General features: G+C 41.8%; 10 protein-coding genes across 13 annotated transcripts in view; 7 read left to right on the top strand and 3 right to left on the bottom strand.

Moving 5' to 3' along the window:
• Nucleotides 1-2,182: 2,182 nt before the first annotated feature.
• ovca2 (OVCA2 serine hydrolase domain containing) lies at nt 2,183-3,406 on the top strand. The gene is made up of 2 exons (XM_079566861.1): nt 2,183-2,414; nt 2,761-3,406. Exons 1-2 carry the CDS (start codon nt 2,258-2,260, stop codon nt 3,267-3,269), a joined length of 666 nt encoding a protein of 221 aa, XP_079422987.1. The 5' UTR covers nt 2,183-2,257; the 3' UTR covers nt 3,270-3,406.
• Nucleotides 3,407-6,737: 3,331 nt separating this feature from the next.
• On the top strand, nt 6,738-10,748 carry LOC306970328 (kelch-like protein 10). The gene is made up of 5 exons (XM_079566246.1): nt 6,738-6,855; nt 7,269-7,752; nt 8,947-9,564; nt 9,917-10,066; nt 10,198-10,748. Exons 1-5 carry the CDS (start codon nt 6,740-6,742, stop codon nt 10,549-10,551), a joined length of 1,722 nt encoding a protein of 573 aa, XP_079422372.1. The 5' UTR covers nt 6,738-6,739; the 3' UTR covers nt 10,552-10,748.
• A 19,982-nt stretch (nt 10,749-30,730) lies between these two features.
• smg6 (SMG6 nonsense mediated mRNA decay factor) lies at nt 30,731-39,123 on the top strand (the record flags this gene model as incomplete). The annotated part of the gene is made up of 19 exons (XM_079565740.1): nt 30,731-30,845; nt 32,267-34,355; nt 34,481-34,673; nt 34,749-34,859; nt 34,947-35,053; nt 35,204-35,282; nt 35,361-35,471; nt 35,545-35,754; nt 35,991-36,052; nt 36,153-36,298; nt 36,473-36,586; nt 36,663-36,822; nt 36,914-37,133; nt 37,203-37,370; nt 37,446-37,610; nt 37,689-37,833; nt 37,947-38,206; nt 38,299-38,380; nt 38,469-39,123. The coding sequence occupies 19 exons, from the start codon at nt 30,731-30,733 to the stop codon at nt 38,597-38,599; spliced, it is 4,668 nt and encodes a 1,555-aa protein (XP_079421866.1). The 3' UTR covers nt 38,600-39,123.
• Nucleotides 39,124-40,741: 1,618 nt separating this feature from the next.
• Nucleotides 40,742-57,558, top strand: taok1b (TAO kinase 1b). Of its 3 annotated transcripts, none has more exons than XM_079566024.1 (21): nt 40,742-41,436; nt 47,667-47,923; nt 48,256-48,327; nt 48,917-49,018; nt 49,091-49,136; nt 49,218-49,314; nt 49,458-49,571; nt 49,997-50,088; nt 50,189-50,282; nt 50,748-50,829; nt 52,013-52,180; nt 52,511-52,717; nt 53,079-53,231; nt 54,902-55,138; nt 55,473-55,601; nt 55,693-55,776; nt 55,900-56,019; nt 56,092-56,331; nt 56,411-56,623; nt 56,712-56,894; nt 56,992-57,558. In XM_079566024.1, the coding sequence occupies exons 2-21, from the start codon at nt 47,792-47,794 to the stop codon at nt 57,415-57,417; spliced, it is 2,991 nt and encodes a 996-aa protein (XP_079422150.1). In that variant the 5' UTR covers nt 40,742-41,436; nt 47,667-47,791; the 3' UTR covers nt 57,418-57,558. The 3 variants fall into 3 exon arrangements, with proteins under 3 accessions (XP_079422150.1, XP_079422152.1, XP_079422151.1); XM_079566026.1 differs by having other exon boundaries at nt 40,743-41,436; nt 53,082-53,231; XM_079566025.1 differs by lacking the exon at nt 40,742-41,436 and adding an exon at nt 41,968-42,390.
• Nucleotides 57,559-61,150: 3,592 nt separating this feature from the next.
• On the bottom strand, nt 61,151-64,646 carry LOC306970160 (protein ABHD15; the record flags this gene model as incomplete). The annotated part of the gene is made up of 3 exons (XM_079566035.1): nt 63,924-64,646; nt 63,213-63,442; nt 61,151-61,781 (listed from the first exon to the last, which is right to left on the bottom strand). The coding sequence occupies exons 1-3, from the start codon at nt 64,587-64,589 to the stop codon at nt 61,151-61,153; spliced, it is 1,527 nt and encodes a 508-aa protein (XP_079422161.1). The 5' UTR covers nt 64,590-64,646.
• A 2,658-nt stretch (nt 64,647-67,304) lies between these two features.
• Nucleotides 67,305-83,775, top strand: LOC306970778 (uncharacterized protein; the record flags this gene model as incomplete). Its single annotated transcript, XM_079566808.1, has 24 exons — nt 67,305-67,500; nt 67,763-68,032; nt 68,099-68,192; nt 68,300-68,428; nt 68,562-68,748; nt 69,669-69,838; nt 69,930-70,042; nt 70,111-70,227; nt 74,794-75,040; nt 79,176-79,369; nt 79,464-79,730; nt 79,807-79,900; nt 79,968-80,093; nt 80,164-80,350; nt 80,467-80,636; nt 80,743-80,855; nt 81,128-81,244; nt 81,318-81,527; nt 81,600-81,732; nt 82,177-82,326; nt 82,402-82,494; nt 82,574-82,854; nt 82,963-83,253; nt 83,347-83,775. The coding sequence occupies exons 1-24, from the start codon at nt 67,321-67,323 to the stop codon at nt 83,773-83,775; spliced, it is 4,362 nt and encodes a 1,453-aa protein (XP_079422934.1). The 5' UTR covers nt 67,305-67,320.
• An 11,639-nt stretch (nt 83,776-95,414) lies between these two features.
• On the top strand, nt 95,415-105,152 carry LOC306970777 (von Willebrand factor A domain-containing protein 7-like; the record flags this gene model as incomplete). The annotated part of the gene is made up of 15 exons (XM_079566807.1): nt 95,415-95,432; nt 95,668-95,875; nt 96,140-96,412; nt 96,709-96,802; nt 96,975-97,109; nt 98,601-98,787; nt 98,994-99,169; nt 99,755-99,867; nt 99,944-100,060; nt 100,521-100,706; nt 101,345-101,477; nt 102,127-102,270; nt 103,076-103,173; nt 103,325-103,615; nt 104,772-105,152. The coding sequence occupies exons 2-15, from the start codon at nt 95,690-95,692 to the stop codon at nt 105,150-105,152; spliced, it is 2,514 nt and encodes an 837-aa protein (XP_079422933.1). The 5' UTR covers nt 95,415-95,432; nt 95,668-95,689.
• A 2,471-nt stretch (nt 105,153-107,623) lies between these two features.
• coro6 (coronin 6) lies at nt 107,624-119,219 on the bottom strand. Its single transcript, XM_079566036.1, has 11 exons — nt 119,143-119,219; nt 116,256-116,455; nt 112,690-112,812; nt 110,075-110,204; nt 109,618-109,796; nt 109,388-109,507; nt 109,191-109,295; nt 108,980-109,125; nt 108,732-108,789; nt 108,428-108,655; nt 107,624-107,872 (listed from the first exon to the last, which is right to left on the bottom strand). Exons 2-11 carry the CDS (start codon nt 116,451-116,453, stop codon nt 107,750-107,752), a joined length of 1,410 nt encoding a protein of 469 aa, XP_079422162.1. The 5' UTR covers nt 116,454-116,455; nt 119,143-119,219; the 3' UTR covers nt 107,624-107,749.
• A 2,223-nt stretch (nt 119,220-121,442) lies between these two features.
• ssh2b (slingshot protein phosphatase 2b) lies at nt 121,443-141,121 on the bottom strand. Of its 2 annotated transcripts, XM_079566023.1 has the most exons (15): nt 140,859-141,121; nt 136,931-136,974; nt 129,699-129,811; nt 129,477-129,541; nt 129,273-129,394; nt 129,029-129,094; nt 128,878-128,943; nt 128,136-128,330; nt 127,864-127,957; nt 127,641-127,769; nt 127,498-127,544; nt 127,253-127,399; nt 126,928-127,128; nt 122,905-123,841; nt 121,443-122,798 (listed from the first exon to the last, which is right to left on the bottom strand). In XM_079566023.1, the coding sequence occupies exons 1-15, from the start codon at nt 140,919-140,921 to the stop codon at nt 121,599-121,601; spliced, it is 3,489 nt and encodes a 1,162-aa protein (XP_079422149.1). In that variant the 5' UTR covers nt 140,922-141,121; the 3' UTR covers nt 121,443-121,598. The 2 variants fall into 2 exon arrangements, with proteins under 2 accessions (XP_079422149.1, XP_079422148.1); XM_079566022.1 differs by lacking the exons at nt 136,931-136,974; nt 140,859-141,121 and adding an exon at nt 131,478-131,835.
• Nucleotides 141,122-143,021: 1,900 nt separating this feature from the next.
• nsrp1 (nuclear speckle splicing regulatory protein 1) overlaps nt 143,022-143,172 on the top strand; it is a 3,051-nt gene continuing 2,900 nt past the window's right edge. Inside the window, exon 1 of the mRNA XM_079566053.1 lies at nt 143,022-143,084. Within this exon, the coding sequence (XP_079422179.1) occupies nt 143,065-143,084 (20 nt within the window). The 5' untranslated portion in view covers nt 143,022-143,064. The remainder of the gene's footprint in view (nt 143,085-143,172) is intronic.

Below are 143,172 nucleotides of genomic sequence, written 5' to 3'. Positions count from 1 at the left end.
ATAATATACATATTATATCTAACCCATAGGTACAAGTTATTACACAGTATTACAGAGCACACTACATTGTACTCAATTTAGTTAGGTACAATGTATTAAAGCACTGTAAAATAAAGAGTTACCCTATTTTTTGTCTTTTAAATTGGGCTGTTAATGCCTGAAGTCACAATTAATCAAAAGAAAATTAACTTATTAATGGCATCATTTGTCTGAACACATCTCGAGCACACGTTGCCTGAAAGACAGACCACTTGCGTTACAAATTACAAGTTGTAAATAGTTGGGCTTTTCACATGGATTTATGAAATAGTTATTAGTTCATGAAATGTTAGCAAATGCTTTAAATTAGAGGATTTCTTTTACTGTGTGTTGGCCTAATAATGAACGTAATAATTAAATATATATATTAAAATGAACTGCGAGATTAATCAAAATATCCAAAATGTGATTAATGAGATTTTATTTTTTTCTTCAGTTGTCAGCATCACTTCTAAAGCCAATGATGCAAAGGGACACTGCTATTAAAGGGCATCTCTCTCTCTCTCTTTCCTGGACCCTTGTTTGTGTTTTTCACTCTCCTTAATTAGCATGTGCGTCACCGGCAGAAACCACACCATACGGCTTCCCAGAAACAAAGGACCTTTTCTCCAAACCTAATTGACAGAGCACACCAAAAAACAAACAATGTCATCAAAGAAAGCTAACTGTGTCGGTGCTTGTGTGCGAACAACAGCGAGCCGGGGTACTGCCTGGACCTGTTATGGCAGAGTCTGGTGGTGTTCTTTAATATGTCATGGGCCCCAAACAGTCTATATGTAATTTAGTTAAAATGTATAATACCTAATTGGAGTAGCCATCGGTCTACACAGCGTGGTAGTAGATAACTATTGTTTGATGTGTTATGAAGGTATAACCGCTGTGTTTTCTTTCTGTGTGGTACCAGCAATACAGTAATATTACAGTATTGCAAAACGGCGGTCTACTTTGAAATCTAAAATTGTTTTCTGACCTGATTTAAACCTTTATTTCCATGTTGTAGCTCAATTTTCATTCCTCACTCACCCTCTGCCACCTTTTTGCCCCTGTGCAGTTCTCTTTTTATGAAGGATTTCAGGATCAAAAGATGTATAGGTTAAACTCTATAATATTTCTTTTGGACCACCTTAAAGGAACAGGCAACTGTTTTTTACATACTGAGATATGTTCTTACCTGAGCTTAGACGAGTCGATGCGTCTGTCTGGTCTTTGTGCGTGCGCTCAGTCACGCAAAATGACCAAAGATGTTGTTAGCATTTGGCTTCTCCCAATGTATTCCTATAGATCCAAACGGGGGTGAAGTTGGAAGTGACCACGCTCTTTCACGGGCACAAAGACCATACAGGTACGTGTCAACTCTAAGCTCAGGTAAGAACATATATCTCAGTATGGAAAAAACTGTGGCCTGTTCCTTTAAGCTTTGATTACAGCACACATGCACTGTGGCATTGCTTCAATAATTAGGGTGTCATCAAGATCTTTTGATCAGAATCAGAATAGTATTTATTGCCATTGTTTGAGCACTGGTTCACAATCTAGCAATTTTTCACGGTACAATCGTGCAACATCTGAACGGAGACTGTGACCGTGACCACTGTGCAAACCTTTCTCCAGCACATCCCAGAGATTCTCAATGGGGTTAAGATCTGGACTCTGTTGTGGCCAATCCATGTGTGAAAATGATGCTCCCTGAACCACTCTTTCTCAATGTCAGCCTGATAAGTGGAATAACATGTTCATTCAGTAATGTTCAGGTAGTCAGCTAATCTCATTCTTTTGGCACATAGTGAACCTAGACCTGACTAGTTGCATCAACCCCATGTCGTAACAGTAAGTGAAATTAAATCCAGATTTTAGTCAGGCAGTGTACTTCACTTTTCACTTATGTTCAGTTCGACGCTTCAACCACTAGAGAGCAGCACTCTCCTGATGAAAATAAGTAAGACGTGCGCATAAAGTGCCATTTGTCTTTACAACTGGTAGTAAGCCTAATCATAATAATAATACGTACAATACAACTGCCTATACAGCAGTTTGTTCAATTAAGTGTAGCTAAAACAACATTTACTTTTCATCTATCTGTAAACGGAACTTGGGAGTTTTCTTCCGGTTGAAAAAGTGTAGCCTAGTGGATGTCAGATTCACGGCACTTGTACAGCGATTTGTACATTTTGGGGCTATAAGTAATCCCGTTCGCACATACCGTGGCCAGGCTGAAGTCATGGCGCCCCTGCGGATCCTGTGCATTCACGGTTACCGGCAGAACGCCGGCTCTTTCCGGGAGAAAACCGGAGCTCTGCGGAAACTTCTGAAGAAGAGCGTGGAGCTGGTGTTTATGGACGCACCGCTCAACGTGCAGAGCCCAGTCAGCTGCGACGGTCAGTTATAACGCATCCAGACCCAGTGCGAAATATGTGCATCGACTGGAAATTTAAATAGTCCTAATATTCTTGCCAAATTGCCATACATTTAGGGAGAAACATTATTTAAGTGGAAAAACCTATAAGATCCTATAAGATAAGATGGTATAACGTGAAAATATGGGTTGCTTTTACAAATTGCATTCTGTGTAAAACACTGATTTGGTTCACTGTGCACATTTTAAACAAAACAACTCCAGAAGGAATAACATTTGAAACATTTCATTCAACGCCTTAACTTAATGTGCAACCCTTTTTCACTTGTATTGAACATTGTTTTGCTTTCCTTTTGGTGTCTCTCCAGACAAAGAGACCAGCTTGGTTCCTGTCGTGGAGGCGGACGCCCGAGGATGGTGGTTCTCTGACACTGTGGCCCGCAGCTTTAGTGCTCAGCAGCAGTGTGAGGTGAGTCTGGGACTGGACCAGAGTGTGACCGCTGTGAGGGACATCGTCAGGACCCAGGGACCCTTCGATGGCATTCTGGGCTTCAGCCAGGGGGCGGCGTTTGTGGCCATGCTCTGCTCCCTCCAGGAGCAAAACCTCGAGCCCGACTTTAACTTCCGGTTTGTCATGCTGGTCGCAGGGTTCAGAAGCGCATGTTCGGAGCACGAGAGGTTTTACAAGTCCATTCTTCACATCCCGTCTTTGCATGTTTTTGGACAGGACGATAGAGTGATCCCAGACCACATGAGCAAAGACCTTCTTGCCCTTTTTAAAGATCCTCATATACTCACACACCCTGGGGGACATTTTGTTCCTGCTGCATCAGCCCACAGGCAAACCTACAAAGACTTCCTCAAGAGTTTTCAGTAATCTATAAGTTATACAGCATACATACATACAAGACTGAGGGACGAAAAGGTTGAAAGTTTCAACTATTTTCATCATCATGAAACTGTTGTTTTAATGAAAGATGCAGTTCTTGTATCCAACATCTCACTGCTGTCTTATTCTCTGGAAGCTTTGCTGCAAAATCTAAATAAATTATTTCAATAATATTTATTCAGTCTATGCTGGTCTTTCATCCATTATCTGAGTTGATTTTCATCATTAGAAAGTACTTCATGTCAAAAGAGTCGATGACAAGCGGGCCTGTCACAGTAATACAATTTAAAATTCAATATGTTGTGAAAGATATATCACAGTTCTGACTATTGTTATATAAATTAACATATCAAAATAGAATGCCATGTTTTTTTTCCTTGTTTGAATGAGTAATGTCTGTTTATCTCCATTGCATCATACACTTGATGCAATGCATTGTGCAGAGATAGGCTGTTCCACATACGTTAAGTAAAGTAAAAAAAAGAAACTCTAAACTTAAACTAAGCTTTCACCTGGAAGCAAACGATGTTTAATTATTATATCACTGGCAACAGTTTTCTCCATAGATTCAATGGCCATTCTCTATCACACGATAGAAAACGGTTAAAGCAGCCAAATAAATAAAATGTTGATGTTTTGTCACAAATTCAGAGGTGGGAGTAAGTCACCAAAATACAGGTTTAAATTTATGGGTCTATTTAGTTGAAACATTTTAAAGAAAAAATATATTTATAATAACTAAAAATAGTTTTGGCCCTTTATTTGCATTCAGGCAAGGCAATTCTATCAGAGGTGGGAGACTCGAGTCACATGACTTGATTCGAGTTTGACTTGAGTTGCAATTTTCAGGACATGATGAATAAGATTATATTGATCTTCCAGACAGCATGGAAAAGCAGCTCAATTTGTAGGCCTATATGCTTCAGAAAATTCCAGCTTCAGAATTTCTGAAGTAGACCAACTGTTTAACAAAACAGAATTAGTTTGTTTGTGTGTGTGCTTTTTTCTGCATTGGTTTTAAATTTTCTTAAATCCTTACAATTAGTATTGTGTCTGTTTATTGTTTTTTTTATGATCTCATGTTATTTAAAATGATTACGACAGTATGGTACAGTTTGCGTGAGTAGCAACAGTGTGCTGGCCTACAGTCTATGGTGCTGGCGGTGGTTACCATGGTGACAACTATAGAAATATGTTTGATAGCAACGCTCACCGTGTGCGGCGCACTGATGCTGATAACTTTAGGTAAGTATCTTAAAATAGTTTGTTTTACGATTCAAATAAACGGGAGTTTACAGAAACTCCATTAACTTCATCCGTCATATGTGTTGCGCGGTGGGCACCTGCCGCCATGTCCTCATAGATGGACCCACCTCGTTGGTGTGCGAGGGAGACATTACAACTGCGCTAGAAACATGTCCCGACACTTCAAATGCGGGCATAACGCTCCGCTGTGTCCTGGGACCGACACGCTGCTCTAAATGCACACTGCTGCTCCCGATGGAGCGCAGAACCAGAGGCAGATTCTGTAGCCTGTTTAGGACATTGTTAGACCCAGAGGTGGGTAGAATAGCTAAAATATTTACTCAAGTAACAGTTAATTAGGAGTAAAATTATTTTTTAAATAACTTAAGTTATTTTAAAAATAATTTTACTCCTACAAGTGAAAAGTAGTGACCCAAATAAATACTAATGCAATATACATAGCAAAAGACAGTTTATACAATATGAAAAAGCAGTTTACAAATAAAGTGCAATAGACAAATACAAAGTGCAACGTTATAAAGTGCAAAAAGTATATGGAGAAAAAACTTTTCTTTCCCCCCTTACTTGTAACTGAGCCGTTAGACCTGGTTAGACCTGAAGTTCTAGCTCCTCTGACCTGGTTTACCCTGGTACTCTGGCTGGACTATACTTTATCAATTTGGTCTAAAAATGCTTTAAATAAATACCTCAAAGTGTCTTTTTCTCATACTAACCTTATTATTTTCACTAGCTGCTAATTTCCTTATACATTTATTTACATTGTAATTTATTTGCATTGTCAGTAAAATGAGAACAAATTGAATTCTTTGGCCTGGGATAGTGGTATTAAATTTCACCGTTGAAAATATAACTTGGCCAAAGCTTGAGCTAACACGTTGGACTGGACTTTGACTTAAAATTTGTTTTGGTTTTTTTCAGTTATTGCACATTTTTCCACAGACTAGATGAAATAGATCGAATAAATACATTTTGTTTACATACCCTGGCAGAATTTTAGATTTTAGATAGAGTAGGACATTGGACACCAGGCGAGGTTGCCATGACAGTAAAGTCAGCTGAAATACAGAACTCTCTCTAAAAAAAAGTGGTGTATCTGTTTCAAGATGCACAATAAGGAGGCACTTGATGAAAAATGGGCTGCATGGTCAGGTCAACTGAAAAAAGCCATTAAATCGCAAATGCCATAAAGTATTTACTTATATGCCAAACAGCACAGAGACAAGCCTCAACATTTCTGAAACAATGTCATTTGGAATCATGAGTCACCAAGGCCTGGATGAATACCATTCCTAAAGTGAAAGCTGGATCACTGATGTTTTGCAGATGTGTGAACTACAGGGAACCTGGTCAAAACTGATTTCAGGAGGAATGCAGCATGTTGTTAGAGAATACTGGAGGAAAAGTGTCACTCATCAGCCTTGAAGCTGCTCATGTGATGCACTTGGACGTTCCAACATGACAACGATCCAAAACACAGGCCATGTCAACCTCTCATTGGCTACAGCAGAATAAAGTGAAGGTTCTGGAGTGGCCATCTCAGTCTCCTGACCTCAGTATCATTGAGCCACTCTGGGGAGATCTCAAATGTGCAGTTCATGCAAGTAAGTCCATGAATTTACAGGAACTGGAGGCTTTTTGTAAAAAAAAAAGTCCAGTTTTTTTAAGAACTGGGGTGTGTAAACGTTTGATCACGGTCATTTTTGGTAGTTTCTTTTGTAATTAGGTTTTAAGAAGAGCAAACTCAGTTGTCTGACCACAACCAATAGCTATGAGTGAAAAAAAACTTTATCATTTTCATATTATCTGAAAAGTAGTCAAATAATCAACAATTCTGCCAGGGTATGTAAACTTTTGAACATGTTTTACCTCAAAATATAGGCAATTCTGCCCATTTCACATAAAATGCCTAATTTCTTCATTAAAAAATAATGTACTCCATAATGTCGGAAATGTAAAGTAAAAAGGATATCTGTATCTTCATGTACTAATTTATTTTCATATTCACCTTATATGTGACGTTGACATGAGCAAATGAGTGAACCTGAGTGAAGAAAACACCAATACCAAGAGTCAGGATCCTAGAGCTGGACTCCTGAACGCCTCACTCTCATCAACATCCTGAACAGGACAGTCACATTTCACTGCTCTGCAAACCGGACTCTCAAAACTCAAGCATGTCGAACCAGATGATGATGGTGTTTGAGGAGCTGCGTAGGAATCACTACCTGTGTGACGCTGTGCTCCACGTGGAGGGCACACAGTTCCAAGTACACAAACTAGTCCTGTGCAACTGCAGCCCCTATTTCAGGTGAGTAATGTTACATGGTTTGAAGGCATAGTTAGTTCAAGTAATGCAGATAACTCAAATTAGGATTTAACAGAAACAAGAAACAAATAGTGGACAAAGAACAGACTACACTGTTTTTGATTTGACAAATTCAAATACGGTTACCCTGTCTGCCTGAAAGGGTAGCCATCAAGAAATGTCTATTTTTTGTTTACGTTTTAACAAAATATATATGAGAAAGGGAAAAAAAGTATTAAATGCCATTATTTGCTTAGTGGCTTCAGTTTATGTTACAATTTTAGCTTTACTGTTTGACTGTAGCCAGACATTTGGTTTTGTAAATTGTTTGCTTGGGTTAATTTCACTAATGTTGTGTTCTTTTCTATGTGTTTTCATGCTTTTTATAATATATTTCTTATTGCCCTCTTGCCTAGATCTTTATTCGCCAGCTGGTCCACCCCAGATGACAATATTTTTGACATCCCGAACCTTTCCGCTGACGTGATGCGAGTCTTCATCGAGTTTGCCTACACTGGTGTTGTCACAATAACCGCAGACAACATCAGTCACCTGTTCACTGCTGCTGACCGCTTTGATGTGACTGGGATAACTCAGGCCTGCTGTGAAGTCATGTTGGAATCTCTGAGCCCCAACGCCTGTCTCAACACTTTGATTGTAGCTAACAATTTCTACTATCCGGAGTTGAGAAAAAGGGTATTTTCTTATGTCCTCAAGCATTTCGAGGAGGTGGTGAGGAGCCCCGACTTTGTCCAGTTGTCAGTGGAAGACTTCTCAAAAATCATCAAACACGACCTGCTGAATGTGCGTCAGGAGAGTGCTGTGTTTGAGGCTATCCTGATCTGGATCAACCACTCGTACCATTACAGGAAGAGGCACATCTCCCATCTGCTGCCAAACGTAAGTGTGAAATTTGGTAATGATTTGAACCAATATTCTGGTCATTAACGTCAGTTGACTGTGAAGGTGCCTACACACTAGGGCTGAAAGATATATCGTTTTCGTATCGATATCGAGATATGAACATTCAAGATATAAATATCGCAAAAGCAAAATATATCTTCATCGTATTGAAATCGAGATATGAACATTCAAGATATAAACGATATCGATTTTCATCAATAAAACCGCACTCTTTTGTGGTTTTCACCTAACCCATAGTATATCGTATCGTATAAATATCGAGATATCTGGTATGAATATCAAGATATGGAATTTTGTCCATATCGTTCAGCCCTACTACACACCTAACACGGATCCTGCGGCAGGTGTGCTTGAGTACAGACTATTGTCAATGTAAAATGCGCACACACGTGTGGGTGGTGACTTGGCTTTGCGGCATTGGCGGCGACACTGTGTGATCCGACCACAACGTGTGTCAGCTGCTTACAGCGGGTGGAGGCGGCATTGGGAGGAAGGAGTCCAGGAGTCCAACATTCAAGAAAGAAAGAAAGGAAACAGATCTTTGATTTTTGAAGCATAACCTCCGTTCTACTACATCATAAAGACACAAACGGAAACACAGTCTGAAAAGAGGTGAAAAGGTTCATGACAAGCACCAGCTGTGGTTTGAAATGCCTTGCACGATTCGTCCCGTTAGGTGTGCACGTACCATAACCTGTCTCTTGACTTAAACCTGATGAGAGAGTCAGACCACTGTGCAAAATCTTCTCTAGTGCGTCCAAAGGATTCTCAGTTGGATTAAGTGATGATGTCTCATGCTCCCTGCACTACTCACAATTGATGGATGATGAATCCTGGCATATGCCCGTGCCATCAGGGAGAAAATAAATCTATTGAAGGAATAATCTTGTATTTTCAAGAAGTCAGCTGAGGGGTCAGGCACGGTTTTTATTCAATTTCCTCTACTTTTTGCTAAATATCTAGCTACAGTAAGTATTTACATTTTCACAGTGTAGTTATTTCTAAATATTGTTATGACAATTGATCCATCCAAGGCAAGCTATAGTCACAGACATTGCCCACATACAGCTCAGAGGAGCCTCTTACATGACCCAGGCCTGTTTAATGATAATGTTCACTGACCTACGAACATTTAAAGAAACAATTGTAATGAACATGTTCTTACCGTAGGTCCGCCTTGCTTTGATGGACTCCCGGTACTTCAGTGCCCATGTCATCAAGAATGAGATGGTCAGGAGAAACCGCAAATGCAACGCCTACCTGATCAGGACCATGAAGTTGATGCTGGACATCGGAATGGAGGGCATGCCCATCTCCTTGTTCCCTGACGTATTCATTCGCCCTCGAGTGCCTCAGGCTGTGCTCATGGCCGTAGGCGGATGGAACATCGTGCATCCAACCAATCATATCGAAGCCTTCGACAACCGTGCCAAACGGTGGGTCCCAGTAATCAATAGCGACAACACCCCGCGTGCATATCATGGGGCAGTTTTCCTGAATGGGTCTGTTTATATCATGGGTGGGTTCGATGGCACGGAGCAGTTTTGTACCATGCACAAGTACAACCTGGTCAATCGCACCTGGCAGGAAGTCGCCCCCATGCACATAAGTCGCTGTTATGTGAGTGTGGCGCTGTTACATGGGTGCATCTACGCCATGGGAGGCTTCGATGGCATCGATAGGCTGGAAACGGCCGAAAGGTACACTCCCGAGACAAACCAGTGGACCATGATCGCTTCCATGAACGAACAGAGGAGCGACGCAAGCAGCTCAACAATGAATGAAAAGGTGAAGTATCATGTACATAATATTTCAGATTTTTTTCTCTCTTTCTTTACAGTACCGAAATAGCATGGAACCTAAAAATGTATTATTATGTTAATTACATGGAAATAGGACTCATATATATTTCATGGTAATATTATTTCTTATCCTTACACAGGATAAAAACTACTAAATAACAAGAAACATGTTTAGAATTGTCTTTATCACTGAGCTGGAAATTAAAAAGTAATCAAACAATTCGTAGTACAGTACTTACCGCTCTTTTTTTTTTTTTGTTCATTGAGAGTTGAGAAACAGACATTTTAGTCAGACTATCCCAGAATAATAAATTCCTAAAGCACTTCTCTTTTTGCAGATCTACATTTGTGGAGGCTTCAATGGGGTTGAGTGTCTGCCCTCAGCCGAAAGCTACAACAGTCTGACCGACCAGTGGACAACGATTGCCGACATGAGCAACAGACGCAGCGGAGTCAGCGTCACTGCATATGCTGGGGAGCTGTATGCTGTGAGTGTCTCTATGTAGTGTGCTTCTTTTGTAACTGCAGAGAAATTAAGATCAAGTTTAAGAGAAAATACACTATACAGAGATAGTAATAATAATCGCTTACACGCCTTTTGCTGTGGTTCTCCCTGCAGGTCGGTGGTTTCACTGGGTTGGCCCGCTTGAAGACAGTAGAGGCTTATAACCCAGAGACAAACCGGTGGCGCCCCGTTCCGTCCATGACGAACCCGCGCAGTAACTTTGGGATTGCGGTTCTGGACGAGCAGCTGTACGCGGTCGGAGGCTTTAATGGCTTCACCACCATCACCTGCGCCGAGAGGTTCGATGTGAGGACCGGTGTGTGGTCCGACATCTGGGACATGGAAATCTCCCGATCTGCACTGAGCTGCTGCGTGGTGCACGACCTTCCCAACATGGCTGACTACTGCAGCTCACGGGCCGCTCTTGCAGAGTCCGAGGAGGAAGTAGACGTTCCCTCTGTGCAATGAAAATTTGAAATCAGAAGTGAAGATTAAATATACAGTTGTAAAATGGTAATTCACAGCAACAACGTCAACACCTTTTTTTGTGCAGTGTACATGATCCTGCTTCGTCATGATGTTTCCTGTAGGTTCTCTGGTTTCTGCGATCAACCTAGAACTCTATAGGATTCTATAGCTAGTTACTTTTAAACATTGCAACACCTGTATAAACCTCCATTCAAGTCAGTATTAGAGCAGCAGTAGACTTATGTTCATCCTGCCACTGAAGTTAGATTGTCACAACACTAGAGGATTTGGCCTCTCAATATCAGTTTATGTTTGATCTCCTGGGAAGAATGTCTGAGATCAATCTGAGGCGACACGCACTGTATGACAACTATCGCCTCGCTGACTGAGACAAAAGCTGTGATGTGTGACTCACCTGGCAGCGTCACCTGTGCCTAGCGTCATTACTGTGGTATATGACAATGACGTCATAGCAGTCAAAATTTGATTTTAGTCTTCTTTTTGGCTGTGCTACCTCCACTTTTGCCTCTTGTCTTTTTAGTGCCTTGATCCAACCACTAGCTCTTCACTTTTTTCCAAGGTCATGCGAACAAATAAGACACACAATCTATGAACATTTAGGGAAATTTTGTTTTGAAGAAAGTAAAGTAAAGAGAAAACTAAAGAAAAACTAGAGTTATTGTTTTGGTTAAAATTATTGGCTTGAACTCTGCCCAAGTCCTAAAGTAACTGAAGTGTCCTTCAAGCATTAAAAGGACTAGATGCAAGGTGGTCATTGTTATACTCACTACTGCCACCTCAGGTCTTACGTGTAACTGCAGTTTCTATATTAAGCTCATGACGGCACTTCGGACCCGAATGTACACCTTTTTTGGTGACAGTGCAGGATTTTAGCGGCTGATTAGTAGGTCGGAGCTCATTCTACACATCAGGAGGACATGGCTGGAACATGTAGGGGGAGGAAAATAATTCATTTGAACATTTTTAAACTCCATGTAGTCCCTTTAAGTGCCATGTTTATTTGGTGTTGCAGGTCGAACCAGCAATCCTCAATCATCCAGGTAGATAGGAGCTGGTAGCTGGATCTTTTTGTCAGAAAACCTTTTAAAAAATGCCTCAAAAAAAGTTTCCCATCCTTTACCATGAAGAGAAATGAAATGAACCTGTTCAGTTTTACTTTTATCTTGTTGTTTTTATGTATTAATTTTACATAAAAACCTGCACAGTAATCCTGATCCAGATCTTGGGTCCCTGGGGGCTGCTCTGTGGTCACCCACTGCTCCAGATGGATTGTCCTGAGGCACTGGTTCAAGGATACGGAGAACAGTAAAGTTTATGAAACATTATTGCTGCCATTTCAAATTGTGCACTGTTTGTGTTTTATTGGGTATTTTTTCGGAGTCCCATTAGGGCAATGTGAGTGTGACTGCTGGATAGTGATAGCTTTGGCTATAACAGTTTTCCTGAATGTGACTAGAAAAGGGCTATGTACGCTAAGGTACTAATAACGAACAACTGCCTGGAGTTGAAACGATCCGTGTGGAGGGCGAGCTGCTCTGTCTAACATGTTCATGGAATCTCAGAGTGTTTCCAGATGCGTCTGTGCCCACACTTTAGGACTCTTTTCCTCTGGGTCACCTGTCGTCCTACTGTGTTCATCATTGGCATTGGATTTTGTTGGTCATTCTTCAGGGTGAACTGACTTAGTGCGTGTTAGTTACTTTTGCCTTTACATACGTTTAGAGTGTGAATGGGAAAAATCCTACACAGACGTTAGCTATTTCACCTGCCTCTTTTTATTGCTTGAACACTGGTTATTTACCTAGCCTCTTCACTCTTTGAGATAATTCCTCCTATTGTTGCTTTAGTCTCTGCCTTCACCTTGGTCTCCCTTGTGTCCCTGCAGGCCTCGGCCCGGCCGTCCTGACACATGGTTTTGATAAGCCAGGGATGAACGGAGAGACTGAGAAACACACACGCACACACGATCGCTGCTTCCGCTGCCAGTAAGTTTTACAGCAGCAGTGACTTAGTTCTTAGGAATCCTGCTATTGCACAACTGAGGGGAAATAAAACAAATCGAGACATTTGGTAGGTGGAGTCATGGCAACGAATGCAAAAAAGAAAAAGAAAAAGATTCTTCAGAAATGACTGGGGAGTTACTTGCAACTTCTTCTATAGCAATTGTAGAATCAGTTTTTCCCCCTGTTTTTAGACCAGGGCAAAGGGGCAAAGAGGGGCGTGTCCTGGATCCAGATCAGGCTGTATTTTGATTCTGTGTTGCCATGGGAAACGAAAAGAGTGGGCAGGGCTTAAGGGGGCTGGATGTAAGTATAAAAAGAAGTGCACTTAAACACCAAGAAGCCTGGTCATCCTGTGGACCACAACTGGATAAACGACAACAGAAAAGACCCAGATGGAATATGACTATTTTGGTGTTGCTAATTGATTGGATTTTTATTTTTTCATTTCATTTTTACTCAATTGGAAAAGGATGGATTTCGTGCTTCAAACAACTCTGCGCTCCTATGAGCTATCACTGTGTTGGTGTCTGGGCTGGTATGATGTACGGCTGTTGGTAGAAGTTTCTGAGTAAATGCGTGGCTAAGAATTTTGAAGATTAGGCTCAACTTTTTCTTTTGCCACCAAGTGGCTCAAAATGCAAGTAAATATGAAGTAGTGCATTATATGATCATTTCAGTTGGGCATAAATTCATTTCTTAATGATTTTTTTTTTTTTTTACTGACTTTGTTGTGTGGTTTGTGAAAAGAGGATGTGTGTATATAGTTTTGGACCTGTTGCTCAATGTGGAGGGAGCAGAATGAAACGGCTCATGTCAGCTGTCAGATTGGACTTTCCTTTTGTGTTGGATCTGAGCAATGCATGCGTAGTACAGGTGTAGTGGTTTTGTGTTTTGGACATGTCTCCTGCTCAGAGGTGGGTAGAGTATTGACAATTATTGTTTTACTAGTATGAGAACTGTTAAACATCACTCCAGTAAAAAGTAGCCATTTAATCATTATTCAAGTTAAGTTTTAGTATTTATTCCTCTATTGTTTTGTTGATTATACTGATCTTTGCATGTGTGTAGACACTGCTGCAAAATAATTCCCTTTGAGAATATAATAAAGATGAACATTACACTATATGTTATAGAGGGTATGCACTGTATAATTTTGAACTGAACCCTTAATGTACTGGATTGAGTGTCAGGACAAATTCACATGTTTTCATAAAATTGGCACTCATTTTGCTTCTAATGCCTTGTGGTGACACCATCTGCATGCTCCACTGGGTACAAAACCCCACAAACTTTTATAAATACAGCACTAAACACTTAAAAACACACGCTCACAGTCGAGTTGTTGTCAGATTCTCAATTGAGCTACCTCAAAACAGTGTGACTGAAGAGGGGCACAAAAAGTACACAATGCAAAAACGACTGTTGTCTCTAGTAGATGCAGCTGAGTGGAAGCAGCTCACGGCTCCCGCCTCTCGCTGGTCTGGTGCGACTCTCACTTCCTGTGGTCTCTTGTTGTGGACACAGTGTTCCTCGGATCGAGCCAAAACTTTGTCTGTGGTTGTTTTGTTGGCCCATTTTAAACGGCAGCACATTTTTGGCGCGGCTACTGAAGGATTTTTTTTTGAATGTGCCATGTGGACGAAGGTATTCAGTCGCTTGTAATGTTTTAAATAATTTCATGGATATTTGTACTTTGGTTAAACTGAGTTAAGAAGTCACTGCAAAGCTTTCCCCTCATCTGTGCCGGTGTAACTTCTGTTTGTTTGGAATTTCAGAAAGTAATTTTTGGGGCCGTTGGCAATGTAGAAATGTCACTGAGAGAAAAAGATGGGAACAACTACATAAAATTATGCCAGTTTTACTTTTTATTTCTTGTTATTTCCCTTGCATACATTCCTGTTCAGCTTTCAGTTGTATGTGTTTTATTGTAAGCCTTTTCCCTCTGTCCTGACTGAAATTGATTTGGCCGCCTGACTGTAAACATTGTCTTTGTGACATCCTTTCTGGTCGCCCTGTTTGTTTGGCTGAGGTCCTTCTCTGTCATGATATTGTTTAATCATGAAGCGGACGGTCAGACAGAGTGTGGAAACCCTGTGGTCTCGCGGTGCGCAGACAGAGGGGGCCGAGGGGTGAGCCAGGGACACGCACTGGAGTGTTGGCGCTGGGCGGTCCTGTGTTACGTCATGTGTTTTGGCGGGCCGCTGCCTCTGAAGGGGAAGCTGTGGTTTGGCTGTGCTCCTCGTGGCTCTCGGACACCACTGAGGTAAATGTTAGTCATCGCGCTCATAACAGTGAGAGGCTCTGGGAGGGGCACGGTGAGTGCATAGGCCTAAAACAATGACATGAGAAGTGTCAGATTTGGAAAGTATGTCAAAGTATCCATGGGTTGCAAATGATGTGGAATTAGAATTGTTGCCATAGTAAAAAACAATTAAAAACATGTCTGTTCTGTGCTTCGAATAGTCAGAAGTCATGTGACTGAAACTCATGAATATGGACAAGTAGCAATAATCTGAGTCTGGACCATTGTCAGTCAATGGCAATGGACTAATTTTAGCATAATTCGTCCAGAACCATAAGGAAGTGGGGGCCTTGCTCTAATGGACACTGACATGTCATTCTGATCTCCACTTGTTTGTCTTAACATTCGCTACATCGTCCTATGTTTTACCTTCTGCTATTTTCATTTTTGGCTCCAAAAATCCCGCCAAATTGCTAGCATGCACGAGCTTCGTTAGCCCACGATGCTGGGGAAGCCACGAGCCGTCAGTCTATTGCTATTGATGATCTATGTCTGGACTTACTCAGATTCTTCATTGAAAAGTGGTATGTTTACTTTGGCCTTTACACTGGTACTGGTCTAGAGTTTCTCCATTTTGGATTGTGGTCATTTTTAAAGACACACTGTGGAACATTCCCATCACAAGATTAACTAAACTGCCAGAAACAAACATGCCAGATCAAACATGACATACTGACTGCCACTTTTGCTGCTCGTTATTAAAATAAAGCATAAGAAGACCAAATGTATTTACATGTCTTGCTATCTGCAGCCAAGCAAGGCGTCATGTGGTATTCCTTTAAAATGTTTTCTCATTGCCCACGTGTCATGTCCCTCCCTGTCTGCTCTGAACAGTAAGAGTTTATGTGCTGTGTGTCTGTTCAGCACATGAGTTCTTACTGTGCAGAGATGACAGGACTTTATTCCCTGTGTTAAAATCACATTTGTGCAACAGCATGTGAACCTTGTACCACCTGCAGAACATACACTTCTGTACTAGTGCTGTCACATCGGCTGGCCCTGCCCACCCATGGCCACCAGGCTGCCTGGATCACTATTATACAGCTCTACTAATACAGTCAGGACTTTTCCTTTTTACTGACTGTTCTTAAACTTTTTTTTTATGTCTTAAAGAATGCATTTATGTCATTTGAATTTTATATATATATATTAATAGTATTGGAATTGTTGCAATGTGGCCAAAGCATTGGTTTTACAACTGCCTTGGCTTGTACTGTGATCATATCTTATATATATTATGTTGGCAACACTTTTTTGCACTTTGTACCAAAAAAAAAACCTCCTATCGACAATAGTTATCTAATCTTAACTACGCAACGTTTTTTTTAAAGGTTACATGGTTTGTTAAAGGCATGCTGCGTAACATTTTGGATTAGATTGTTGCCAGCAATACAAAACATGCTCCTAATGACCAATTCGACACGGGAAATATGTTTATTAGAGCCGGGACCATGTATGTTATTGAACTCTTGCCTCATTGTTATGCAACAATATGTCACTAACACGTTCGTGGGGGATGTATGTTAAACTTCTTGAAATGGTGCTTTGCTTTAATGTACCCGTCTTTATTTGTATGGAGTTGTATTTCACTATTCTGCTGTTTTGTGTTTCGACCTCACTGCCATGCATAAAAGTTAAATATTAATGTGTATAGTTGAATGAGTGTCACGTTCTCACCTCTAGAGGGCAGAGTGACCCCATGTATTTCGCTACTGTTGCTCACGCCAGACTTGTATGTAAATGTGTATGCGTGTGTGCAGCTGATAAAGTTTTGAGGATGCTGCCTTTGGGACGTCCCACTGCGAGGCTTTTATGTGGAACTGCTCCTGTCACTCCTACACACTGGAAACAGGTGTCTGAGCTATGACTCACCCATTAACATTCAGCGCGGGACAATAACCGAGACAGTAGTGACACATTAGATTTTCAGATTTTTATTGTGTTTGTGCTCTAAGAAACGAAACAATTACACACATAAACATAATGTTTTTTTTTCCTCCTTGACATATTTGAATATCTTAACAACTTTTACCACTTTAACCGAGTACCGCCACACGAAGTTTAATAATTGTCTTTCAGTGTGGTTTTGCAGGCCATCGATGCACCATGCAGATGTCAGTCAAGTACAATGTGTAGGCCTATTATGTTTAGTTTGTGAATACCCACATTTGAACACATCCTGAGTTTTGAGTCTTGAGTATTGTGTTGTAATATATTGTTCCTCTAGAGAGAACTTTGCCATCTACTATGAGAAGCATTTTTAGTAAGGCGAAGATTTTATTCTTTTCCTGCCCTTTGTTGCCTTGTCACTACTTTTCATGAAGTGAAGCTGCCATCAAAGAGTTTTTTTGTAAACTAAATTACAAACTATCTCGGCTTCACTGCCTGATGTTTTCTATTGATAAAATGATCAATTTACATTTCCAAACCATTGTGTTTTTTTTGTTGCACGCATTGTCACAGCTTTTCAGAACATGGCTGACAGTTCAAGTTTGAATTCACTCTTACTTACCTGCTCTCTCCCTGTGCGCCCTTCCTCCTCTTCGTCCATGTTTGCTCCCCGATGATGCCTGTCCCTAACGACCATGGCTGTAGACTGTTACCGTGGTGGCAGTTGCTAGAGTAACAATCTAAAGCCACGGTTGCCATGGAGACAGTGGGGTCGGGGTCGGCATGGAAACTGCACGGAAAACAGCGAAGCGTCCGATTGGTCCGCGTCGATGCTACGCAGTTTGGAGGCACGCGGCAAGGACACCCCCCCTCAAAGAGCAAACCCACACAGAAAGCGGGGCACCCCCAAAAATCTGGAGGCGGGGGCAGGACGAGTGGTCAAACACGCCCTCTTCAGCCATACACGGTCAGAAAAGAACGAAATGACAAGTTTTGGATCATTCTTTTGGGAAGAGAAGGGAATCTGAATTGTGTAGCACTTTTTTACAGACACACAAGTCACCCAGAGCGCTTCACAAGAGACAGCCATTCATTCATTCACACCATACTCAGTGGTGGTGAGTCACGTATGTAGCCACAGATGCCCTTGGGGTAGACTGACAGAAGTGCAGATGCACCAAATCTGCACCAATGGACCGTCTACCCACCACAACATACTCTCACACCACCTTTGGAGATGTGGCTCTATACCTCTATTACCTTTTCCACAATTAAGGGGTTGAAATAAAAAAAAAAGAGTTCAAATTGATTTTACTCTGGCTCAAGTGAAATGTGTATTAATTTGCATATTCTGCTAAGTATTGATTATTCAAAATGTGAGACGAGTAAATGTAGCGCGGTACTTCAAACTACCAACCATAGGATCAGAGTGGGACATCCCGCTTATGCTGTCAAATAGTCCACTGGTTCAGCTGTGATCTTTTTGATGCATTGCCAGGCTTCAGTAGCCATGACTGTAGACTGTTACTGTACTGTGGCACTCTGTAAGCAGTAAGCAGTCTAAAGCCAAGGTGCTGATGCTCTGGCCCAGGAAAGACATGTAAAGACGAGGCTGAGGACACATCGCCAAACGTGGACCTGGGTAGAGAACAAAGAGACAGGGTTAAATCCCTCGTTGAGCTCATTCTAATTAATGCAGCACTTGTGGATCAGGGAAATCCCAGCGATACCAGGAGTGGACTATGGAGCGTTCACACTGGCCCAAGTCTCATTAATAATTCATCTAACATGCGTACATGGCTGTCATAAGAATCACACATACTGTACTTGGGTCAAACCCATAAAGATAGAAATGTATATAAAAAAACATGGTTTGTTAGCGCATAACTGGGTGAACACCTTTCATTATAACACGAGTTTTGGACTGGAAAATATGCTTTGGACTTGCAAATCTTGCGAAGTCTCTCTCTTTTTCTTTCTTTCTTTTTTTTTTTATTGGTTAATTCTGCTCTCCTAGCGCTGCTGCATCTAACAAACCTCATCATCGACCAGTTCAAAGTTTGGTTGCAAGTCATCTCCCATTTTCCCAGAAACCTTGAACAGACCTGTCCACCCACAGAGACCAAGATCTGTGCCAAAATGTCTCTTTTATGCAGTAAGAGTTTCTTAGGTGATGTTATTTGTGAGTTTTATGTTAAACCAAAAATGAATAAATCTCTATAAACAACAGAAAGTGTTTTAAGTAACACCAGTGCAATGGTAATGTTCCTAATCAGTCAATAAATCCATTACTTTGCAACCAATCTTTTGTAAGATGCTTGCCCAGACTCTGCCCAACGCCCCTCACTGTAGCTTATCTCAGACAGATATTTATTAACTGAACGTGACTGACAGGAGCCTCAGACACTCACTGTTTTATTAAATTGGCCCAGTTTACCCTGTTCAAAAAGCTTAATGACGCTAGAAATCATGTAAATGTTTTATGCAAGCCTCATTGAGAGTGAGTAATATGTTGACCTGTGTATGCAAGCTCTGAGTTTCACATCATTTTAAAAGTTGCCGACCTGACTGGGTTCTTCGAGTTGCGGACATTTCACCTCTTTCACCTTTGTTTTTTGACTAAAATGTAAATTGAAAAATTTGGCTTTAAAAATTTTAGTCAACAAAAAGTTGATGTAAATTTAACTGACTAAATCTAAAATGTATTTTGTCAACGTAGTATTTTATTCAAACTTATTGAATCATGACACTGGTTCATGGAGTTTCTCCCACACGGACACAGCACATTACACGAGGCTCTGTCAAACAGTGTCATTGGAACTTCAGGCGGTTTTAGTGCCATCATTGTTAATTAGTTTTGTAAGTTTACAAGTTTGAGCCTCATGATCTACTTTTTTGTTTAGTTTAGTTGATCTTTAGTCTCCAAAAATATTACTTGATATCCATTTTAGTCGATTAAAACTAACACTCTATGTATTGAGCTTCTTCCCACTTATCTGTTCAACCTGATTATAGATCTGGTTTTAAACTCTACTCCTGAAGGAAGGAGATGGACATATCAAAGCCCCGCCTTGTTCTTCCTTTCTCTCACGTCACTTCTCTTCTGCGTTACCAAGGACAGCTATTTTATAGATCTGAGGAGGAGACAATTGTCAGGCAGACTGATGCAAATGCTTCTCAAACTAACTACTCCAGTTGACAACCTTGAAAACCAGCTATATTTTCAACTATTTTTGAATATGTGATTGCCCAGTGAGATGTTGGAAATATATTAGTTGTATAGAATGTGAAAGAAACTCAATCAATACTCTTTGACGGAACTTATAAAGGCAGCAAATGCAATCACTTCAATCACAGGAAGAGGTTGTCACTGTGTCCTTAGTTGCTTTAGCCACCACATGTGCATCTGTATTACCACTATTCACTCTCTTTAATCTTTGCTCAGATTCCAGCTCATATCAATATACAGTATTTGTACTGTTTCACCCAATCCAATCACTTCTAAATTAAAATGGCAAGGCAAGTTTATTTGCTATTTCTTATGTCTGGGCTACATATGGATTAAAGGCATGTGAGTTGTGAATGTTATACACCAGTGTTTCTCAGTTGAAGACACACGTGCACCAATTCAGACGTGCTTTATTTGAGGACAGACTTTCAGCACTGCGAGAGCGGACAGCGACAGAGTGCGATTGAGACCTGTCGCTGTCCGTGGTGCTGAAATGGACCATTGTCGCACCAGCTGTGACAGCTACATCTTCAAACTGAATTTCTAACATTCTGGGACTGAGGCTAGAATCATCATTACCCCGCAAATGAACGGTGTTTTTATTTTTTGGGATGTGATTATTCTAATGTCACATCCGTTTACTGCAAGTACACGACCCAGTTTCACAGTTTCAGAAATACGTGGTGGACCTCTACACGTCCGTCAGCTGATACGCGCCGTTTCTGCTTTCGACACAAGTCACGTGCTCAACTCAAGGGTTGAAGGCTGCCGCCTGACGTCACTCCGTTAACAAACCAATGCGCGCCATCCAGTACCGGAGCCTGGCTTATCAGAGCGCGTGGGCAGTGTCTCAGTCTGGCTCGGTTTCCATGGCGCCGGGGAAACCTGCTCCGGCGCGTGGGCAGAGCATCACACCGGCGCAGAGACCACGTTTAAGGGGGGTTGGCCGTGTAGGTGCGCTGTAGGTCTTACTGGGTGACGCTGTGCATAAAATGACCACAAGAGTCTTAGAAGAAAAAGAAAATAGCGTGGTGCTGCTAGACTTTGAACTCCTCAGCTGGTCAGGTAGACCTAGGCCTAATTGTTAGCCTTTTAAATGTGAGGAGTTGATGATCCGCCTTGTTATAACTGGACTAATATTGTTTTGTGCATTGACCTTATTCATGAATTGCAATGAACAATGCCTATCAGTGAGGAAAAATAAAACACAAACGGATGGGGGTGTCTCTATGGCACCTGTTCTAATTGTGGCCTTTGATCCAAGAGAGAAACAACTTGTGAATGAACAAGGAGCTTCATTCACGGCTCCACCCACTCTGCCTCCCTCGTGCTGCTCGCGTGCACGAGACCCTCTAACTTCATTTACACCTCCGCAGCCCCCATCAATCTATCCGTCTATCCACACTCACTACTGGCGTGCGCGCGTGCGCGCCTAAGTGTTCGTTACGTGGGGTTGTGTGCGGTGGATACAGTACAGTGACTGGCTGCGCATCATCTGCAAAGTGCGCACGGAGTGACGCAAGGATTGACTTCACCGGTCAGTGACGTCACGAGCGCGTGCACAGAAGCCCGCACACAACTGAAGGAAAAGTTAAAGCAAAACACCAACCGGAAGTGCACGAGGGGGGAGTCAGAGTGAGAGATGTGTGTGAGTGGGGGGTGGGGGGGCACCGGAAGTAAGTGATGCTTATAATAATGTCATCACTATCACCGGAAACCTCTCGGTGCAACGCGGCCCCAGGGGGTTTGAAGAGCCCAATATTATACACATACACACGCGCACACACGCACGAACACCGGTCTCGCGCAGCCTAGCGAACACACATACCTGAGGCACGTGCATGTGCAAACCCGCGCCTCAGAGTACACGGCACGGTGACATTTGCGCATTTTATTTGAGGTACAGTCTGTTACGCACAGTTTGTTCTCCCTTATCTGTCTCGAAACTTTGGTTTAACTTGATGAAATACATAACATCATTTTGTTATCTACACACATCACCATTCACCACATGTGGATGAGATCGTCTTCTATTCAGCTCAATAACAAGTTGTACATTAAAACATTATTATTGTTTTCTGTTTGAGGCTGCAGCGACTGCCCACATGAGACGACATGACTCACACTGCAGCAACTTCCACCGAGATTAGAGCCAAGTCAGTCTCACCTCGACACAGACTTTCTTTCTATTTAGATATAAACTGATATATAATCTGACCTCCCCCAAAATGAAGCTAGAGAAACGAGGTGAGATGGACTTACCCTTGCAATGTCCCAGGTCTGCGCCTTTCTCTGTAGAAAACGTCGTTCCTTTGGCTGAACTTAAAGGACAATGAGGCGGGAATGTGTCTTGTCGCTCCTCTTCTCCAAAGTCTCATACAGACCGGGCTCTCCCATCAACGCAAGGCTTTTTATAGAGATCCCGTAGTAACTCGTAGAGAGATGGGTGGAGGGGGGAGGGGGGGGAGGCGGGAAGGGGCTCATTCAAAGATTCACCTACACATGTACGTGCGTATCCCACGTCACTGAGACGGCGCACAGCTATTTATAAAAGGGGCAGGAAAAGTATAGCCTGAATCATTGTGCAGTTCTTTAAAAAGCACGTTGAAAATAGCACGTTTGTTCTAAAAGCGCGCGTTATACCCAGATAATGTCCTACAAACATATCAACGCGGCATTGCTCTGTAATTAAGAGCTCTGATACGCCGTTTCGCCTTTCTGATACCATAATAGCGGTGAAACGATACAAAATTGTACCATATGTTATCAGAAAATACTGTCTGACGAAACACAGGGACTGATTAAGAATGCGAATATTCCCAGACGCGACATAAAGGAGTGCAAATATTATTCACTACATCTTGTCGGAGAATCCCACAACATTTGAATTGATTTGTATATATGGCAGAAAAGGCCAGATCGTGATGTTGAGGCGAGCTGATGATTCACTCCAGCTGTTTAGAATGGGAGACCATGCTTCACGCTGCGCATTGCTTTTCATGCCATCTTTTCTGTGATTAAGACACGATTCAAAAGTCCGTCGCTGCTTTTGTGATTTATGAACGGCAAAAAAAAAAGGGGAAAAAAAAAGAGTCATCTACTCTGGGGACTAGAGCCAGGAGTCGTGCGTGTTCTCATGCTCTCCAAAGGAATTTGGGGAGACCCTCGTGCGTAAAGAAGCGTGTCAGACAGACGTAGGCACGAGCGCGGTATGAGCCTTAATGGCCTAATTAGCAAACACGTTGGCCACTTCAGGCGTGAATATGTTTAAGTAGATAGTTTTGTCAAAGTGTAGAAAGTTGAGTGGAAACCCGTTTGGTTTGTGATTGAAGGCAGTAGTTAAGAGTTTGTGTCGAGCCCACTCAAGCCTCCGCGCTCTGATGTACTTCAAGGTCACGGTGTAAACTTGCCTCTCACCTGACCTGAAACCGGCCGGGGTCCCACTATGTGTTAAATAAATTGTAATTATGTATGAGTCTCACGAAACCGTATGCTTAGTCAGTGAGCAGACAAAGACTGAAGACAAATATATAACCATTAACTTAACAACATTTTGAGAGAACAAGTGCAGACGTCCACAAGTGCAGACGTCCACCAATGCACCTCCTTCAGCAGCGAGCAGGATCAACACAGCCTTTAAAGCCTATATCTTACACAGGCTGCACCATTAGAAATAGTACTGCTACATTGTGTTGTACTTACAGACCATCAAGCATCAAGAAAAATGCTGCTCTCTCAGCCCCATGTCCGGCTGAAGAGCACATGTCTCACATATCAACACACAACAACTCTTCTGTATTGATTAAAATAGGAAAAAAATGCTTTAAAATATAGTAGTGAAATATATCAATGATAATGCTCTATTTTACACTTGTAAATGTTGAAATGTGCGGTATTAGAGTTTGTTTTAGATGTTCTGTATGTTACCAAGGTTATAAATAGAGTGTTAACTTGAATGTATGTCTTGTAATTAAGTAAGTAAGTGATGAAACTATATTGTAAATTAAGAAATAACTTCATTTCAGCTGAACTCTGAACCCAGAGTCATCTGTAGGCAGCAGTGTTGATTTGACCACTGAGTCAAACCTCATCCAGAGTCAAACACTGACTCTGTCCAGAGTTGGATTGACTCTGATAAATGAACTTCATTTGAGTCTTTCTGGGTTTGGACAAAGGGCTCTCAACTAGTGTGGAAAACTACTCTGTAAGTGTTAAATGCCCCTTTCCAAATGTTACGTTGTATCTGCCAAGGCAATTACCTGCACTTTTTCCAAGCCTTAATGTGCTGCATGTACCACTTGTTTTTATTATTTGGATAATTTCAATCAATTTAATCACAGGAACTAATTATTACAGACACTGAACAGAATAAATCTCATTGACCCTGATGTGGGTCAAAGTCATTTCATCTCCTCTCACTGTGGAAAACAATCCTGGTCTCTTTTCACCAAACTAGAAAGGAAGTCATGGAGGTTTTATATTATATTCATTCATTCACTCATTCATTTTGGACATAACACATTCCTCTTGTGACTCATTTTGGCTGGATGTTGAGGCTTCTGCGGCGTGTTCTCTTTTCTGATACAAGTAGGATACAATAACAACATTTACAACACAGCTTTAAAAAGACATCTCTACAAACCACGTTCATTTTTACGTCATACAGTTTGCTTCATAAAACATTCATCTCAAATCATCTCTTCATACCATTTCTTTTTCATTTACGCTTTCCTCAAAATGACGCATCGCGAGCCCGCTGCACTGACCTCATCATCCACAAGTTTTTGCTAGTCAACATTCGGAGCCCAACCGGGCCTATGGGGATTTCCAGCAGCAGAGCGGTTCCCCAGCTGCTTACATATTCATGCCTTATAAGCACAAGGAGAATCATACATCATGTTTTGTGCCTCAGAGCTATACTGTATCTTCCAACCAAAGTCAAAGCTCTATGACGTGTGGCATGACAGTTTGCATTGGGTGGAGGGGCGGGGTGGCACGCAATGTAATTCTCTCATATGCCCCACATGAATATGCAAGCAGATGGAACATGAATAATGGGAGCGCTGAATGAAGCACCAGTTTTAATCTGATGGCCATTCACCCTCCTGGTATTTTCTTTATTTCTCTCCTTTCGGCTTTTGCTTTCACTAACAAATCATCATTGTCGGATGCCCTTCCTACAGATATTACAGATAGAATTTCTATTCACAAATTTGTTTAAAATGAGATGGTCATTGGAAATCTGACAAACAACATCGTAGCACAAGAGAGCAAACTATATACCTCCATATCAAGTAGACAAAGTATATCATCAAGCATAACTTTTATCAGGAAAGTGGTATGACATAAAACATAATGAGACAAAGCCCTTAATTGCCACAATTCTTATCTTATTCAGGCTTTGGACTGGCACAATTATTTTGGCTTGGGATCCACTGTGGCAAGACTTGTTTTTAAATGTGCAACACAACTGTAGAAGATACTTTCACAAATGATCCAACTGTATTTACTTATTAATCGATTTCAATCAAATAGTGATCACATTTCCAACATGGGGCAATGGGCAGACCCACAAGTGGTTTGGAGTGAAGTTTGCTACATTTTATGTATTTATTTGGTTAATTTGATAGGGACAGATACAGAAACATGGACAATCTGTAACATAAGTCTGATGTATGTAGTGCTTATCGCAGGAGCTAATATACAGAACTTGTCCCATATATGGTACTGAAGTGGGAAACACAATCTATCCTCTATGTTTTTGAGGCATAGTAGTTCATTTATATAAAAAGCAGCCTGACAATTGAGCTTGACCCACATGGGGAAACATTTTTGATTAATTTATTCAGCATGTGAAAGCTTCGTGCACCAGGCCCCAGCAAGTCTGCCACCCAGCCCCACAACTTTCGGGTACCCTTTATACCACTACCCCACTGACCCAATTGGGTCAGCTGCAAAACAGTGTGGAACACCATTTCTAGCTTATTCTTGGTGTAATTTTCACATTTTCTCATCAAGAAACTGTTTTATCCATGCTTGGGGCTGGCACAATCAGTAGTGGCTTACAACCTCTTGTGGCTGTCACGCAACACTGTCATTCAAATTCCTTCCTTTTGGTATTCTTTGCATAATATTAGGTCACACGCTCCCTTTGTATTTACAGGTTGTCCGCCTCCATCATTTCTACAATCATTTCTGTGCAAATAACTCCACTGTGCCCAATTGCTGGCCCTATCTTCTCATCTGTATTCTGCGCAGAAAATGCAGTCGAGATACAAGAGAAAAAGAGAGAGAAAAAAAAAATCCTCCATCCCTCCCTTTCTCAATAACACTGTGCTCACAGCCTCGCAACCGCCTACCTTGGCTTCACCACCCTCCCAACTACCATTCTGACTCATACTGAAATCCCTGCACCCCCTTGCACCCCTCCTCCCTCCCTCCCTCCCGCGCCGCACTCATTTGTGTTTTCTCTGCCTTTGATTGCCAACGGACGGGGTAAGAGTGGAATGAACAAATCAAAACGTTTGGAGGGATGGAAGGAAGAAAAAAAGAAGTAGAGAGGAAGAGGGGAGGGAGGAAGACTCGGTGCTTCCTTAATGAGGATGCTGTCAAAGCTATAGGGAGGAGGAGGAGGAGGAGGAGGAGAGAGAGCGAGTGGGCATTTATTAGAGAAACCCCTCTCGCTCGCCCACACACCCGCATACCCACTGCTGATGGTGGTGCGGTGTCCTCCTGCCAACGAAAAGTTAACGCGTGAGGATGCAAAGCCACACTGCGCAGTAGCTTCACATACGCCCACACAGAGACAGTCAACCTGGTGAACCTGCATCAACTCCCAAACTTTTGTTTAACTACTACTGCTAAAGTAACAGGTTTAGCCAAGTGATAATATATCTATAACACTACAACTAAATGTTTGTTAATTATAGTGTTTTCTCAAACCAAACTTACATTTTCTTTTTTAAGTATCGTGACAGTTGTGGTAGGAGTGGGAAGACTATGAGGAGTTTTTGTAAGACATTGGTCACTGGTGGTAGTAGTAGTAGTAGTCGTACTAGTAGAGGTGTAGCTAAGAAAGAAACCCCACCACCACCACCACCACCTCATAGTGTACTATACATGTCATTTACATTGATTGACTGACAAGTTTATACAGGTGATTAAGGCGGTATTCTCTCGGAAACAACAGCCTGCTTGAGTGGACTGTGAGGCAAAAAGAATTATGATTAAAAACAACATTTCATTGGAATATTCTGTGCTAGGTTACTAAAAAGTAAAGTAAGGTACCCGGTGGATGCTTTTCGATCGCATCGCTCCCCTCCGTCTGGGCTTCCTGTCTGGACTTGTGTCTCTACCATGTAACAGGTAAGGAAGGAAGAATTCTCTGACAAACAACAGCCTACAGGAGTCAGCAAGGCCCAGATTTTCACACTGTGATATTCCGGGTTAAGAGCCCACTTGGGGCAATAGTTTGGGGTTAGACTGTGTAGGGAGAGGGATAGTGTACATAGTTGCATATGGTTGAAATAATAGTGTAATAGTAGTATTGGAGGAATGAGTGAATAGTAAACTGAGTACAGTCGTATAGTGGAATACCAGTAGTGGAGATAATGGCACTGGTTTGATAAATCATACAGTATACTTTCTGTGGAATGCAATTTTTGACAGATTATATCTTCTTTTGATGAGACGAGGTGATACTTACAGTTATTAGAGTAAAAATGTGACTTGGTTCCCATTAGACTATGCAGGGGCACATTCTCATTCATAGAAAACCATGCAGTACTTGAGAACTTATTCCACCTCTGGTTTCCAGATTACCAATGCTATATGCCCAAATCTTGTTACCTGTGACGGAAGTTCATTCCAGATTTCGTTCTCTGGCTCTTCTGCTTGAGAGAGAGTGCCGACATGTGCTGCCACTCCGCCTCAAAGCTACCCGTCATTGCTTTCCATTTTTAACATGCACTCAGCCATAATGTGTCTCTATACCTGCACCACATTACCAAAGTCATATGCAGCTGAATGTATCGTGTGAGGGGCCAGCTGAAAGCCTGGGATGACTCAGGCTCTTTGCGGGCGTGTGTTTCTGTTTGTGTGACTGAAGTCCAAGGATATAAATTTAGTGCAGATTGACAGGAACCACATGTCTAACACCAGGCTTTCACAACATGATGAAACACAATGTCTAAACATGTCTAGCCAGAGAGATGATCAACAACACAAACATGGACTGTGAACAGCGCTCAGTGAGAGAACTCTGGTGGAGTTCTATGCCTGCAATATTATGGGATTCAATAGTTTCGCACTGCTAAGTTGTTTCTCATAATAATAACCATTTACATCAACACGTTGTATAAGCCAATGGAAACCAAAGGTGGGTAAATGTGATTGTGTGGTCGCCATAGAAAAGTTTGCTTGACCAGTGAAGGAACAAAGCATCGACACTGGGGCTGCACAATGAATCACATTCAAATTGAAATTGCAATTTTAATTATGGTGAATAGCAAACCACAAAGACAGCAAGTATTTAGCCAATATGATTAACTCTGAAAACAATTAAGAATCTCTCTCCATAAGGATTCCTCATGCATAAAACCTGTTATCAGTGTAGTATAGACTTTGCAAACATGTGATGTGATTCTTGTATTAAGTTTCAGACCATGTGGTGAATTTTGAGCGCTAACAGAATCCTCATTCCGAAATTCATGAATTTGCCCCACAGTACACCAAAGCACAGGCTATATCAATTAGAATCAATGCTAAGTCCCAAATCACAGTTGCGTCCACTGCTCTGGTCCCTGTTGTAGATGTTGGCTTAAAATTCAGTTCTCGCTTCACTGACACATCACTCCATGTTCCCTAACACATATTGTCTTATTGCTCATCCCTCCCCTGTCTTTCCTTTGTGAATTATACATTAAAACCTGCTCAAAATCATGGATATTCTCTCGGCTCCATGCCAACACGCCAGAAACAATCCTCTGTAGAGTTTGACTGCAGTGACTTGTATGCCATTTAAACATGTCATTTTTATATTTCATTATTCATTTGTCAACCCAGGTATTCATGCCCCCCCCCCGGAGCGAATTGTCCCAGCCGTGTCTCTGTTACTTGGAGCTGACAGCGGTCCCCTATCTGTCCTCCTCTTCCAAGTCACATCTAAAAGTCATCGCCTCCCACCTCTAAAGGGACCACTGGGGGAAAGACAAAGTGAAAATGAGATCCAGAAGGGAGGGGTTGGAGATGTGGTGGTGTGATTGGGCCGGAGAAACCCCCCCAACGTCACAAATTCACCTGCTTCCCCCGCGTTTCTGCTCATCTGTATTCAGGGTGTCTCCTTCTGCATCACCCCCCTGTCCTTCTCTCTCCCTCTCTCTCTCTCTCTCTCTCTCTCTCTCTCCACCTGCATCGTGGTGCAGCACTGACAATCAGAAAAGTCTCCACACTCTCTTACACACATACACCGGGGAGACACACGCCCACCACTTCCGGCTGCCCCCACCTTCCCTCCCTGCTTCCCCACTGCAGACACGAAACCCTTTACAACTCTCGTCCTATACTGTAGCTTCTAGGTTAAGCCTTAACTTCCACTTGCATTATTCTACATTCGGTAAGGTTCATTATGCACATCCATATGTCAATTATGTAACAGCTCCTTTTATGTATAGGTGCCTCCCTCAAGCTGTCTTTAATCAAAATTACAGTAAAACAAATATGAAAAGAGCCTCAAATAGGCTATGGTTCTCAGTTGAGTGTCTATAGATACTGTGTGTGCATGGAGGCAGGACATATTACCATTTGCAACCACCACTCCACATTTCAATGCAGAAGATCATATATGACGAGTGTGGTAGACTAAAAAAAAAACCCTCTATAACTGTGTGATTAGTGTGCTGGAAGAACAGGCTGGAGACACTGGCCCTTTAATTTGGTGTTGCTGGGGAAATAAAGGTGTTTACTCCAGCATGAGCCACGTAGAAGAATCTGTGGACCCCCCAACATTGACTTTCATGAGCAAAACACTCCTGTCTGCAATGGGGTCCCCGATTCTCCATAGTCTATACTGCAGCTTGAGTCATTTTATGTATCAAATTTGCTTTGTTAAAACTGATCAGGATCAGGGATAGGCCTCAAGATGCCATCCGAAATCTGTTCAAGTTTTCTGTAACAATTTGGAGAGGTGAGTCGAGCTGGGCTAAGTTAACCCCCAAATTTGACAGAAGATTGTGACACCTAGTGGTCATTGCAAAAAAATAAATAAAAACTGCATAGAGCGCCGTATAGTGTACACAGTAGGTCAACCTCTTTATGTAATGTGGACCTTTAAGCCCCCCTTCCCATCCCCAGTTTAAATATGGGTCAAGCGGCCAATACGTAACAATTGCATAACAACGCACATTCAATTACATAAAGAAAGTAGCCTATATACTCTGACAAAATTGGAAAACTATACCACATTGTAACCTGCACATGCATCTTATTTATTTGTTTGTTTATTTATTTATACCGATCACATAAAAATAAGCCTAGGCTACATAAAATAGAGCTGACCTGTTTCCAAACTCTAAAGCCTAAAATATATGATTGATTTTATTTTGAATGAAATTGGTTTAGAAAAGCATATGCAGGTAAATAGTAGTACCAATCTGAAAAATACATAGTACTACTTTACCCAAAAGTCCGTAATGGCTTTCGCAGTTTAAGTGTTCCTCTACGGCTCCCGTAGTTGTTATGTTTGTTTTAGTGAAAGCAAAAATGGCGACTGAACTGGACAGAGTGCGAATCTCTGCAGCGGAACTCCGCGCGGATGCCACTAATTCGGTTAAAATGTTCGACAGCCATCAAGGTGAGAAGAATACAAATTGTATGCCGCGAACTGATCTGTGAAATGTCGAGGTAGCCAAAAATCTGCAGTTATGAGTGAACAGAAAGTAGTCATTGAGTCGCTCAAGTTTGCGCCGTGCTAATGTTGTTAGCATCCTAGCTTTCTGTCTGTTCACGCTCCTGCTTCCTCCTAACAACACAAACACGTTTTCCACCACTCCAAGTTCTGCATTTCATTGTTTAATCTTGGCGATCAGTCGAGTTTGCGTGTTATAAAAGCAACTTCATCATATATTGTACTCGAAAGACGCCTCCCTTTGAAGAACTGAAAAAGTAACCGCCGCGCCGTTGGTAATAATGAACTGTTCAGTTATCTCACTTTGATAAAACGATCACAATTAAAATAATGTAGATAAACGACACTCTTTCGAAATCGTTCACTGTTCAGTGTTACATTCATTTTTGTAGAACTATATTATGTTTGTAATTTACCCTTTAATGGTCCTAACAATCAAGTCAGGTTCTCTTCCTGCTAATAATGCGTGTACGGCTTGTATAAATTACAGTCTTTATACAAACATCAATCAATATAACTTCGTTTAAGCTCTTGTCCAGGGGATTTTCCCACGACTGAGAACCTTGTGGTTCCACTGCTATCCGCGCACTAGATTCAGGTGCTCCTTCTGCAAACAGCTTAAAGCAGTAATTATTTTATTAACCTCTTACTTACCCCTTGCCTTAACCGAGCGCATTTTCTGTAGTTTGACTTTGCCCAAATCTAAAGCTTCTCGACTGTAGAGCAACAGAGTAACGCCTCATTTGAAAGCTAAGACCTACAAAACGTTTTTGTCGCTTTTTTTTTTACCTGTTCTTGATGCTTTTTCATTATTTTTTTCCGGCACTTCTTTGTTGCCTTGTTGTCCTGTTTTAGTCTCTTTTTCTTTTTTCTTTTTTTTTTTTTACACGTTATTGCGTCACTTTTTATTGCTTTCTGTTGTGCTTTTGGCACTTTTTTCAAGAAACTTTTAGATTTGGGTAAAGCCGTAAGTGGTTCAGGTGGACGTTAAGGGGTTAAGTTTGACCTTTGAGGCATGTGTACGAGATAAAATATCAGTAGGTGTTTTTAAGTAAACTGTTAGATTAGATGGAGCAGCTTATGGAGTTGTCCCCCTTTTCTCTACTTTCTTATTGTTCTTTTTTGGCCAATGTTACTCTTTGGACAGTGTTACCTTGTGCTCACCAACATGGCACATTTCCATGATGACTTTCCATCCCGTGCTCAAAATGCATAAGCCAGAGCCAGGCAAACTAATATCACTTGTCACTAATCTGAAGGTTCTGATTCACAGGATACTGATTACACTCTTACTGTTGTTAGTGAGTGGAGATTTGTTTCTTAACTGGTGTCTGTCTCTAATTTATGGTCTTTTATTTTTTTTATAGAACAAGGTGACATTGTTGCAGAGGAACAGCAGGGTCCAAAGGGGCACAAGCAGCATAAGAAACGTGAAGCAAAGCGGCCTGATCTGCAGCGCTACAAGCCATCAGTAGGGCGGCGCCATCGAGACAGCGAGGAAGGAGACCCCTCGGTCCCTTGTCAAAATGAAGACCTTGTTGCACTCGAATCACAAAAAACGCATAAGACGGTGGAAAAGATGGCGGACAGAGAGGAGAGCACAGATGGAGGGACCATTTCGAACAAAAGAGTGAGAGGTGATGGTAGTAACACTCAGAACTGTAAAACAACAACACCCCCCTCCAAAACAGAAGCGACTCGAGACAAAGACTGCGTTGATAATGACGGCGAACAACAGGAACCTGCGGGAGCTGCAAAGACGCCAAAAAAGACTCGGAAACCGGACCGAGTATTTTATCAACCTGGCAGCCGCAGAAAGGACGGAGCGGCGAGCAGGGAGCAAGAACCACATAAGCCACAAGTGCAGCCCCAGTCAAGTACATCAGAAAAAGAAGGGAGTAAAAATCGTTCAACACCAACGAAAGCTGAGAAGGAGACAAATGTTGAAAAAAAGACATTGGCGTCAGAGTCAGTTGAAAAGCTGACTAATAAAGTGGAAAAACTTTGTGTAAATGAAAAAAGCAAATCAGGAGAGGTTGGTCAAGAGACTGGGGAGGCCAGCTCCTACAAAGTAAAGCAATGTGACAAGACTAACAGAGTTAAAAGTGTGGAGAAATCAGAAGGGGAAGATAAGAAGAAATCAAATCGTAGGAAGAAAGACAAAGGCGAATGGGACAAGGACAGAGAGAAAGTGACTAAATCAGGAGAGGAAAAACCCAGCAAATCCAAAGAACTCTGTAGAAAAGGCAATGGTGTCAATAATAACCGGTCACTAGATGCTAAAAGTGAGGTATCTGAAAAAAGGCCCGTAGAAAGAGCTGATCAAACGAGGTCTGCACCAAATTCAAAACGTTATTCTAAATCTGACATAAGACGCTCCAGAAATCGAACGTATAGCAGCAGCTCGGCCAGCAGTGTGACTAGTATGGACTGTCAGGGAGCAGAGAACAGGAGGCAACCCCCCAAGAACAATGAAAATAAGGAGAGGGTGGTTCTATACAAAGGAGGCAGAAGGAGCCATTTGCAAAACTGGACCACGAATGGAGAATCTGACACTGAATCACTAGATGGGAGTGAGACTAGTGACATGGCGGAGGACAGAAGGAGGAAAAATGAGAAAGTTGCAGAAAGACGGAAAGAAGAAAGAAACAGGCAAAAGAGAAATAAGGAGGGAAGTAGGGGTCTCCTTAAAGTGTCACTAGATAAGCAAACGACTGCAGCATCTAAAGGTGGCGAGGCGCAATATCGTAAACAAGCCATGGCTCCACGCGCCAGAGGTGGGGGTATCCTGGTGCTGCCGTCTCGCGCAGATGTGTCACAGTTGCCCGAGGTGGGACAGAGACTTTTTGGAGGCATGCGCGGAGGAGCGGCACCCCGAAGCAGAGGTGCAAGGGGAGGAGGAGTGAGGCGGCTATGGGACCCCAATAACCCAGATCAAAAACCAGCTCTTGCAAACATGCAGCAAAACTCGACTCATCAGCATGCGTATTTTCAGTCAGGGACAGGCTATGGGCAGCTCCACTTTCTCGACACGGATGATGAGGTCGGTAGTCCTCCTGTGCAAAAGGGGGAGCACTTCAGATCCCAGCAAGCAGCTGCCATGGCTTATTACAAGTTTCAAAACTCAGATAATCCTTACTGTTACCCTGGCTCCACCAATAATCCTACTGCTACTAGCAACCAGCGCTATGCTTACCCTTATATGGGACCGTACCAGATGGCAAATGGCATGTATGCAGGCCCCACTGTGGGACAGTATGCTGGGCCATACAGAGGAGGAGGTTACCCCCAGGCTGGGACAGGAGGAACTGTAATGTATGAAGAGGCAGACCAACAGACCAGAGGGGAACTGGGCAGGCTGCTCCGGGCTGCAGACCTTCATGAGGTCCAACTCAGTAACCTGCTGTCCCGGGACAGACTGAGTGCAGATGGACTGGATCGTATGGGTCAGCTCAGGTGAGGACCATGAAATCTAGCCTACATAATTATCTGTGCATTTGTTGGAATAAACATCTTGTTTCTTCTGTGCTGTGTGTTGCTGGGATTAATTGTTTTAAAATGTAATCCATCTTGTCTTGTAGGGCAGACCTCTTGTCCTTTTATGAGCAGGTGATTCTCTCAGATATTGAGTTCTCTGACACCCAAAATGTGGACCAGGCTTTATGGAAGAATGGTTTTTATCAAGTCATCGAGCGCTTCCGCCAACTTCTCAAAGACCCTAACCATGAGAATGACCCGAGCCCCAGAAACATGTTGCTCACTCTTCTGGATGAGGTGGGATCTTTGGGCTTCAATTACCAAGTAGTGGCTCTTATAACATATTTTTGACTCACCATTCATTGTTTTTAGGGTGCATCGTTTTTTGACTCACTTCTTCAGAAGCTGCAGACAGTGTATCAGTTTAAGTTAGAAGATTATATGGATGGTGTCGCCATAAGAGCGAAACCGCTGCGCAAAGTGGTAAATGATCAACAAATCTAGTGAAATCTAACATGTAAAAATTTTAGTGGCATAATTTAATGCTGCTTTTATGCTTGTGTATTTCAGGTGAAATATGCCCTGATCAGTGCTCAGCGCTGTATGATTTGTCAAGGTGATATCGCACGTTATAGAGAACAGGCCAGTGACTCAGCGAACTATGGCAAGGCTCGCAGGTCAGTGTCACACAAATGTCACAAGCATCAATTTCTGCATGCTGATAGAAATGTTGACACAGATTTACTGTAGCTGTTTTTTTTTTAATGAAGTCCTTTCTGTTTCTCTCTTTTTGAGGGGATTATAACTTATCTTTCTATTTCCTCCAGCTGGTATCTCAAAGCTCAGCAGATTGCTCCTAAAAATGGCCGGCCGTATAATCAGTTGGCCCTGCTGGCAGTCTACACAGTAAGTCATTATTTTTGCAAATATAATAGTCGATGCTACTTAATTCTGTTTGTGATTTCCTTAAATATTCCATTACAGAAGAGGAAGTTGGATGCTGTGTATTTTTACATGCGGAGCTTGGCAGCCTCTAACCCTATTCTGACAGCCAAGGAGAGCCTCATGAGCCTGTTTGAGGAGGCTAAACGCAAGGTACGCATTGAACATGCGGTTTTATCGTTAATGCATTGAGTGGTCTCTATAATAGTTGCTTGTTCTTGTTTAGGCAGAGCAGCTGGAGAGAAAAATGAAGCAGGAGTTGGATGGCGGTTCCAGAGGTCCAGTGGTGAGGGGTCGTGGCAGAGAAGACCGCGCCCGAGTGGAAATCTGGATCCGTCCAACAGGGCAAACCCTCACTGCGTCCCAGCGCGGGGGCAGTGAGTCCAGCAGAGACTCTGAGCAGGACGGGGAGCTAGGCACCCTCAGCCCTAGTGATGTAAGCATCCAAATGTCAATCATGCCATTGCCGTTGTTTTCATTGTTCTTATCCAATGACGTAAAAGAATTGTACTTAATATTTTCAGGGACGATAAGAAATGTTGATACTTATTTTTGTCTCTATAGTCCTTCAGATGTTTTCAGATTTTGTCTCCTTCCTGAGTGCTTATTTTGATGTTGTTTAGAGAAGAACAGGCGGATTAGTCATGCTTTGTCTTTACTCTTTTCATGCAGCTTAATAGAAGATTCATTCTGAGTTTCCTGCATGCTCATGGGAAGCTCTTCACTAAAGTGGGGTGAGTGAGGTTTTCTTTTTGTGCTGCAGTGATCTACGTTTGTCTGATTGAGGTGGTTATAATGGTTATGGAGAGAGGATGATTATTTGTTTCTGTACAGTATGGAGTCCTTTCCTGCAGTGGTCAGTCGTGTGCTTCAGGATTTCAGAATGCTGCTGCAACACGGCCCATCTTTACTGGGCAGCACTCTCCTGCTGCAGATCATCACCATCAACATGTTTACCATCCATAACGCACACAGCAGAGGTACAGGTACATGAGGGATTAGATAGATAAATAAATACTTTATTGATCCCAAGGGAAATGCATAAAGATTTTAGCCAAAATCACAATGCTCTGATATTCCCATATTTTTATAAACTGTTCAAGCATAGCACAACATATTTTGATAACAGCTATGTTAACTCTTGCTGATCTTAGGTAAGGAGGGAGAGACATGGTCTGTGTTACAGGAGCAGAGCACTGCCCTCGGCCTGGGTATGTTTGCTCTTTTGGTGCAACGCTGCACTGAGCTCCTTAGAGAAACACAAACAGGTAGGAGCAGCTCAAATATTTGTCATCTATTGGGTCATTTTAACGGTGCTGTTTTCAATCATTTTCTCTTCCTCAGGACCAGTGTCCTCTGCGAACGCAGCAGAAGAACAGGTGCCAATGGCGAGGGTATCGACGTTCCCCCTGGACCTGCGAGAACTCCTGCCCAGCATCAAGGTCTGGTCTGACTGGATGTTGGGACAACCAGACCAATGGAACCCGCCACCCTGCAACATAAAGTTAGAAGACACTATTATGATTATGATCATTATTATTACTGCCACTGTTGAATGGCTTTAAAGTGGTATATTCCTCGTTTGATTGGTGCAGGTCAAGCCCTGACGTGTGGCAGTGCCTGGCTGACCTGTGTAATGTGCTAGCCCATGTAGACCATGAGGAGGTGCCTCTGTACAAAGTAGACTCCGATGAGATGGAGGGTGACGAGGAGCTGACTCTGCTGCAGCTCAAAGAGGACAAACTGCTCGCCGGGTTTGTGCCACTGCTGGCTGCTCCACAAGAGCCCTGCTACACAGACAATCAGACGGAAATGGTACAGTTCTACAGATTAATTATCAACAACTTTCTAAGCACTACTTATTGTGCTTTGTCATTGTTTTAGACAATCGCAGCAGACTGTAAAAGAGTCACTGTACTGAAATACTTCCTGGAAGCCTTGTGTGGACAGGAAGAGCCTTTGCTGGCCTTCAAAGGAGGCAAATATGTTTCTGTGGCAACATGCACTGCTCCAAACACAACAAATCAGCATGTTTCACAAACGGAGAGAGAGGTAATAGTAATTCCTTAAGTCTTCACAACATCTGTTTTATCAGTGTGTAAGTATTTATTGTCACGTTTTCAACAGGCCGATGACGTGATTGTGGAAGCAGAGTCCTCTGTCTCTGCATCAGAAGGAGATGAGTTTGAAGAGGCCGATGACAGCGAGAATGACATAAGGCAACTGAGGGCAAGACGCCACGCTCTGGCTAACAAACTGGCTCAACAACAGAAAAGAAGAGATAAAATCCAGGTGTGACACACTTGTCCATATAGCAAAATATAGACAAAATGTACTATTCTACATTTTTAAATTATGTATTATTTGCAGGCTGTGCTGCAGACAGGAGGCCAGGTGGAGTTAGAAGTGCAGCCTTTCTTTTTGGTTCCTGACACCAATGCCTTTATTGATCATTTGGACGGACTGAAGAAGCTGCTCCAGAGTGGCACTTATATCATTGTTGTGCCACTTATTGGTGAGAAAAGATATTTCTGAATCTTTCAGATCAGTTGTACTGTTGGGATTTCTTTGCTTTGGGATCAGGAACTGTGTCTTAATCTATGCTTACAGTTTGTTTTTCTCTCCTAGTGATTACAGAGCTGGATGGGTTGGCCAAAGGCCAGGACAATTTTGGAGGGGCGGGGTCAGGTGGGCGCAGTGTTGGCAGCCGTTCAAACTCAAATGTGAGTGTGGCTCACATAAAAGCAGTACAGGAGAATGCCAAAGCTGCAGTGGCTTTTCTGGAGAAAGGGTTTGAGTCCCGAGAGCCCAGTCTCAGAGCTTTAACAAGCCGCGGGAACCAGCTCGAGTCTATTGCCTTCCGTAGTGAGGACACCTCTGGGCAACAGGTGTGTGAATGATTCATGGCAAAAATCGCTTATTTTGAACCGAATCTTGACTAAAATCCAATACCTTGTATGTATAATGTACCTATTTTCAGGGAAACAATGATGATGTTATCCTGTCCTGCTGTCTTCATTACTGCAATGACAAAGCTAAAGATTTTATGCCTGATCAGAAAAGTAAGTTAAAAGGTCTTATGGCATGCTTATATCTGCTCATAATTTATCTTGTGTCATTTTAAATTTTTGGATTGCCCTACTTCCACAGATGGGACTGTGAGATTGAGAAGAGAGGTCGTTCTTCTCACGGATGACCGTAACCTGCGTGTCAAAGCTTTGACACGCAACGTCCCAGTGAGAGACATCCCGGCCTTTCTGAGCTGGGCTAACGTGGGCTGAATCAGGTCAAAAACAAAATATGAGGAGCCCAACTGCTAAAGTCTGCTTGCTTCTCAGTCAGACGAGAAGACACTTAAAGCAGAGAGAGAGAAGAGCAATCAGAGAAGAGGGAAGAGTGTAGAAGGCAAACAGCCACTTGTTGAGTAAAAGTAGTGAGATCAGGGTGGCTTTGGAGAGCTTTGTGTGTGTTTGTGTGTTCAGATCGGAGAGCTTCCCCAGAAAAGGCTTGAAAAAGCAAGATTCAAAGAGGCTGGAAAGAGGAGAGCAGTGGTGTGCATATATCCAGTCCTGCCACGTCTGCTTAGCTAGTGAGTAAGGATGGCAGACCGTATTAAAGGAGATTCTGAGCAATATAGAGGGACAGAGCTATGAGCTTGAGTCTAGACACCAGACAGTCAATTCTTTAAAGGCTCAGTAATTAGGAGAGGCACAACTGGAGATAGAGAACTTTATCCTGTTAAATCAGGAAGGTTTTGGACATCTGTTTTCCACCTTAATCCAGTGGACACATTATGATCAGTCTCTACAGGTGGGAAACGGGACAACAGAAGACTTACATGTCCTTGTTATTTTGAGATTAAACCTTTACCTTTTCCTCTGACCGTACTACCTTTACTTTCTAATGGCCATTTTCTTTTAGCTGCTTCAAACCTCAGCTAGCAGTATGAATATTTCTGTTGTACTTGGTGGGAAATTATCCTTTCTACAGTTACTTAAAGTATGAAATTAATATACTTCTTAATACACCCCTTGCAGCTTTATGACTTTTTAGATCAATCTAATGAGACAGATCACACCTTACTTTTTCATTGTGAATAACTTTTTGCGTCTGTGACCAACTTTGCTTTCCATTGCTTTTCCATTCACGGCAGCGAGTTTTGCTTTACTGTTAGACACAGCTATGGCGTGTGCATTGAACCCAACAGGTCGCAGTGTCATTAATTTTTGTCCCTTGTACCCGTTGTGTGGCACTGCAGTGTTTGAACTGTTTTCTGCTGTGGCTGAAGCTGTACACTGGGCTTTTGCTGTGCTTTATTAAATGTTCCATGGTTTCAAGTTCTACAGAATATGTGGGTTTTTTACTTTTTAATTATCTGTATAAAAGTCAACGACACTCGTCTTTTCAAACAGTTGGGAGGAACATAACATATTTGCATTTGGCACGTTTAAAAACAAAACAATCTCAGCCCTCCACAAATCACTGCACTGTATTGCTGAGCTCGTGGCGTGCTCCCTCGTGTGGCGGTTGACGGCGCGACACCTCCCTGTTAACTTGTGTATAATTTTGTCAGTTTTAGGATGCTGATATGGAAATATTATTCTGCACGCATTGGTTACTCAGACTTGCCTATGCTCCAGTTCACATACGAGTGTCTAGGTATGAGAGGTGTAATGTGTGATACAAAATGATACCATCCTCCCAGAGTGAAAGGACATTAAGTTCCCTTGTACATCCATCCATATCTTTGGCTCCACTGTACTCCTGCGCCTGGATACAGACCACAGACTGGGCCTGACTCACAGCATCATGACAACAGAGCTCCCGCGTGGCCAATCACAGAGCTCCAATCCTGATCCTGTTCTCTAACTGGTCCAAACCTACAGCCTGTTATGGAATGCTCATCTTTAACCTCTTTGCTGCCACTGCCAAAGAAATCACTGTATATTGGTCCTCATTGCAGATTATATACACACTATATACTCCCGTGAGATGCTTAGATGTTACGTGCAGTACGGTATTTGTGTTAATCTGTTTGCACACACTAGTATAATTTCCATTACCTTAATAGTCTTCAGTGTATTGTAAGTTTTATCAACAAACATCAGATATTAAGATGGTGACACAAAATGGTACTGAAAACACAGCAACATAAAGACTAGTGGGGTATGTTATTACACTTATGCAAGGGGATACAAACTTGTACTACAGTAAAAACCATCCTAGAATCTGATTGCACTTTTCAATGAATATTCTACTAGTGATATATTTACACAGAAATTATAGCATTAATCATAATTTTGCCCCAAATGCTGACACATTTTACCTGACAATAGCTGCCTATTTATAGAAAAAGGGCCAGGCTGGAAACTGTTAATCAGGTTAAGAGCTCAGTGTCAGGAGCACATTGGGGCGCACAAATACTGAGTTATGACCAGGAGCGCATTATAAATATTCACCTGCCACGAACTTCCCTAATTCTCCACGGAGCTCGCAGTGTTTGCAGCAGCGGGCAGACTGATCGGGGAGGAGCAGGAGGGGGCAACAACAACAGTGGTGCAAGGCAGGCAGCTGTGGACAGTATTGGGCGCAACATCTCCCTCACATGCGTTTGCTCCGTTTAGATCAACCCAAGCTGCCAGAGCCTATCCTTTACGGCTTTGAGGATTTTGGGGGCTCCAGATTTCCGCAAAAAAAGGAAAATACACGAACCTCCTCGCCGCCATTTTTTAGGGACCAACCTTTGAAGAGAAACTTTCTGCCTGACATTAGCAGCAGCTCCCTATTAGCCAACATCCTGAAGCTCCGTGACAGCTAGCGCGTAGCCTTGACAGTCCTCACCAGGCCCTATTTAACTCAAATGATTGGTCTGAGGAACCGGTGCAGATCACGAACTGAAAGGAAGGACTGAAATGGGGAGTTTAGGAATGTTCGAATTTGTTTGAAAAGTTTATTTTGAGCGCGATCGCACCGTTAAGGTTAGCAAATTAGCATTAGCAAGACGCTGGCTCCTTGATTTCACAAGACTGCACTATCTGTGATTTAGCGGCGGTCGTGTTTACGCTTTCTGGATTATTGCATTTCACGAAACCGGTGCCCTAACCTGGGTCAAGACGATGTAAGTATGTCGCTTACGTTCGTTTTTGTACGAGATATTTATTTAATTTAAATTTAGTAGCTGCATTGACGTTTGTTTAGCCTGGAAGCTAGCTAATTCTCCGTATGCTGTCACTACCCAATTTGCGGCAGGCATGTGTACTTAACTAAAACACAGCAAATGTATATAAATAGCCGGTTCTATATCACACTGTCCATAATGTACATTACCACAAAACTACCAAGCTGATTAGTTTCCATTTAGACACTCCAATGTTTATCAAGGTTTCTTACTACTGCAACGGTTTTTTATTTTATTATTGTCGTTGCTCGCAGACCATGTCAGCAGACTTGCTCTATTCTTTGGAGACAAAGGTTATGAATTTACCAAGCAAATTTGTTCTCAACTGAGAGCAGAACCATTGGTGACGATGTTGATTGTTCGTGTTGTTTTGCCGTAGTCGATATGACCGACCAGTTCGGGCATGCGCAGAGAATTTTTTGATGCAAATCAGGAGGCGATGCAAATCGGGTAGTGACAGTTCCCGTTCACTAGCGATAGCTGACCAAAAGTTGTTGTCATAACTTGAATGGTAGGTCGTGTCGACAGATTGGAGCCTGCCTCGCTCCCAACCAGTACAACGACATTTTCATTTCACCCTATTTATCAGACAATAAGGCGGTTTATGGCATCCAGGCTCGGTACATGCAGCTTATCAATGTTTTCTTGCAACTCATATTACCAGTGGTAACACACTGCTTAACCCAAAGAAGTGTTGGCCTGCTGCGTTAGCTGCTAATCCGCTTTATGCAACTATCGTTCAGAAGCGTGCCACTCCCTCAGTGTTGTTGTTGTCCACAGTGACAAGTGAAACTTGTTTATAGATCTACATTTTCCACGCTTTTCATTCCCCTAAAGTCGTTTCACCTCTAAAGTACTCAGTAGCACAGCATGAGGAGAACTGTCTCAAAGACGGTAGGTGACATTGGTCCGGGTGGTGGTGTGTCCATTGAACTTCATGTATTTGTGTTTTTGCGCCTGCCAAGAGAAAATGACCAGAGAGGCTCTTGTCCATTGGCTGCCGATGGCTGATTTTTGTGCAGTGGCCAGGCGCATTCCTCGGTTCCTGTGTTGATATTGCGTAACCCTGACTATCACTCTGCAAGCTACTCCTCTGGGCTTATCTGTGACTTGGCTTAACTAATGCTTGACACAGAAGATGAGATAGAAAGCTCAGGATTTAAACATAAAAAGCTGATTATCTAAATAATAATGTGTTGTTGTTGTTGCTGTGAATCGGCTTAATTTCTCCATATACACCATATCTAGTTGTGCTGTTTCTTTACAGGTATTTTAGTCTGAGTATGACCTTTTATTAAAGATACATCCTTCACATGTGTAATTGCATATCAAATCATTTGAGTGCATCTCTGAGATTGCCTCAATTTTACTTCAGAATTGAAGCAAATAAGTACAGTGTACAAAGCTTGTTGATCCATCTTGAATGTAATCTGTCAATCCGTTACTGTGCTGTTTGATTATATTATTCACTTTCTTCTGCTTAGAGATCAAGTAAGCAGGCAGTATGCTTTGTGGCGGCTTGATTCCTGGCTACTTCCTCACACCTACACACTCTATTAGTGTCAGTGGTGCAGTGTGTTCTGGCTTGTATTTTAAGTAAACCTTGCGTTGTTACTGCATCATTTTGTCTGCATCCTAAAGGCAGGTACAGCTTGTCCTTTCGGTCTGCTGCTGCTCTCTGCATGTCCCTCTGCAGCCTGTGTCCACTATTTGGCTCAGTACATCAATCGTTCTACTTGTATTGGTTATCGTCAGAAAAAGCTGTTGTAATTATTGGCTTTGTTGTCAGCAGGTGAATGACAATAATAATATAATAATAATTACAATATTTTATATTCATGTGTATTTATTTATTTTCTCATCCAAGGATTTTTTTGGCCGCCATTTATTTGTTGTGGCGGCTCATGGTGAAACAGGGTTGAAGTGCAGGGAGAGACATTCAGCAAGTTGTCGGAGTTGGGACTTAAACCCACGACACTAAGGACAGAACAGCACCCTGCCATAAGTGCAGCCTTCACCACAAGGCTATCTGTGGCACCAGTATTTTTGTTGTGCAGGTGTTTTCTGTATGGGGAGAGAGGGGTGGGTTGGGTCACCTAAGACATTTCTTAGCTTGTCTGCCAAGGCTTTCAGCATTTTGCCAAGATACCAAGTATGCACTCTCTCCAGAACAAAGAGCAGATACCTCTAAATCATGAGGCTTTCATATTCAATAGAAACAGAATAATGCCAATTTTAATGTACTCATCACAGCGTGACAACTTATAGAATTTTTATTGTTTATTTGGTCCAAGTTAGAAAGCATGAAACCAGTATCCTTCACATGGAAAACTATTCTTTGAAAACAAAACAAAAACAGTAAACCATGTGTTCGTCATTACTGAACTTGAATCACTGAACATCACCGTCACTAAGATCTACAGGAAACATAATGATGTTGTGAATGGATGGATGGAGCAGACTGGTTAGTACCTCCTACAGTTAAAGGGGGACCTAGCATTAGAACAACAGTCTCTCGATTAATGTGTTCCTTGTCTGGGTTGTCTGGCAAACAAAACAGAATATCCTTTTTTCGTTCCAAGGAAATTGGGCAATAACAGACCGTCCACCACTTCTTCAATCACTCGAGCAAAGCAGAGAGTTTTTATTTTGTTGGTTACTGCACCAAAACATGTATACCCGCTGTCAAGGATGGAGGTTTGGGACATCAATGTCTTGTGTGAAACCCAACCCTCCCCACAACATTTGGCCCGATGCTCCCCAGTCGGCCATTTTAGTTTTTTTTTCTTCACCTCCAGCCAAAAAACACATGGCATTTAGTCAGTGATTAGGATGCCTACTTAGTCTTTAGATTAGCACTATTCATCCAGTTCTTCGGTGAAAGCTGACTCGCACTTGACATCCAAAAGTTTACAGAAGTTGGCATGTTTTAGTGGTTTACTCACCTTTTCAGGCAGCTGCCGTCTCACACCCATGAACAGTCAGTGACATCACACTCTGACCATGACCTCTCAGTTTTTGCTTGTTGGTGTAGGAACACAGTAAGACACCTTTTTTGTGTGAATCTGAATTATTTTTCTGATTTCCAACTTGGCAAGCCTTCTATCCATCTTCTTTCACTTATCTGTTGTTGGATCGCAGGCAAAAGGCAAAGTCAAACAAGCCATTTATAGATGTTTTTTCTAATATTTGAATACACAGTCGGTATACACAGTCTGGTCAAGAAGCAAGTCACAATGTATTTACCTTGAACCCGATGGTCTTGCCTTTTTTCTGTTTGAAAACGACTCGAAGCGCGACTAATTATCGCATGATTTAGCATTTGTTTAGCCTTGGTTTATCATTAATCTTGACGTTGTTTTTTTTATTATTTTCGCTCATTTTCCAAGTCTCTTTTCCGTGTATTTTCTTCAAACTAAGAAAGAAGAAAGAACGCCCTCACTGTTTTTGCTGTGGGAGACACAAACACAGTATCCGATTGAAGCCGTCTCAAGTGTTAAATTAGTCAGCAGATTGTCATATTTTATAATACATGGAAGTGTCTCCATCAAAAAGGATTAGAGACCTGAAGAAATCTCACACTGTTTGCTCCAGTTTCAGGTCTGTGGGAGTCGGCGCTGATCTGAAAATGTGTGAGGCTTATTTAATTTGAACTATATTGGTCGATTTGACACAATCTTTCATCAAAACAAGTGTTTTGGGTTAATTGTGTCTGTCTGTGTCTTGGGACCAGCCCAGATATGGCACTATTTAGGGCTGCATTATTTCATGGGTGGGTGTGGATTACTGTATAGCGGTTGCAATTAGATAAAAGTTCCGAAAGTACATGTCAAATAGCTTTATCTTTCATAATGAAAAATCTTTCACATCAAGGAACCTCTCGCCCATTCACACTCTCATTCATACACCAGCATACACAGGCAAGACAAGGTTAAATAAGTAAGTTTAACTGGATGAGCTGTGGCGGGACAAGGCCATGTTAGGGATGGTCTTTGGTCACATTCTGTTGGCGTTTGGCCCTCCTGTCGAGCGCCACATCCCTCCATTGCACCACATCCCGGGACATGAGGCAGGACTTTCACTTCCTCCTCACAGCAAACCCAACACACTCCAGAAAGTTTGGAGACAGCTCTTTAAGACACTCTTCTCTTATGACATGCTCTATTATAATGGGCTTTTTTTACTCGTGCGTTCCCTTTATTAAAGTGCGCAGCATCCACCCTCAATTTGATAGTTGATGTCTGAGTAGATTAGTTAATTTGCTATTTTAAATGTTCTATAATACTATGGTAGCATATGATTAAAAAAATGCTAATATATTACAATATTCAAGACCAGTTTGAATATTTTACCAAACCATTTAACATTATGCTTGTCGTTAAATCTTGTGTCAATATCTGAATCAGATGGCGGACCGGAGGGATTTTGTGATATTTTGTGGCTTCTTCTGTTATGGATCCATCACCTTTATCATACTTGATACTATGACTGAAAAGAGATATTATTTTGACATGAAATCTTGGATGATGTAGGCATGTATGAGCTACACAAGGACGAGCGAATAAGAATAGCTTCGTCAGTTATTATTGTCTCCATTTCCACAGTGTGTGTTACTGCTCCTGTCTGTTTCTCTTAACCCATCATACATATCTAAAACAATTCTCTTTATGAAGGCGTGCATTTATTTCTCCTCTTGAGTAAACAGAGGAGAAATGGTCCTGGGCCTTTTATAATGTTGCAAGTACATCAACATTATCAGTAAAATAATACATGATTTGACCATTCTTACATATTTGGGGGATGCATGTGGGTGATGTTTCATAGATTACACATCCACACCCTTCCCTATTTCCTTCTTTTAAGCACTTAAACTACTTAATTAGTTTGAGTTCATTACAAATACAGCAGTTCTAATCAGAGTTTAGAGAGACCGGTTTTCTGTAACTGCTTGCTTTAGTAGTTTGATTTGTCAATACTCCCTAATAGCCTCAGAGGGACTGTTGTTGCATAATGTTACATGACGTACAAACAAACTAAACGCAGTGATTTGGACAAAGGCCGGTGTCTTGTTGCAGGGAATACCCCTTGTGACTGAGCGCACCTGTCGTCAGTGGCAGGAGCAGAGCAGGTCGCAGTTGTGTGGAGAGAGGACTTCCCGGAGAAACCTGTCGAGTGGCCTCCTTTATTTAGGGAGCTGTGATTTGTGTTTGAACAGCTTTTGTTAAGTAGTGGCTGATGATGATGAATGATTATCACAATGTCCTTTGGATGTCCTACTTTTGGTCAAATTACAGGTTTTTGAAAACACTACACAAATTTGAGAAGCAAAGCATTATAGAAATTGTGCTCAATCTGATAATTTCTTATGATTGACAATATAGGATTCATTTAAAATAGATGCGATGTGAATAGTAGCGGCTCAAATATTTGTATTAGAAACTGAAAGGTCTGTTTGGCCTGGGGTATTATCTAATCACGCTCAGAGGTTACTTACGGTTTGGTATGAATAACTTTCTATTCATAAAAATCGATTTAAAATTAAATGGTCTTTGTGCCATTTCTGAACCTTGTGACTTTAACGCGGGTTGGTTTAAACAAACATCCATTGTCCAAGTGTCAACTGCAACGCAACAAAACACTTTTGCATAAATTGTCTCCAAAGCCTTGTGTTTGCATTTGCTTGTGTCATAAGACAACAGGTTTGTCTGTACAGTCTGTGTCTATTACCTGTTAGTATCATTATTATTATTATTTAGCTCATTCACTTTGAATATGAGCATGATCTAGATGTCACTGTAGTTGGCACATCTGCAATAATTGGTTAAAAAGACCTGCATTTTACAAAAAAGGTTACTGAAGTGATGGCTACATTAATTTATTGTACTTTATGCTTGACTTTATTCTTCACAAATCTGTTTACTCTTATTAGTTTTGGGGCTGAGGAACAGTTTGCATTAATAGTGCTAATTTGTGATTTCCTTTGAAATGAAAAAAATAACTACATATTTCTGCAGAGCAATAGGCTATAAATCTTTTTTTCTCAGTGAATGAAAAATGAAGCATATTTAGGGCGCTTTGATTATGTGCAGTGGTATTTTTGAACGTGTCTGTGTAGGTAATATTAGGTTGTGTTTTTATCGTCTTATCTCGTTTTACTTTCTGTGTTTCAGGTGCCCATGAGGTGGTTTCTAAGACCCACACATTTCTGCAGATGAATCTTCAGCTGCTTTGGAGATTATCAGCCCCCAGATAGTCCCATCCACTCCAAGTGGGAAAAGGGACTACATTACCCACAATGCCCTCCTCTGTCAGGGCAGGAAGTCTGAAGGACCCGGAGGTGGCGGACCTGTTCTTCAAAGAAGACCCAGAGAAACTCTTCTCTGACCTCCGAGAGATCGGCCATGGCAGCTTTGGCGCTGTATACTTTGTACGGACTCTATATTAATATAACACTAGTTCTGTTGATGAGTCTTAGATTATATTCTGTATTGGGAGTTGTTGGAGGAAATTGTCACAGGTTATTATTAACGTCCGCATCTCCTCAACTGTTGAATGCTCAGAAACTCCTTAAAATGTATCTGTGTACGCTCTCAGTTGTCCAGGCATGTTCCATGGTCACAAATTTGTAAAATTGTTATTTAGGCTATGAGTGACTAAATGTATGTATTTCATATTGCTGATTCACTTTTTTACACATTTATTTTCTATACTTTTTCAAATCATGTGGTTAAATGGTCTTATTTTTTCATTTTTCTTCAGGCACGGGATGTGCGCACCAATGAGGTGGTGGCCATCAAGAAAATGTCTTACAGCGGCAAACAGTCGAATGAGGTGAATCACATGATAACAGTAAACAACAACAAAGATGGAGTGCACTAGTTTCAGCTAAAGCTGTGTAAAACAGAAATAACAAATGATCTAGACTTTAATGAACGCCCCACACTAGGTCAACAGGCACAAAAACCTTCAGATTTAAGTGAATCAAACAACTCCGTGTATTACACAGAACAGTTCTAGACACCATGTCGTATGTGCTGTGAAATGTCCTTGTTTTAAGAAAAAATTAAGAAAAGATAGAATTTATCATCACTGTCAGAATATTGTAAAACAATGTAATTGCAATATTTGACTTTATCCTCTCAAAACAGTGTAAACAATGCTGTAAAAAAAACGTCAGACCAAAACAAGACTAAAGTTTTTGTTTTTTTAAACTTTATTTATAAATTTTACATTTTACAATTATGCAAAACCATAAACAAAGTATAACTTTACAAAACAAGGCTAAAGTTAAGGAAATCATGACTTAAGGTTTTATGATTTTATGATGTATTGTGGCTTCTTTGCACCTAATATTGCGAACATAATAATTTGGTGATATATTGTGCAGCCCTAATTAATAAGTCTTTGTTTGTGGCGACAGAAATGGCAGGACATCATTAAAGAGGTCAAGTTTCTGCAGAGGATTCGACATCCCAACAGCATCGAGTACAAGGGCTGTTACCTCCGAGAGCACACCGCATGGGTACGCAGTTCAGAGTCTTTAACTCTTTAATTTATTTGTTAATCCTAACGTTGACGGTGCTGTTGCTTGTAGCTGGCCATGGAGTACTGTCTTGGCTCGGCCTCAGACCTGCTAGAAGGTGAGAGGAGGCTCCGTTACATATATTGTTCTGTGTTGATATTATAGTGCTGTGTAATAACATGCCATCTTTGTCTGTCAGTTCATAAAAAGCCTTTACAGGAAGTAGAAATCGCAGCCATTACTCACGGTGCTCTGCAGGGACTCGCCTACCTTCATTCCCACAATATGATCCACAGGTTAGTCCTATGGGTTCAATACATTATCACGTATTAGTTTGTCTTCCAGGGGCAATTTACATTTTGGAAAACGGCACTACTATTTTCAAAAATAATGTCGAACTTTGTGTAGTCTTTTGATAACCTGTTCATTATTGCCTCAGAGATGTGAAAGCCGGCAACATCCTCCTGACTGAACCAGGGCTGGTCAAACTGGCAGATTTCGGCTCCGCCTCCATCGCCTCCCCCGCCAACTCTTTTGTGGGGACACCATATTGGTAAGGGCTCATTCACACTCGCTCTGGTGAAACGATTGTCCTCGGTCGGCATGGACCGGTGACGCAGCATTTAGAGATGGAAAGTATGGAAAGTGCCACTTTGCATACTCCCCACAGTAAAAGCCTGGCAGCCCGCATTCAAATGTCGGAGTTGAGATTTCATTGGGCACTGAAGGAGCAGGATTTAGACCTAATAACCTGGTTTAGCCCTGATGTGACCGAGTATATGAATCCGGCCATCCCCCCCCCCAAAAAAAATGGAAGTGCTTGCATTGGATCGAGATTGAGAGGAATTGATGCAAAGGAGACCATTTGATAAATATTTGAACATTACATAGGCATAGTGTTAATTTTCTTTTGAGCTGTTGCATTTCCCAAGAGAGAGCCCTTTATTTAATTTCCCATTTATGAACTGTTCTCACTAGGATGGCCCCAGAGGTGATTCTGGCTATGGATGAGGGTCAGTACGATGGGAAAGTGGACGTCTGGTCCTTGGGGATCACCTGTATAGAATTAGGTAAGTGCCACATTGTCACGGCATTCAGTTTTCATTCTGAAGCATGTTCTCTCTTTCATTTTGCGACTAATCACTATCCCTTATTTCTATTTTGCTTAAGCGGAAAGAAAACCTCCTTTGTTTAACATGAATGCAATGAGTGCCTTATACCATATTGCGCAGAATGAGAGCCCCACACTGCAGTCCAGTGAATGGTGAGTTGCATACGCAGTGTTAAAGTTAATCACTCATTCCAACCTCTTTTGCAAACTTGAAACAGGACAAAGTAGACATTCATGTTTGGGCACTACAACATAAATTGTGTGGGAAACGTTAAATCAAGTGTGATCTTGAGTGTTTACTTTACGCTGCTCTTGATTGCCCTTCGTTTTAGCGATGCCAAAATCTTTGCAACCCTACTCCATCAACTTAATGTCACAGTATTCTTTTATATGGACACATCATGCATAATAATGACTCACAAAGCTGCTTTTGGGCACTTCTCTATTGATATTTTGACATTTTTAAAGGGAACAGCGTTATAACGTGATTCGAAGCCTAAAAAATTATGTATGATATGTCTCCTTTAAGGCTACATGCTATCAATAAATTCTCGGGCAATCTATTTTTCCAAATGCAGCATTAATTGTACATTCACAATCCTGTGCTTTGACTTCCAGGACAGACTACTTTAGGAACTTCATTGACTCTTGCCTTCAGAAAATTCCCCAGGACCGACCGCACTCCGACGACATGCTGGGGGTGAGTACTAATCTACAGTCAGACCGGGCTGGGTCAGCTCAGAAGGAGAAAGCTGTGGTAAATCTCTCGTCTTGTGTTTGCGTTCGCTGTCCCTTAAGCCTCTGTTTTTAAGTCACTAATCCTTTATTTCCGGATTCAACATAAACAGAGCTTGGGTTTTTTTGTAGATTGGAGCGCAATAATTACTCAAGAGGAGAGAGTTGTGCCAACATTAAGTGTCTGAGCAGCTGTCGTGTAGGCCATTAGAGGCTGCTGCTAATGGAAGTGGTCCCTTTGGGTGAAGCGGAGTGAACAGCATCTTTGTCATGTTTTTAAATATTAATGCAGGTAGAAAAAGCAAAACAAATAGGTGCCTTAGTCTGACTGTTACCGTACAAGAAGTAAGATTAATCGTAATCACTGAGTCCCTTGGAAATGTGAGGCTGCAATGGAAAAAGGCTGCAATATTTTCCATAAGTCGCTCCGGAGTATAAGTCGTACCAGCCAAAAAATGCATAATGAGGGAGAAAAAAACATATATATGTTGCTCTGTCTAGAGTATAAGTTGCACCAGCCACTCTGGTGCACCATTGACAAGCCTCTCCCAGCAGCACGTTGTTCAAACACCCACTCGCAAACTCGTTCCTCTAGCTTTTAGCCCGCGATTAATTGCAGTAAGAGTAACCTCCGCTTTTCGCCCGTCCCTCACAAGTTTCTTGCTCACTCCAAACTTTCTTTCTACCACTATTACCGTTTTTGGCAGCATATTTCACTACTTGCAGCTTGTAATCTGCAGAACTTTCTATTTGGGGGCATTTGTGTTCGGTCTTAAGAGATATTGGTACACAAGCCTAGAGCGCCCTCTAGTGGCGGTCAGTGTGAAAATAATTTGATATATAAGTCGCATCCCCAGCCAAGCCATGAAAAAAATTGTGAATCTGGGAAATACGATAGTGTCCCCTCCAGAGAACTAAATCTCCCTTGTTCCCCCAGCTCCAAACCAGATTTTTACAGAAACTTTTAAAAGATAATGTCTTACAAACATACAGTTGAAGCCAATTATTGTAGACAAAAGCCATCAGTACATTTGAATTTGTTCACTTCATTTAAATCACTGTCAATAACTAATGGGAATTCCGTATTTTATTTATAACAAAGGAAGAAGACAAATTGCCATTCTTAATCCTAATTTTTGTGTCTTCAGCATGCGTTTCTTCAGCGGGAGCGCCCGGACTCTGTGCTGATGGACCTGATTCAGAGGACCAAGGATGCAGTGCGAGAGCTGGACAACCTGCAGTATCGCAAAATGAAGAAGATCCTTCTTCAGGAGGCACACAACGGCCCCACCGCTGAAACCACAGACGCTGATGAGGTATGAACTGATGAGTGAGCACTTACTGAGCCTACCAAAGTGATTCCTGTACACACATGTATTTGGTTTAATTTAATGGTATTGGATTGAATTTCCGCAAAGCACTTTGGTCAACAGGAGTCACTTTAAAATGTAAATCTTGTTGTGGGTTATGCCCTTTGCTGTGGATAGTGTATATTAGACAATTAAGGGATGAACTAAACTGGTGAAGAAGCTGATCTTTGTAGACCAATGCCTGTCCCTTTTTGTTTTTTGATTGTGATTCCTTAAAACAAATAAAAAAATATGCACAACCCACTTGTTTTTGTACCTGTGCGTGCTGTGACTCAGGAGCTGGAGCCCGGTGCAGGCAGAACAGGAACCGTGAACAGTGTTGGCAGTAACCAGTCCATCCCCAGCATGTCCATCAGTGCCAGCTCCCAAAGCAGCTCTGTCAACAGCCTGAACGAGGCATCCCAGGACAACCGCAGCGAGCTGGACCTCATCGAAGGGGACCACACCGTCATGTCCAATAGCTCTGTCATCCACGTCAAACCGGTGGGTCCCAGAAATATGGTGAAAATGGTATATGGAGTCAACTTATACAGCGCTTTTCTACCTTCATTAGGCCCAAAGCGCTTTACAGCAAGCGACCAGTCACCCATTCACACTCTCTATGGCCTATGTCATGCAAAGTCTCATCCTGTACTGTAAAACGGACTGACCGTTGATGTTTTTGCAATGTGTAAAACAAAAAAACAAATAATTTTTACACGTTTTAAGAGATTTTGAGTGAAAAAGTGAATCCCAATATCTGTTTTCTTTCCAGCTGCCTTTTCCCTGAGTGCAGTGTGTTTAGTGTTTGCTTTGTAAAGCCCCCAGAGGATGGTGCTAATGCTTGCGGCTGATGGTTTTTCAGGAGGAGGAGGAGGTGGAGGAGGAGGAGGAGAGCGTCCCAGGGGAGCAGGCAGACAGCAGCCAGCCCACGGAGCCCCAGGAAACGCCCGCTCCTGCCCCAAAGAAGCACTACCGCAACAGGGAGCACTTCGCCACCATCCGCACGGCATCTCTCGTGAGGATTCACTGCTTAACTGCTTAGGGACACCATGGTTATTTGGTGACTGGAGAAATAGTGTGTAGAATCAATCCTTTCGCTCTGCAATCTAACCTGACGTTACAATATCAACAACACGTTAAACTGCCGCATCACTGTTTATCCAGCTCACTCTAGAGCGGTTAACAGTTGATATAACAATTAAGAATTCAACACACAATATCCTGTCTTTTAATGGTGAATAGTCCTCAAAATGACGGGGGAAAAGTCATGTCATCATCAGAATACTTTTACAATGAGCTCCAAGTTTAGATTTCATCTAAGAATCTCTGTGCCTCACACTGGTTTGCAACAAATTTTCTGTCTACGCTTTGTGAGCTGATTTAGGACAGTTTTGACGTGCTGAAATCCAAAAATCACATTGGTTTCTTTATGACTAGCTGAGACCTCGCTAGTCTCCACATTTGATATTCTGAGATTGTGAGTGATTACAAAGAAATGTCCAACCCGTCACACAGTTCAGCTGTAGACCAGTGGTTCCCAACCCATTCCAAAAACTATGGCCTCTACAAATGTGTAAAATAATGAATGCTACATTTTTTTTCAAACAAACTGCAATTGGAGTGTTTGATGCACCCGTACTCCTTTCTTATAAACTACAACGACAATATTTTCGCTAAGTCGGGGAACAGGATTCAAGAGACAGTGGAATAATGATGGATAAATATTAGGGGTTCAGCTCTAACAGTTTAGTTCACGGTGCAAGACCCGTGGTTTGGTGCATCATGGTAGTGCACAATAAAAAAAGTAATAAGTTGGTTTTGAACTGAAATAGCCTAATGATCGTTGTTAGACAGTATTTATAACCTTACAAAAAAAATTGGCAATGCTTTCAAAGCTGCTTTAGAATAAAATGTACCTCTGGGCTCACAATACGTGAAAGCAAAATAGAAAACAAATGGTCCAGCAGCAAAGTAAAAAAAAGAAAGAAAAAAAACTACGCAGTGCAGGCCATGCGGTCGTTAAGCGGTAGTTTCATTTTCGCTTTGACTCACACGGAGGAGAAATCAGTCGGAGCAGCGCGTGTGATTAGAGGCTCGTGTTTGAGCAGGTTTTGTACACACACGCACACGCACACACATACACACACACGCACACATCGCCCTGTTTGGATGCGCGCACACGCACGGCAGTCAGATCTCGTGCACTTGCGTTTTTGTGACAGCGGGTTGTCCTCGGACAGCAGCACCGCGGTCCATATGGACCCGTTGCCAATGCCCGCGGGCGGTGGGACCGTCACGTGGGGGCCGGCCGCGGATGTAATAATAAGAGTAATAATGCATTAGTCTTATATAGCGCTTTTCCAGACGCTCAAAGTCGCCTAACAATTTGGTGCATTATTCATGGACAGGCAACCAGTCTGCACACATCAGCCCCCAACACCAACCACGCACACACTCAGTACTGTTGCCAGGCTTCCTGGTGTTCCCAAACGGTCTCCCATCCCAGTCCTAACCAGGCCCTTCCCTGCTTAGCTTCCGAGGAACGGTCTCCCATCCCAGTTCTAACCAGGCCCGTCCCTGCTTAGCTTAAAAGTCGGTATGGGAAATAAACATGGCGGCGCCCAGGCGGCGGCCATTGAGATTGCGTTTTCTATAATAGATGGCTATTCCTGTGTTATTTCCCAGGTGACCCGCGAGATGCAGGAGCACGAACAGGACTCTGAGCTGAGGGAACAGATGTCGGGATACAAGCGGATGCGGCGTCTGCACCAGAAGCACCTGTTGGCTCTGGAGAACAAGCTGAAGGGAGAGATGGATGAGCATCGACTCAGGCTGGACAAAGAGCTCGAGTCTCAGAGGAACAACTTCAGTTCAGAGATGGAGAAACTGCTCAGGAAACACCAGGCCGCACTGGAGAAGGAGGTACATGAGGGAGCAGAGGTTCTGAGTGATGGGGTGGGCTCCAGAAGGAGAGAGTTTCAACTTTGTAAGAATTTGGCTCTAGCCTCCAAATTTGATTCTATAGTCTATACCTCTGTACCTCATTACCTCAACAATATTGAGACCTGATCAATGAAGAAAACCACTTTTCTATAAAACTCATTAGCATTTTATACTTCAGATACGTCTGATCCTTTTGGTGTTCCTTATATTGAACGGAAAATCTTAAAATGTACAGAAATAATAAAATAATTGTGTTTAATGAAGGACCTTTCTACATTTTTGACAATCCCAATTGTATCATGTTGATTTGTAGTTAAAGACATTTTCCAATGAGGAGAAGAAGTTCCAGCAGCACATCCAGGTTCAGCAGAAAAAGGAGCTGAGCAGTTTCTTGGAGTCTCAGAAGCGAGAGTACAAGCTGCGCAAAGAGCAGCTCAAAGAGGTACTGCACAGGCAAAAAATACTATATTCACTTCATTTTACCTTGACAAATTCCCATACTGTAATATCTACAATAAATTATGTACTTGCAGGAGTTGAGTGAGAACCAATCAACACCTAAAAAGGAGAAACAGGAGTGGTTGTCCAAACAGAAGGAGAACATCCAGAACTACCAGGTCTGAAGTAAATTTAAAATAAGTGTAAATAATATGAAAAAGTATTATAAAATAAATAAAGGATATAATGCAGAATATTGTTTGTTTTCTAGTATGTGAGTTAACTTTGTGCGTTGTCTGCAGGCGGAGGAGGAGGCGAACCTTCTTAGAAAGCAGCGTCAGTACCTGGAGCTGGAGTGTCGACGGTTCAAGCGGCACATCCTCATTAACCGACACAATGCAGAGCAGGACCTGGCCAGAGAGGTACGTTCACTGTGTGTTTTTATTATTCAGAGATTCACATTTCATTGGTTGTCATTATTGTCCTGTGTGAAGGAGCTAAACAAGCGGCAGACACAAAAAGACCTGGAGCACGCCATGTTGCTGAGGCACCATGAGTCGATGCAGGAGCTGGAGTTCAGACACTTGGCTACGATTCAAAAAGCACGGGCTGAGCTGATCCGCACCCAGCACCAAACCGAGCTCACCAACCAACTGGAGTACAACAAGAGGAGGGAGAGGGAGCTGCGGCGGAAGCATGTCATGGAGGTCCGGCAGCAGCCCAAGAGCCTTAAGGTACTTGCACTTTTTGTTTCACTGTTTCACATTTTGAAATATATATAACGAAGTTGGTACATTTCATCTGTCCAATCAGTCCAAAGAGCTTCAGATCAAAAAGCAGCTTCAGGAGACGTGCAAGACTCAGACCAGGCAGTACAAGGCTCTGCGGAACCACCTGCTGGAAACCACGCCTAAGTCTGAGCACAAGGCTGTGCTCAAGAGGCTGAAGGAGGAGCAGACCAGGAAACTGGCCATTCTGGCAGAGCAATATGACCACTCTATCAATGAGATGCTCTCCTCACAAGCTGTACGTACTGCTGCACAAAGACTTTTGATGTTGGTTTCCAGTACCATCAAACATTGTGGACATTGATTTTGTGATATGTTTGACATAGCTGCGATTAGACGAGGCGCAGGAGGGCGAGGGCCAGGTCCTGAGGATGCAGCTGCAGCAGGAGCTGGAGCTGCTCAACGCCTACCAGAGCAAGATCAAGATGCAGACAGACGCACAGCACGACAAGGAGAGACGTGACCTGGAGCAAAGGGTGTCACTGCGAAGGGCTTTGCTCGAACAGAAGGTGAAAAACAAACACTGCAAACTGCACTGCCAACTCTGCTTAAACTGTGCACAGCCGACATTGTCTAATGTGACGAAAATAACACTGTGTGTTTCAGATCGAGGAGGAGATGCTGGCGCTGCAGAACGAGCGACTGGAGAGGATCCGCTCTCTGCTGGAGCGTCAGGCACGAGAGATCGAGGCCTTCGACTCTGAGTCTATGCGTCTGGGCTTCAGTAATATGGTCCTGACCACCCATGGGGCTCAGGGTGGTTCCCACTGGCCCGCAGGGGGCGGGGGGCACAGTCACCAACAGGGGGGCTCTGCTTCACAGCAGCCTTGGGGCCATCCTATATTGTCCGGTGGCCCGCCTCCCTGGAGTCTGCACCCCCCGGGGGCCGGGCAAAGAGGCGGGGCTGGGGTGAGGAACAGCCCACAGGCCTCGAGGAGGACGTCATCAGGGGGCAGGAGTGAACAGGCCATGAGCAGGAGCGCCAGCATCACCTCCCAAATCTCCAATGGCTCCCACCTGTCCTATACCTAGACACACGAGCCTGCTACTGTTGGGACATTTAATAATGCAGTTACTGTTGACTGCCTTTGTGAGATCTGCCAAGAACATCACATGTTGTTCTACTAAGAAAAAGTCAAAGTACATAGCAAATTCTTAACTACAGCCAAAGTTAGAAACCCTCAACAGCCAACCATTAGTTACATACAAATGTGAATGGTGGTAAATGGAACCTAATTTGTAAAGGTGACATTGTCCTAATAGTAGTGGCCACGTAGGTCAGTCTTAACACTAGGTCACCTTCCATACACGCATCATAAAGTGTCAGCACAAGTTTTTTGGAAACCCAAAAGCCTCTTTACATTACGCACCACTGCTTATAGCTATTGGTCTTATTTGCCATGTCTCTGGTGCCATAGATGCAGTGTAGTTTAGTCATGTTGTGGAATAGCAACTTTCTTAGGCTCAATACTGTATTTAGAGTGCATTGATACAAAATTATATTGTTATGCTGCTGTGTAGTGTTCTAAATGTTTGCTCAAAGCATTAAATGAGAAAATATGTGCAGTTGGTTAAAGAAAAGTTGTGAAGTGAGGAGATGAACAAGAATCAGGGGAATGGAAAGCGTATTATCACGGCTAATTTCTGGTTTGCATTGGCATTGGGTACTACGATCAGATGTGATGATGCCATATAAAATGTTATGCCTTTTTGCCAAAGTATTGCTGTGCTTCAAAGAGATTGTGCCAGAAATGTGTCGGGTAACTGCTGGACATAGTTTTAACACTTTCCTGTGTAGGCTTTCCTGAGCTTTTGGGTTTCCATTAACCAGAGATTATCTGTGGTTTCCTACAACAAAAATAGAGCAAAGTTCCGTATACTTTGAAGCACACCCAGCCATCTCCGTATGAGCAGATTCCTCTTGCCAACAGCAGGTTGACTCTCATGTCTTTGTGGGACCCTGGATGGTGGTGGTGGTGCTGGCATCTCCAAAGCCATGCCCTTCACTCTCCCCTGCTCTGACAGCCCGCTCTCTCACCCCGCCCATCTCTTCCAGTGAGAGCACACTGATGGCTATGTAAATGTATGTTTATATAGAGTATTGATAAAGGTGGAAGTTTTTTGGTGAAATGCAGATATTATGCATTGTATATTAGGAGGTGGAATGCACAGAAACGCTGTCTATATTGTATATTTTCAACTTGAAAAGAAGAAATTAATGGACAAATCAAAGCTTGTAATGTGGGCACAGTGTGATTTAAAAACTGCAGACACTGGTGGCTCACTTTAACTTACAACTGTGAGTTCAGAACCATGTTACAGATTTTCTGTTGTAAATTTAACAACACAGCCGAGGTCAGATTGCCTTGAATAAATGGCATTTGATACAAATGTGGAATGAGGAAGAATGATTTTGCACATAAATTGATAAAAGGTTTTAGCCTCTGATTTAGCAGTGGCCGAATTTTATTGAGTTTTGAATATCTATAGTTTCTTTTAGGGAAAAAAGTTTGGGTCAATGGAGGAGTTAAGTTCCTCTGGCTCGTACACAACTCAGTGTATTACATTATTTTAAAATTTGGTTAAAAGTAATAGTTATAAGTGCTAAATACATGTTGACCACATAATAAGATGGACTCGTCCAGCATTTGTTTATATTATTTCTCAGATCATATCCCGTTGAACCAAATGTTCGACCCAAATTGCATTTTGTCATTGTCCAAAGATAGCACTGTGGAAGCTAGAAAGGGTTGTGTTATTTTCATGCATCGCTGCCAGGGGCCGGGCCGTGGAGTTAGCCCTTCTCTTTTGTTTACGTAAACTCCCGGCGTTATTATTTTCTGTCAGGGCAGAGTCTAGCTTTAGACCTTGGCCACTCTGACCTGGATCAGTTGCACTCATTGCACAAGTAATTGACCAGACTAGAGTCTACTGTGATGACCTCACTGCTGAGGACAGCTGCCATAGGCTGGCAGTCTGCAGGGGAGGGGTCTCGTCTCTGTACAGTCTATCAGTATTCCTTAATTCGCCGTCACTTGGTGGATCTTGCTGTTTTTTTTCTCCTTGGTCCACAGACCTGTATTAAACTGTATAGATTGTGCAAAAAGCTGAATGTCATATAGAAGAAAAAAAGAAGCTATTCCTGCAGATGACTAAATGATTTAAAGTGTATAAAAGAATTACAGATACAAACTTTAGGGGATAAATGTAATATTTTGTTTGTAATTACTATTTTTTGTTGGAAGAGGGCTACTGGATAAAGAATCATCTGTAATAAAGTAATTTTAATATTTCATTTGTGTGTGGGTTTGTTTTGTTTTTGACAGTGCAGCTTTTTTTTTCCTGTAAAAATGTTTAAACCAAACTATGACTAAATGTAAATGCATTGCTCACATTGACCCTGTCTCATAACAAAGGGCTTAAGCCCACCTTCCCCAAAGCAAACACTACAGGTTTTTAAATGACCATGGCACTTTGTGAGTGCCTAATCTGTCAGCTCTCCGATGCTCAGCCGGGACCAGCCTGATTTGTACGAGTATGGGAGACTGTGAGGTGAACTCGCGTTTAGGACATTCAGCGCGCATTATAATAATATAATGTAAAATGTGATTTATCATTGTATGATTTTGTATTAATAATAAAGAGGGTAGAGAATACAAATGCATATGATGGAAGCAAATCTGTATCTTCCATAAATATGAGTAACACAGCAAACTTATAGCTAAGTCACTGGTAACTGACACATGAAATACAAATGCTTTTGAGTACATATTGCGACAGTTCCCCCTTTGAACTGTTGCGTCGCTGTTTGCTGTGTGTGATACAAAAGGACATTTAGCCTATGGTTTAACCTCTCTCTACACTTCACTTTGATTTGCTAAATACACCTGTCACTCACTCAGAGCACAATGGGGGCTAAGCACAGGGGAAGTGGGTGGTGATATGAAGCAGACGTCATATGTCTGTTGGAGCAGAGAGCTGCATTAAACAGAACAATTCACAATATTAAATTCTAGCAAATCATCACGAGTCAGAAAAAAAAAATCCTTTTTTAAGTAACAGGGGCCTGTACTTGGTTATTTGTATAATCATGTGAATTGTCGAAGTGTAAACTCATTCTTACTTTCCTAATGCATTTCTAACACTATGTTTCACAGGAATTAGTTTATTGGAGCATTTCACAACTGGGTAGTGGCACCATATTATCAAAGTAATGTACACAACAACTATAGAGCTCTACAGCCCCTGTTTCCGGAAGTAAAAATCCCATTCAACATGGCCATTTGGAAAATAAATTAAAATCAAGGATTTAAAAGAACAATTGCAGCTAATCAGCGATGTGGTAACTCGTGGACATAAAACACACCATTTTAAATTGAAGATCCAAAACTAAATGGAAAAGTTATTAAAACATTTTGCTGTATTTTCACATATCTTACATTGTCTGACAATTATACTGTTGCGCCTTCAAACTATTAAAGTATTGGAATTTTTCGTGAAAAAAATAAATAAAAATTGTAGAAAACATGGCAAACAAAGGTCTTTTTTCAAAAAAAAAAATTGTAATGCTTTTTTATGCTTTTAAACTATACTTAAGGACAAGACCATCATTTTTTCCCTACTAGAACAAGGGCTGAAAGTAAAAAAGTTAATATTTTGCACACATTTTGAAGGTCATTGCATTCAAAATTATAAAGTAAAAAGTACAGATATCGCTTTAAAAAGTGGTGTTGTTAGCTGACTTTATTTTAGGTCCTTTATTACTTTAACGTGTGTATGATCTTTTCCAAGTAAACTCATCGGCCTCGTTCAAACTCTGGTTGTTGGTTTGAATCTGGGCTCGTCTCGTGGCGGCAGCTCTCCTTCTTCTCACAGAAGCCATGGTGTTGGTCCTGTTTCTCTGCTCTCCAGAGGGGCCGATCCAAAACCCTACATCTTTCTCTCCCCCTTTCAGGAAATCCACTGCGACTCTGAAATACTCCAACACAGCCAAGTGGCTCCACTTAACATCTTCAGACTGATTATTACTGGTTTGGAGAGAGAACCCACAGTGCCCCCCTGTGTCAGTGCTGAGCAACATGAAGTATGGGTTGCACTGAAAAAGACTGAGAGGTGGAGAGCAGACGGGGGGCAGTAGAGGGTCGTCCCGGCTGTAGATGCAGAGCACAGGAACAGCCACCTCATCCGCGTCTCTCAGTGGTTCGTTCCTCTCCCAGTAACTGTCCCAGTCGCTGGTGGGATGGGCGCGGTCCTTTAGTTCCCAGGCGACAGAGGGCGACAGTCCCCACAGCGTCTCAGACAGGTCGCTACAAAAAAGTCTCTCCTCCAACTCTTTAATGGATGAAGATCTGAGGACATGATCCACATCCAAGACTTTTCTGAATGAACTTGCATATCTAAAAGAAGTGATAATGTTTATTCACAAGCCATACACTCTCTTATAACACACAAGCATAGGGGGAACAGGGTAATGTGGGATAGCCCCTGTATCTAGGCAACGGAACACAAATGTGGTCTTGTGACCATTATATTTCAAGGCCCTCCCATTCCACACTTGCCAGGTAGGAGATGTTGGTGCTGGTGCTGTGGTAAGTATGTTTTTCACAAAAATGTGTTAATCACATGTAAAAGTAAATTTTCTTGCTGAGAACGTTATCAAATGATCACACATGTTGATGAACTTGAACATGTAAACCCATGTGCTTGATGCTGGTTAAAGATTAGCCTGAATTGCTGGAGATGTTGTTCTTTCTAAAATGGTGGCTGTGGGGTAAAGTGAGAAAAAGCTATGGGGTAAAGTGAGACAATTATCCAGGTGGGTCCAGCCTGTGTCTCTTCTAACTGGTTCTGATGGTCCTATGTTCTGGGCCCCACACTGTGTACTGGCTAGTTCTGATTATGGGTCCATGTTCTGACTCCGAGGCTGCGTAGGCTACTAGCTGGTTTTGATCACCTTTTGTGCTCAGACACCAGCTGTTCTGACACCCACACTGTGATTGTTACTTAAAACATTTTTAATGAATTATGTTGTATTTGATTTGACCAATCCCCATGATTCTGTTACTAGTCCAACATTAGTTTGGGAATGTGTGGTTGTCAGTCTAGCTTTTGTTGTTACAACACGTGTCATTATGGTGTTTCTACAGTGGTTCACTTCAACCCGTTGATTTCTCTTGTCTGTCTCAGTTTACCCCGAGGGTGGGGTAAAGTGAGACGCATGACCACTTTTTTAAGAACAATCATATTTTCATTGCCCTTTGTCCTGAAGACATGCTGATCATTTCCATAGCTGGGCAACATCCTGAATGAATGGGAAATGTGTTAATTTTACTGATTTATAATTTTAGCTCAACTCGAGGTGAGCAAATACTGCATCACATTACCAGGCTCTCCCATATGATTTCACATCTACTTTAGACCCCCTTAGCCTTTTTGTAGTATAACTTCAAATGATGTCAACTAAATGCCCCCAGGTTTAAATATGTTATTAAATGCAGTTATACAACGGGCCACCAGAGAGTGCACTGTTGTGAAAAAGTCAGGATTAGAACAGGTTTGGTGAAGGTTTGGGATTTTGAACTCGGAGAAGCTTCAAAGGTTTGTCTGTGTGATGTATATCGGAGTGTGAGCTGATGTTTTGAGTATGAAACGAATGGGAGAGATGGAGTAGGATTATTGAAACATGCGAACATTAAACAAAACAAACTCCTGTAAATATTTTTGATGAAGATATAACAAAATAACACGGTTAAAAAAGTCAATTTTGCATGATGTAGTTTCACAAGTGTTATTTGTGCTATTTGAATAAAAAAAGAAAGAAAAAACACCTGCGGAGCTGCTGTTTGCGGTGATACAGTAGCCCCCAGTGGTAGAGGGAAGGCAGTGCAGTCTCATACCACGCTTGTCCCAGAAGAACCGGAGAGATGGCAGCTGCGGCAGTGAGGCGTGAGCTGGAGCCTTTCTCTCCTAAATAAGACACAAGAGTCCCAGACCCAGAGCCCTCACTCACCGCCAGCAGCACCGAGGATGGGTGACGGCTGTGGACGTACGCCACCGCCTGGAACAGAGGAGACATGACAACAGGCTTAATAAGGTCCATTAAAGACGCCAAAAGGGAAAATGGACATGTTATTATTTTATCCTGCATCAATACCTGCAGAAAATGAATGATGGATGTATTTCTGTATCACTCGTTGGTCTGACTAAGTGCATTATTGGTTCCACTGTTGACCAGTGTTGTTTAGTGGATTACAAAAGTAAAGTAATCTACCACTGTAATTAGATAAATTGTTTTAATAAGTAAGGGTAATGTAACGGGTTACAATTGCAAGTAAGTAGTTGGATTATTTTTATAGAAGAAAAACTTCTCACATCAATGACTTGAAGCAGGTGCATAGGAGATGAGGGAAAATCCCAGCGTACATGAATAAAAATAAAACTTCCCGCACACTGCCTGCAATTTGCCTGATGATGGAGTAATCCCAACAACAGTGGTGTTGACACGGAATATTTGTGACTTAAATTCAAAAGAGCTGCACCTGCTCAAAGTCAGCTGAATCTCCAAACTCCGTGAGTCTCGTGGTGGTCAATGGGCAGCCTGCCGTCCCACGGTGGTGAAACACCACCACATAAAAACCCTGGGAGGTGGCTGTGTGGCACAGGGAGCTCAGGTGGGAGCTCAGGCCACCCCAGAGCTGCGGGATCAGGAACAGCACAGGAGGAGAGCTGCCTTCACACCTCCTCCTCAAATTAGGATCACTGGAACCGGTCCCTACAGCCCAATCCAATGCTACAATGCCGCCATCCTTCAATAGCAGGTGGTCCCGAGTGAACTGTACCCTATGTGCATATGGTCCCCATAGCAGACCCAAGATGGTCTGGAAGTGGGGGTCTCCTCTGGGCCAGGGGGCAAGTGTAGGCCTGGTCAGAGCGCCACAGTGACGTTGAAGGTACTGGGCCAAAGCACTCCGCTTGCTCATAAACTGTGTCCCATCAGAGCCACGTATAGATGTCCCAGGTTGGGTTGTCGTGTGCAGGGGTAGATGCAATATCAGACAGAGGCACCTCCACAAAGTCCACCCCACTGCTCCAGCTGATTGTCCCATCCAGGCATAGACAGCAGGCCGACGCACAGCTACCAACAACACCAGGAGGAGCAGAGATGGCAGCAGGCAGAACAAACCCTCCCACAAAAACAAAGCCATATTTAAATCAACCAAAATCAGAGACAGTGTGCAGGCATTCCTACACTCGCTGTCATGCCTGTCCCTCTCATGAATCATTTACTACAAGAATCTGAGCAAACACTATGTTGATGTCGCTCTAGTCTTTGACCTCAGGATGTGAAAATGTTCTTTAATTGTTGTGTTGTACAGTAGACTGTAGGTAAAACCCTAAATGCATTTAAATACTGGAGCCATTTATCAAGATAGGTGGTGCTTTTATCTGTGGGCATGTTGTACCTATTGTTTTTTAAGAATGCTGCGTGAGTGAAGAATGTGTAAGTGACTTTACCCTACTTGAATTCCTCTATAGTTCATTCATCTTCCTCTGCTAATTTCAGTGAGGCAGTGGTGGAAAGTAATTAAGTCAAATTAAAAGTGTTTACTTCAATACAATTTTTTAATAATTTCTTACTAAAATACTGCACATTTAACCCTTTCAATTTTAATGTGTGTGTGTTGTTGTTTTTAAATAGTTAGATACAATTGTTTTGTGTTTTTTTTTTAAAGTAGAATGTCTTTTATTTAAAGCCACACCGCGTAGAATTTTACCCCGTAAATAAAATTGAAATTCAAGCATCTATTTTATGGCAGATATTTTCATCATTGAAAAATACCTCAGAAATGTACAAACAAACATTGATGAGGCTCACCCCTCCTAAGATATGACTGTAAACTTTACCCGGAGTGGGTACGTCTCCAGCTCGTCTCCATGGAGATGTGACTATAGGCAGTAGAATCTGAGATTTAAACAGGTAAGTTTATCATCCAAATCCATTTGTTTATTACCCCCTGCAGTAATAGCATTTTCTGTGTTGAGCTGGTCATTAGGAGCATGTTTTGTTTTGCCGGCAACAGCATAGTCCAAAATGTTACACAGTGTACCTTTAAGTAAATGTGTTCTTTGTTTGTACTTTTAAGGAACTGCCAGGGTCATGGGAAGCTGGAGACTTGTCCAACAGTTCACCTTCAGCGGAGTAACCGGAGCCAGTCTTTAGTTTGAGGCAGGGCTGGGTTTTTGATAGTATCAAGTTGTGCATCACTAGAACATGTTACAGATATTAAAACATTCCCATTGTTTGTTGAGTTTCAGTCAGTCTGCTCTTTTATAATGCCAGCAGCCAAATGTGGCGACTTTACTGATGCACCTTCACTACAGGATTCAACAAATAACATGACGTCATGTATTGTTTAGTAGTTGACCACAGTATACTTCCTTGTACATTTACGAGTACAAGGAAGTATGCTGTGATATTTACATTTATACATAAAAGTCCACAAAAAGCTCTGCAGAGACAGCTTTTTGTGGACAACATTTTGAACTAGCAATTTGTTATACACAGTGTTAATTTCGTCGACTAAAATATTTAGTCTTAAATTAAAAGTTTCTCATGAGACTAAAACTATGACTAAAATGTCCAGATATTTTAGTCGACTAAAATAAGACTAAATAAAAATGAAAGGGAGAGACTAAAATCATCCAAACTTCTATTGAGCGTCTGAAAGAGCCTCAGATCATGTAAATTCTCTGCCAAAGGATCAGCTCTGAGCTTTGTTCATGTGGAGCAGCTCCATGAAGTCGAGGTCCTTGATTAAATATGATTATAATGAATATTATCAATGCAAAGTCGACTAAATTAGTCTTAAATTTAGTCGACTAAATTGACATGCAATTTTAGTCGACTAAAACTAGACTAAAATTGAAAAAAAAAAAAGACTAAATCTCGACTAAAATTAAGTTACATTTTAGTCAAAAGACTAAGACTAAAACTAAAATAAAACATGTTGTTAAAATTAACACTGGTTATACATAATATTCTATGAACTGCTTATGCTGCAACTTGAACTAACTGCGTACCAGCTGCATAACAATATACAATCAAAAGTGATACATTAAAGTCAGTGCTTGCCAATCTGTTCAGGCTGATATTTCACAATATAGCCAACATGAGTAATTTGATGTCAGCTTTGATTTGTGTTGCCTCAGTCTTTTTCCAGTGAATTGACCACGTTGAACAGGTTTAACCAGAGTCAGAGTCAGTGCATGACACATTCGAACGGAGCTCACAACGTAGTATCACTATCTGACGGCCATTGCCATCAGCTAACGTAAGTACCACAGCGGCTCTTGTTGATTTTGTTGAAATGCTTAATATGCTGTATAAATATATGTCATGATTTTTGCTTTCCTTATTGAGTCTTACTAAAGGCTAAAAAAAATTGGTTCCAAGAGCATTCTCATTCAGAGAGTTAGGAGGACTTCATCCCAGCATATTCAGAGCAACATGACATTTTTTACTATTATGGAAAGTTAAATAAAATACTTTTAATATGTTTGTCTTATTGTAATTTTCACACACATCAGAAGGCTCCTGCGGATACAGTACTTGGTGTTTTCTGCTTAAACCTTGAACTGACTATCAGCAACACCTGTGCCCTGATGTGGTTCGACTCACCACCATATCTCCGCCCCGTCGTGTGGGAATTCATTTCACAATCTTAGTCCTGATGAAAGGAGTTATTTAGTCTCGAGACCGCTGGCTGTCTAATGTAACTGTTGGCTGTCTTTTGTTTATTTTGGGTTTGTACTTCGTTTATTCCATCACCCTGGATTCCTGTTTGATATTTCCAAGCAATTTGTGAGTATAAATAATGTGTTCTATTTTATACTTTTTAAATGTCTAATGTGTTCTCAGCCCACAGTTGTCCCTCGATGTCTGCCTTGGGTTTATTGAGTTTATTGCTTGCGTTCACTGGAGTGAATGGATTCAAACTGGACTTCGGAAGCGACTCACTGAGCCACTGGGAAATCACAGAAACTGCCATTTTGAACATCACTGCACGAAGCTGCCAAGATCTGGCCAAATTTGAGGACAGGGACTTCACATTTCCTGTAAGAACTTGTGTTGAGTAGATATAAACGTTTTGTTGGAATATATGAAGCTGAAAGAAAAACACGTCCACATATTTTACCTGTGACAGAAGACAAACAAGTTGATACACGTGTGTGACAGCAGTGTCTGATCCAAAGACAGTATTAGGGCTTTTGTAGAAGGGAAACTACACTCTTTTTTTGTTTGTTCTGGGCTAAATATACATTTTGTATTTGTATTTTTTTTTAAAGCATGTTCTATAAAGTAATCCATTTCTTTCAGGCATCACTCACAGCAGAGTCTCTTCTTGAAGCGTGTGCAGCTAAAAGCTCCGCCAGGGATTTTACCATTAATACATTTTATATAAAAGCATTCAATGCTTTAGTCAACACTGATTATGCACGAATCCCAAGCCGCCATTTTGATGATGAAAGTTTCAACGAAGGAAAGAAGCACATCACAGACGGGCTGGATGCTGTGAAGGCCAGCATTAAGAAGGAAAATTATGTCGCAGCAAGAACTAAACTTGGAGAAATCCTACACACTTTACAGGTTGGGATTTATTTATATTCACACGAGGACTATAATGTCATAGAGTAAAATGTTGACTCTTCACAGGATTTCTACAGTCACAGCAACTGGATAGAAATGGGGAACGTCCTTCCAAACACGGGTCTGATAAAGAAAGATGCTACTATTGGGAACATAACAGGTAGAGCCTCATGTGTAAAAACTCAGCATATATATACACAGTATATGTGCTACATGTATTCCCTCGTTATGAAAGAGTTTCAGAAATAACAGCACTGTCTGATTTAGCTAAAGACAGGCCGACCTGCCGCAACTGTACCACAGACTGCACCAACAACATTTTGGAAGATATACTCAATGAAAAATGGCTGACTTCAGGCTATTTTTCCCCAAGACCCTCAAACAGCAAGCCAATAGGTAACCATGCAGCTTTCAAATGCCTCTTTAATAAACAGGCAGCAATGACTTCTGCTTAATACTGTGTTGGTAATGCACTTTACTCTGACCTCTCTTTTGTAAATATATTCAACTTGTTTTTTGTTTTTGACAGGAAAATGTAGCCATGGAGGTAGTCAGGACAATACGAGACACACAGAGGCCACGGGTGGGTTAAACAAGGACAGTTTAAACTCCAGTCATGGACACCTGCACGCTGAAGCTGCAGAAGTGGCAACAGCTGCTACTTATGAGCTTCTGGACGATGTGCGAGCGGCAGTCGGGGACAGACCCTTTTTACGGTGCAAAATAAATGAATACTTGTAGAGGGCTGCCTGATGTATCGTGAAATTATCGTCATCCCAATCCATATTGACTGAAACAAACCAAAAATACAATATTACTGATTATGAGGTCAATTTGACTGAGATTTACATCGTTATTCTCTAGTTTAAAAAAAATCCAATGATAACTTAAAGCTACACTGCGTAACATTTCAAACAGTATATTAAAATTATTAAAAAAAATATTACAGACATTTTTATTGTTGAAAAATACCTTAAACGTAACACACATGTGTTTGCTGTGAGTGCTTCACCTTTCCTAAAACCTGACTGTAACTTTCCTGGGAGAGGGATGTCTCCAGTTCGTCTCCATGGAGATGTTGACTAAAGGCAGCCAAATATGAGATTTAAATAGGTTAGGTCCTCATCTAAATCCTTTCTTTGATTACCCTGCAGCAAAAATAGACTTTTCAGTGTCTAGCTCGTCTTTAGGAGCATGTTTGATATTGCTGGCAACAGGATAATCTAAGAGTAGTGCGCCTGTAAATCGTCTTAGGCCACTTAAATATCATCTTCCTATTTAGTCCTTATTTCACCGTGGGCCTTTATGAGTTAGTCTTTTGTTTAGTTTTGATCTTAATGTAGAGACACTCAGAATGCTCATAAGTTCTGCTTTTTAAAAAAGAAATTTTTATTTTGAATAATTTTCCAAATCAATTGAACAAGTGGCACAACCAGGATCTAGTAATCAAAATAATATTGTCATCGCAATAAATGTGCTATTTAGTTTTTGCTGCATTGAAACAGAATCTAATACAGCTGTAAACCATGTCTTCAGTTTCAGAGAGAGAGTTATTAGATGTTCAATGAGTTAAATATTGAAAGAGGTAAATAGATGAAAACACATGATTTAATTTCTTTTCATTTCCTCTCCGCAGGATGCTGGGGGTCAGCCCAGGTAAAGCTCTGTGTTTCGTGATTGACACAACAGGAAGCATGGGGTTCGACATTAATGCAGTCCAGTTTATTACTTCGACGATAATATCTAGCCTCCAGGGAAGTACAAACGAGCCCTCTGTTTACATTCTTGTCCCTTTCAACGACCCAGGTAAAGAAATTATTCATTTATTCATCCATCTTTTTTTTAGTTTGGCAGTAAAAACTTAAAAAAAAACTTTGAAATTTGTGTTATAACTCAGACTTTGGGCCAGAGACCAGGACCACGGACTTAAACACGTTTAAAAATGCCATCGACGCTTTGACTCCCTCTGGTGGCGGAGATGAACCTGAAATGTCTTTGTCAGCATTACAGGTCAGTAGGGACATTATTCATTCTGTACAACAAAGCAAAATTAACTCTGTGGTTATGGTATGTTCTAGTTGGCTCTCACCGCTGCTCCTTTTGGCTCTGAGATTTATCTGATCACTGATGCTACAGCCAAAGACACTCATTTGAAAAACAAAGTACTTGCACTAATTGAGAGAACTCAGTCTGTGGTAAGTGTTCAGATACATCGCCTTTAAATTTTGGCGGTAATATAAGTTATTTAATTTCCTCACTGACTGTCTTCATCCAGGTGAACTTTGTAATAAGTAAAGAGACTTTACAAGAACCCATTTACACAGATGTGGCAAAAGCTTCAGGTGGACATGTTGTCAAAGGGTCAAAGGGTGATGTGTTTCCAGCCATCAACATCTTTTTAGACTCTTTAAGCTCAACATTGGTACTTTTATATGATACTTTTATATGGTAACTCTCACAAAAACACTGATTTCATTCAAACAAGTTGTGTCTCTCAGGTCACCCTTCTGCAAATTGTCAGAAACCCAGGAAAGTCAGAAAACTTCAATTTTCTTGTGGATGGAACTGAGACAAACATTACGATCTTCATAACTGGCACCAGCAAAGACTTTGAGCTCATCAGTCCTTCTGGTAAAATATTGTTCAACAAAATAACCTTTGTATCTCTGTATGCTCCATTTTGAGAACAGTATTCATTAACAAGGTGGGAGGAAAATGTACAGGTATGTGAACGCGTTGGAATTTCTCACATTTCTGCCTAAAATGTGGTCTGATCGTCATTCAAATCATAAGACTGAGTAAACAGGTGTCTGCTTAAACTAATACCACCCAAACAAATACATTTCATCATGTTCTTTACTGGCCATAACATGTAAACATTCACAGGACAGGGAGGAAAAAGTAAGTGAACCCAGGAATCTCGCTGAACTGCAACGGTTATGTAAAGAGGAATAGTTCAAGATTCATCCTGATCGTTATGAGCGTATAATCTGCAACTACAGGAAAGCAGTTATTGCTGCAAAAGAAGAGTCAGCCAGCTACTTAGTCCAAGGGTTCACTTTCTTATTCCATGCTGGTGTGAATGTCTCAGGTCTTTCTGCAAAATATCTTGATAAACTTGTGAATCCATTCTTCCATTGATGATCACACGTTGTCCAGGCCCTGAGGCAACAAAACAGGCCCGCACTATATGATTCTCCTGCTCCTTCACAGTGGGGACAGGGTTTTGATGTTGATGTGCTGTTCCATTTGTCCTCCACACATGACATTGTGACATGACTATTCAACTTTGGGTTAATCAGTCCGCAGTATATTTTGCTAGTAGTGCTGTGGAGCATCTAAGAGCGCTTTCACAAACCAACATCGAATAGTTTGGGAGGAACACACAACGTCATGTGTGGAGGATAAATGGAACAGCACATCAACATCAAAACCCTGTCCTCACTGTGAAGTCTGGTGCAGGAGAATCATGGTGTGGGGCTGTTTTGTCAGGGCCTGGACAATGTGCTATCATCAATGGAAATATGTAATAAGTAAGTGAACCCCTGTATGAAATAGCTGGCTGACCTTCTTTTGCAGCAATAACTGCTTTTCTGTAGTTGCAGATTAGACGCTCACAATGATCAGGATAATGTTGCAGTTAAGCGAGATTCCTGGGCTCACTTACTTATTCCTCCCTGTACTGTGAATGTTTACATGTTATGGCCAGGAAAAAAATATGATAAAATGAAGATCAGACCACATTCTATAACCAATTTAGGCACAAATGTGAGAAATTCCAAAGCGTTCACATACATTTTCCTCCCACTGTAGTTAGAAGAAACAAGCTGATATGAACTGAGTCAATAGAGGTGAATCCTTGTGGGTAGGAGCTGTTCAGGAGACAACCACTGGATCACTGACAACAGAGGCACAGACTGTGGGAGATCTTCTGACTTTAAAACTGAAGACTGAAGTGGGACAGTGGGAAATAAGGATGAGGTCAACTGAGCCCTACACTCTGAAGATCACAGGTGAAACCTTCATAGATTTGGGATTAGTATTTCAAACCTGCTTTATAGTTTATTTTGAGATAATAGTTATTTACACAGATGTTTCTTCTATTATAGCTATCAGTTCCACCGACTTTTTCTTCACTTTTTTGAAGCCGTCACAAGTGCGTTCTGAGGGTTATGCAATCCTCACCAACCGGCCTGCAGCAGGTGGGAGATTAAATATATTAAAAAACTCTAAAGAAGTCCACAAAAATCAAATAGCCAGTTCAAGACCAATCAAGACACTGGAGTATTAGGATAAAACTCTGAAATAACTGGCACATAATGTTTAACACTACAGGCTGATTGATACAGTATAGTTAAAATACTGTATGCTGTAACACATTGTCTTTTTTCTGTCCACAGGTCTCAGTGCTGTGTTGATGGTGATTCTATTTGGGAATGACACGGCCACTTTGACAGAAGTGAATCTCGTTTATTCATCTGGGTCAGTTCAGCTGAAAGGCAACGTCACAGGACAGGAAAATAACAAATACTTAGTCTCCTTTGAAAACATCCCATCTGAGGAGTTTTCTGTGCTGGTTAAACTGCAACATGGCTCGAGGACACAAATTTCACAGCGACAGTCCACCACCAGCGTCAAAGCTTCCTCCATCTCTGTAAACGTAAGTCTAGATAGTACGTTTCTTTGAGGACTTAACTTCAAAATGTCAATAACAAGTTCAGTAAGGATTAGTAAGTTGTGAATTTCAAATCAAGTTGTTTTGTATAGCCCAATATCACAACAAGGGTCGCCTCACAGGGCTTCATTGAATTAAATTTGGGTAACACTTTACAATAATGGTAATGAGTTCATGCATGATTTTCATGAACTCATGCATGAATTAATGCATGATTTCATGATGCATTCATGCATTACTAAATCATGACTTCTCTGGAACAAACATGGTCACATGTTGGTTCATGGATGACTTCATCCCTGAATTAAACGTGTAACTACTGTAATGAATGTACATGAAAATCTTAATGATTCATCATGATCATGAGGATCACATAGGAATACCATGAATTCACTAAAACAGCAATGAAATGACAATAAAATTGTCAACCAAACATGATCATGAGGATCATGCATGAACATCATGACTCATACGGTGGAAATCTACTTGCAAATTATGTCCCCTCAACTAAAGTGGTGCACTATCCTAAACCTTTTAACCTGTTAAAGACCACTTTAGTCCTGAAGAAGAAGCAATGATTTCTGGATTGTTTCCCCAGTTGGAATTTTTGTGTGGAACAAAACAATTTAAACACTCATTGCAAATTATTACAAGTGCAGCATAACCAAAAAAAATCTCCAGAGCTGGTCTTTAACAGGTTAAAAAGTTTAGGATAATGTGCCACTTTAGTTGAGGGGACACAATCATAATGAATTCATGATGTATGAAGGATTAGCAAATGAAGCTCATGATTTAAATTATATCCTATAAAGTTATACTTTGTCTTCTTGTCCATAATTTAGAAACTATAATTCCTCCATATGAGTCATGATGTTCATGCATGATCCTCATGATCATGATGAATTATTAAGATTTTCATGTACATTCATTACAGTAGTTAGACGTTTAATTCAGGGATGAAGTCATCCAAGAACCAACATGTGATCATGTTTGTTCCAGAGAAGTCATGATTTAGTAATGCATGAATGTATCATGAAATCATGCATTAATTCATGAAAATCATGTATGAACTCATGTACCATTATTATAAAGTGTTACCTAAATTTATATCATTGGGTCTATGTATCTTAGACTGTCATGATGATAAGGCAAGACCCTAACACTCAGTCCAACAGTTTGTAATATCACCTGACCTGTATAAAAGCTAGTATTTCACCCTTTGGACTAACCTCATATGTTCTACTTTTGTAGATATCAGAATCAGTCTCAGTATTTGAACCAGGCTCAACCCTCTCCACAAATATCACTGTCTCAACCCGAGGCACAGGAGGAGATTTCACCACCCAAGCGACTATTAACAAAGGCTTTGATGTCATTTCCGCCTCCACAGTCACTGTGCCGGAAGGAGGCAGTGCTATTGCCACAGTTCAGATTACGGCCCCCGGGACCACAGAGTCTGGTACTGAGGTTACACTTGCTATTGAGGTTGAGGCCCCCGGAGCTTCGGACATGAACTATGTGGTGTCAACGTTTACTGTTCTCAAACAGGTAACCAATATTATACAGAGAGACTAATAGCTACGAGCTTTTAACCCCCACCTGAACCAAATACATTTTCTCCAGTTTGGCTTTACCAAAATCTAAAAGCTTCTTGGTCAAAATGGTCAAAATAGCGCTGAAAATGAGACAAAAAAATTACAAAAATGTTTAACAAAAATCCAACACAAGAGCAACAAAAACGTGACAAAAAAGTGACAAAGATGTGACAACAAACAACATAAAAGCAAGGGTGGAAAAAATGATGACAATGCGGCAACGACGTGAGGAAAAAGATCTTTTTAGAGGAATTTTGTAGGCCTTCGCTTTCAGGTGAGGCGTTACACTGCCCTATAGGCTGTAACCTTTCAGATTTGGGTAATGCTGAACTGGAGATAATGCACTTGGTTAAGGCAGGGGTTAAGAAGTTAAATTTCTAGCTTGACATTTGCTATTTTTGTTTCGATTTATAAGAAAAAATCTATCAGTACTTTGTTTTTTTTTGTTTTTTTTACCTCGTCGTGAAATGTTTGTAACATTTTTCTCACAGGTAAATGACAGCAGCGCCCCTGTTTTCGAGCGTCTGACTCCGGAGCCAAACTGCCCTGACATCTGCAGTTCCTCCACCTGGCGGCTCTCCATTCGTGTGACTGACAACGTTGTCATCGATAGGGTGTATGTCCGGCAAGGCAACAGGACACTGAACACCAGTCGCATCTCGGGAAATGAAAGGACGGCATCCTATGAGGCGTCCTGCTGCTCCCCTACGGTGGAGATGGTGGCTGTGGATGGTGTGGGTAACGTGGGGTATTTCCTGTACACTGTTTCAAAGACAAGCGCGACCACAACAACCGCAAAACCAATAACAGCGCAATCAGAAAGTACAACAACTACTCGACCTTCTACTACTGTTGTTACTAGTACATACCAAACAACACCCCGCACAAGCACACTGACGAGTTCAACTGGTACTACCCTACCACTGAGTGCAAGTACGCATCCAACGACTACACCAGTGCCCACAAATACTACCACAGAAAAAACAACTACTACTACAACTTCTAATCCTATTGCTTGTACCAGGACAACAACTACAACCGAGCCAACGAACAAACAATCAACAATCTCTCAGAAGCTCATGGAGTCTTGGCTTCTTTGTTTCCTTATCTGTGTTCCCATGATTCAAGTGTTTGATTGTGACTAATGCTTTGACATCTTTCTATAGTGGTACTTTTCTTATGACACATTTCATTGTTTCACTGCACTATACAGTAAGTATGTAGGTATTACTGCCCTGGCTCCCCGTCTGCTTCGGCGTTGATTATAAATATGTGAATCTCTGTTTTAGTAAAAGCACTTTACTGTCTTTCTTCATTGTATTGTATTGCATTGTATTGTATTGTATTGTATTGTATTGTATTGTGAATTCTATTGTATTGTATGGCGTCATCTGATCAAATGGTAATTAGGACATACAAACAAATCAACTTCCTTTGCTGTCGCCCCTGAATCTGTGTGTCCTCACCATTTTTAAGTTGACATGAAAGACTCCGCTGTTCAGACACGCTTTTAATACCTTTAGGACTGTGCCTCAATCGGGTCCTGAGCGGACCAATTCACTCTATATTGTTAGGGTCATTTTGGTCATTGTAAAATTGTCTTTTTTTTTTTTTTATACAAATAAACGTTTTAGTTTGATTACTGTGTTACATGACTGTATATGATACTATGTGCTGATGTGATTGAAGAGTGCTACAGAGTGTTAAGAGTATACTGCTGAATGCTGTTGAACTTGTTTTTTTTTTAGAACCTGGTACTTATCTAAAGGGCCTGTCCTGTGCGAGTGGTGCAAGGAAGAAAACGAATGGTGAGCGGCTGGGGCGAGGCTGGTGAGCGAGTGTTTCACGGGCCACAGACACTGATTGCGGACAGAGAGAGAACTTATTTTTGGGCTCAGGTCGGACTCGGACACATCAGCGCGTTAATACAAATGAAACTGGTGTAAAATTAAAATGGGCCTGTTTAGTTGAGCGACTTAGCGTTCGTTTTTGTGAAAAAAATAAATAAAACCAAAAATATACTGGGCCTGCGGTGCACAATGTTGGCCGCCCCACACATGGCTGGAGGCATTAGCGCACCACGGCTTTTACGCACCAAGCTCAGCAAGACCCTGAGATCAGGCCCTGCTCCGGGGAAGTGACCAGCTTCTGTCTGACTTAAGAAGCTCTGTGGAGCTCGCTGAACTCTCAGATGCGAACGTGACAGTCCGGCACTGTCTGAAATGGTTCACTCTGTGGCGGTGCAGAACGCAGTTATTATTTTATCTTTGTAAATGAGCCAGATACAAACTTTTGTAAACATTTAGAACACCACATTGGTTCACAAACTGCATTATATTGTTCTGCGTGAAGGTTTGCACCTGCTTCTCCCACGTACTGATTTCTTACGCAGTTTTACTTCACACAGTCGAGATAAATACAACATTTCCCCGCCTCAAATTTTGCGCACTGTGGCAACATTGCTATTGTTTGCATATTCATGCTCAGCGCGCTAGACCAATTGGGGGGAGAGGAAACAGTGTCTAGCCTCTATATCTGGGGTGTCCAAACTTTTTACATGGGGGCCGCATATTGAAGCGTACACGGGGTGAAGGGCCGTAGATCGGTAGTTAGTGCCGCAAAACCTTCGACCAGCAGAGGTTTAAATTGTGCCCCATACCTCTATTTAAGCTTAAAACCTTCATGCCAGCTCAGTCTCACAGTAAAATGTTAGTTGTGCGGTTAGAATTGTATAGAATTATTACATTTCAGATAAAAAGATCCATCTCTGGTGATGTGTACCGATACAGCAAGAGGCCGAGGGCCACCATAAATTGGTCGATTGCTTTTTTCAGTCGCAATCGACCGCCACTGAATTTTGTGCATGCATGACATTCAGCTGCGACACACAATCCAACTGCGATTCATACCTTTTCATGCGGTCAATAGCGGAGTGTTCACACGACCTTCATATTTTGAGGTCGCAAATGATCGCATAGTGCCCGTACGCCAATTGTGACAGGCCCTTTAAGCGTTCATGGCTGCCCAACTTGGATAGAAAAAAAATACCCTTATTTACGGAGTGAACTTGTGAGGTGCGTGTTGTCTTCAACTCACTCAAATAGTATAAATAAATCGAATGGCCGAGCATCAAATCAAGTCGACTTCAGTCCAGTCTGTATTGTGATTTCAGATTTGTATTTCTTTTTTTTGTTTTTGGACAATGACAAGCCTCATCTGACACAAAAGCTTCACGCAACAACACTTTAGCCATGGTTACAGCTTACAACAGACACGTCAATAACTTTCCCAGTTATATTTAACACTGGTTCCAGGAAGATCTGCTGCAAGGTTATAATCATGATTAGTGATAATGATAAAGGTCTGACAATCTGGTATGTCAGGCTATTGCTTTGTTTGGGCGGTAACTTACTCCAACTGCATTATTCTGTCTATTTATTAGATTTAGTTTACTATGGATTAGTGTCTTTTAAGCTTGACATTATACATGTTAAAGAAGTGACTTTTGGACTCTGATAGAGCACATTAAAATAAAGGAGTTCAATGATTCTGCAATGATTGAGATGAAGGCAAAAGTAAAAGTAAAACTACAGTTAATGAGCGTAATTGGGATGTTTTACAAGTGAATTATCAGTAACAAAAAATCTGGCCATCATCCAAGACTTACGGTAAAGCATGAGAAGCAGGTTTGACCAGGGGGTTGCCATAACTACACCCCCTTTTACTGTGCAATATAATGGTACAGTGAATGTTTCTGCATTAGACACATCTTCACTGGCTGTAAGTATCATTCATTTATTCATCTGCAGACTTCTATTCATTAGCTATTATTTTAAATTTAGGTTGATTTAGGTTGAGTTTAAACTTTTGGCACAGGCAGAACTATGCACTTTTTTGTTAATATGATTGAAAATGTTAATATTGCATTCACTACAATAACCACGACCTCAACACAATCCTTAAAAATTCATCTCAATTTTGCCACTTTTTGTTGCACTTTCAGAATGTTTTTTACAGAATGTCTATCATTTTATGAGTTGCTATAGGGTATTGATGTTCTTTCTTCTTTTTTCCAACAACATAAACTGGAGATTTTGACACGTTTATCATATATTTTGTTTGTATGGCTTACACTGGTCCATTGTCCATCAAACAACAGAGACACATATCTATTTGGGGTTTGCTGATTACCAAGAACTGGAGCTCCAGGTGATCATCCCAGTGCTCACCCACAGTTTACTGCAACTTGTTCGTGGCATCCTCTGTCCCTAATCCCTTCAATACATGTAACTGGGTAAGTATTTTTAATCTACGGCCCAAACCCTTTGCAGCTGCCAATAAACTTCTAACAGTTCTGCAGTCCAAGTTTGATGAGAACAGTTACTAATTCCTACATACTCTGAAATACACTCATTAAATAGTTACGAAAATATCATTGAAGCATATTGTTAGTACTGTAGATCTCAGCCATTTTCATAGTGTGAAAAGGCGCACAGAAAAGGGACTCAGAAGTGGCTTGTTATTGCCCTAGAGTTTGAATGTACAATTTTATAACTACAAAATCAATGTAAAACTTGCAGACAAGGAAACAACTTTTCAAAATCTTCTCACCTGTCCAGCTGCCTTGACAGAACTGAATGCTGGAATCAGGTTCATCCAGGTGCATTTAGATGGTGATAAACAATCAAAGTTTTTCCTTCCTGCCTGTAAGTGACTGGACAGTGAATCATTTATCTGTACCTGGGTAACTAGAGGTTAAATAAAACTTAAAAAATAATCATAATATTAAACCCTACATTGAACTTACTCCTCTTTTATTAGGTCAGTTTGAATAAGTATTGGTATTGTTATGATGATTTTGCTGATTTTCTAGAGGCTGGTGCAAAGATGTCCAGTTTGTTCCTCTTGATGTTCCTGTCTCTGCCACTGGGGGTTGTTCATTTTAAAATAGTCAAAAGTGGCTCATCATGGACTCATCAGACGATCACAGAAAGTGCAATCTTAAACGTCACGCTTCAAGCCTGTCGCGCCGTGGCTGAAGCCGACGGCTTGAGCTTCACGTTTCCAGTAAGAAGTTAATGTTAAAAGAATTGATGAATTGTTGTAACATTTTTGCATTAAGTCTCTGTGTGTGTTAAATAATTTAATTGCTTTTTTGCAGACATCGATCACCACAGAAAGTGTTCTTGCAGCATGTGCTGCTCAAGAGTCAGCAAAGGATTTTGAGAGAAACAAGCAACAAATTCTAAACAAAAATGCCGGTGTGGATAAACGTGTCCTGACCTCAAGTCTACACTTTGACAATGAAGATTTTGATGGAGGAAAAAAACGGATCACAGACGGGTCAGACGCTTTGAAGGCCAGCATCAAGAAAGGCAATTTTGATTCTGCAAGACAAAAACTTGGACAGATTTTACACACTTTACAGGTGCTTAAATGGTTTTCAGATTAGTCCTGTCCATGATACTGAGCCACTGAAAATGTGAATTTGTTTATCTTTGAAGGATTTCTTCAGTCACAGCAACTGGATTGAGATGGGAAACGACAGGCCAAATTCTAATCTGATCAGCAAAGTGGACAGCATCGGCAACATAGCAGGTACGACATTTAATTTAAACATAATGTTAGACAAAATAATTGTGATTTTAAATGACACTGTCCTTAGATAAATCCAGGGCAACCTGTCGCAGCTGCAACGGTAACGATTGCTCCAACAACATTTTAGAAGATATTCTCGAAGAGAAACTCCTTACTTCAGGCTACTTCGCCTTTGTCCCCTTAAAACCAACCGGTAAGCCTTAGTAACAGGAGGACTTCAAAAAATGTTCCACAATAGCAAAATGTCAATCTTTTTCTTTCAGGAAAATGCAGCCATGGAGATTTTCTAGATTTCACAGCAGTGGTGCCACCTAGAGGTGGAATAAATAAGGACACATTAACTTCAAGTCATGGCCATCTGCACGATAAAGCTGCAACTGTAGCTAGAGCTGCCACCTCTGAGCTGCTGAACGATGTGCGCGGTGCCGCAGGAGACAAAGATTTTCTACGGTACATTATTGACTTCACAAGTTGTTGTTTTTTTCCAAGTCTTCATATCCACAACTAAAACAGAAACTCCATGTTTGCATTAAATAAGAATCAGTTTATCTTTTTTCTGGCAACAGGATGTTGGGGGTTTTCCCAGGAAAAGCTTTGTGTTTTGTGATTGACACAACAGGAAGTATGGGTGACGACATCGCGGCAGTGAGGTCTGCCACCTCAACAATAATAAACAAAAGAGTGGGAACAAAGAATGAGCCATCAGTTTATATTCTTGTGCCTTTTAATGACCCAGGTAAATGTGATACATTTTCATGGTTTATCATTCCTAGATGTAGAATAAATTACTAAGAGTATTATAATACGGCGATTCATTGTTTTCTACTCCTCTCTCATTTTAGATTTTGGGCCACTTATGAGAACTACAGATGCGACTGAATTCAAGAGGGCCATTAATGCACTGTCTCCACGCGGAGGTGGAGATGCACCAGAAATGTCCCTTTCTGGATTACAGGTGACGTCTCACGTGTTAAAGCTGTGGTACGAAAGAAGAATGAGGAGCATGATAAAGTCCATGTTCAACAGCAGCAATCACCTCCTGCAGGACACTGTGGTTTTAACATACTCTATCTAGTGCTGTGTGTTCTTTGGCATGGTGCATAGCTTATACATCTATGAAACACTTAGACATATTAACTAAAACTATTGAGTCTGTTTGAATGTCAACTAAATGTGTGTTTCTGCCAGTATTGCCCAGCCCTTCTTTAATAGTAAACTCTGTCACAGCTGGCTCTCACTGGTGCCCCTCCTGGATCTGAGATTTATGTCTTCACTGATGCTGGTGCAAAAGATGCTTCCCTTAAAAGTGCAGTGACAGCACTCATAGAAAGAACTGGGTCTGTGGTAAGTGTTTTGTTTTTTAAACTCAATAAAACACTTATTTTTCCCTTGATTATTATTTTCCTTTTATTTTCAGGTAAATTTCATGATAACTAGTTTTTCTAGTTTCCGTCGGCGTAGATCAAACAGTTCAGATCAGCAGAGCAACTCTGTTCGATTGGGAGCTGCAGACAGACAGGTTTACAAAGACCTGGCTGTAGCTTCTGGAGGACAAGCTGTGGAAGTGACAAAATCTCAACTCTTGGAGGCGACTAATGCTGTTTTGGAAACTTCCAGCACAAATGTGGTACGTGAAATAAACATCACATGGTTTTCCACAAGCTCAAAAAGATCTCTAACTGGAGTTCATATTGTGTAGGTGCCTCTTCTGCAAGTCGTGAGGGACCCAGGAAAGTCAGAAAACTTCACTTTCAACGTCGATGAAACAGTGACAAACCTCACGATTTACATAACTGGGACCAACGAGGACTTCACTCTGATCAGTCCCTCTGGTTAATAATCTTTTACTACAATAGTTCCTCCAATTACAAGATACACTTTTGCTGATATGAACTTTCCTCTCTTTGGACATACATAAAACAGTTAAAACAGTTGTTAAATCCAAAATACTCACAAAGTATTAACATGTAGGTAGTGCTTACACTACAAGTTCACCCCGTTGGTTTAAAAATAACACTATATAAAGCCCATTTCAAGAGGCTTCATGTATTTATTTATTTATTTAATTGGACAATCACCATGCTTCAAACATTTCCAAACCTTAATTTAATTTTTTAATTTTATCATGGGAAAAACAGTAACATTAGATCAACGGCACAATTGTCGACAGTAAAGCTACTATCTGGTTCACCAGTGGGCTTTGTCAAAGTAACATTTTCAAGGCAGCTGTCGTACAGACTGTTAATTGTAAAACTACTTTTGGGCCTCTGTTTCAGGCGACTTTCAGGAGGCCACCACCACAAATGGATCCCTAATCACTTCAAGAGTGTCCGTTGGAAACCTCCGCACTTTAATGCTGAAAAAGGAAGTAGGACAATGGGAACTGAGGATGCGGTCGGCGAATCCCTACTCTTTCAAAATCATGGGTGACTAATGTTACTGCAATTGAAAAATCATGTATTCAGTGATTACAGATTACTAACTTTGTATTTTTCTTCTAGCTCGGACGCCCATTGACTTTGTCTTCAGTTTTTTGGAGCAACTAGAAGAGCCTCTTGAAGGATTCATTGCTATTGAAAACCGTCCCGCAGCAGGTAAATAATAATGTTCTGTTCGTAATTTAACGAATTGCCAAAGTCTAGAGTATGTGACAGATGTTTCCTCTTATTGAAGGGACAAATGGCACTATGAGGGTAACACTACTTGGGAGTGCCACTGCCACCCCGACAGAAGTCAGTCTTGTTTATTTGTCTGGGACGGGACAAGTTAAAGGCACTAATATTAGTCAGGACGATGGAGACTACTTGGTCCAGTTTGACACAATCCCATCCCAGCAGTTTACAGTGATTGTAAAAGGGCAGATCGGCAACAATTCATCCAGATCAAACCATGTGATGACTTTCCAGCGACAGACCACCACCAGCTTCAAAGCCTCGACTGTCTCTGTCACCGCTGTAAGTGCAGATAATATTTAACATTGGCAACACGTACGTTTTATAAAATTACCCATCTGCTACAGTCGTTATCATTTCATATCAAGTTTTTAAAAATGTTTCTTTCAGAGTGAGGAAAACACTGTCATGGAACCAGGAGCTACTCTATCTGTGAACTTCACCGTCTCAACCAATGGTTCAGGAGGAACTTTCACCATCCGGGCAACCAACGACCAAAGCTTTAGTACAACTTTCCCTGGCACTTTAGAGGTGGCGAGTGGCAGCAGCGTTGTGGGTACACTGCAGCTCACCGCCCCCAGTGACACTGAGTCCGGGACAGAAGTCACGCAGACCATAGAAGCGCAGTCGCCAGATGGAGATGTGAACTACGTCGTGTTATCTATCACTGTTCTGAAAGAGGTAGCTGGAATCATTTGAGACTTACGCATACATTCATAATCATATCAGCAGGGTTTAACGATAAAGACACTGCCTTTGTCTTCTCTCGCGCAGGTGACTGATTTGAGTCGTCCTGTTTGTGAGCTACTCAACCTGCAGGACAATTGCTCAGCTGTCTGCAGCAACTCCAGCTGGAAGGTCTCTGTCCGGTTGAGTGATGGAGTCAACGGCACCGGGCTCGACAGAGTTTACCTCAGACAAGGCAACGGTACTCTCAACACCAACCTCACTGCAGACAACGACACGATAGCGACTTACGAAGCCTCCTGCTGCTCACCAACAGTCGATATAGTCGCTGTGGATGCTGTGGGTAACGTAGGGTCTTGCAGCTTCACAACTCGAGTGCAGAGCAGCCCCATAACAACGACCACACCTACTACAACTACTACAACTACTGCTACTACTATGTCTATGGCTCCAAAGGCCATGCAGTCGTCTCTTCTCTGCATCGTCATTGCCTTGCTTGCTATTCAACTAAAATGAATGTCTCTAAATAACAAATATATTCTAAAATGTCTAAATGCTGAATGAATGATTTAATACATATTACATAATTATGCAAATCATTGACAATTAGCAACCTTTTAGTGATCTCATGCTACGTGATGTTTATTACATAAATCGCTGTCTTATAAAGAATTATTAATTATTATTAAAGTCTCACTTCTTTAATATTAGTCACTGGTAAAATTTCTGATTTACATTTTACCATTGTACTCCCTGGATAAGGCTGTGTTTTGGTCACTACGTGTGGTATAAAGAAACTCTTTGCACACTGTTTTTAAAGAGAAATGAATTAGGAAAATGCAAAAAGAACATGTTGATGCAGGAAGTGCTTTGTTTCTCTCATGTGGTGTATTTTACTACTTTTAATACATCATGTTGTTTTATTGTATCATATGAAGTTAATACGTTAATTAAATAATGAATGCACAAGTTAAATGCTGTTGATTGGGGATGTACTTCATGTTCCAGAGATTGTATCAGCTCTTTGTAATGCACTTTAAAAAATCTGTATAAATAAAGTTTATTTACTTACTTACTTGCATGTCATCCTCATAATGTACAACTCAGGTTTAAATTGTCCTTGCTGCTATGAGTGTTTGTAAAGTATGTAGCAGCATGTCAACACTGCATTGTTATTTAGTATCCATTTAGTCCAAAACACTGGTTTGGTTCAGACTCAAACAGATCGGTGGGAGCAGCACAGGATAGATTCTAATGGGTTATTATTTTGACCAAGAAAGGCAGACGCATCTAACCTGGCTAACGCCAGACTGCTGTGTGCGCTCGAATCATTTCAAACTGCATAAGGCTAAGACGCATCAGCCCCTGTTACTGTTGTCGGGAGCCCATGTGACAAGAAAGTGTCTCACTTTAATTTGCCCAATTTAACGCAGAAACTTAATTCAATATAAAATAATTCTAAGGTGTAACTGGTTAATGTAAATAATTGAAAACATATATTTTATTGACCGATTGATGCTTTTAGTGGTAAGACGTCCTACAGACTGTGAGATGAGAGTACCGACTGACAAAAAAGGATCTTCCTAGCACAACAAATCAGTTATGACACCAGGATGGTATGAATCGCACTAATAGGAGTGAGTTATGGGGACGTTTATTTGTATTTTAGTTCAGTTCTAGCAACACTGACTCCAAGTAGTTTTATTGAAGGCCAAATTATTATTGGCATTTGACATTATTTATGTCAAATGCCAATACTGAGGTTTTCTATGTATGTTTTGAAATGTAACCACACACAAAAATATGTGTATACAACACATTTCACCTAATGTGTGCTAAATTACCGGTAGGGTAAGTTAGGGTCACAACCCTACAGTGTTATGCTGAGGGTGTCCTCATTAAGAAGATGCATACACAACTAATTGATTTAAAATTGACAAAAGACATCAGGTTTAGCAGCTGCCACTTTAGCTCCACCTTGTTTAGAAATTGCTTCATAAAAGTGGACACTGCTGTGGGACCACAGCTCCCATGGGTAAGTCAGACGAGCCACTTAAGATGCTTTGTGATAAAATACTCACATGACCAGTTCAAAGGCTTAGTTGCTACTGTAACGTGGATGACTCTGCGTTGTGTTATTTAGTAACGGTCAGGAGACGGGGTTGTTTTACAAGGGTTCTTTATCTGTGCAACAGACAAAAACGGCTGGTCAGCCTTGAACCTGGAACACCAACACTCATAGCAGCTCGGCTGCGCATTGACAGAATGGTGCCGAGCTCACGTCGCCCCCACTATTTATAGAGTTTGCCGCCACTAGAGGGCGCTGCCCCACGATTAACACCAGTATCAAGTGGAATACAATAATTTTACTGTTACATTCCCCTCTGCTGAATTCCACTTGACCCATAACAAAAAAACAAAATAGACCAGCACTGCACAGGGTACAAAAAAAATACAGCGTGTAAAATCCATACTTATGTGTACAGGGAACATATAAAGCACTCTAGTTCCCAACCGTACTAGCGAGGTTATGTCGAGCACCTGACACAGCTACAAAACCCAGCAAAATAACTATCCCCGAGGGATCAGTGTGAGACCGGAATGGCCAAAACCCATCTACACACATAGGGTAAATAGAATATGCCCACTTACATATTCTGTTAATGTAACTGCAGGTACACCTCAAAGTACATAAAACAAAAATCATGCTTGTACAACAAACAGTACAAACTCAAAATGGCAACATCACCAAAATGTTGCAACACTCTCCCCAAAGAAATGGGTACTGAAGTCCGTAAAAAAATTTACAGGACTGAAACAGATTTTTGGTGCATCATCTGAATAAGTCGAGTCACTGGTCTCAGTAAACGTCCAGCTCTAGATCTATGGTCAGTTACTGCGTTAGCTGAAGTCACAGTGGGGACGATTGGCATGTCAGAGTCAGGGGTCACAGTAGTCTCTGGGTCAGGGTGTGGGACAGGGGTTTGTGCGAGGCTAGAGTCCACAGAACCACTCTCTGGCTCATTCAAAGGAACATTGTCCGGGACAGCATCCTCCACATTTGTCACACTGCCCATATTTGATGGTAACTCCGACACCCATGCTCTGGTTCTAAACTCTGCCGATTCTGAGGATGCATCAGTGACTGTAGACCTACTGAGGTCCACTGAACTCGATACAGGGGACAATATTTGTTCCTCTTGGTTATTTAGTTCGGTTTCGGGTAAGGGCAAAAAGTTCACTGGCATTATCAGATTGCGATGTACGACTTTAATCTGTCCATTTGTTGGGTTTTGAATCTTAAATGTGTGGCTCTCATCATTTTTCTCCACCACCACATAGATTTTATTCTCCCAGCGATCAGCGAGCTTTCTTTTGCCACGTTCACCTTTGTTGGCCAATAACACACGATCATCCACTTCAACAGGAGCACCGCGCACTTTCTTATTGTACAGTTCAGTGTGGCGCTGAAGTTGTTTTGTTGCTGTGGACTGTGCTACTGCCATAGCCTCTCTCATGTTTTGACGCAAGGATTCAACATAGCGGTCATAGTCCACAACCTCCGGATCCTTGAGCACAGAGCCAAACATAACGTCCACTGAAAGGCGCGGAACTCTCCCAAACATGAGCAGGAATGGGGCATAGCCAGTTGTCTCGTGTATAGTACAGTTGTATGCAAACGTCAGTGATTTTAGAGCTTGGGGCCAACGATGTTTTGCTCTTGGTGGAAGTGCTCGAATCATGTTGCCAATAGTACGGTTCATCCTTTCACACGAGCCGTTACCCATTGGATGATAGGGAGTAGTGTGCGATTTTTGCACGCCTGCAACATGTAGTAATTCCGCTATCAGAGCACTCTCGAAATTGGCTCCCTGATCAGAATGCAAACGTTTTGGAAATCCATAGACACTGAAGTAGTTGTTCCACAGCTGATGGGCGACTGCTTTGGCTGACTGGTTAGGACACAAGAAGGCGTGCGCCATTTTAGTGAAATGGTCTGTTGCAACAAGCACATCAAGGGACCTATTAGCAGAATCTTCAGCTGTCCAGAAATCAATACTGACAAGTTCAAGAGGCTCAGAGGTTCTAATATTTTCTAAAGGCGCTCTGGCTTCAGGCTCAGGGGTTTTGCTTACTACACAGCGCCTGCAGTGTTTAACATAGTCCATAACATCCCGAGAGAGCCCTAGCCAGTGAAACCTCTGTCTTGTTAAGTACAAAGTCCTTTGCTGCCCCTGGTGGCCAGCCTCATCATGAACACCTTTTAGCACTTTGTGGCGTAATGAGAGGGGGACAACAAACAGGTATGTTTTTCTTTTATTGACTGGATCCTTTGTCACACGGTATAGTACTCCATCTCTCATAGTTAGTTTCTCCCAGTCCCGCAATATTTTGTTTGCACCAGCAGATTCCTTTGCACGTTCCCTCCTTGATGGTCTCCTTCCTCTTTCCACATAGAAAATGACTTTGCTCAGATCTGTATCATTTCTCTGTTTGTCCTTTAATTCATTGTGGGAGAGAACCTGAGAGTCAATTTGTGGGGGCAACAGGACTGATTGCGTGAACTGGGGCAGGAGCAACGCGTGTGGGCACAAGTCTGAATCGCGGCTTTTAAGTTCATTAAGCACAGCAGCGACCTCTAGCGATGATAACGAGCCAGACCTAGCAACTGCCACACCTTGAACAACAGGTTGGCCACACTCGGATGTCATGTCAGGTGGGTTAGCAGACCACCGAAAAGCATCTTGAACGCCATTAGCACCGACAGCAGCAGCCTCAGCAAGTAACTCATTATACGGTACCCTTGTTAAACGGTGGGATGCACTGGACTGTACGAACGGCTCTCTGCTTAAGGCGTCAGCTACTACATTTCGGGGGCCAGGGATGTATTTTATATCGAACTGGAAAGGCGCAAGTTTAGCAATCCACCGCTGCTCACACGCATCTAGACGAGCTTTGGACAAAATGTATGTCAATGGATTATTGTCCGTCCACACGGTAAACTTATGACCTCTCAGCCAGTGGTGGAATTTATCGCACACTGCCCACTTTAATGCGAAAAACTCTAATCTGTGCGCAGGATACTTTGACTGGGCGTAAGTGAGGGATTTACTTGCGAATGCGATTGGCCTTGCTGTTGTGCCACCAGGAGGAACTTGCGACAAGACAGCACCTAACCCATCTGTGGAGGCGTCAACTGAGAGCAAAAAGTGGTCGTTAAAGTTCGGATGGGCCAGAACGACTTGGTCTAATAAGGCCTGTTTCAGTTTGTGAAAAGCCAGCTTACATTCATCAGTCCAGTCGTCAGTTCGTAACTTTTGACGAGTCCGGTGGCGTTTTCTACCAGCTCCACGTGGACCTTTGGACCCTGACGTGAGTCGGAACAGCGGCTTGGCTATGGCTGAACAATTCTCAATAAACTGCTGGTAATATACAACCATACCAAGAAAGGAGCGGACTTTACGCTGTGAGGGGACTGAAGTGCCATCCTCCATAAGGTCTGACTCTTTTAAGGAGGTTATGGCAGCAACTTTATCATGGTCAGACTGGATACCATTGGCACTAATGATATGACCAAGGAACTTAACTGAGCGTCGCAGGAAGTTGCATTTCTTTGGTGCGAGTTTAAGGTTGTGGGACTGGAGCCTATCAAACACCATTTGCAAACGTTCGAGGGCCAGATCTTCATTTGGGGCGAACACTAAAACATCATCCAGATAGCATAAAAGACTCATAAAGTTCTGGTCGCCAAAGATGCTTAACATCATCCTCATGAATGTTGCCGGACTATTGCAAAGGCCCTGCGGCATCCTATTGTACTCGTACAATCCGAACGGTGATGAAAAAGCTGTATATTTCTTGTCCTCCTCATGCACTTCCACATTGTAGTATCCTGAGGTCAAGTCCATAGTTGAGAAGAAGGCATTACCACCTAGAGCAGCTAGGGCGTCGGCGGGGTGAGGGAGCGGATGCGCATCCTTTACTGTGCGCGCATTGAGCCAGCGGAAATCGTTGCATATTCTCAAGTCTCCTGATCTCTTTGAGACTAGCACGAGGGGTGACGCGAATTCACTGCTGGACTTTCTTATAATCTCACGCTCCTCCATTTCATCCAAGGCCTGTCTTAGTTTTTCATACTGCGTTGGTGGTATGCGCCTGCATGGGAGCCGAAAAGGTTTTTCATCTAGGACTCTGATACGGTGCAGATAACCAGTAGCCTTGCCACAGTCTAGTTTGTCTCTGGAGAAAATTGACTCGTACTCCACAATGAGCTCAGCAAGCTTAGCTTTGTACTCAGGGGAAACTTGACATGACTCAACATCAATGTCTGACAGACCCAGCTCACTTAATTTAGACTGGAGAGAACTAGAGTCAGGACACTGTGACTTAAATTGGGGACAGTCCGGTAAAGTGGAGGTATCTGAAACAAGACTGGGCACATTTGATCTAGCACTTTGAAACTGTATCTGTTGCTGAACAGACTGAGCACCAAACTTCTCCACTGATTCACACAAAGAGACGTCAGCTATCTTAGCATTACGTTTGAGAGTGACATATTTGTGGGACGGGTTTATTACTTTGAGAGGCAGCCAGCCATCAGCTCTTAAAAGTGCAACAGCTCTACCGACTATGACTGTTCTCGGACTGGATTTAGCACTTGTTGGTTCAACAATAACTTCACTACCAGCCAACTGTTTGTCCACGTACTGCAGCTTTGCCCACACTAGGTGCTCTGTCATAGGCTCCAGAGTAACAGCTTTCCTGAGTTTGAGAGTTCCGATCACATCCGAGACATTCTCAGTTTCCACTCCTGCCATTAAACTCAACAGTCTCCGTTCTGCATCACTCCCGCAGGTGAGCACTGAAGGGCATTGGCTCTGGAAATCCCTTTTCAGTCTACTGATCACGTACCGTAACAGGTTACTGCCAACAATCAGATCTTCGCTCTGGCCATTGACAACGAGAGTCGGGACAATTACACTGCAGCCATAGATTTCCATTGTGAGATCACACACACCCACAGGTAGAGTTCTGGACCCGCCACATCCAATTAATACAGCGTCCGTTTCACCAAGGGTGGGGTCTATAACACCTTGCTGCAGCAACTGGGGGACTAGACTAGCACTTAGAGTACAGGCCATCGAACCGCTGTCTAGTAAAGCAGAGACTTTTACTTTCCCGCTCAGTGTTACATTCTCATAGAATAGTTGATCATGCTGCTGAAGTCTCTGAACATTTTGAACTACGGGTGTGCGTCCCATTTCTCTTTCTTTGCAAATACTTTGATAGATAAACTCCTCTTCATCACTCACATTAACATTAGGGGAATCATTTTTAGGCCTAACACTTGCCCCTCCCACATGCAGGCCAGCTAGTTTTCCTGTTGCTGCGCTGTGGACTTAACAACACCGGGCTTACTGACAGCATTTGGGCACTCCGCGCGCGTGTGGTCAGGTGCAAAACAGGTGAAGCACAGACGTTCGGACCTGCAGTGATACTGAGTAGTGTGGCCATTATCACTGCACACGGCACAGGGCGCTAGGGGCTTGACTTTGGAGGGCTGGCCGCGTGCATTGTACTTACTGACATATCTGGGCTGCTGTGATTGTTGAGCAAGTACACGTTCGAGCAGGGCAAGTACTCTGTCCAGGCGGTCAGGTGAACCCTCTGCCTGCTGTGCAGACGGCGGCGACGCAACAGCAGCTTGTGATGGTTTTGCATTAGTGGGATTCACACTCTGGGCAGGAGCAGCAACCTCCTGGCGCTGCGAACACAAGACAGTGTTTATTTTCTGCTTAGATGCCTGCTTATGGTCTCTACAGTGCTCAACCAACTTGTCATGAATATCAGCGACAGTCCATTCTTGCAGTGGTCTGCACTTGAAAATGAGTGACAGTTCAGTATCAGGACAGTTCTGAATGAACATGGCAGCCAAATCACGTGATAAATAGTCAAATGTTTTGCTTTGTCTTTTCAAAGAGTCCTCAGTCACCTCTAGGGCTCTGTTTAGTCTTAGCCAGTAGTCAAGGGGTTGTTCACCAGAGTGGGGTTTTGTCGCATAAAAGTCAGCTAATGGTAAACTAGAGGTCAGTGTGTCACTGAAGTGCTGCTTTAACATCTCAAAAATGGGCTCTGGGCCGTCAGTCAGGGTCAACACACGCTTACAACGTATGCCCACTTTAACCACTTCACGCGCCCTCCCCGTGAGCTTCAACAGCACCTCATCCGCTTGATCTGACACAGGGATGCCCCTTTTCTTCATATATGACAGCATCATAACCTCCCACTCCTGAACAGAACATGTGTCATTACCATCCCCTTTAAAACTCACAGGCTCTTTAACGTCCTGGCGCACAATGACATTCAGTAGGGAAGGGTCATTTAACGATGCCCCAACTGCACTAGGCGCAGTACTCAGACGTGACTCAATGCAGGATGCAATACTCTCACCAATTGAAAGCCCAATATGTGATGCTATATCAGTTAGCAGCTGTTCATTTACACCCTCATTTCCCTGTGCATCAGGGCGCACATTATAGTTTGGGTTCACAGAAGAAACATTACCAGGTTGTTTTAAACCATAGCTCAGCTTTGGTGTGGATGCTTCTGGATAAAATAAAAGAGCACCTCTGCCTAGACTAGCTAAAGGCTTAGAGGTGAAGACTGGAAGGCCCCTCCCTCTTCCAACAGGAGTACTCTCCATGACTCAATGTAAAACTTCACAAAACAAAACTTGAGGTGAAACTAAAATAGTTCTCAAAATTGGCCCAAATCACACTCAGAATTGTAGGGGAGAAGGAAAAAAAAGTTCATTGTATCAAAGCCACATGTAAAATAAAGTCATTCAGTATTAGCGCAAACACCATGTAACCTCATCAACCTGAGAGCATCAAGGACCGATGCAGATCACTGACACCACCTCTGAGCTGCAACGAGTCCGTGCGTACTGCGTAGCTCCGTGGGCGCGCGCTCCAGTTGGCTCCAGTTGACGCGCTGCCCAGACGTTGGCCGAAGCGATAGCGCGAGCGGCACCGGGTTGATGCGTGGAGGGCGGGTGCGTACTGCGTAGCTCCGAGGGCGCGCGCTCCAGTTGACGCACGATCCAGACGTTGGCCGAAGCGAGCAGCTCGAGCGGCCCCGAGTTTGATGCGTGGAGGGCGGGCAGTTGGCGCTGGCAAGTCCCGCTGGATCCTGGATGTAACTGCCGGGCGGCTTTTGCGTCGCGGTGTCCACAGGCTAACCTCCGCTCGATGTTGTCACAGAAAACGGTCACGGCACCAGTGTAACGTGGATGACTCTGCGTTGTGTTATTTAGTAACGGTCAGGAGACGGGGTTGTTTTACAAGGGTTCTTTATCTGTGCAACAGACAAAAACGGCTGGTCAGCCTTGAACCTGGAACACCAACACTCATAGCAGCTCGGCTGCGCATTGACAGAATGGTGCCGAGCTCACGTCGCCCCCACTATTTATAGAGTTTGCCGCCACTAGAGGGCGCTGCCCCACGATTAACACCAGTATCAAGTGGAATACAATAATTTTACTGTTACACTACTAAATATTATGAAATACATTTTAATTTACATTTTTATATACAAATAGTAACATGCCCAAATAAACTTGACCTTGATGCCTGTTTGCATAGAGATATTTTTCAACTAAATGTTCTCACAGCATCTCTGCCTGACTCAGTTTCAGAATGGCCACGAGCCTCATTGTGCTGCGCGTCTTGCTGCTGCCCTGCCCGTGCTCGGGTGTGAGGTTGACAGAGGGACAACATTGGAATCACCAGAAGATCCCTAAGAACACCATAACCCAAACTGAAGGACAGACATTACTGCTCCTGTACATTTTAACTTTCCATCATAATGCCGCATTTTCATACAATATTGTCAAATAAACGTTTACAATTTAAATCCACAGCAAATTGCAGGCCAACTCTTACTTAGATAATGCTCTTGAAGCGTGTCAAGCTCAGGATGCAACCAAGGCATTCTACCATAACAATGAAGTACAGTATAAAAAAATACAGATATTTTCGCAGCTGTACCAACTCTATAGAAATTGGCAAAGATTTCCCCAACGTTAATTGATAGAAATGTGGTCACTAAAGTCCATATCACAAGAGTCAATCAATGTACCTGAGAATTTATAGTGGATCTACCTCTTCAGCCTGAGCTATACTGGAAACAACTACATCAGCAATGTCCTGGACATCATCACAGACAAAAACACTGACCTCTGTCTTTTCAGCTCTTAGACTAAAGCGGGGGTGAAGTTCTTCAAGAAGCAAGCAGAGAATAATACTTTCCTGAGTAGTCAGTTTGTTCTTGATGTTGGGAGTGTGGCCAGAGCTCATCCAAACAGGTGATCTACGATGGAAGAACAAAACAAATACTCAATAAAAATGCACGGGTGGAATTTACTTGACAGGTTAGAATGAGGTGACATAAAGTGAGTTGTGTGTTGTGTACGAATCACACTTTATATTGATAAATAAAATGGCTGCAAACCTGACTTGTGAGCATGTTTAATGGTTTTAATCCCGCGTCAAAATGAGTTGCATCGCGCAGGTCCCAGGATCTGGCTCAGTGGTAAATGTCTGGTTGTGGCTCCCCCTGCTGGTGCAACCCAGTACCTACAACGTTATTCGACCGACAGGTGTTCATCGAGCTGCGCCCGCATGTTTTCATTTCTTCTCGTAGAAAAGAGCTTTTAATCTTTGTTTTGCATAATATTATCCTCATAACTAAAGAACAGAAGAATATTTCGTCAGCAACTTTGATTTTGCTTCATGATTATTAATGACAAATAAAAATACTTTTTTCCCCTCCAAGCCATTGTGAACATAGCCTACAGCTATCGGTAACTTGGATCTCTCCTTCTGTGGTTCTCCCCAAGGTTTCTCGTTTCTCCTGCCGGGTTTTTGAGTTTTTCCTTTGCCGTGCTGGACAGTCTAAGGACGGGGGACGCCCACGCCTCCTATTGGACATTATATTTGCCTGGATTCACCTGAACTTTTAATTGTCATATTCATTGCTCTGTTTTATTGCCTTTATGTTTGGTGCAGCCCTGTGAGGTTCTGTTGTGATATTGGGCTAAACAAAACCATTAAACTTCAACTTAAACTTGAGTCGGTGCCGCATTTACTGATCATCTGTAGAATAGGCAGCCTGATTCGACAGGTAAATGTATGGAAATTGTCTTTGGTCAAAAAAAAGAGAAAGAGAGAAAGCTCATCTCGGTGGCTGAAGGTAAAATGACCCGATAGTTCTGCATCACTCGAAACAACTTGTGTCGACAGGACTTCTGTCGCTACTTAGTCCCTTTTTGCTTTTGGTCACTTTGTGTTAGGCGTCTTAGGGCAGATCAAAGTCAGGAAGCTCAGTGCCAAGCAGCCAAGCACATGATTAAATTAAGGAATATTTACTGATGAGTAAATCAATCGACTAATTGATAGTAATTGATTGATAAGTTATCATAAAATATCTCCTTTTTTAACAACGTGGTTAGGAATCAATGAAAAGTATCTGAAACCATAGCAGCCTATCCGTCTAAGGTATTAAGATGCAACGATCTATCTGTGTTACTGCCTGTCAGCTTAAAAACACTCATGACTGTTGTCTGTGATTTCACATCGGCGTCCGAGATGTCACTACCTCACGCTGTGGGAAAGAAGAAAGAGACCTGTTTGACGAAACTCAGGTTGTTCTTGTAGTTTCACTTTGAAGTGCTCTGTTACAGCTGATATGGAGAAATGCAGTGTCCGGTGTCGTTCAGCCAGCTGTCACCTGGCGGCCTTGTTATGTTTTTCATTTGTGGAAAAAAAGAAATAAAGCCACTCAATTATACATTGTAATATAAGTCCATTTATGTCACAGCATAAGGAGTTTATTTTAAATAACAACTCATCCGTTTCTAAAAGTCAGTTATCGTTTTTTTTTTTTATTATTATTATTATTTATTTTTTAATAGAGCTAGTTTCAAGTCCACCTCAAGCCTTCTCTATCAAGATAAAAATCACATCATGGACTCATAATTTGACCATGTGAGATTGCTTAATCGTCCAAAGCAACAGGTTGAACGAGTCCTACATGACACCGCCCTTTTCAAAAGCGCACGCACAGAAGACCTGTTTACACAATAACGATGCTGGATCTCCACAAGACACAAGGTACCGTGCACGCACGCTCATAAATCAGTTTAAACATCTGCTGACTTTTAAATTGTAACATTCAGGTAAATATTTCACTGGATATTGTATGTTAGGCCTATTCTGTCATGTTTTGTTATTCTAAACTGTTCTCGGTGGTTCATATTCACAGTTTTGCATGACATTGTGTTACTGGGCAAACACTATTACAGTCGTGTTCAAGTGTAGAAGAATGTGTCTTATTTCTCTTGAACAGAATAGTGGACCGAGAGGGAGAGATGGCTCTATTGTGGACTGCAGTGATGTCTCTCGTTCTGGTTCTGGTTCCTGGAGCTGTGGGTTTTGGGATCCTGCCTGGGGACTCCAAGAACCACCTAGAGATCACTGAGGCGGCCCTTTTAAATGCCACGCTTTACGCCTGTCGCGCTGTGGCTCAAACAGAAGGCACTGACTTCACGTTTCCTGTAAGATATTCATCCTTCTTTTTGTTCAAACGTGTTAAAGAACTCATTTCACTAGTTTGTCACATATTCACAACAAATGTTCACCGAGAATATTTATCTTTGCTTATTTATTTGTTTTTACTGTGCTGCAACAGTGATGTAAATGCTTAATTACTTTATTTTTACTTAAAGTGATATTTTAAAGAAATGGTGTAGTACCTTGATTTAAGCTGAGTGCGCTCTACATTACTACCAAATAATGTAGTTTGTTTTTCCTTTCATCAGTCACAGCCTTACACTGTTGAGTCTGTGGCTTCAGCCTGCGGAGCCGCTCAGTCCTCCAAGACGTTCAGTAAAGCGATTACCGAGGTCATCCTCAGAAACGTCAGAGTGGACATCAGACATGCCCTGAACGCCAGCTTCCACTTCGACGATGAAATGTTCGCGGGAGGAAGAGCCATCATCACGGAGGGGATTTCATCCATCAAAGCCAACAACAAAGGGGGGAGTTATGAGGCTGCGAGAGAAACGCTAGGAAAGATTTTACATCCTCTTCAGGTAATACAAAGAGGTTTTCTCATTTATGGCACTCTGCAGTTTAATCAGCTTTTTTAATACAGTATTTGAAATCTAGATATTGTTTGGATAAATGGATGAGATTTAGAGAATGGTATGAATGAGGGAGTGTAAATTGAACCATTTGTTGCTCATATGAAGAAAGAAAAAACAGTAGAACACTGGCATAGTCAGGGATAAATGAATTAAAGCTTGATTGATTTTGATAAAACATAAAGTAGAAAAATCAACATATAAAATGCCCCTTTTATCAATAACTTTATTTTTGTTGAATCAAGGACTTCTACAGTCACTCAAACTGGTGGGAAATAGGAAACACAGCCCCCAATGTTAACCTCATCAGGTCAGACACCAGCATCGGGAACATCGCAGGTAAACTGGGAAACCTTCATTAATATTTAGTTTTTTTTTACAACTCATGTTCTGGCAACATAATGGCTTTCACATTCTGCACTGGTAATATCTGTGATGTTTTATTAAATATACTTGTACGGCCTTGCAAACTATGACAGAAAGATGAAAACATAGTGTGTTTTTTATTCAGCACCAGATCGAGCAACATGCCGCAACTGTGTTGGTGATGACTGCACGAACAACATCTTAGATGACATTATTTCAGGAAAGGTGCTCACCTCTGGGTACTTTTCCCTTTCATTGATCAACCCTTCAAAGCCAAATGGTCAGTATCCAGCTTTTCATGTAGCTCTGCTCTGTATAAGCCGCATGATTAATTACAATCAAATACCAAAATAGTGGTTGCTTTTGGCAAATCGCAAAGACTGCAAATATTTAAAGTGGTATTATATGTACCCAGGTGCCCGAACTATTCCATTCTACTGTGTCATATATTATTTTGTGTAAACAAAAAAATATCTTATCTTTCTTATAGCCCTAATGTATATTGAATATAATAAGTGTTGATTTGTTGTGCATGGTTTATACAAGCCTAGTAATGACTCATTAAAGGCCATATGTACAGTATATGACCAGTTACGTCAAAGTGAACTTATATATACTACGCACTCACTGCCTCCTGTGCTCATTATACAAATGGGCCCAGACAAGGACACGCATGTATTTCTTTTCTCTGATCTTTAAAATGCGATACCATTCACAAATCTATCAGGCATCAATAGAATGTGCCTTGTCAACATTTGTTTTGCATGCTCTTTCGGGCCACAAAGGCAAATGCATTGTAATTTGATAAGTGGGCGGAGGCTTTTAACCGCGGCGCTGTGAGTGTATATGATATCCAGACATTGTCTATTTGAAAACATTTGGTCTACTTCTCCTATCTGTACTGAAGGGCACGGCTGCACAGCCTTTTCTGGCAGGAACGTCACTCTGTGACAGACTGATTGCTTGTCCCAGAGTCAACTCCGCTGTCGACGGTGTAAACTAAATCAGGTCTCCAGGCTATAGAGTTTAGTCATGCACTTTACCTTAAAGGCACTATACAGTACGCGATTTGTTTTTCTAGCAGTGGAACAAAATTAGTTTTCTCCTCCTTAATGTCAACTCAGACATTTCTGGCAAAAACACTGTGCATCTCATTATAAAGCATTTCTATTAACTTTATGAATTTACAAGTTAGTTTTCCAGCATTTCTGTGAAAGCTGTGAATCATGCTCATAAACTTGTCCATGTGAAAGTTTGGACCACAGTATACATTGTAATCTAGTGCCTTCCTCTTTCATTATTTGTTTTCCAAAATCAGGTATAGGGCCTTTAAGGACACTGAATTTCTCAAACTCTGATTCTCACTGCTGGGACATGGGCATCTTCTGTTGGTTTTCTCTAAATTTCAATTAGTTCAACTAAGTTAATATTTGTGAATCAATATGTCTTGAACAAGACGTACTGGTTGTTTGACACCTCGTGACGTCATGATTTAACTCAAGTTTAAGCCACTTTTAGACCTGGTTTTGTATAGTCCCAGTGATTCTCAGTAAACCAAATTTGTTATAAGGTTATAAGTTTGAGAACCACTGCCTCAATGTATATTCAAATGTTTTGTGACAGCATTTCCAAACAGTGTAAATTATAAAGCACGACAAACATTAGGACATCTAACAAGGCCTACAAGCAGAAGCTATAACCACAGAATTAAACTATTTATTTTTATTATTGATATTATGAGACATATAATGAGAGTGTCACATATTTCCAGGTAAATGCAGTCATGGAGGAGGTGTTGATCAGACCAGTAAGATTGAACCTAAAGGCGGCATCAACAAAGACTCTCTGGATGCCAGTCACGGTCATCTCCACACTCAAGCGGCGAACCTGGCTATCACAGCAACCAGCCACGTGCTGGAGGACATCAGAGCGGCTGCTGGAGACAGACAGTTTCTACAGTGAGTTTAAACTTCTATTATCTGCAGAATTTTACATTTTAGAATTGGCAATGGCAATGTTGTTTTTTTATCATTATAATTATTATGAATGTGTCTTTTTTTTAAATAATAAAGTAGAGGCTTTTCATCTACGTATATAAATGATTGGGCCCACTAAGTTCCAAAAACAGTCGCTTACAAATGTTCAAACTATATTTATGTTCCAGGATGATGGGCATTTCCAAAGGATCCAATAAAGCTCTATGTTTTGTGATTGACGTGTCCAAAAGTATGAGCGACGACATTGATGCAGTGAAAACTGTCACAGCTAGCATCATTAACTCTGAAGTGGGCACAGACAACGAGCCGTCACTGTACATCTTGGTGCCTTTCAGTGACCCAGGTAAACTCACTGTGAAACTACAGTCTTCAGGGGTGAACAATTACATATGCCCAAGGACCAAACGCTTTCTCAACAAACACCAAGGGAGCAAGTTGAGCAAGTGGCTCTACTTCTTTGGTGAACATTGATAAACATGGAGCATATTCACCTTCATGTTATGATCAAAGGCATGAAACAAACTCGTTTTTATATGCAAGTAAAATCATGGAACTGCTCGTTCTGACTGAGGGAAAGCTAGGAGCCCGGGGATGCCGTATTTGGTCCAAGGGCTCTATCAAAAATTGTTTTAATTTTATGTGCACCTGGCTCTGTACTAAACCTGTGATAAGGAAAAGGAATCACCAAACCCAAGTAAACTATGTATCAGACAATTACAAAGAAATACCAGGTCTGCTCAATGTTACACTGGTTTGACTGCTTTCGCATCTGCTTACAGCAAGTCAAGTCATGATTGAAAGCAAAGTTTGATTAATTGTTTTGACATTTAAACTATGTAAATGTCTGTCGCATACAATACCATGAGATTCACGACATTCAGGTTCACAACAATAAGCATTAACGAACCACTGTGTTGTCTCATTTTAGATGTGGGACCTCTGGTCAAGACTACAGATCCAAATGTTTTTAAGACAGTGATCAGCGATCTCTCGCCGAGTGGAGGGGGGGACGTGCCGGAGAAGAGTCTGTCAGGGCTGCAGGTGCTTTGATGTCTGGGTATAGTTTAATAATACCTATGTATGGATATATATATTCATTATATTTTTTTCTGGGCAGTTGGGTTTAACCTCAGCCCCCTACAACTCCGAGATCTTCCTCTTCACTGATGCTGCTGCCAAAGACCAGGAATTGAAGAGCACATTGACTGCGCTCATTGAGAGGTCTCAGACTGTGGTGAGTGTGATAATAGTTAATATAAAGGTCCATCGAATTGCTAGCTGCTCTTAAATTAACTTGCATTGCCACTACACTTGGGGGAGTCATTTACCAGACGCTCGTGTGCAAAGCCATTGGCACGTGCAAAAGAGGATCAGTAGCATTCTCTTTACATATCAGATTTGGGGCTCTACAGTAATACTGTAATACAGGCAACATGGAAACAAAATAATCATGTTTTATTTTTTAGCTTTTTAGCCCCTGCCTTTATAAATGAGCCCCTGAATGCATTATGTTAGACAGCACTGTTCCGTAATTATAAATGATAAGAAACACTGAAAACTTGTACTCAGTAGAATGTTTCTTTACTTTTAACACAAGCAATTTTTCATGCAGATATGTCGTCCATGACATTATAACAGCAGTCTATGTCTAATAAATAGTTTTAGTTCATAAACGCTATAAATGTCCTGTTTAGGTGAACTTCCTGATCACAGACACACCGTCCACCAATCGGCGACGCAGAAGTACCCGAATCTCAGCCGCGGATGTGCAGGTGTACAAAGACCTGGCCCAGACCTCGGGGGGCCAGGCCATCGAAGTCTCCAAAGCTGAGCTCCCAACAGCAGCCAGCATCATCACCGAGGCCTCAATCAACTCTATGGTGAGAGGAAGCAAACTCTGATTTACGATGCGGTGTTTACAATAGAGTTTTGTCTTTCTTTATGTGTCTAAATTCTACTAAATGGACTTTGTTTTAGCATTTAACATGGTCCACATTGACCTCTGCCTCATTTATCCAAGTACATTACCTGAGTTTTAGTACCTCTTGGAGTATTACACTGTATTTTTCACCTCTACTAGAGTTGATTTATTTTTAAGGTATCAGTACTGTTGCTGCAAAAAAAGAGGGCTAAAAAGCATGATGACAGAAATGTATTTGTTATTATTTCATTGTCTTGCTCATATCTTTATATTTTGGCTATTCCGCCCTTTGGTTGAAAAGAAAACATACTACAGCTGATCTGTATTCATGCTCGACTGGCAGTGATGTTCTTCCATAAAATACAAATGCTGAGATGAATAAAAACACCTTTATAAATCCTGAACAATGCAAAACATACCTTTAAGTTCAATATTGTTTATTTAGCCATTATAAGAAACACCTCTTGTTATAGCAGTCTATTGTTCAGCTTGTTTTATAACTAGGAAGTGGCACCAAAGTCTTTTATATGAAAGGAGGGAAACAATTCAGTGCCAGCCTCTGCCCTCTGTGTTCATCTGTTCAAATATTTGTTGCAGGTAACTGTTCTGCAAACTGCCCGGAGCGGAGGAGTGACGGAGACCTTCTCTTTCACTGTGGATCGGACCATGACCAAAGTTATTGTGTATATGACCGGCACCTCCATCAGCTTCACACTCACCAGTCCATCGGGTGAGAGAGTCTTGTGGTTAAAAGCATTTATTAGCATTAATATTAGATACCAGAACAGCTGGAGGAGGTGTGTGTGTATCGGGAAGTTTGGGCATCTCTGCTGAGACTGCTGCCCCCGCGACCCGGCCCCGGATAAAGCGGAAGAAAATGGATGGATGGATGGATAATATTAGAAAGTAAACTGGCTTCTTAGTGTTTACTTTCTATTGTTGGCAAAAACAAATAAGTTGCTACGTAAGCAAAACTGTTAGTAAACTGTTAGTGGGGTAAAAGAAAATGGTATATTTTAGATCAGGAACTCCAACAATGTGTGAGTGTCTGTCCTGCCATTCTTGAAAAATATTGATATGTGACCTTTTGAGAAAAATCTATGTCTCTATGGTCGTTTTGTAAATCTATATGTGTCTTGCAACTTAAGTTTTGTTCCAGTATTTCAAAATACAGAAAATATACATATGCACAATAGTACATAATTATTGGCATCCTTGTTTTTAACCTGTTTATTTATGTATTTGGTAGTCGTATTTTGGGCAATAAATCAGTGGAATAATTTGTTCATTTTATATTCAGTCAATGTGTCTCAGGCTTAAGAAGAAAAGACGCGACTACTACCGAGTTGATTTTTTTATATGAATCTTGTATTTCCCAGGACAAATCCAGACCGGCCCATCCGGGTCCCTGATCGAGTCCTCTGAGTTGGTGGGAAACTTCCAGACTCTGAGGCTCAGTGTCCAATGGGGAGAATGGAAGTTGAAAGTGTCGTCCTCGAACACTTACACCGTCAAGGTCATAGGTCAGCACATACAGTCCTGCCTACTAGCAGAAGTCTGTTACTCTATGGGCCATCCACTGTCTGGAAGATTTTGGTTTCTTCTTGTCTCTCTCCTTTCTCTTTCTCTCTCTCTCTCTCTCTCTCTCTCACTCGCTCTCTCCTCTCTCTTTCTCCTCTCTCTCTCCCTCTCTCTCACCCCCTTTCTTTCTCCTCTCTCTCTCTCTCTCTCTCTTTCTCCTCTCTCACTCTCTCGCTCCCTCTCTCAGGTCAAACATTTGCATTTCAAGCAAATTCTACCCTATCACTCTGACCTGTGCTCCTACACGATTTTCAAACTATGGGCTAAAGGCTGCTATTTGAATAACTACTTGAAGTTATCACGTTACAGAAAATGATCATTGTGTAGCACTAATCAGTGACTTTATACCATTAGGTCAAAGTCCAATTGATTTCCTGGTTGACTTTGTTGAAGCATCCCAAGGGCCCTTCGGTGGATATGACAGTCTTGAGACACGCCCTAAAGTTGGTAAATAATTTCATTTTCCTCGACCTGGCTGATACTATCTAAACATGATTTATTTTTGTGTTTTAGTTTAGGCCTATTTTTAGTCCATCTCAATTCTGGTTTAATCCCAGTGATAGCTCAGTATAATGTATGTGGAATGTGTTTTAGGTGTGGAGGGCTTCATTGTGGTGACTCTCACTGGGAGCAGCAGTGCGACTGTGACCGTTGTGGATTTAGTGGAGTCACAGAGCTCCAACACTGTCTCCGGAGCTGTACAGGCACAGGAGGGGAGTTACCTGGTCAAATTCACCACATTTCCAGCGGGACAGTTTGTGGTGCGGGTGAAGGGGATAGAGGGCCCTTCTGTTTTCCAAAGGCAGTCCCCGACCAGCTTCACAGCCTCTAATCTCACCATTTCTGTAAGTATTTAACTAGAGGACAGAGTTTCCCAGGCTGCAGTCTGTGCACTGCTACTGGAGATGACTGGTTTGAGCTGAGAACATGACGCTTAAATCACATTTTCAGATTTTTTCGTTCATACTGAAGAGATTCCATTCTGTATGTTTTCAGGCCGATGCAGACAGTCTGTTAACCCCAGGAACTCCCTTCGTTGTGCCGTTTACAATAGTGTCCAGTGAAGTTGGAGTAAACATCACCATTAGAGCCACCAATAACAGAGGTTTTGATTCGACCTATCCCACGAGTTTAGTGATAGAAAGTGGGAACAGCACTAACGGGACTGTAACGCTCTCCGCTCCCCTGAACACACCGTCTGGCAGCGATGTGACGCTGACCATCGAGGCGGAGACTCCAGGAGGGGATGACAACTATGTGGTGCAGCGCTTCTCTGTCTTTAACACAGTAAGACACTGATACTCATACTTTCTTGTATTTTTTTAATTGGTAATTCAAGCTTTTTTTACTATTGCAAATCCCAAAACAGCAGACATTGCTTGAAACTCAATGCCTTTGGGTCATGTGCAAGTCTTTCACAAAGAATGTTATGAATCAATTAAAAAGGTCAAAATTCAATCATCTCATGCTCCTTCACAGCTCTCGTCTGTGTTTGACAAAGCGGCATTTTTATTTCTGTGTTGTTCTTTTTTAAGTTAGTCAGTGTTCTGAGCTACTTAAGTAATTGATTAGCTCTATTATTGCTGGGTTGCAGGCTCTAGAATGTGATGATGTCACAGGACCCAGTGGGGGGCAGGAGCCAGTTTTTCCTATTAACTGCATTACACTTTCACAAGTCGTATCTAAAAAGAACATTTATGAATTACAAAAATGTTCTCTCTGTACAAGACCAACAATTTCCTCAAAGACAAAATCATTTTACTTCTATGTAATATGAAAGGCCTTTAGAACGCTGTGATGTCACCTGAAACCCAGCAATTTTAGACCTAGTTTCACTTATACTCCTGTTATAGACCTATATGACTGAAGAAAATTCAATATTTGGGATGAAAAGTTTGAGGACTACTGGTCTATGTCATTGACATTAGACATTCGTGAAAAACAATTTTACTGTTCAGGGTGAAAAAGAAACCAGGATTCCCCTCAACAAATTTCTGTTGTGTCACAGTTTTTATTTGGGAAAATCAAATCAACCTCAAAAGTATTACCCAATAAGATTCTTCTGGCTTTGTGCGGTAATTGTGCTATTACCCTGGTAAGGTCTGTTGATGTTGAGTGCAAGAGTTCAGATTGTTTATTTTGACGCTTTGAACTTGCATTGTTTAACATTTATATATGTGTAACTAGTGTTTAATTACACTCTGAATAAGCTGTGACTGTAATTAATGTGGCACTACTTGGGTGCAGCAGAAAGAAAAATGAAAGGCTAATGGAAAGAATCTTGAAAAACATGTTTGGCAGCTGGCATCAAGTCCTGACCTATTATTAGTAGAAAACAAACAAACTATTGCCTTAAAGGTGGTGCGTTTATAAAAAGCTTGTTTTTATTTAGGCTGTATTATTACTGAAATCCTTTAATAAATCCGTCATTTCTTTTCTCCAGGTGACAGACTTCACAGCTCCTGTCTGTGAGCTCCTCAGTCTTCGGAACAACTGCTCGGTGAACTGTAGCCAGTACATGTGGTCATTCTCAGCGCGGGTCAGCGATGGCGCAGATGGGTCGGGTGTAGAGCGGATCTCTCTCAAACGGGGCAATGGGACCTTGACCTTGATAAATGCAGACCTTGTGTCCTACAGCTCCTCCTGCTGCTCAGACTCCATGGAGATGCTGGTTGTAGATAAAGTCGGGAATGTGGGTACTTGCACAATAACCTATAATGGAATTGTAACTTCTCCGTCGTCTCTGGCCGCAAAACTTAATCAGTCAAACGTTCTAATCTTTCTAACCTCTTTAGCTTTTGTCATTTTTAATCTGACAAAATGAAATGCCAAAAACCTGTTGTTTCCTCATGAAGGAGCACATAACTGCACTCCGGTCTCTAGTGAAGAAACTGTAAATGTTTTTAAGCACTGTCTTTTATTGTTTGGATTCCTCATAACTGTTACTGCCCATAAAAACACAAAGACTTAGTATTACTCCAGTGGTAATAAATGAGTCCATTAAAGAAGGGGTGTCGAACTCGTTTTGGGTAGTGGGCCGCATATATTATAAAGGACTGTGGCCTAATAAATAACAACAGTATCACTTTTTGGGTTTATTTTGTCAGACACTAGGGTTACAGATGTTGAAATCTTTTACCTGTTTCAGCCGCCACCTGCAGGCCGTCATCAGAAGTATGACCGGCGTGTGGTACTTGGGTACTACGTGTCACTTATCGGTTGTTCTTACTTCCGAGGCGGCGGTAAAAAGATTTCAACATCTCCAAACCTAGTGTCCGACAAAATGAATTGAAAAAGTGATACTGTAACACGAGTAGACACAAAGTGCTACATAACAGTGATTACATATTCACCCCACACTGAAGCCCTGGGGCAGACTGACCATTTACTACGTGGCTATAATATGTTGTTTATATCCTGATCTCTTATTATGTCAGCGCCCTCTGCTGGACACGTGTGGAATTCTTTCCTTTTGTCATATTTAAGCTGATCCCCAGGGGCTGGAGTGAGCATTCAGGCTATTTATTTAAAAATCCAGAACTCCGCACAGACTTACTTTTTTTGTTTTTGTTTGACATTCACGCTCATGTTGAAAATATGTTCCTGCTGTACAATAGTTTTGAAATATAGTGCGACCTTTATTCACCAGTTTTCACAAATAAAAACATACCTTGAATCAAATGTTAGAAGTGTGACCTTTTTTTTTTTTTTAAAGTGTAAAACAAAACAAAGTGCAGCACATGTGTTGGTGCAGTAAATGCAAAGGCATAGGTTTTTAAAAAAAGGCTGCTTTATTTCGGTTAAACGTGTCAATTTATAATCCTTTACAGAACACAAAACGAGATTAAAAATTGTCCTGAATCTTTTACGACTATTTACATTTTTGAAAACTTGGCTCATCCTTTCTAAAATGTGTTTTATTTATAATGACTAGTCTTTTTGGCTTTTCACTTTTCTATTTTTATGTCCTTCATTTTCATTTAAATGTATCAAAAGTTTAGAGTGTAGACTTTAATCCAACATACACAAATCTCTCAAATGTACAGTCCGTCTCTCGCCTCCCGTTTCTCGCGCTTCACTTCGCTCTAAATACACTGTATAGATATCCACAACATCAAAGGCACATTATGCCATTACAAATGCGTAATATGGAACTATTGATCAGAAGATGTTCCACTTTTATTTTGCATTTCTTACACGTAACCTTTGATGTGTGCAGGACATCAGTTCCTTGTCTATGCAAGGGAGATATGTGTCTACAATCTGAATTCAGACCAGTTCAAACTATTTACTACTGCGCTGAGAAAAGAATATTTGTCCCATTTTGGATTTCCCTTCTTTTTTTTTTCTTTTTTGCATCTTAATCACATTAGTGAAGATCATTTTTGTTTCATTATAATGAGGGAAATATAACTTTATAACTGGCAATGCATTTATGTAAAAAATTGTGAATTGATTAAGGTTGATGCAGACGTTGTCCTTTGGGAACATTTTCGTTTTTTGTGACAATTGAGCATCCGAGCCTAAATCCTGATTAGAAGTGCATGTCTTTTTTGTATTTGTTTATTTATTTGAATTTGTGGAGTTTATTGTTTCCAGCTGTAACTTTGGGCAGCACAATTCCCACCTGGACGGGGCCTTTCTGTGTGCAGTTTGCATGTTCTCCCCGTGTCTGCTAGGTTTCCTCCAGGTACTCCGGTTTCCCCTACCACTAAAACATGCACAATAGGTTCCCCTCTGGGGCCAGGACTCCCCTGAAAAATAGATTCTTAATCTAAAACAAACAAAACTCCCAAAGTGGGGCCTGGATCCCCCTGGGGGACCTAAAAGGCATTACAGGGGGGCTTCCACAACCTGTGAAAAAAGTAGATTGAAATTGACTGGGTTTTATAGGAAATGTACATGTAATTATGAAAACAAACTACTTTCAGTCGATATTTACTCTTTTTAACAGAATTCACTAGAATCTTTATGGGGGGTCGGTCAGACCTTTGCATGGATAAGGGGGGGGTGATGTTCCATTATTTGATCCATCATTCAACAGGTCACTCGTTCCCAGTGAGTCAGGATCACGAGTCAGAGTTCAGGTCTGGAGTACCTCATTTTTTGGTTTGATGGGGGAAACCGGCGTGCCCAGAAGACTTACTCACCCTGTGATTTGAACTCTGGATCTTCCTGTTGAGCGCGAACCACTCAACTGTGCTGCTCCATGCTATTGTATTGCAATTACTTCTGCACATTAGGAATTTCTCCATTGTGAGATCAATAAAGTCCAATCTTATCTTGTAAGCTCATATTATTAAAACAGCATGATCTGAATACTCTGGTCATCTTCGATATATAAAATGTGACAAACATACAAAAGAATAACAAATCCAATGGGGGCAAATAGTTTGTCCCAGCAGTGAGATGCAATAGTAATCAGGCGGTGCCGTTGGTGTATTGAGAAAGCTTATCCTCCAGCTCACAGATTCTCTTCTCCTGAGACAGAACTGTGGCCTTGAGGTTTTGCAGCTCCTCCAGCAACCGCTCGAGTAGCTGAGGCTGGACCATCAGAGAGAAACAGGCCAAAGGAGGAGGACAACGAGGAAGGACAAGGGGAAAGGAAAAAAAGGTCAGTGTGCCACAGAGAAGGGAAGTCGACAGCAGTTACAACCGTAGTTAAAGAAAAAAAAATCAATAATACTAGTTGGGATACTAAGATGTAAATATGAGCTTGTGATGATGTTAGGATAGCTAAACCATTTCTGGTTTAGAAATCATTTCATGAAATAAATGTAGATATGAACATATTAAACATCAGGGTCATCTTAAAACAGTAGTGACCAAGCAGCTAAAGATGTTGTTCCATGGCTTTTATCTTTATATTTTACATTTTTAAATATTAGTCTACAGACGATGTTTCCTTACACCCCTGAACGTAGCCGATTTTGATGGCCAACACATAACATTCTATCCCAAACGCTATCTGGTTTGATCGTCTGTCTGCTCACTTTTTTTTTTCTTAAATGCGGTTGTAGCGATAGTAAAGGTAGGAGTTTGAGTGAGGTCATGCAGAGGTCAGACAGGGGTCATAGAAAGGTAGAAGGCGAGGGTTACCGGCAGGCTGTTGGTGTCGACAGTGGACATGCTGCGTCTGGTGGTGGGTCTGGAGTCCAGCACGTTCTTTTTTGCCACTTTGAGCTCTCGGCTTTTGGGCGGGATGTAGCCGTCTCTCATGGACACCAGGATGGGGTCTTCGTCGCGCCCGTCCAGCCACTCCTCAGCCTCCATGGCAGGCTCGGGCCCTGCTGTGTCCGGGTACAAGTCATCCTGGAAGAGGTCTGACTGTGGAAGATGGACAATTACAAATGTCAGTCAGTAAATGAGCAGATCATAGAGATACAGGCATGAGGCTTCTTACTTTTCTAGGCACTGTCATTGTGATGGGCTCACACTTCTTGTCATGGAGCTTGAATAACCTGGAAAGAAAAATTATGTTAAATAAAATTGTGTAAATCTAGGGCCTCTAACCTGGACACAAAGTGGGAACAGTTTCTGCTCAATATATGCTCAATGGTTGCAAAATATAAGGTTTCCTGCGAATGACCTGCTCTACTAACATGCATCACTGTTTTTGGTACAGTATATGTCAGGCCAGTACTGTTTTACCTGGCGATCTCACACTTGGTGACATCAACTCCTCTCTTGGGCATGAAGCCCATCCCTCTCTGCGGCTCTTTACTGCTGAAGGTGTTGAGGTAGTGCACAAATGGAGGCTCCTCTGTGATTTCAAAGTAACGGACACTGCTGTCTCCCTGTGCACAAATCAGTGGTGAAACATCATTCATATATAATATTTAGTAAGAATGTAATAAAATACCTTTCCACAGAGGTAGACCATGTTTGCGTCGGGGTCATAATATGGTAACAACACACCGTTACTTGTGTCCAGCTCCAGCAGTGCAATAGGTTCCTCAAAATTTGTCTGTAGCACACATAAGTAGCACACACAATAACACTTTAAACTTAGTTATGGTAAGTACTTGAAGTTGTAAGACATCCTCATGTAGTGCTCACCGGGTCCCAGAGGCCAAGCTCTCTCTGGCTCATTCGGGTGAAGCCTGTTGTGAAGATGTTTCCGTCTTTGGTGAAAATAGCTCTCATCGGCCTGATCCCTTCATGAGGAGCAAGACGTTCCTATAGACCAGAATCAGTTCATCAAAACATAACATCATGGTTAGAAGGGTGAGTGTAAAGAATACTGTATGTACTTATTGTAACAAAAGTATTTCTGATTTGACACTCACCGCCACCACTTCCCTCTTTCTTGGGTCACAGACCCTCAGACGCCGATCTTTGCTGGTCGTACAAAACAAGCTGCCGTTTCGGTTCCAGCTGATGCTGTAGATGAGGTCAGGGTGATCGTCCATGGAGATGAGGGGCTCTCCGGTGCCCACGTTCCAGATGATTATCAGGTTGTCACTACCTGAGAGAAAAGAGGCAAGACCACAAGGTGGTGATGTGAGGTAAGTGTCTCATTAATTAAAAAGGTCATAAAAGTAGTTCTCAAACTGTGGTACGGCTGCTTCAGGTGGTACCTGGCACTTGGAGCACGAGTCTTTATTTAATTTTGAGACAGTTTTATTTCATTATTATCTTTTTCAGGTTACTCCTTGTTGAGAACTACTTTAGCTATAAATAATTTGGCTCAGGTTTGCTGTAAATCATTTGAGAATCAAAGCTCTATATTGTGTTACTCTCTACCTGCTGTTAGAAGTATATTTCGTGCTGTTGGGTGCCACGTCACGATCCCGACACGTTTCGAGTGACCCTCTAAAACCACGACAGGATCAGACAGGGGGCGGGACAGAGAGTGGTCTGGGATCTGCCACACCTGGAGGGGCAGAGACACAGCTTTTTACAACAAGAAAGAACATTCATTAACAGATAGACTTACACTACTCAATGTTTAGATTCCCCACAATACATGTCCTATTCACATATGAATTAGTCTGTTTTTATTGATGTGTTTAACATATGTATTTCTATGTCTCCTTCACAACAGTCAGAAGACACACGAGGTGCTTCACAGAGGTCATTTTAAAAACAAGCACTGGCTAAAAACAAAGGCATTGTGGGAACAGGTTATGTGTCAAAGGAGCTGTAAACTTTTCAGCATAAACTGAAAATGCTCAGTCTCCCCACTTCCAACTGTGCCACCTGGGGACCACCAAGAGGAAGAGGCTGGTGGAGAGTCAGCAGCTCTCAGGCCTTTGAAGGCAAACAGGAGGACCTTGAATTTGAGCTGCAGTGTTTTGTACCTGTTGAAGCTTACGGAGGAGAGACCCGTTCAGTTATAATAGTAGTTATAGTTATAGTTATAGTTATAGTTATAGTTGTAGTTGTAGTTGTAGTTGTAGTTGTAGTTGTAGTTGTAGTTGTAGTTGTAGTTATAGTTATAATAATCCTGCCTCGAGCTGATGAAGGCTCTGGCTAAGGTCTGTGCTTTGTCATAATTTAAATTAAGGCACTATCAAAGCATAATCTTTAATGATAAAGTTAAATGAAATTAACGGATATTTGAATCATACATATTACATTTGTAGAGCATAAACCAACACATTTAATTTGGAAAGCGGTTTTGAAATCCACAACGACAAATGACTGCACCTGTCTCCATCATGTGGTGTTAAAAAGAAAATCACATTTCAAAATATCAATTGTGTCTAAAGCTTGCATTGTACTTTACAACCTTGAGAAACCTCTCAAAGTGCTGCACTGTAGGCATTATTCGATCCCTCTGGTGGCAATCAATCAATCAATCAATCAATCAATCAATCAATCAATCAATCAATCAATCAATCAATCAATCAATCAATCAATCAATCAATCAATCAATCAATCAATCAATCAATCAATCGCTTCATTGTCAGTGCCATTTAAATAACAACTGTGTGTGCTTTTACCACTATTGTTGCCACAGCTGCCCTGGGGTGGACTGACAGAAGCATCATTGGCACCCCTCACACCACCAACCCCTCACACACGACTTAACAAAGGCAAAATGAGCGAACAGACTATAAGACGACTTGCTTTTACGTATATTCTAATCTACACAGTAATGACATGTGCTGCATGTAATACTAACAGATGCTGCAGTGTGAGTATTGAGTGTACTAATGACATCACTGCTTTGGACTGTACGGCTCTGGGACAGACAGCTGCCTGTGCCCTCCATGTGGTCAACCCTCAGAAACAAAAAAACATCACACCCCGCAGCTGTTGCCACTGGAGACGCAACGTTTCTGTCTCTCCATCGCACTTGTGTGATGTTAAGGGTGAGAGCTTCTGTAAGTAGAGCTAACATACACACTCAACATCCAGGCATACAAATGTACAACAGAATATAGGTTTAGGTGTTTTTTGTTTTTGTTGGTTTGCTTTTTACACTAACTCCTTCCTTACTCGGTCCCCAAAGCATTCATTTAGGTAAAGTAGACGGTGCACTTGCCAGATTGGTTGCTCTCAGCACAATACTCAAAAGTTTACTTCAGGCTGGTATCACTATCAGCCCCGTCTCCAGCCCCTTCTTCCCAAAGAGAAGCTAATGTGTGAACTATGCATGGACGTGCTGCTCATACCTGCCCTGTGCCCGGCCAACATACCTTCTGCTTCACTGCGAGATAATAGCGACATGACACAGAGAACAAAGTCAAAGGCATGTGCATCAAGTGACACAAGAGACAATCTGTTGGAAAAAATCTGCCAATGTCCAACCACAACAATTAAGGTGAACTTGAAGGTGTTTTGTTTGCTGCATAGGCCCACACTTCAATGTTGATGGGGAATCTGTCAGGTATCACTGGGAGACCGCATCTCTAGATTTAGAGCTATTACCTAGTATCAAGCCTATTTGTTCATGTTTTGGTTGATGGGGGGCTGTAGCATCCGAACGAAACCCCTCCAGACACAAGAGAAACATTTAAACTCCAGTGTCTAACATGTAGCAAACCAATCCGATAGTAATGCATTATAGTAATAGTAATGCAGCAGTTTCTATATATTCAATCCCTTTCCGGTCTTGCCTGTTTTCAAGCTTCTTACATCTACTTTGAAGAAGATTTGCTGCCAGATATGTTGCACTCATTGACAGGTGACATTTTCACCTTTGGACATGACTTTGTTAAATGCTGTATTTTCATTCTTCAGAACAGGTCCAGCTGACTGTAGCTGATTTAGAGATATTATGCAAGCAGATCAGCTAACCTGTGAAAAATACAGGACAGACAGTTCTACACAGTGACTCATACAGACGCTTTTTGTTCCCTAAAAGACTAAGCGCAGACTGAACCGCCGCAGTACAGTATGATTGGTGTTACCATGGCAGTGCAGTCCTCGGAGCCACTGGCAAGGATGTTGTCGTCATGGGGACACCAGTCGATATCCAGGACGGGCCCAGAGTGACCGATGACCAGCGGGTAGTTCTTATCCACGCGGCCTGACTGCGACACACAGCAGTAAAGGCAGGGGTTAACGTCACAGTCACGGCAGATTATTGAGAAAATAAAAATATCAGCTGACGAATCATAGCTACTGAATGTCGCTCAGGACTTTGTACCATACCTTTTCTATTGATGAGGGTGAAATGTTGTGTCTGCAACTGACTGACAATTAACTATTAACGTATTGCCTTGACTTGAGGGCTTTCAACATAGGCGGTGCACAAAAACTGTTATGTGTATAAAGGAGCACGCCGAAAACAAATGTCTACCATTTTTTGTGAATGGGAGACAACAAAGGTTATTCTATTCTACTATGCAAAAACAGTGGTTCTCAACTCCTTTTAGACGTGTCCTTCGGTGAATCAACTACTGGTGTCTGTGACCCCAACGGGATACATTTCCCAATCAAACTACATAGATAATGCCTCAGCCTCTCTGATGATCTGGTGACTCCTAAATTATCTCACGACCCCTAGATTGAGAACCATTATGCAATGGTGGCAAAAAATTTTTTTTAAACACAATAGACAGCCGATGTGAATGTGAATAACCATGTGGTGCAAATAGTGTAAATGGCAGGTAACAGGTTATTTAGTGTGTATTGCACGGATGGCAGGGGGGGAAAAGTTGTTTAAGTGACGGAAGGTTCTGGACCATAGCCTCATGCTTCAGGGAAGATCTTTCACATTATTGGGGTAAATTTGCAAACCTTATGCACAATTACAAAATACATCTGTATAAAATAAAAAAAACATAAGCATAAACATAATAACAAAGTTTCTATTTCATAAGATGCAGCACACACCCTGAATCTCCTGAAAGGTCTTTGATTAAACCATGGTAAATTAGGCACACTGCTTCTTTAAAGTGATAGTCTGGAAGTCTAAATGTTTTACACATTTGATTGTGCAAAAAGGATCATGTAATCTTTAATTTTGATGTCAAATCCTTTTTTTTTTTGGGGGGGGGGGGGGGGGGGGGGTTTAAGTCCCTCCTTCCTGGATCTCAGCAAATAATCAGAGTCTCGTATCCTCCTGCGTTGACCAATGAGATGAGCTTTTCCTGTGAACCAGCCTGTCAGGCCCAATCAGGAGGGGAGGGGGAGGAGCTTGATCGTTTACCTTTGATCATTCTGAGCTGAGCTTCTGAGATCTTGAGCTTTCTGGTTAAAGATCGGAGGAATTTGTTTGTTTACTTTCAAATTTCACTCTCCTCACTTTGCGAGCTTACAGACGATCACTTTAATGTATGTAATATTAACATTCAGAGCATTGAAAACAAGAATCATACGGTTTTGAATCAGATCACCATGAGCTGTGACTCTACTCCAAACTCACAGGTGTATTAATAGCAGCGTGACGAGGCGTTGAAAGGGTCGTTTTTCGGGACGTCCTGGGGAGGGGGGTTTGGGGGAAGGGCGTGGGGGGGGGATATTTATAGTTCGACTCCCACCCCCGTCTGAACACGTCCTTTTCTCAGTGAACAGAGAAATGTTGCTAAAGTGCAGCCAGTAATTACCAACACAGTGAGACTAATGACTCACCGCTGTCACAGCACAGAGCTCTAAAAACTGCTGCAAGTTGATCTGAAGCTTTGCTTTATGTAATATGACTGCAGAGAAGCAAGCGCTGGGCAGAATGAAGCTGGAGCATAGTCAAGCTCTGCATAACTGACTGAGTCGTAATTGATTGATTCATTTGTTTATGGTTATCTCGTTTGTTTGTTTGTTTGGGGGAAGGGATGGGGGTATTCCAAATATTGCTGCATCTTTCAGTGTTATGTCGTTGCTATGCCTCAGCCAATAACACGGCCAGTAACTACAAGAAGAAATCACCTCCTGTCAATGTCATCTTTATTTCCTATTTTACCCTCAAAATGTGAAAATATGATATGGGGAATTATGACATGGCGCTGATTGTTTTAGCGGTCGAGTACTGGTCTGGACTGCTTCAGGGGTAAATGCTTCACTAAGAGATAACACAAAGACTGAGTTCTAAAACAAACTGAAAATTTGGCATCAACGATGATGAAGACCGCATCAGGCTGGGCAGCCAAGCAAATAATATATTATACTTTTAAATATAGGTTATTTGCTTTTTTAAATTAAATCTCCAATACAGAATCAATATTAGTTACGGATAAGGTCCATAATTCCGCCTGTCATTAAATTATATGAGTCATTGACTTTTTCATACTATTATGGTGGATAGAGAGGACAATCAGTTTGTGCCAATTTTTATTTTGTGTAGATAGGTCGAGATACTATCCATAAACCAGGTCAAAAACATCTACGATAGGAGGTCAAATATACCACATGCCCTCGACCTGAATCTATTGTTTCTCAAATGTCATCATGCCCTTTTGTTTTTGTGCTTTTATTTTTTTTTGTCCATAAAGAAAACTTTGCACCTGATACTGAAAATGCAATACTACAAAAATACACAGCCATAATGGAGCGTGAAATCCAAAATGCCCTTTTTGACGTCCACCCTCTGTTGAGCCCAGCGGCCGTGTCAGCAGCATGGCTCTGGTACCATGATAAAGTGCCAGGCTAAATGCTATCGCGCTGTACATTAAAATGTTGTCACCGGGTTCGAGTTGTCTCAGGGCGTCCATCATTTATTTTAAGGAGGTGTCATCATCAAGACGCTGGAAAGACTTCACAGCTTTGGGCCTGACCTAAATCTACAGGCTGCTTTTCGTGTCACGCTCTGTGTCTGCTTGAATCGTTATAGACAGGACTTCCCCGGCATTACAGCAAGGAGTCACCTAAATCTAACAGGACTATTGGCAAGATCCTGTAGAAGCTGCTGAGTCTCCACAAAGAGAGTTTGTGGAAAGCGAGGACACGCAAACTCCACACGGAAAAAGGTCCATTTCAGCCTGGAATTGAACCTGCGATCTCAATACTAAAGGATGACGAAACAAATGTCCCTAGGTTCAGGGCCTTTAAGTCGCCCATCGAAAGGTTTAAGTGTGTCATGCATCTCCACAGTGCTATAGCTACTAATAGCCATCACTACAGAATGTTCAGCTGGCTGCAAATATGAGGAATGCTTAGTCAGAAAAATAGAGCAAGTTTCACCAAAGTATCTCAGTGTTACTTTACAGCTATTTACGGTAAATATTTGCAATGGTTGTGTGTAAAAAAGAAAGTGAACCTAATGTTACAAGAGCAAGAGACAGTAAAAAAGCATAAACAAGTGTCAATCATAAGTATGTTCCTGGAATGCATCTGGAGGTCATCACAGTGAGGGCACTCAGTAAACATAATACACCCAGCCTGTCAATCCTTGTTGGACATAGTTGTAATGTGCAGGTTAGAAAGTTTAAGGACAAATCAAACTTCATCATCACATCAGAAAAGGTTTCTCAAATAAATATTAAATATTGTACACAGTATGTCTACACCCCTATCATAAGCAGCATTTCGTTTGACTGACCTTGGAAAGTGGCAGCACCAAGAAGGCTCCTCCTCCACTGGACTCCACGATCACCGCCAGAAACTTTGGGTTGACGGCGCAGAACGAACTGTCCCACGTGACTTTTGACACTCTGATGTCATCGTAGCCCTGCTCGGCCTTCACCGACTGCCCGAAGACGTGCCGAAACTTACTCTGCCGCACGATGCTGCGACTCATGGCTGGAGGGAAATTTGAAAAATCTGTCAATTACAATTACGGTTGGAGGAGGCTTAATGCATTCTTTGTCTGTGTGAATGTGTTTTGTGTGTGAGAGTTCAACAGGGCAACAGTGGCTCAGTTGGTTGTAGTATTATCCACGGACATTATCCAGGCTCTGATTGATGCCGTCTATTGTGTCTTTTGGCAAGACAATTACGCTCTACATTCACCTGTGTGAATGTAGAGCGAAGTGGTTTTCCAGAGGCACTGATGGCGCAGATTGGAGGCTTTGATTCTGTCAGTCTCCCTCAGGTCAGATGTGCTACAACAGCAGCTTACCGTCATTTTTTTCACTCAAACTTGGCTGTAAATACTGTTTAAGTGGCGCTAGCCCACAGTTAGCTTTGCCTGTTCTTCTTCTTCATGATTCCATTAGTGTGTATTGGGGCCTCCGACCCGTAGGCAACGAAGTTGCAATTGTGGTTTTCTGGCCAGAGACACCAGGGGGAGATCATCCAATTAACACTTGTATTACCCCCAGAGGGACCATGGAAAGGATTTATTGAGGTGAACAAGCACTGCTTTAACTCCACCTTGTAGAGCCCGATATAAATGTGAAGTAGGCTATTGAACATCAGTGTGACGGGCGGTGGTCTGTGAGGAAAGAATTGCAGCCACATTTCAGAAGCTCAGCCCCAGGGCAGAAGCTGCTCATCACCTGAGTGTAATAAAGAGTGGCTGACTATTGACCACAAACAACCGGTGCGTTTGCTGCATGTTGCATTAATTGTATTGTATTGTAATTTATATATATATTTTATTATGATGCTCTGACTGATATTGTTTATTCACTCTTGAGTGCAGAAGGGGAATCTAATTTATTAAAGGCAATTTCAAAGACACAAGTGATTCAAATGCTTCTCAAGGGACAATTTGACTCCACTCAGTTGTATTAAGCCTTGTATGTAGCCACAACTGCCCTGACAGCTAGAAATGTGGCTGAAAATGGCCAAACACTCACTCACACCAGGTATCAGGAAGTCCCTCATGGTCTCCCCAGGTACTAACCAGTCCCATTCCTTTAGCTTAAGATCTGATGAGGTTGGACATTTAACAAGGTGGTACAGCCACAGAGTCTGCAGACTTTGTTTTAGCTGCCGCGCTGAATTTAATTAGTTTTACTCATGCCTTGATCCGACACAAAATCTGAACCAGCTCACAGTTTGTGTCTAAATATCACTGTTTTCAGTCCACATTAGGTTTAATAAGATGTCCTCCATGTTTACATGTGTTGCTGTCCCGTTGCTGTTTGACGCAGGGCCTAAAGGGACACTAATCCCCAAAACACAGGCACAGGTCTATATCGGGTCTGGCAGGGGAATATTAATAGTCAATTGTCCCACAGTGAGAGAGCCAAACTTATAAAGGATCCACTCACACACCCACAACAGATAAAATATATTCTCTTCCACATGAAAAGACATGCAAAGCACAATCTATTTGTTTATGGAGTAACAATACTCGAAGCTATAACCTTTTTTCTGCCACGTCAGTAAGTGATAAAGTGGATTTCCTAGGGTTTGAAACATTTACTGCAATATATTCACATCTAGAGGGAAAGTTTCCTGGAAGCCCTCAGTCATGGCACATACCTGTGCCCTTCCAGCAGCCAAACTGTGGGGCGTTCAGGGTGAGCATCATAAATATCTGTGCACTGTATGCTGTGACACTAGGCTTTGTGTGATTGTGAGGCAGCTCAGGGGAAAAGATATAATGCAAACCAAAGTGGACTCTTTGATAGGCCTAAAAGTATAACCCATGCATAATACACACACCTAAAACATCTAGCCATTCAAAAAAATGTTTCATACAACTTTCTGAAATGTGTTCAGTCCTTTAACATATGATAATTGGGACAAGCAAAAATAACAACAGACCAACGTCTAACAAAACTGAACAAAAACATACTAAATTGTGTGGCAGGTTTGCAATGTTATTCATTCATTTCCACTCCATTTGCGATGGTGAAGGTTTCATGTTTATTTCTATTTCAAACCCCTCTATCGGGGTTAGTACATCTGCATCATAAACATAACCCTGAAGGTTCTGTTGAGTGGCAAAATTAAACAGCAACAATGCAGCCTTGCCACTCATTTGGATTCTGCAGCCATACCGCTGCAATGCTGTTAACTCGCATTCCCTCAGCAGGCACACTGTGCCTGTGCATACACAAACTTTGATTACACGGTTCATATTGGACTGTAGAGACACGGGGCAGTGCATTAGAATGACACTGCCACTTTCCTAATATAGACATGACAAAGTGCACTGCTGTCCTGAGCGGGCCAGGCGGGCCCCTCCCACCAGCGGCCTGCCGACATACAACCAAAGCCTCTCACTGTGGCAATTGGGCAGCATGCCTTATATATTTATATAGAAACACTGTAGTCTACTGTCAGTGAATGCGCATACAACCTTGCATTTGCGCAAAAGAGCAACAACCGAAGACAATTGTAAGGAGGCAGAAAAGTACGTGGTCTCGTAAGCAGAGTTCAGCTGTCACTCATGCCTCAAGATCTGCTGTAGTACAAGCTGCATCAGATTTATAAAATAGGCCTGCGGCCAAATCTTGTGACAAAGGTCACATCAAATTTCAATATCGACACACTTCACGCTCTACACTTGAAATGATAAGGCTGAATCTGACCTCAGGTTTCGGGGGTCCCCCTCTTCCCTGGACGCGTGTGTGCGGGTCTGTCGCAGACCACTCTGCCGGCGGCGTTAATTCCTTAACGTAAATCCCACTGCCGATAGAAGTTGTTCAGATATTGTAGATGCAGGACGCACATAGAAGGGGCACCAGACAACTGGTCCTTGGAAGGAAGAGAGTGGCGAGAGGCCCGTGTCGGGACAGTGGGGGACAGAGGGGGAGTGTATGGGAGGGCGCAGGGTGGAGGGCTATTTTGGAACGGGCTGTCAGGGCAGGGAAACGTGACGCGCACCGGAGTCATGGTCAGTCATGACAGCAACCTCACGATAAGCTGCCTTATTTAATACATTTAATTAAGTTTATGTAGAATCTTATGACATTTGATTATGATTCACAGCTTTCGTCTGTAAAAGGATACAAAAAGACACGGTTTTATGTCTTATTGCATTATGTGCCTCCAAACAACTAATACAAAGTATTCCATCCTGTATGTAGGCTAGGCCTACTACATAGATGCTCTTACATATTGTTATGCACTAGCTCAACATAATTGTATCTAACAAGTCTAGTACAATGCATCAAGGGTAATGTAAAAGTGTTCCCGAAAGAAAGAACCATACTTGTTTCTTTTATGAAAAAAATTGTTATAACCTACATAAAAAACGACAAGACATTTTCAGTAATCTCCATTTTTTAATGGTCACAGTTGAGACATGATATAAAAGAATATTTACAATGATAGTTTAAAACTGACGGAAAAAAATACACACACCCAACATTTGCTACTACCCAAGCATGCTCCCGAAAGTAGCAACCAGACATAAAAAGCCACAATAAAATAAAAAATAAAAAATGGAGTAAAGTGCATGTATGACAGAAAACTCTGAAGCTTCACCAGTCAGAGGCACACCCCCTAATGTGTACAAACTAAAAAGAAAACACACCCACATGGTAGAAGTTGTGTTACAATCACTCGCAGACACCTATCAAACATGTACAGCTTCTAAAATTACTATATAGACCTTCACATCCCAACAACATAGGATCTTTTTACGTCCCTTACACCATCTGTCTCACGCAAACGTCAATGCATACAATTCTGAAGATTTAGTGGCATCAGTGAGAGAAGAGCATAGACAAACAATTTCAGATTGAGATGGACATTCCAGAAATCCAGACCTAATGTGCGATTTGGTTTAGACTTTGAGGTAATGTGCAATCAACAGAAAGGTTTTAGGACAGACAGAACACCTCGGCTCATCTTCCCATTTGGAAAATACAAAGTGAATTTGACCTTTTGCACCTGCAGCTCAGTATGGGTGCAGGGCTGCAAGAAAAATGTACCCAAAAGACAATTGAAGATATGCTGCTCACATTAAAATGGTGTCAGATGTGTTGAGGTTAAAGCCACACTGTGCAACAATTCACTCAAGTATAATTTAGCTGGGAGCTGAACAAACACCAGTTCTTTTGCTTTGACTACACAAAGGTAAAATTAGGGTTTAAATAAATTAGACTGTTTTTCAAATGTGTGATGATGTTTTAACAATCCACAGCAAAAACATATCACCGTCTATGTCTTGCTAAACATTACAAGCACATTTTCTATTGCTGGCACGCATCAGCATTTGCAACAGTTGCAAAGTGTAGCTTTAACTATGAGGGAGTAGTGCAATGATATAAGCTTTCCTACGTGAATTGAAGGTTGTTCGAAACCAGCACATGTGGATTCTGCTGTTGCGTCCCTGGGTAAGACTCGCAACCACCACTGCTCAGTCCAATCACCCATGACAGGCGGATCATCTGGTTTTAAAGTCCCGGTTAACTGTACATCCTTGCTTGAAAAAAAGAAAAGAATCAGTGGCTACATTCTACCAATCAGCGACTAAGTGATAACAAACCAGCAATAATATAAAAATTGGACCAAAGCCAAAACGGCCAAAATTTCACTAGATGCAAAACGATTGTTGCAGTTATTGATAGTACACAGTGTTTTTGTATTTTAATGCTTTTCATTTAAACTATATAGAATATTACTCATTCATAGAGGCTCTTGGCAGATTTGCTGGGAAAAACGGAAACTTGTATTTATTAAGGCAAGAGGCATTGGGCTGTTACTTTTACAGAACAAGTCAAACACTGCAAAGTGAAAAAGTACATGGGTTAAGATTATCTCGACTCTTTTGAATCTTTATTTTAGCAGTTTTGACCTGCTTAGATAAGTGTCATAGTCTCATATTCAGCACAATTGACTTCTCTGACTTTTGAACCTTAATATTAATATAATATTCAACCTGCACAGACCTGATGTCCGAAGGTGCTCCTTGTCTTTTTCCAGTAGTCAAAACTACTTCAATTAAAGACTCCTGTAATTTTAACATCATGTAGCTGTTCATTTTTGCAGTGAATTTGAGCACTCCATTCTCTCACAGACATTTTGACATAGAGAGGTTTTACATGGTGTGGTAAAGGGTGCCAGTTCGTTTCTTGAGCCTTCGGAGGGGATGAGTCCGTCCGTACTGCTGCCTGGTCGTGGTTGGGTTTGGTCCTGGTGAGTGAGGAGTGTCCTGCCCAGAGGGCGGCGGTGTGCTGGAGCTGGAGGAGGGGGAAGGTTCAGTTGGTGTGTCCTGCAGCTCAGAGGGTGGGGCGTGGGGGTGCTGGCTGGATAAAGAGGGTGAGTGGTGCACACGTTGTTTTTTGGATTCATCACTGACCACTGGGTGAGCCGGGGGCTCTGCACAGGACGAGGGGGCAACAGAGGTGCGGCTTAACTCCCACTCGCTCAGCTCATTGGCCAACAACTCCAGACAACCCAGCTTAGCCAGAGAGGCAGATCGCTTCATTAAGGATGGAGGGGTGAGTCCCGCCTGCCGTATCCGCGCCTCTACCTCTCTGACCCGTCGCTGGATGCTGCTGCCCCGTGTCTGAGCAGTGCCAGGGTCTAGGCCCAAAATCTGGTTGACTGGCCGCACTTTACAGGCCTCTCCCACACTCACCTGTTGCAGGAAGGCCCCTAGCTCACACAGAGTCTCCCATGTCTCCCTCATGATAATGTCCCCTCCCAGAGCGGGACAGTCCCAGTCTGTGGCCGACTCAAACTCTGTGACGCCCTCCAGACACAAGAAGTTGACAGATGCAAAGGGCGAGTGGGCAGTGTAGTGACCGGAGGTAGACAGAGAACGCTCAGCAGGCAGGACTTTGGCTCCTTTTGTGCTTTTAACATTTTGTCCCAGTCTTTGCAGCTCAGGGTCTTCCTCCTCCTGGTCCTCCTGTACTGGGCTGACCACTGTCACCTCGGGACAAGCAGAAGCGTCCCCCACACTGGACCCCATTTCAGACGGAACACTGGTCGTGCGCCTCTGAGTCCACGCTGAGCCCCCTGGCACAGGGGGTGTTGAGGAGGAGGGAGAGGGCGCCTCATGCTCCTGTTTCATTCGCTGCTCGAGCTGCCGTGTGACCCGTCGCACTGATCCTCTTGTCCAATCACTGCAGAGTCGCGGGGCTGCCTCCTCCTCCTCCTCCTCCTCATCTTTGTGTTTGACTTCCTCTTTCGCACTCCCCACTTCATCCTGCCATATATCGTCTTCCTGCTTTGACTTCCTCACTTCTGGGTCAGGCTTAGGTCCTGTGGCCGGCACAGGCACAGTCATTTCCTAGAAAGAAACAGAACAAAACTTTTAAAAAATCTGCTATGTCATGCCTTTCCCACAAGATGCTGTCTATGTGCCAAAACAATAAATGTTCGGTAAGTAATCTCACCTTACTTTTAACTTCATTCTTGTCTTCATTATTTGTGACATACTGAGACACTGTCTGTTCCTCTTTTTTAACCGCAGACTTGCCATCTTTAGTCATCCCCTTAAACTTTTCCCTGGCACTGAAAAAGTTAATGTGGTCAGCACTGTGGGCGAGCAACACTTCGCTGTCCTGAGGAATGGCACTGGGGTAAGTGATAAATTCACTGGAAGGGGGCGAGTGGGCCGCAAAAGACAAGTCACACAAGTGCTGCTCACAGTCCGTTTTCTTGACAGGCACTGCTGTGGACACACACTGGGGTCCTAGCTCCGAGCTGAGGGTTCGAGTGGTGATGGGCTGAGGCACTGACACTGGCAACGGTTTGACCACGGGACACAACACGGCCGCCGCCTTGGCAAGCTCATCCACACATGGTGGGGTGGGGGATAGGGAGGGCGAGGGCGGCAGGTGGTGCAGCAGTGGAGGCGGGTGTGGCTGACCTAACGGGACACACTCTGCCACCATGGACACGCCTGCAGAGGGCGGCACCAATGTGGCTGCACGGGGCTGGGACAGAGGAGGCGATGGGGGCTGCTCGTCATCGTCACATACGCCGTTGGACAGAGGGGGGGATAGTGGAAACGTGGTGGGGCAGGAAGGGGAGGGCTGGGGCTGGACTTGAGGGCTTTGTGCTGATAAGTCTGTGAGCCCTTCAGCAGAGGAGGAGGAGCTCTGTTTGGGCTTGTTGTCCGCCTGGCTGGGTGAGGGTTTAACAGTGTTGAGTGGAGTTCCCAGAGACTCCAGCAGCTCTTTGACAGACGGGCCAGAGAGTGGCGTCTGGTTATGGGGGTCAGAGCGGCCCAGGCTGTTGGGCTGAGCTAAAGTTTTAGATAAAGGTTCGTGGTGCTCCGAGAGGTCGCTGTCAGAGTGGGAACGCCACAGTTTGTTGTGCCTTTGCTTGCTGCAAAAGAATTAGAACAAAACATCAGAACATTTTCAAATGACTTACATTCACTAGAATAGAAGTCTTCAACCACAGAGGTGAAACATAGGGTCCGAAAAGCTTTCATTTTACACCCCTTACACTCACAGATATAATTATCACAACAAATGGAGGTCCTCAGTGCATCTCATGATCACTTTGAGGGCTTTGGCATGGAAAAGGGTAAAGAACCATGCCCCAATTTCTTTTGTATCATTTCGATGCTTTTATTTGGGTTGATTCTTAGAACAAGATTATCTGAAATCTGTTCAAAATGATCTGCAGTAAGAATTTTTGTCTTTGAAGTAGAATTTCTCCTGTTTAGTTTTGCGTAAAATTATCAAAACTGAAATAATTTTAAAAAGTCAAATGATTCAATGTGGGAAATAAATCCACATACAAGTCTGTCCAAAAAGTAAATCCAAGGAACTAACTGATCGCACCTAGGTATACGTCAATCAACTCTACCTTTTTTTTGGTGGTGAGGTTCATTGAAAACAACACTTCTGTGAAATTTGGGCCTGATTACACAAATTTTAGGTCTCCCACATGACATGTGCATATTGCGAAAATGCGTGTTATAATTTTAGAGGGTAGGGGAACTAGAAATCATTCAGAACTGAAAAAAACAATCCTTTCTTTTCATAATGAGTTAGCATGGTTTTCAAAAGCTTGAATGTATGAAAAAAAGAGCATAGTTGCTTGAAAATTGTGAAATATATAATATTTTAAGTCCTCAAGTCAGTGCGAATGCTACATTTTTAGCGCATCCATCCATCTTCTTTTGCTTTTACGTTGTCGGGTTGCTTGCCTGGCCTGTCAAACTACCTGCTTTTTCATAGATATTTCAAAGACATTTAGTCTGGGAGTAAACATGATCTCAACGATTTCCCGGTGGGCGTGATTGACAGACGGCATCAACCAATCAGAGCAACGCTAGATACGTCGCAGCAACAAGCGGCAGGAAGCCTTTCCAAAACCGTCCCTATTTACGAGGAACGCTTTGAACGCTGTTTCTTGCTCCAGTTTTAGGGATTTTAATTTTTTTCAAAGGATTTAAAACTGACGAAAGAGCAGAAGAAAACAGTGCATCAGTCGGCGTGCCGCCATCTTTATTGTTTTGGAAGAGTGCGTGGTGGTGACAGGTGACGGCTTCCGTCTCTCGGTGCGTGATTGGACCGATGTGGGTCCAATCGTGAAATGATTGGCTGCGAGCAGCCGCCCAGATGGTTCTTCTTTTGAACAGAAAGGAGGAGTGTCTGGCAGGCCAGGCAAAGCCCAAGCTGCCCATATCACACTGCACCAGTCTCTTGTGGCGGCTTCTGCAGGTGGTGGGTCCACAGGAGGTGACGTAATAGTCCTTGATGGGCTCTCATCATAAGGAGCTTCTGAACTGCATAATGCCCCAGACAACCAGACGCTTATTCTTCAGCATAGCCATGTCTTCAGGCCTAGTAGCCATCATGTTTGCCTTCACATTCTCAAGCACCGATGGACAGAAAAGGGTCAGTGGCACCGGCTCTTCTGTTCAGTACCACATATAATTTGCTAAGCTCTTCAGAGCAACTTGTACCAATGCTGGATCTCTCTTATAAGAAAGCAGAGAGTTGACAAGGAGAAAATCATTTCTTGGGAATAGAGGAGGTAAGCCACCATGGTGCATAGCAATAAAGAACAAACTGCATAAAGCGATGAAGTAGAGTACACTGATTTCCTCTAAACACAGAGTCCTTTTCTATATTGCCAAGCAAGTCAATCTTCATTGAATACAGTAGTTTGGCCATTCAACGAGCTCGATGTAGAGCACAAGGTTGATGGAAGCTGTGATGGACTTGATCATCTGAATTGAGGTACAACTGGGTCAGAGAAACTAGTTTCCTGTAGTCTCCTCTGTCAAACCATATGTTGGTGAAATCCTTACAGATTGCAATGATTTCATCCTTGCAACTCTGTAATTCTGGTGGACACTGGAATGTCCAGGTCTGCCTTGTCACTGTATGTGACAGCAGGAAACTTCTCCCTGAACCTGAGAAATAATGAAATCTCTGGACTGTGTGAAACCTCAATCTTAAGGGCATTCCAAACATGCATCTGCAGTGCTTCACCAACATGGTGGCGACAAGCAAACCATAACGCTAGCTTACCAGCTAAACCCATTTGAAACCTACACATTTCTTCTTCTGAGACTCTGAAGAGGCACCAATAGACCGCCCACACTTGGAGGCGTCACAAGTAGAGCTACAGAAAACAAAAAAGGGACAAACGAGGAGATGGTGAAAGACTGTTGTGGAACAGAGGTAGCTGCAGGAGGAAGAGGAAGGAGGTGAGCTGACCAGTGCAGGACACCATGCTCGGGACAAACCCAGGAGGTGCTGCACCATTTCAGAATAAAGCTTACTTATTTATTTACAAAAGTGTTTGTATAAATATGCCAAAAATAAAAATAAAATATGTGATTATCTCTCATAACGCAATAGATTCTCGAGTTTTAAGCTTATTTTAGCACTAAAATGTCAATAACTTTTACATTTTTTGAGCAAATGAAATGACATTTTGCATACAATGTCTTGAAAGCATACAGTAACAAACTATATAACTTTAAAACAAAACAAAACCATACTTTTTATGTTCTGAATTTTTTTCTCACCCTACCCCATTAAAATGCCGATAAACACATTTTGGTGTCAATGTGGGACCCTTAGATGAACTCTGATTGGCTTCAAATTTTGCAGAGCTGCTATTTAGCATGAACCTCACCCCCCCAAAAAAGGTAGGTGGAATTGAAAGACCTAAGGGGATTTGATGCACCCTAATACGCATTGACTCAAGATATCTTAATATGGAGAGTGCTATATCCTCAAACAGAGCGTCAGGCTTCTAATTTTCTACACCCACCGTTTCTGACTGGAGTGACTGACAGAAAAGTGTGAACTCACAGAATTATGAACTTTCAGAAGAAAAGCAGAACTTTTAGTCATCTCTTAAAGGCAATATAATCAATATGGACATCAAATCATCCACCCTTTCATACATACGTGTAAAAACGTTGCAGTGAAATTTTATACCTGGCCATGAGAATGCCCTGATACTCCTCCAGCTGTCTCATGAATGAGGGGTTGGGTTTGGTCACTGTTCGCCGCTCTTTCACGTAATCAAAAGCTTTGTTCAGATCCCAGCCAAACTCTTTCATGGCGTACGCAATCACCGTGGCAGCAGAGCGACTTATGCCCATCTTACAGTGCACCAGACATTTGGAACCAGCTTTCCTGTAGGGGGCAGCAGAAATATGGTCAGTGAAGAAACCCTTTAAAAGCGAACTTGACCATTTCTTCTGTAACTAATTCATAAACTTGTGAAAATATGTTTTGATAGAATTGATAAAAATCTCACCTGGCCCTTGTGATAAACTTGTATGTGTCGTTCCAATAGGCGAGCAGGTCAGTGGCCTCTTCATCATAAACCCTGATGTTGTGATACTCAAACAGACTAGGGAAGAAGTTGTCGATCTCCCTCGTTACATTCAGGATGTACTGCACCCTTTTTGGGAGAAAAAAAAGATAGAGAATTGTGCTAGATATTAGAAGAGAGATTATTTTTCCACATTAGTAACCACGTCATATGGCTCTGGCGCTTACCCACTGTTCTGCAACTCCTCCAAATTGGATGCGTTCCATTCTGATCCCTGTAGAAACACACAACAATTAGACCTGACTCTGTCCCTGGAACAAATAAACACACATGAGATGGCGTGTCCACGATAAAACAAACTCAAACTCACCAAGAAAACATGGTCAAATATCTCGGTCGGGCTGTCCATCTGCCGAAGGATTACAATCATCTCGTTGTCAATAAACTCCTTGAACTCACGAAGGTTACACGTCATGCTCATCTCCAGCTCTGTTCGGATCTATGTCATATAATGGAAAATGATCAAAAGTTCATTTCATTTAGAGGGGCAATAACTTTCTTTGGTTTGGATCGAGTAAGGCCAAGCCTCTGACCTCTTTGCTGGTGACATTTTCCAGATCCTTTTGCATCATGATTTCCCTCAAACTGGTCTTAATCTGTCTCTCTGTTCTCTCTCGCTCAGTAGGCCTGCCAAAACAAGCAAAAAAAGGTTCAACTTAACACGGAGTGGAGCCCTAGGTTTCCCAAATCACTTTTCGCATAGTATTATTCACCTTATTCCGCCCCGCCCCCCCACCCCCCCAGATTTGTAACATAACACCACCTTTCCAAGGTTATAATGCTCATTTAAATATTGGCTACGTACACATCAGAGAAGAGGACAGGTGAATCGGCGCGGTGTGACTCCACGTCCTGCATGGCGTTCCACTCGTTGATTCGGGCCTGGTCTGAGGATACCCGGCTCTGGTAGTAGCTGACCCACGTGAGGAACAGGCTTCCGGGGAAGTAGTTGTGACAGCGGGCCACCTCACAGGCTTTGTGGAGGGACTGCAGCGCTGACCTGTTCAGAGACAGGAACCACATCTATATGATTAAAGCAGTACTAAGTAACTCATGCCTCTAGAGGCCATAAGCGCCACTGCAGGTGTCTTAGCATTTTATGTTTTTTTTACTTATTAATTGTCTGTGAGAGTAAATACTACGCTGACAGAAAAGACAAAGGGAGAGAGGGATACTGTACATCCAATCTGGAGGCACGAAAGTTGCAATTGTGGTTTTCTGGCCAGAGACACCAAGGGGAGGTGAAAGACCCCCCAATCATCCCATCAACTATTAGTACTAGTATTACCCCTACGAGGGACTACGAAAAGGATTTATTAAAGGTTAACAAGTTATTTAGTTCTCCTTAAAGATGTGTGGATTAAGAATAGCATTGACTGTACTAAAGGTTCCGTATGTAACAGTGACATTAAGATTGGGATTCTTTTCCTATTACACCAGTGCTATATTGTGCTGCCCTAGAACACGCAGTACATGGAGCACCTCTGTGAATGGCAATGAACAATAAGAATAGTCATAGACGTTTGGTGCCAGGTCATGTGACTCACCACATCGCCTGCACTGACACAGGTTTGAAGACGTGGATTTTGTTGCCGGTGGAAACGCTGAAACCGCTGCAGGGAAAAAGACAAACAATCACGGGTTAGATATGTTGACAAAGTTTGAGATTCTGTTACTAAACTTATGATATCGTCTTACCCATCTCCGTCCAGGTGAATCAACGTGTCGCTCCACAAAGGCAACACCATTCCTACAGAACATGAGCTGAAAGAGATAAAACAGAAGATATGAATGGAAAAATAAGGGGACTCAGGAATACTAGTGTCCTCGCAGTAATGAGAAGCGGGGTGGGGCCATTAGGTATGAAATACACTAACTGTCAACAGAAGGAATTTTACTTGGTGTTTGGAAACTATAAACAGTGGTGTAGTGTCTTTCTCACCTGTCAATAGGGCTGAAGTCCATTCCCAGCACCACACTCTCCTCCGTGTCCTGACGTCCGTTTGTGGAGACGACCACCATGTACCGCGTGATCTGAGAGTGTATGCTCTCCAATCGAACCGCCTAAAGAGAAGAGAGAAACGGTTCAGCGTCAACTACAGGCTGGAAATAAGAACAGAGTAAAGGTTTCGAGTAAAACGCTGACCAGTTTGATGTTGTCCTCCGGTCTGAGGAGAGTGAACATAGTTTGAAGGTGCTGCTGGATGTCTCCTGTTCAAAACAAAAAGTGACGAAGGTGAGTGGACAGTTCATAGCTGTATGACATTCAAGCAAAGAAATGCACAACAATGAACACTGAATACCATAAAGTACCAGAGTTATGAGCTTCAAAATGGGCTACCTTTTGGAAATGAATATGAAGCCTCACCTGCATGTTTGCTGCGGAGTTGTGTGAACCGTGAGCCTGAAGATGGGGACGAGCCATTTCCTCGTGGCAAGAAGAGAGCAGCTCCTTTGACTGTCAGGAAACTTTCACTGATGCTAAACAAAAAAAGGAAAGAAAGAAAGATTTGTTAGATTATTTGCTAGTTGAGCTGAGAGATAAGCAATAACATAAACCTGAGGCCAGGATTTTGTCTTCATAAAAGAGGCCTAATCTTCTTGCATTATTTCTTAATCCCTTTACAACCAAGACAAACCTCTTAAGCAAACAGTAACTACATCACCTAAAGAGTGAGAGGCAGCCGAACAACTTCAATAACGTGCCTGGCTTAACTGTACTGGGCAAAGTTGTGGAATGACCACAGTCTCTCTGCCCCAGAGAGATAACAATAATCTAACTATGCATTTTTCTCCGCTCTTGTAATTAAAAGTGAATTAGCGGTTTATTACGAAATGTATAATGCCACATCGACCGCAAAGCAGCTTGGATCCACCGCTCAGAACAATTGTTACATAATGGACTTGGACAACTCATAAAGCATTCCTTCAATTTGAGCGCTACTTTAACTTTTGTTTGTTACCGGCTTTGTTGTGGAGCCAGGATTCATGACGCAAGAGCTTTGATCTCTCTCTGCGATATTTGTAAGTTAGGATAGACAGGAGATTGATTCATTGGATTGGATCGACAATAAAAGGCTATGTACAAAACATCGATGTAGAGGATGAAACTATGAGAACATGAATTAAGTTAACAGTTCCTTCCTGTGTTAGGCCTGTCACGACAACAAATTCAACAAATTTGAAGTTTGATATATTGAGGCAGGAAAGTATTGCGATAAACGATATTATTGACTCTAGTGATGCTAGATACTGTCAACTCTCAGGCATAAAAATTCCAGTAAACCTTTGTTCTATATACAGTGGGGAAAAAAAGTATTTGGTCAGTTTCACATAGACATTCTATTGGATTTTGGCCAAATACTTTTTTCCCCACTGTATATGTTATATCCTAAAACACTACACAAGTTGCAATCAACATGAAATATAATGTAACTCAATTTGCTTCCGATAGAAATCAACGTTTTACAAAGAAAGAATGAGGGTAAACGACAATAAATGTATAGACGACAAATAACGTGCCCAAAAATATCATTTATCTGTTATTTACGGAACGATAAGTCGATATAGTAATTATCGTGACAGCCCTATTCCTGTTCCCCATTTAATCACTGAAATGTACCAATGTGGTCCTGTGACATGACCCACTTCAGTCACTGACCCATCAGTTAAGAACCTCTGCTCTAACCTCACTAAGACACCAACACAATTTTCAAAGTCACTCATAGCGGTAAATGTTTCCCTGTTTCTAACACATCAAATTTGCTGCCAAACACATCCCACCCACTGACAAGTGCCATTAAAAGTAACAATTCTCTTCACCCGTCATAAGGATATGGCTTGAGTCAACTGTCTGACTCATAATAACCATCCACTTAGGGGACAGTGTGTACCATTGTGCCAACTTCTCATACAGACATTACTGAGATGCAGTTCAGTGCACGGTATCTTTCCCTTTGGAGGGGAAAAAAAAAGGAAGGAAGAGAACCCGTCTCTGTGTGTCACATCCTATGAATGTGTCACAATGGGAAACGACATGCTTTCCACAGCGCTCATTGTCTACAGTAGAAAAGTACAGAGGAAACGCAGCGCGCGGTGACCTTAAACAACCCGCACATTTTAATCAAGGCGAAATCCATCCACTTACAGCTCATAGATCTCCCCTTGTGAAAACACGGAGTTGTCGGTGAAGTACGGCATCTTCCCGACAGCGCAGGGGACGCAGCAGAAGCAGGCGGCTGAAGCACTCCGAGGAGCGGACACGACACCGGGAGGCATCGCTGCACAGGAGCCCAAAGGAAGAGGGGATCGTATCTGAACTCTAGGATGACGAACGCCAAAATTTAGTCTGGGGAAAACATCCCGACTTTAGATCCAAAACATGGAGAATTCGAGGATAAATATCTATTGAATACTGTGCGGTGCGGGACAGTCAGCAGGTGCGTCAAGAAGACTCGTGTCCCATTTCTCTGCAGAGGCTGCGGGTCCTCCACAAAAAGGCACCGCGCTGTGGGCGGGGCCGTGCGCACGAGGTCCAATGGGCAGCGTGCCAATGGACAGACGCTTGACAACAACACAACAACTTACCAGCAACTGCAACCCCGTTAAACCGCCACTGGGTAATTCATATGGACTTGAATTGTTTCCATATGTTACTTACAACGTCAAACAAAGCCTACATAAGCAGCATTGTCACATTCTTTACTTTTGCATGGAATAAAATAATATTCTTTAATCGGTCTTGTTGCGTAAAAGTAGCTCAGAAAAGGTTGGAGACCCCTGAAGTAAAATGTATCTATGTTACTCAAAAAGACTACTGAATTTAGGCATTCTTGGTGGTTTCAAATATTACTCCCTGATCCAGTGAAGACAGGCCAAAAGGATCAACCATGGTTCATAAATCGGAAATGATCAACTGAGAATAAATATTGTCCATCCATTTGATGTCAGTGTTTTTAGATGTACTGAGTAGGGCTGTCACGATAATTACTATATCGAATCATCGTTCAATAAATAACAGATTAGCGATACATTTTTGGGCTCCATATTTACCGTCTGTACATTTATTAGCATTTCCCCCTTTCATTTCTAACTGAAGCAAATTGAGTTACATTATATTTCATGTTTATTGCAGCTTGTGTGGTGTTTTAGTATATGATGATGCACTTTTAGAACAAAGGTTTACTGTCATTGTTATACCTGACAGTATCCAGTATCGTTCGAGTCAAAAATATCGTCTATCGTGATACTTTCCTGCCTCGATATATCGAACTTCAAATTTGTTATCGTGACAGGCCTAGCACTGAGAGCTATATTATAAGCTGTGTTCATGTAAAATTGTATGCAGTTTGAGTATGAATGCACTGATTGAGATTAAAACTTGTCCGTGAACTGTTTCAAATTGTCTACACATCACAAAAACACATTGTGTACGTTGAATCAAGCTGAAATCTGTCCAGGCCTAGATAAACTGGGAAGGATCCTGTCCCACAACTTGCACAGATGGGTGTCTTCTGAAGTTGTACCAAGCCTAAAAAGCTTGTATTAAATCACATTATTTGGTTTGAGGAAGTTGTTTGATCTGAAACGAGCATGCCTGCAGGTTAAGTCACGGCGACTGTCACGCTCAGTCTTTAAAAGAACATCTCCACTATTTGTCCCTCCGTTTATGCAACCACATTTTCAGACAGACTTGCAGTGACCTCTCTCCTGCTGGGAAAGTGCCTTCATGAAACACAAACACACAGCAAATTCGAAACGGGAACAGGAAATTAGCAATCATTTGACAGCCTTTATTACCTTCTTCCGAAAAACAGAGCCGTGCCGCGTAATAGATGTGGGTCCAGGACTGGTCATACCTTTTCAATGTATTTGTAGAAGGGATGGATGATGCATCGCCAAATTATTGTGTGTGGGTGAAGTCAAAAAATATGACAGACTTAACATTTACACATCATTTTGCGAAAATGCCGGAAACAAAAACGCTTGCAAATTCTTTAACCTCTTAACCCCCGCCTTAACCAGTTCCACTTTACCCAGACTTCCTTGAAAAAAGCAACAAAAACGAGAAGTAAGTGAGGATGAAAACACAGCGGAAAAAAAGCATCAAAAGACAAAACAGGCGGAAAAAAAGTGATGAAAAGCAACAAAACAGGTGATTAAAAAAGCAAAACAAGCAGTAAAAACGCAGCAAAACCGGCGACAAGAAAGTGACGAAGAAGCAACGAAACAGTGAGATCTGTTTTGTAGGTCTTAGCTTTCAAATAAGGTGTTACACTGGCCTAAAGGCTGTAAAACTGAAGTTGAAAAGCTTCTACATTTGGGTAAAATTGAACCGGAGAAAATGTGCTCAGTTAAAGTAAGGGTTACAAATTTATAAGGTTTTGGGGATAAAAAGCCTTCAACGTAAACCACTAAACCCACTACATTACACATGAGCAGTTGCCTTAAGTTCATTTCACCCCTGCAGCTGTACAGGGGTCACATGTGTCTGTCGTCAGAAACGCCGCCTTCTGGGAAATTTCTCACTGCTCCACACGGGACACCTGACACTTAATTTAGCTCTTCTGCCAGTAACACCGAGCAACAACAACAAAAACAACAACAGCGGACAGACGGGTTGTGAAATGGAAAGGGAGACTTGTGAGGCTGCTGCTTGTGGGGGCCTCGAGGATGGAAGTTTATGGGTTGGATTTCAAAGAGGTGAAGATATGCCTCGAAGCGTCCTGCCAAGTGGCAACAAGTGCAGAGGTGTTTATCTGTTGCTGTAGCCATATTACTACACATGTTTATGGAGCTAAACCTCTAGTGCAACATCTTGATCGCAGTAGGTTTTGAAATATGGACCTCATTTACAAAAAGAAAACATTTTGGTATCGATTTGTTATAACACAAATGCAGATGTTCATAATAATCTTTGTTAAGTAAAACGTATTGAAGTGGCCCTGATATTTACTCAGTATAAGTTACTTCCTTAAGCTTCAACTTCCTGGTACAGTCATTGTTATTTTAAAGTCAAAATATTCCAAGTGATACCTGTGAAAGTAATATCCAACATTGTTAAAGCAGAGCATGTTCATTGTGCGGCCAGAGCTCACCCTATAATTTCACAGCAGCATAATCTTCCATCCTGATTTACTCCAAACAAAAGCTGAACTAAAGCTCTGGGTTTAACCACTGTTTTTACTGGAGCCAGTTCATAACCAACAACACTGGACTTGTACACTTTATATGAACAGACGAGCCATTACAGAGCGACAGATGAATACGAGGCATGTAAGGAATTCAAACCATGTTGTGTAAAAAAATTCAGCTCACATCGCTGCATTGATAAACATGTAAATTACCGGCCTCCTGCTTAAATCAGCATCAATCTGCTTGGCTGCTTTATACACCAGAGGAGATTAACTATGTGCGTCTTATGAAACTAAACAAAGCATTATAATGTTCTCTGTCAGTGACGTCTGCACTGACTCTTTAATCAGCAGCGGAGAGGAGTTAAGCATCTCTCTGAAGGCGCCACCTGTGTTTGAGGCTGGGATGACGCGAGCGCCGCGACGGGAGGCTCCTGACGCATCTCCATCAGGCCTAATAGGCCGAGGTAAAATCCTCTGCAACATCAGAACAGTTACACAAGCAAGACCTGGACCGAGATGATGCATAACTGATGCCATTGTACTGCATTTAGCATCATTCTTTTCTGCAGCTGAAGAACACACACTTTATTTTTCATCCATTTACTTTGTTGCCACACTAACATTGCTGCTATTACTGCTGTTACGACTGTTACTGCTTCTATTACTACTGCAAATGTACGCCTAAGATCATGTGTGTCAAACACAAGACCTGAGATGATCCAATCCAGCCCCTGTCTTGCAGAGCATACATTACATTATAGTATAGTATGTAAAAAAAAAATAACTCTAGCAGTCTCTAGCCCATTCCTGTAAGAAGAAATTAAAGACATACCCAGAATGCTCACTCCAGGCACTCGGGGGCAGCTTAAAAAAAATAAAAGGAAAGAATTCTATAATTCTACACGTGTCCAGCAGGACTTTTGACCCAAATCAGCACCTTTTCAAAATCTTAGGTCATTAATATTCATTCATTGGAAATGTTTTCGCAATAGTATCTTCCTTTTTACATTATACTGTATGTTGGCCCACAACCTGCTGTGGGAGCTGAATTTCGGCCCAAGATCCAAATGAGTTTGACGCCCCTGGCATACGGCTTCAGCTTAAAGCCAGAAACACTCTGCATGTGTTCAGCAAAGTGCCTTTACAAGCTTGTTTCGAAGCATCAATCATGACTGCTGATTACTGCCAACTGCAACTACTAACTACTGCTACTATTACTGTCATTATACATTTTAACAGCACCGTAGTGGCACACCTGCCTGGTGTCCAACCAAGCTGCTACCTCTGCTACCAATTCGATAAATACAATTAATTCAAAACAATACAAGCCACTTCAGTTGTTCCTCTGAAGCAAGTTGAAATAATTTAATCTGCTCAGGAAATGAGCTGTACGGTTGCACTGAGGGAAATTCAGGTTTGTGAACCTGTTCACTGACAATGGCAATAAAACCAATTCTGAATCTATAGTTTAACAATACTTCACAAATAACTGGTTAAAACACATACCATAACTACAACCAAAAAACTTGGTTTATTCACTGTCCTTATGATAAATAAACCCTGAGCAAGAAAGACAAACATAAACATATAGTTTATAAGTTAAGGTCAATGCCTTATGATCATGTGGTTAGTATTTGTTCGATATTTTATTCCCAACATAAAAGAGAAATTGGTGAAAGGCAAAGGTAATTCAAAGGAAATGGTGCATGGAGATTTGTGAATAAACAACTACCTAATGCAATGTCCTATTACACTTATGCTGCAATAATAGGACTATCAATCAACATGGCATCGAATTTAGCTGCTATCATTGTGTCCACACTGTGTGAATATGGGCTTCAGTCCCAGCTGCACAAATACAGACAGGTCTCAGGTTCACACTGCTCTGAGGACCAGACAGAGCGGGTTTAGGAGGGGCCCAGGACTACTATCCTGGGACTAAAGCTGCACAGCACTGACCTCAAACCTCAAACCTCATCTTTGGAAAATGGACTCTGAGCTGTCAGTAAAATGAATACAAGTGAAATAAATAAATATATAAGCAAAAGATTTTGAATGTAAAGTTATAAAAGTTCTCCAGTCCCCATTTGCATTGTTCCACCCATGTCTATGGCCTTGACCCGTTTATTAAATCAGATACGTTGTCGCCCTCTACTGGTCAAACTACAAAGCTGCACAGAGATGCGGAGAATCCCCACACTTTTAGGGCCAAAACAAACAAGAACGACGTTAATGATCAGTAGCTGGTTTGGGTCCAGAAAAAACAAACCAAGCGAGAAGTACAAGCCGAGCGTCGATCGATAAAAGCCGTGAAGAGGAACAGCTGAAACAGAAGCTCAAACAAACAAGACGGACCAGATTCCTGCGTCACCTCAGCAGCTCCAGCGCTCAGGACACTGCAGCATCTACAGGGTCAGACATACACCTCCCACACTCAATAAAGAGGATGCACAGGACACCTTACCTTCTTGGCTGTGAGCGACGGTCATCCTCCCCACTGCCGGACTCCTACAAAATAAAACATTCAACATGAAAAAAATATCAACTGCAGACTTTCAAACAATCAAATCTGAAGCGTCACAACACAATAAATAATAAAGAGATTATGTGAATGTGAACAAAACAAAGCATTTAAACATTCTGCTGTTATATATAAATTAATCACAAGAAGGAATTATTGTTAAACATTGACACAATACTGCAGATGTTTTCCTTTTTTCTAGCTTTTGGCTTTGATTGGAGACGGGAATATGGAGGGGTGGAAAAGCCAGAAGTTTTTTTTTCTTTGTAATAGATTACAACTGACAATATGAGGCAGAGGACTGAGAGGACAGACAAAGTTTCTTTAGGAAGTCTAGTCATGATGTTTCGAAACTGAACTAACGGCAGTAAATTATAAAAGACGTTATTGGCAGAATGTGTCATTCATGTTTTGTACTGTTTATGACCAAACAGTGCAATGAAAGATGAAAGAAGCAACATTGGTTGATCGCCAAAGGAGGTTCTTACAGCTTCAAGTCCTAAATTGGCTTAGGTGGTTACATCTTATAATTACAGATTAAAATTGCATGGGTCAAAATTACTGTCATTGTGTAAAGACTGTTTCTTTACAGACTGACCATCAAGTCGCAAGTCATAAATCATGTAATAAATAAATGAATTTTGCAGCCAAATGGCGTCAAAGGAGGTGCGACAGACAGGAATAACTTGTGAAAATAACCTGTCACAATGTATTATAAAAAGACACAGCCTATGAGTGACGGACCAAAATGCACCCCCACAGAAACATGCACAATTGCAGCACCAATAACATCATGTCTACTTTGCTTAACAAACAAAATGTGTCAGACAGCAGTGACCATGTTTTGCACAAAGTAGTTTTGCATGTAGGAAAAAAAGGAGAGGACGTTTCTAAAGCCTATGAAAATTGTTTGGGCTGAAGACTTAAACAACAAACGTCAGCAGTTTCAATCAGAAGTTTCGGTCGAAAGTAAAGTCAATAGAATTGAGGGTATAACATTCTGCAGTGAGCGGCATTGTTCAATTATAACATTTATCTTGACTAAAAATGAGACTAAATCCACACAAATAAAAATAACATTTTGTCTCCAATACCTCTATTCAGAAACATCATGACATGAGGTTTAAGTGAGAGAGTGGGAGTGACCCAGCACTTTTTAAGAACCACAGGATCCAAAAGCAGGAAACAGACGCACGTCTCTGTGTTATCACCGTGGCGGCGGTGTGCGGGCCACAGTTTGACAAGAAAACATTTAATCTTTCAACACGCCGCCTCACCCTACCACATATCTGCTGCTTCCCCTATGATTACCACCTCTCTCTGGCTCAGGTCCATCCATACAGTGACACAAATTGTTCCAACACATTCACTGTGAGTCCCAGTCTTTGGCTGCAGTGGTGGGACACAGGCTTCTTTTTGTGATATGTTCATTATGAAGTCCTGGTTGATTTCTGGGGCAATGTTTTCACAAGATTTAAGGATTTATTTTCCTGGTGTTGTAGATTCAGGCGTGAAGTTTTGCCCTTTTAGTAATCAGAGTAATCAGAACAAAAGAGTCAGTGAAGCCTTATCTTGTACCTGTGTGATACATTTTTAGTTCACAGTGACTCTGTGGATGTTTGGGTGCCATATTTGAATCGACCTATACTGTAAAATGCAGAAACAATAATACATGAGCAAAAAACAGAATCTACTGTGGTTATGAAGTAGGGCTGCACCAAATGGTTATTTTAGTTTCCAACTCGATGACTTTTCACAATTAGTCAACTCGTGAAAATGTTAACAATATTAGGGTAAAACATTTGCAGTTGTTATAACGAATATACAAGAATAACAAGATGTGTTGCTCATAAAAAGTATTTAGGTTTTTGAATATTAGTCTAGAATTGTATTATTAGAGTTAGACTTAATGTGATTCGTAGTTGCAGCCATTTAACGAAGCCGATGGATTCCTAACACGGAATAAAACAGCACGAAAATTTGATCCCTGACTAAATCAACAAATACACTGCCTTACGGAACTCATGAGCACTACCAAAAAGGAAGGGTGTACAAACATTGGCCCTTGTGCTGTTTGAGAACCACTGCATTGTACTCCCTTATTGTGCCTTCATGACAATGCAAAAGCTCTACTTTCTCTATTTAGTCAGGTACTACTTAAGTGATTTGATTACTGCCTGCACCATGGCACACTTTTCAAAGCAGAGGGGAAACAAGTGCTCAACGAATGGAAAAATCGTTTGGAAGAAATTCAAAACATCTCTCCACTCAGTCGCTGCTTTGGCTATGAAAATATTGTACTCAATTGCCCTGTTTGCATTGAATTCAAATTGATGTATTAGGAGGAGCACAGGTGTCTTGCTTGTGCTGTAAGATTAATATTGCCTACACTGGTACAGAAAAACGTCTTTAACATGGAAACACAGCAATGACGATGAATTACACTTATTTTCTGTACATTGGTGCCACCGAAACACAAACATGGTGAAGGCAGATATGCAGGATACGGTTTCTAGGCACCTTTCTTGTTTTTCATACAGCTACCATGACAGTGATAAAATGTAGGGCTTTATCTTATAGTTTATTGCTAAGCTATAAAGTTTCTATACAGCTTTATAGACTAATAGTAGAGTATAAAACTACGCCGCTAAAGCAGGGGAACATTATATAAAATCCATGTTGCGCTAACTATATGTAACTCAGTGTCTCAGTGGTTAAAGAGGGTTGGTGGTTCAGTTCTAGTTCCAACCAGTGCATTATGTTGTATCCTTGGGCAACACGGGTAACATTCTCTAAAGTGTGTGTGTGTGTGCGTGTGCGTGTGCGTGTGTGCGTGTGCGTGTGTGCGTGTGCGTGTGCTGGCCGAACCAATACAGAAAAGCAATGAAATTATTGCCTTCAAAAAATCCCCTGCAATAACTAGATAGTACCATTCTCTTTCCATTCACTTCTCAAGTAATAGATCACATATTACTAAAAAAAAGTGTACTGTCAGAAACTACATCTTTAGAAATATGCGCAATAGCAAGATAGTATTCATGGCAGTATTGTACCAATACCCCAGTATGAAACACGGTTATACAATGTGAAAGAGAGAAGGGTAATACTTCCTGACTTGCTGTCTGGTGGAGTTCCCTATTCAAACAATAAGCGCAGGTACAGCCGCGACAGGAAACCACCTGCCCCGCGTGCTTTGCATGAGCAGCTCCTCTCCTGCCTTTTGCACTGACAGCCAAACAAACTCGTAGACAAGACACAAAGTATTAGGGGGAACAATACAAACACAATCGTTAGACGCACGGTTCAATTGGTAGTTTACATGCCTATACAATGTATGCACCCACACGACACAGAAGAGGCCACATTCAAGCATGTCACAAGGTGCTTGTTAAGAGCGGAAGTGCTTGTAACCATTTATTTGTTGACAAGATAAGGTGGGTTTACAAGCAATAGCTATTGCGTGTCAAACTAGTTTGACTCGCAGACATTAATGATAAAAACGTGCTATTTTCGTCTTGAGATATTTTGCTAAAATGATCAGACTGGAATCCTTAACATTTTAGCCAAGTAATAGAACTCGTTGTTTACTTGTGATTTTGAGACTGCTTGGCCAATATTTACGTTAAATATGAAATCCTATCATTGACACTCAATATTGGCCTCTTATTGCAAATAAGAAGTCAATACTGAAATGATCGGCGATAATTCACGCATGCGCAGGGGCACAAAGGCAAGGCACTTTATGACTGTCAGCCGCCGAGTAAAACACGATCAGATCATTGTCTAAAATGATTGAGTGCATCATTGAAATATCAGTGCAATATTTGGAATGAAATGCTGTTAATGGCGATTTAATCATGACGATACTTACCGAAACACAGGGGCTGGAGCTTGTGCTGGGGGTCGGTGAACGCTGCACGGTAACCAGCGCCATTCAGCGACCGGGAAGCGGACACCTGAGAGCAAGCGACGGCACAGAGATGAGCATAATGGTCCCGATGAGGACAAAACCCAACCGAGCCCTGGATGTGTGTTTCTCTCCGGCTTTTTCCTCCTTCTTTCTCGCCCCTCCACGATCTGTTTGACTACTCCCCGGCTGTTTCCTCTGTGAGCGTCTGCTGCGCATGCGCAGCTACTACGAGCAGGTCAATCCTGATTAACCGTGTGTGTGCCGGACGTAAACAAAGCTCTTTGGTGACACAGAAATGTAAAGTCTGCTTCACAAAATCATGGTAGTTTTTGCTAAACAAGTAAATATAGGGCATCTCATTTTCATAGCGATTATTTTAGCATTTATATTTTATATCCAAAAGCATCTTAGTAATGATAATAAAAAAGATTTTGAATTTGGTTCTTAAAGCCACACCGCTTAACATTTCACCCACTAAAGAATAAAATACCAGCATATTTTTTTTACATATATTATTGAAAAATACTTAATAATTGAGCAAAAAAACAGCGACTCATCTCTGCCGATTTTAGTATGTATAACACTCACCTCTACTCAGACCGAACTAGCAACTTTAGTGAGAGCCGGGACATCTCCAGCTTGTCTTCATGGAGATGTTGATTAAAGGCAGCCAAATATGATATTTAAATAGGTTAAGTCTTTTATCCAAATTCTTTCTTTGATTACTCACAACAAAATTTGCCTTTTCTGTGTCTTAAGTCACAAGTCAAGTAAGTCTCAAGGCAGTGTCTCAACACCAAGCCTAGTCCAAGTCCTATGCTTTGAATTTCAAGTCCTTTCAAGTCTTTGCAGATTTGTTGAATGCAGACAGATTTGGATTTTAACCTATTAATCTCATATTTGCCTTTAGTCAACATCTCGTTGATGACGGGCTGGAGACGTTCCTGCTTAAAGTTTACAGTCAAGTCTAAGGAGAGGTGTACCGCTCAGGGCAAAGACACGTTTGTTAATTTATAGGTATTTTTCAACAATAAAGATAACTGTTATCAAATAAATGCTTGTACTTTATTCTATATTACTGGATGAAATGTTGCTGGATGAAATGTTACTAGATGAAATGTTATGTGTGGCTTTAAAGTAAAAATCATAAAATGATTAAAGTTGAGATCCTGTTCTGAAAGATGTGTAATTTGTCATTTAGGGGCAAATGAATGCACTGTTCTTTCTCTGCAAATCAATTTGAAACAGCCTTTTGTGCACAAATTGTGGTTGACTTTGCGATGCCACAAACTATCACCAAATGCACAAATGATGGAGGTCTCTACCTCCAAAGTCCCCCAGGGGATCATGACCCCCACTCTGAAGATTAATCGCCTTTCATTAGCTATCTGATTAGCAATAATTTAACCAAAAAGTGTAATGGGCAGATTAATCAATTAGTTTGTTGTACCTCTCACCAAATGTAAACACTGGGGCATGTGTTGGAAAACACACTTTTTTGTACACACCAATCCCGACCCTTGCAAGATGGCTATATTCTTTTTTTTTTTTTTTTTTTTTTTACAATTTTATGTAAGATTACCCAAAATCTCTCATTCTTGCACAATTACTGATGTTTAAAGATGTTGTACTTTTTACTTAATAACTGTAAATACTTGCCATTGTGTGTTATCCAAAAGGATTAACTGTGCTGTTGCAGAGGAGATGAGGTTGGGATTACAATAGAGATAATGGTGTTTGGGTTTAGTTGCACTCGCACTCGCACTCACAGCAGCCTACAAGGCATTGCAAAGCTACTTCTCTAATCAAAAGTGACCTTGTTCGATTTAGGAAAGTTAGAAAGTACATGACTGACGGCGTTGTAAGCAGAGGTGGGTAGAGTAGCCAAAATACCAGTTTTTACACCCCTTGAGCAATGCGTAGGTAATAGAACAAAAAAATACATAAAGATAAAATTAGATTACATTTCTGATATTTCGTCTATGGAAATTCTTAGGATACAAATTAAATAACTTAAATTATATAAAGTAAACTATTGATTTGTCACAATAATGAATACATTTTCACAGCAATAAATGTGTCATTGGATTAATTTTAATCACGTTCAGACCAATTCATCGAATCTGCGGTGACGCTCCGCGCGCGCCGCGCACTGCCCAAAAGCAAGATGGCGGCCCCTACAAAGCAGTAAGTGGCTATCGACCAGCGTGTTTTCATCAGAATAAACACTTTAATAGATACGTAGCTGATATTGTTTGTGTGCATGTGGTAATGC

The sequence above is a fragment of the Gobius niger genome (genome assembly GCF_951799975.1).
Source record: "Gobius niger genome assembly, chromosome: 11".
Classification (NCBI taxonomy): Eukaryota; Metazoa; Chordata; class Actinopteri; order Gobiiformes; family Gobiidae; genus Gobius; species Gobius niger.
Note: the sequence above shows the minus strand (reverse complement) of the source record. Positions and strands in the feature narration are given on the sequence as shown.

What these genes read in the sequence shown, in the direction of transcription:
- ovca2 (XM_079566861.1), top strand. Translation starts at nt 2,258, where the DNA reads ATGGCGCCCCTGCGGATCCTGTGCATTCACGGTTACCGGCAGAACGCC. An exon ending in GAGCCCAGTCAGCTGCGACG is followed by an intron (nt 2,415 to 2,760) that starts GTCAGTTATAAC and finishes GTGTCTCTCCAG; the next exon opens with ACAAAGAGACCAGCTTGGTT.
- LOC306970328 (XM_079566246.1), top strand. Translation starts at nt 6,740, where the DNA reads ATGGTGTTTGAGGAGCTGCGTAGGAATCACTACCTGTGTGACGCTGTG. An exon ending in TCTCCCATCTGCTGCCAAAC is followed by an intron (nt 7,753 to 8,946) that starts GTAAGTGTGAAA and finishes TTCTTACCGTAG; the next exon opens with GTCCGCCTTGCTTTGATGGA. An exon ending in ATGCTGGGGAGCTGTATGCT is followed by an intron (nt 10,067 to 10,197) that starts GTGAGTGTCTCT and finishes TTCTCCCTGCAG; the next exon opens with GTCGGTGGTTTCACTGGGTT.
- taok1b (XM_079566024.1), top strand. Translation starts at nt 47,792, where the DNA reads ATGCCCTCCTCTGTCAGGGCAGGAAGTCTGAAGGACCCGGAGGTGGCG. An exon ending in TTTGTGGGGACACCATATTG is followed by an intron (nt 49,572 to 49,996) that starts GTAAGGGCTCAT and finishes TGTTCTCACTAG; the next exon opens with GATGGCCCCAGAGGTGATTC. An exon ending in ACTCCGACGACATGCTGGGG is followed by an intron (nt 50,830 to 52,012) that starts GTGAGTACTAAT and finishes TTGTGTCTTCAG; the next exon opens with CATGCGTTTCTTCAGCGGGA.
- coro6 (XM_079566036.1), bottom strand. Translation starts at nt 116,453, where the DNA reads ATGAGTCGCAGCATCGTGCGGCAGAGTAAGTTTCGGCACGTCTTCGGG. An exon ending in TGGTGCTGCCACTTTCCAAG is followed by an intron (nt 112,813 to 116,255) that starts GTCAGTCAAACG and finishes TGTGTGTCGCAG; the next exon opens with TCAGGCCGCGTGGATAAGAA. An exon ending in ACCAAGTGTGAGATCGCCAG is followed by an intron (nt 108,790 to 108,979) that starts GTAAAACAGTAC and finishes TTTTCTTTCCAG; the next exon opens with GTTATTCAAGCTCCATGACA.
- ssh2b (XM_079566022.1), bottom strand. Translation starts at nt 131,608, where the DNA reads ATGCCTCCCGGTGTCGTGTCCGCTCCTCGGAGTGCTTCAGCCGCCTGC. An exon ending in CAAGGGGAGATCTATGAGCT is followed by an intron (nt 129,812 to 131,477) that starts GTAAGTGGATGG and finishes TTTTTTGTTTAG; the next exon opens with CATCAGTGAAAGTTTCCTGA. An exon ending in CCTGTCCTCTTCTCTGATGT is followed by an intron (nt 127,958 to 128,135) that starts GTACGTAGCCAA and finishes TTGTTTTGGCAG; the next exon opens with GCCTACTGAGCGAGAGAGAA.